Source organism: Oncorhynchus mykiss, chromosome 8 (genome assembly GCF_057628025.1).
Source record: "Oncorhynchus mykiss isolate SJ-2025 chromosome 8, ASM5762802v1, whole genome shotgun sequence".
Classification (NCBI taxonomy): Eukaryota; Metazoa; Chordata; class Actinopteri; order Salmoniformes; family Salmonidae; genus Oncorhynchus; species Oncorhynchus mykiss.
The window spans coordinates 36161284-36283179 of NC_143029.1; the positions used below are offsets into that span (position 1 = coordinate 36161284).

Sequence of the window (121896 nt, forward strand, 5' to 3'; positions counted from 1 at the left end):
AAGATGATCTCGTACTAATGAGTATTCACTGGAATGTGTAATATGGAGTCTACTGCTACCGCACAGGCTATGTCTACCTCAACCGGAAATAGCAGTTTTGCGTTACGCACATTAGGAGACCTAAATAAGGTGGTCGTGGAATGTGTGTGTGTGCGTGCGTGCGTGCCTATCATTCTTCCAGGGCTCCCTTGAGAGAGAGCGAGAGAGAGAGATAAGAGGGATGGAGGTGACTGAGGGTGGGAGTGCTGTCAGAGTCATACCATGAACACAGATACTCACAAACCTTTTTCCCCTCTGCTAGGGATGGAATGAGGGACAGTAAGAGTGAGGGATGAAAGAATGAGGGATGAGAGAAAGGATGAGAAGGAGATCTGAGGAAGGATGAGAAGGAGATCTGAGGAAGGATGCGACCTTCCTTGGGGCTGCTTTCTCCAGCATGACGTAATTTAACTGATGGCCCGTAACCGCGACGACAGACACACACACACACACACACACACACACCCACACACACACACGACAGACGGCTAATTCAACTTGAAACGTTATATTTGATGACGGTTGAGCGTTTGACCGAGGCCGTCTGGGCTAAGTGCTCACTCACACAATGAAACTGGCAACACAGTCAGTCTGCTTCCCTTTACTTACAGTATGACAGAAAGCCATCCCTCGTCTCTACTCACACAATGGTTGGGTCTGCAACCTGCAGCCCAATCTGGATATCACTGCAACTTCTCTGTTTTACATCTATTGCATCATTTTACAGTGTATTTCTTGCATGGCAACCACATGTGTGGGGACATTTTCCATGATTTGACATGAGTCTTAGGCAGACAGAAAGACACTTCCTATTCCCAGGAGAATCGTACAACAGGAAAACTTACTATCACCCCAATACCTAATCATACAAGCAATAATGTCCAGTCCAGTAGCATGAGGCTTTAATCATGATCTTTAGAATGGGCTGAATGATAACAATGAATCAGTTAAAAGAGGTTTGGGTCTCTGTTACTTTTGGGGGATAGTAAATCCCTTACAGCGATAGAGAGGAACTGAGAGAGACAGGGAGAGAGAGTGAGGGTCAGAGAGACAGAGAGAGATAGAGAGAGAGGGTCAGAGAGACAGAGAGAGAGAGAGAGAGAGAGAGAGACAGACAGACAGACAGACAGACAGACAGACAGACAGACAGACAGACAGACAGACAGACAGACAGACAGACAGACAGACAGACAGACAGACAGACGGAGTGAGAGAGAGAGAGAGAGAGAGAGAGAGAGAGAGAGAGAGAGAGAGAGAGAGAGAGGGAGAGAGAGAGAGAGATACAGAGAGACAGATGGAGTGTGAGAGAGAGAGAGAGATGGAGGGAGAGAGATAAAAACAACTAATATGCAGATGGAAAGAGGCCCAACCCTCAGGTTTTAGCAGGAGGATAAATGGGTCTGATGAGAAAAAGAGCATCCTCCTCACTTCTCTCTCCTGGTCTGTTGGAGCGCCTGTGGAGCAGACACACACACACACACACACACACACACACACACACACACACACACACACACACACACACACACACACACACACACACACACACACACACACCCTTCGGAAAAGGTTAGATTTGCTCTCTTGGCTGTGTGTGTGCTCCTGTGGTGTTGGCCGATGCTGGTTGTCGTGGTTACCTGGCATTATTCTGGGATGCACAGCCTCCATCACCATGGAAGCCAGGCAGGCGCAAAACCCCCAGAATCCTTCACAAAGGCTTTTCTAAGGCGTGTACTACTCCTTGACTACCTTTTAACCCATATTATTTCCATCACACCATCTATCGCTATCACTCTCTCTCTCTCTCTCTACAACCATCACTCCCTTTCTCTTTGTATTTCTGCCTCTGCTCCCTTCCTCCATCCTCTCTTTTGCTTACCCCTGCTTTTCTCACCATCCCCCACTCTCACCCCCCCACCCCGCCTCTCTCTCCCATTCCCTCTCTCCCCCTCTGATTTCCCTGCAGTTTTTTCCCAGCATGCATTTTCCCATTTGAATTCCTCTCAGATTTCCTCTTTCCTATTTTCTATCTGTCCCTTTATCTCTAATTGTCTCTCCTTCCATCACTCTCTCTCTCTCTCTGTACTAATAACCTGGGTATTGATCCAGCTGTAGAAAGCCGTGTCCATTTCCTGCTTAGTGGGAGTCAGCTGACACACTCTACTCCAACACACACACACACACACACAGAATCACAGAGCGAAGAGGAGGGATACACCCCATGCACACACACACACACACACACACACACACACACACACACACACACACACACACACACGCACACACACACACACACACACACACAGCTGACAAAGTGCAAGGGAAATCACAATGAGCCTACAGTATGCATCCGTAAACAAGGAAGGACAATACAACAGACACCAGTGGTTCAATTAGTGGTTTAGGAAACATGAATACAGCTAAAGGGGTTGAAATTATTTTGTGAAAGTTAAGCAGACTTGAAAGACTTTTTCATCTTTTCACAGCGTGATGGTGATTTCGGCGTGTTTCTCCAAAGTGTTGGAGATGAGAGGATGTGCCGGCCAGCAGGCTGCAAACACCACGCAGGCAACTGGGAATGTGTGCCACAGACTCTCTTTCTCTCTCCCTTCTCGCCTTATCCCTCCGTCTCTGATAAGTCTCCCTCTGTTCGCTCTTTTCTCCGCCTCTTCCCTGTTTGTCTCTCTCTTTCTTTCTCCCTCATTCCCCCCGTCACTGTGCTAACAGTATCCTGACTGAAGCAGTGACTGACTGCCAGGGCCTCGTCCAAATCAAACAGGAGTGAAGCTATTATCCCTCCGACCACAGAGACCCATGCTGGACATCAGTCAGAGGAAAACCACATCGTATGCTGACTTTTCCTTCGTGCCTTTTACAGTAATACGAGACTGAACTGTGTCTGAATAACCTGTAGATTTACAGGTGCTGGTTCTCACAATTGTACCGCAGCAGGGATCATGTATTAGAGGTGGTATTGTGAGGAATGCCAGTACTTAAGTAGTGGAAATTTCGAGGTGGTGGTTTTCTGTACTTCTACTGCAACCACTGCTCTAACCCCTGTATCTGTAACTTCCTGTAGCCCTCACTGTAAATTACTGTAGCTACATAGCCCTCCTGCCTTAGCTGTAATTTACTGTAGCTACATAGCCCTCCTGCCTTAGCTGTAATTTACTGTAGCTACATAGCCCTTAGCTGTAATTTACTGTAGCTACATAACCCTCCTGCCTTAGCTGTAATTTACTGTAGCTACATAGCCCTCCTGGCTTAGCTGTAGTTTACTGTAGCTACATAACCCTCCTGCCTTAGCTGTAATTTACTGTAGCTACATAACCCTCCTGTCTTAGCTGTAATTTACTGTAGTTACATAACCCTCCTGTCTTAGCTGTAATGTACTGTAGTTACATAACCCTCCTGTCTTAGCTGTAATTTACTGTAGCTACATAGCCCTCCTGTCTTAGCTGTAATTTACTGTAGTTACATAACCCTCCTGTCTTAGCTGTAATTTACTGTAGTTACATAACCCTCCTGCCTTAGCTGTAATTTACTGTAGCTACATAACCCTCCTGCCTTAGCTGTAATTTACTGTAGTTACATAACCCTCCTGTCTTTAACCTTTAACCTTTAAGTCTCTACTGAAGACTCATCTCTTCAGTGGGTCATATGATTGAGTGTAGTCTGGCCCAGGAGTGGGAGGGTGAACGGAAAGGCTCTGGAGCAACGAACCGCCCTTGCTGTCTCTGCCTGGCCGGTTCCCCTCTTTCCACTGGGATTCTCTGCCTCTAACCCTATTACAGGGGCTGAGTCACTGGCTTTACTGGGGCTCTCTCATGCCGTCCCTGGAGGGGGTGCGTCACCTGAGTGGGTTGAGTCACTGATGTGGTCATCCTGTCTGGGTTGGCGCCACCCCCCCCCCCTTGGGTTGTGCCGTGGCGGAGGTCTTTGTGGGCTATACTCAGCCTTGTCTCAGGATGGTAAGTTGGTGGTTGAAGATATCCCTCTAGTGGTGTGGGGGCTGTGCTTTGGCAAAGTGGGTGGGGTTATATCCTTCCTGTTTGGCCCTGCCTTAGCTGTAATTTACTGTAGCTACATAGCCCTCCTGCCTTAGCTGTAATTTACTGTAGCTACATAACCCTCCTGCCTTAGCTGTAATTTACTGTAGTTACATAACCCTCCTGCCTTAGCTGTAATTTACTGTAGCTACATAACCCTCCTGCCTTAGCTGTAATTTACTGTAGCTACATAGCCCTCCTGCCTTAGCTGTAATTTACTGTAGCTACATAACCCTCCTGTCTTAGCTGTAATTTACTGTAGTTACATAACCCTCCTGCCTTAGTTGTAATTTACTGTAGCTACATAACCCTCCTGTCTTAGCTGTAATTTACTGTAGCTACATAACCCTCCTGTCTTAGCTGTAATTTACTGTAGCTACATAACCCTCCTGCCTTAGCTGTAATTTACTGTAGCTACATAACCCTCCTGTCTTAGCTGTAATTTACTGTAGCTACATAGCCCTCCTGCCTTAGCTGTAATTTACTGTAGCTACATAACCCTCCTGTCTTAGCTGTAATTTACTGTAGCTACATAACCCTCCTGTCTTAGCTGTAATTTACTGTAGCTACTAGGGGTATGAACATTTAAACGTTAAAATGTTTCAACTAAGTTGGGATCCTTAACGTTAAGAAAAATCCCTAACCTGAAACACAATATTTTCTCCTCCCACATAATTAACATCACAGTGCAGTTATCATAAACCATTATTTTCCATGTTATAGCCTAACTAGACGATATGGCTATAAAAGCCTGGGGGAAGTTGTGTAATTGAAAATAAAACCAGCGAGGGAGAGGCAAACTTTCGGCTACTTTGGTGAATTTGCAAGACAATTAAGACATTGCGAGATGCAGATCACCAAGACATATGTCCCTACCTTGCCCTGGCCTGCCTGCTCTTTCTCTCTGCTAATGACACAAGTGTGTGTTCAGTCTGTTGTGTGTAGAACATCCTAGTTTAGGAAAGAGTGGTCTGCGCACAGGCAGCAGGAAGGCTAAGATGCACAGTTCTGGTCTCCTAGTGATGGAAGTTATTCCCGCTTCAGAAAAGGCATGACTTTACAGACTGTTGAACTCCCGTCCAAGTCTCCAGGGAAGGTTTATTGTCAGCGTTTAAAAAGCCGTAGTGTCGTCTACCCTAACAGACAAACAAACATGCCATAGCCGAGGCGCTTTCAAGGGGCCACATACGATTATATCTGAAAAGGGTCATCGATACAGTAGATACCGGTAACCTACTGTAATTTCATATTATGAGACAGAAACCTACCCCGTGCTCGCAAGACCGGTCCCCTGAATCGCCTAAAATAGTATGTTAAATAACGCGATTTAGCAAGACATTGTGTAGAAAGAAAACGCATCTATTTGCCCTACCATGAAAAAAAACAAACAGCATAAACAACACAGCAGCACATCAATCAGCAACGTTTATTGTCGTCGGGGAAACAATAGCACATTATATGCCAGAACAGAATAGGACTGTACAGAGTCAGTCTTCTGACGCAGCACCTTTTTTTAATGGTCTGAAAAGTCATCAACTATCCACGTTACTGTTGCTGCGTTCTGTCTGTTAAAGGGCTGCGGTAGATATACAGTGCCTTGCGAAAGTATTCGGCCCCCTTGAACTTTGCGACCTTTTGCCACATTTCAGGCTTCAAACATAAAGATATAAAACTGTATTTTTTTGTGAAGAATCAACAACAAGTGGGACACAATCATGAAGTGGAACGACATTTATTGCATATTTCAAACTTTTTTAACAAATCAAAAACTGAAAAATTGGGCGTGCAAAATTATTCAGCCCCCTTAAGTTAATACTTTGTAGCGCCACCTTTTGCTGCGATTACAGCTGTGTAAGTCGCTTGGGGTATGTCTATCAGTTTTGCACATCGAGAGACTGACATTTTTTCCCATTCCTCCTTGCAAAACAGCTCAAGCTCAGTGAGGTTGGATGGAGAGCATTTGTGAACAGCAGTTTTCAGTTCTTTCCACAGATTCTCGATTGGATTCAGGTCTGGACTTTGACTTGGCCATTCTAACACCTGGATATGTTTATTTTTTAACCATTCCATTGTAGATTTTGCTTTATGTTTTGGATCATTGTCTTGTTGGAAGACAAATCTCCGTCCCAGTCTCAGGTCTTCTGCAGACTCCACCAGGTTTTCTTCCAGAATGGTCCTGTATTTGGCTCCATCCATCTTCCCATCAATTTTAACCATCTTCCCTGTCCCTGCTGAAGAAAAGCAGGCCCAAACCATGATGCTGCCACCACCATGTTTGACAGTGGGGATGGTGTGTTCAGCTGTGTTGCTTTTACGCCAAACATAACGTTTTGCATTGTTGCCAAAAAGTTCAATTTTGGTTTCATCTGACCAGAGCACCTTCTTCCACATGTTTGGTGTGTCTCCCAGGTGGCTTGTGGCAAACTTTAAACAACACTTTTTATGGATATCTTTAAGAAATGGCTTTCTTCTTGCCACTCTTCCATAAAGGCCAGATTTGTGCAATATACGACTGATTGTTGTCCTATGGACAGAGTCTCCCACCTCAGCTGTAGATCTCTGCAGTTCATCCAGAGTGATCATGGGCCTCTTGGCTGCATCTCTGATCAGTTTTCTCCTTGTATGAGCTGAAAGTTTAGAGGGACGGCCAGGTCTTGGTAGATTTGCAGTGGTCTGATACTCCTTCCATTTCAATATTATCGCTTGCACAGTGCTCCTTGGGATGTTTAAAGCTTGGGAAATCTTTTTGTATCCAAATCCGGCTTTAAACTTCTTCACAACAGTATCTCGGACCTGCCTGGTGTGTTCCTTGTTCTTCATGATGCTCTCTGCGCTTTTAACGGACCTCTGAGACTATCACAGTGCAGGTGCATTTATACGGAGACTTGATTACACACAGGTGGATTGTAGTTATCATCATTAGTCATTTAGGTCAACATTGGATCATTCAGAGATCCTCACTGAACTTCTGGAGAGAGTTTGCTGCACTGAAAGTAGAGGGGCTGAATAATTTTGCACGCCCAATTTTTCAGTTTTTGATTTGTTAAAAAAGTTTGAAATATCCAATAAATGTCGTTCCACTTCATGATTGTGTCCCACTTGTTGTTGATTCTTCACAAAAAAATACAGTTTTATATCTTTATGTTTGAAGCCTGAAATATGGCAAAAGGTCGCAAAGTTCAAGAGGGCCGAATACTTTCGCAAGGCACTGTAACTTCATTGACTGAGTCTACCGGTCATACACACGTAATAGGACCACTATTCTGCATTATGAACTGACGTGGAATTGTGTATATTTTTCCTTCAAATGTGTTTTGGATAACCAATCAAATAAATGTCAGTTTAAACGGTAAAGAAGAATTGTCCAGTTATCACATCCCTCGTAGAAACATACCCGCTGGGCCTGGCTGTGTTAAGAGCTGCTTACCAGAGGGAAAACTCAGTGAGTCTGTTAAAGCTGATCTAATCATCAGTTAGAGAGGAGAAATCTGACCAGTGATCACACACCAGATTACTACTGGGCGAAACCTGAAACCGGTGGACGGATGGAGGGATGGCTGACACAATGATAAATTACTGATTGCAAGGATAAAGGGGAAGAGTGTTTGGGTGCCAGACAGACATAAACTTGATAAAGATAGTGCCCGAAGACAAAAAAAAAAACACTGCACAAAACATTGAGCATGTGTCTCAGAGCATTCTGCAACCATGGCGAAAGTGGCAACATCAGGGAAGGATGCTCCAACCCACCATGGGAGCTGCAAGCGTTTACGAGGAGAAGAGAAGGATGAGAGGAAGAGGAGGAGCAGCAGGCAGAGAGAAAGGAGAGGGCAGACGGAAAGAACAAAGAGCACTGGTCTCTGCCACAAACAAGCTACAGCTAACACACACACACACACACACACACACACACACACACACACGGCTGCAGCCCTCAGAGACAAACACAACACAACAGCACCACTGTCATCACCCCAGCAGTCTTGGCAAGCTTCTTCACAAGCATCAATGCCTCCTCCTCTCTTCTCTCCTCCTCCCTCATCCCCTATCAGGACCTAGACATTGACTGCACAGCTTACACATTAACATTCTACCCCAGCCCCTCTGCAAGGACAACCATTCACAGCTGGCACATAGAAACACAATGTATGGAACAGAACTGACACGGCTGTCCATTCCACAGGATAGACATGTACATTCATTCTGTACATTGGATGTCTATTTATACATCTATTTGCAATCCCATCAAGGACCCTGTTCTCTAATAGACACAGGGCTTGGCTATTGGTAGCTGCAAATCTCTACTGCATAGGCAATATGATTATGAATGATGTCATTTGAGATGCAGCCAATAGGAAAGTAGATACCAGCTTGACTGTGCTACTGTATGCTGCTCTGTTACTATTGCTCATTGCAAATTGGCTGTGGTCCTCACTAATGCGCATAGCATTACAGTATTACTGTCTCCCCAATGGTAACCTATCCAACCCAGTGTAGCACAGCATCACAGTAACCTACCCAGTGTTACCCAGTAGCCTACCTGACTTTAAACTCCTGCGCTGTGACCTGGACCTGGGCACCAGCAGGCACAGCCTCAGTACAGTAGATCTGAGGGAAGTAGAACCGGTGGGACTGCACGTTTATATCCATGGTGCTAGCTACCTCACATCAGACGCACAGCACAAGCCCAGCTACAGGAAAGATTCAAGGATTTATCTAGTTTCTCCGTGTCTCTTCTGATTCTTCTTTCCTTTCCCCTGGTCTGTCCGTCCAGGCTGTGGCGTGAGTTAACGATAGAGGTCAGAGGTTAGCGATGGCATCCCAGTAATTCCCTCTCTGCGTCTCCGCACCTAATGGGGTTGCCGTGGATTCACAGTCACAGCAACGGAGAGATACAGCCGGGCTTCCCCCTCTCTGCCAAATACACAGCACCCCCCTTTCCTCCCCTCTCTTCACTCGATCACCTCTGCTGGCTCCTCACAGACACACGAACCTATTTCTCCAGTAACAACACAGCAATTCGCATGGAGCAGGACAATAAATACATACAAATGAAAGAACAAAGACGCGTCCAATGACAACGCCTTGAGGAAAGAAAAGGACGCAAACAAAACAACTCTTTTGGGTCCTTTTTCACCAACGCATCCTTTGCCACAGCAGATATTTTAGATGAGGTGGGGGAGAGAAAAAGAAGAGAGAAAATAAAATAGGAACAGAGAAAAAAGGGAATAAATGAAAAGCGATAGAGCAGCCCTCAGAGTCTGAGAGCACTGAATGAGAGACGAGAGGAGAGCCCTTTGGGTTTTTTGCCGGTCGAGTGAGTGAGCGAGAGAAGGAGACAGAGAGAGAGAGAGAGAGAGAGAGAGAGAGAGAAAGAGAGCAGTAGAGCAAGAAAGGGTTGCGGTAAAGTGAAAGAGAGCAAGAGAATGGTAGAGAGAGAGAGAGAGAGATTCACAGTGCAGTGCCTCTCCTCTGTGTGTCTCACTGGATTACAGCCTCCACTTCCATCCCTCCATCCCTCTCTCCCCTCCTCCCTCTCCCCCCTCCCCTCCCCTCCCAGCTGTGATATGAGCAGTTGGCCGCCAGCCCCAGAGGCTGCTGGTCCTCTACTCCCCCTCCTCACATCCCTCTCTCCTCTCCTCTTCTGGCGCTCTGATTGGACGGAAACAGGGATGCGTAAGCCCGCACGGAGCGAGGGATGAGGAGAGAGCATAGTAGAGGAGGAGTGACTGTTGTTAATTCATCCGATGGCTCCCGTCTTTCTCGCGTCTAATTCGAGGTGGCATGCCAGGGTGGGGTGGAGCTACAATACACACACACACACACACACACACACACACACACACACACACACACACACACACACACACACACACACACACACACACACACAGCTTACATAGAGAAACACACACCGGTGGGTAAATAGAGATACCAATGCGTCTCTCGCTCAAATAAATATCTGAACCACAGATATATGAACCGATATGGAAGTACTTAAGAGTACTGTACGCAACCTCTCATTGCCACACTGCCATCCCAAATGCCTAACAAATGAAGCGTAGTCCGTTCAGAAGGGAAACCCCGAGTGTGGCTGATTGCGTCAGCTGATATTACACCAATTGGGTTCACACTCTAATTACACGCCGTCTATTCAGTCTACCAGCACTACACACGCTTCCTCCACGCCGGATGTCACGTGCTTGCCGTGTTGCTATGACTAGCGACCACACTCTGCGCCAGCTGTTTCTGATATCCCACCACCACCCCCAGCCTCCACCTGTCTGCGTTTCTTTCATCGAGGGATTTGGGTTTAGCCTATCGCGCTCACTACCTCATATCACGCTTGGCTCTGGCAGTAAGCTACCCTGACGGAGCCCTAACGCCAAACCACGCAGTACTATAGTGTGGAAGGAATGATAAAACGGGCACGTCGTTTTGTCTTTCTGAACTGACCGTACTGCGTTTCTTAGACGTCACACACCCATTTAGGGATTTCGACTGCATATCCCGTCCATTTCTGTCGACGTCACTCACTCTGGTTGGAAGCGGAAAACGACTTCAAAAGAGCCTGCGGTAAAAACCACTGATCGGTTTAACACGTAGGTATCCATCCCATGATCCAGAGGACCGTAGAGGTTAGATTATATATCTGATATTACCGGGGAGAGCTCCATCATCTCATCTGCGGCTCAAATATCAAACCACCCCACTAAATCCCTAGGCTGCATCGACACATTCCCCCGAAAGGGAAAACAGAGGAGGAATTCATTCTATTCCTATGGAGACAGGTTCCCATCTCTTTCAACAGTATTAGTAGCACTCGTCTAATTCTCTCTGTCATGGACCGTTCGATTATTATTGGTGGTTGATGTGGTTGAAGCATTAAGGCGGAGTACAATACAGTACAGTGGGAATGTTTCTGATCAAGCAATTGATTCTTATCAGTATCCTGTGATTCTTATAAACAGAGATACAGTCTATTTAACTCAGACAGTATGAGGGCACAAGGCCAGACCCAGATGCAGACACGGGAGGCAGATGGTTTGAGTCTGAATGGTCAGGCAGGTGGGTACAAAGTCCAGAAACAGGCCAGGCTCAACACCGGGAGGGCTAGAAGAAGAGAATCGAAAAGGCATGAACACGGGGAAAACCACGCTGGTTGACTTAGAACATACAAGACGAACTGGCACAGGGAGACAGGAAACACAGAGATATATACACCGGGGATAACAAGCGACACCTGGAGGGGGTGGAGACAATCACGAGGACAGGTGAAACAGATCAGGGAGTGACAGAGTGACTATTAGAATGGAGCCACTGGCTACCAGTCGTTATGTGCCTGTAGTACAGGGACTGTGACTTGAGTCTGTTGTTGTGTCTGTGCTCTGAAGAAGAAGCTCAGGTCAATAAAACCGAGAGGCTGCCCCCATTCACCAAACTGCTCCCCTGACAATAGAAGGCTCCTGGAATAAATGTGTTGGTCTCAAGCAACACACTGATTCAGACAGAGTACAGAAGAAAAACAGCATTTCAACCACACTGGTCCAAGCCGAACCAATCCAATCCCTCTGTCAGTCTGCTATCCATTCTCTAGCTTTATTGAACTAGTAGCAGTAATATCACACCAACTAGGGCTGGGCGATATTCAGCATCATCAATACTGGTATGGAGCCACATACGGGTACAGATTTATACAATATCGTCTTTAACAATATGTTGTGACAGTGCTAAATGAAATGAAAAGGTCTATAAACTGGACTACTTCACTAGAACTTTCATTGCTCAGAAACAGAAAAAAAAGGCTCAAATACCACCATGCTGTCAAGAATGTGAAAAATATTGTGATAAGATGTTTGACCCAGCCTTAATTTCAATCATATACTGGTCTTTGTCAGGCAGAGTCTTCATCAAAGCTGAGCAGACAACCTCTCTGGCCAGTCTCTGCCATCTCTGTCTTTATTGAGCTAGTAGTAATGCAACAACATTTCAACCGAGCTGAGCTGAGCAGACAGTGTGCCATGGACACAGGCTGTGTCCAATCAGAACCTGGTGATCTGTGACTGCTGACACAATGAACTCTTCGTGAGGGCATTATCTAGTCTTTACTGTCCATGGTGTGTCTGTGTGTGTCTGTCTGTGTGTCTGTCTGTCTGTCTGTGTGTCTGTCTGTCTGTGTGTCTGTGTGTCTGTCTGTCTGTGTGTCTGTCTGTCTGTCTGTGTGTCTGTCTGTCTGTCTGTCTGTCTGTCTGTCTGTCTGTCTGTCTGTGTGTCTGTCTGTCTGTCTGTGTGTCTGTGTGTGTGTGTGTGTGTGTGTGTCTGAGCGCTAGAGTGTTACTATAGCAGTCAGATCATTCACATACCGCAGGGGAGACAGCGTTCTTTTTTTATATATTTATTTTTTCAATTATTTTGGGGGGTTGTTTTTTTCCCCACTCTATAGTCAACTAATTCAACTAATTCAATGAATATGGCACTTTATAAAAAAACAAAAGCAGTTCATACAGTCTCATAGATCATCATAGAATGGTATGATGGGGGAGATGGCCTTCTGTCCAACACAGGGAAAGGGAAATAGGGATACCTAGTCAGTTACACAACTGAATGCATTGAACTGAAATGTGTCTTCTGCCAGAAGGGAAGTGCAGGGCGTGTGTGTATGTATGTGTGTACAGACAGCTGTCCCTAAGCTGATCCTTGATCAGGTTTAACGGCTCTCTCCAAGGTCAGAGACCTGACGAGCCGTGGGATTGGGCAGGAGTGACAGCTGCAGCAGCCAATCAGATCCATCGCCTCTGCTGCCAATCAACACCCTGCCACAGCTGATTTGGCAAGCGCTCTCACAGGGGGAGGAGGGGCAACGTCAGGTTTAGAGTGGACGCCTTCTGCTAGTGCTGTTGAATCCCCTGCACTGACAGAAACCTTCCTTCCTATCTGCTTCATTCATTATATTAATGGTCTCACTGTATTTAATGGCCTTGTTCCAACACTCGCAAGGCTAGCAATGCTTTATTAGTGTCACGCACGCAGTGCTATGTAACGCCCCACATGTAGAAGTATAGCGCGTCACACTCCCTGTCATACAAACAAGCACACACACACACACACACACACACACACACACACACACACACACACAGTCAATCAAAATCAAGACAGTCAACACAGGCGCAGGTTTACGAACACATACATGTTTACTGTAGGCTACACAGCTTCAGAAATTCAACAACAGTTTTCATCATTGACTTCACAACAGACCAAACACCAACTGTACAAGGTCTGCAAAGTGTTTGTTATCAAGGCTGTTCTATTAGAGCTACTACCGTTTCTCAATGCTCTACACAATGACACCGAACGGACAGAGGGCGGAAAAGGAGGAGAAATGTCAGCCTTACCCGTAATCATCCAACGAGTACATGGCCTCAGAGAGAAGGAGAGGAGAGGCAATTCTTAATGAGATGCAAGGAGGGAGGAGAGGATGGAGGGGAGGAAGAGGGGATTCAAATCTGACAACGGTCAAGGAGGAGGCCAATGCCGCTCCTCTCACCCCGATTCCTGACATATACACACAGATAGAGACAGACAGAGAGAGAGAGAGAAAGAGAGAGAGACAGAGACAGAGAGAGACAGAGAGACAGTGACAGAGAGAGCGAGAGAGAGAGTTAGAGAGAGACAGTGACAGAGAGAGAAAGAGAGCGAGAGAGAGAGAGACAGCAAGAGAGAGACAGAGAGAGAGACAGTGACAGAGAGAGAAAGAGAGCGAGAGAGAGACAGAGAGAGAAAGAGAGCGAGCCAGAGAGAGAGAGAGAGAGCGACAGAGAGAGAAAGGAAGTAAAGGAGAGGGAGTATAAAGATCTGTGACGTCCCTTGTCTTCTTGGGTAACTCACACATGCTCATCCTCTCAGGGGATTGAACGGTCTTGGTACACACAGACACACAAACTGACACACACTCTCTCTCTGACACAAATGCACACATAGGCCTAGAGGATGAATCACACAAGCTGATCTTTTTAATTACCACACACTGCAGGGAGCTGGCAGATGGGATATAGGGAAAGTGTGTGTGTTTGTGTGTGAGAGAGAGAGAAAGAGAGAGAGAGACAGAAACGGATGTTGGAAGGAGAGGACCAAGATGCAGCATGGTAAGTGTCCATGTTAGAGTTAATCGATAAGCTGAACACTGAAACACACCGTAAGTACAACCGAAACAGTCCTGTCTGGTAGCGACACAGAGACAGAAAACAACTACCCACAACTCAAGTGGGAAAAACAGGCTGCCTAAGTATGGTTCTCAATCAGAGACAACGATTGCCAGCTGCCTCTGATTGGGAACCATACCAGGCCAAACACATAGAAATGGAAAACATAGAACACAAAACATAGAATGCCCACCCCAACTCAAGCCCTGACCAAACTAAAACAGAGACATAAAAAAGGAACTAAGGTCAGGACGTGACAGAGAGAGAGAGAGAGAGAGAGAGAGAGAGAGAGAGAGAGAGAGAGAGAGAGAGAGAGAGAGAGAGAGAGAGAGAGAGAGAGAGAAAGAGGAGGGGGGTAGAGTAAAAGGGGGCTCATTTTCTCTCATTCACTAAGACTTGATTACCTCTGATTGTTCTCTGTGGATTATTCTGACACAATACACTGCAAATGTACAATGCGCTTTTACGATCAGAGTGACAAGTTACAACGTCTATTTGTAGCAAACGGAGTGGAGAGATAAAAGTGGCTACATTGGACCTTTAACGTGCTATGCTGCATCAGTTGGGCTTTCTTTTCAAAAATGGCTAGGTAGGTAATTAAGTAATAAGGAGGTGTGGGATATGGCCAATGTATCACGGCTAAGGGCTGTTATGCACGACGCAACACAGAGTGCCTGGATACAGCCCTTAGCCGTGTTATATTGGCCATATACCACAAACCCCCTGAGGTGCCTTATTGCTATTATAAACTGGTTTCCAACGTAATTAGAGCAGTAAAAATAAATGTTTTGTCATACCGTGGTATACGGTCTCATATACCACGGCTTTCAGCCAATCAGCATTCAGGGCTCAAACCACCCAGTTTATAATTAACGTTAGTTAATTAGCTAATGTTTAAGATAAGAGTGCATCAGGTCGTGGGAGCCCAAACCGATCCAAATGAAGCATGCATAACCGATTCAACCTTTACAAAAAGCCAGTTCAATAACGTTTTTTACTCATATTCATTTTTTTTCGGCCTTCTGAAAATACATCTGATCTGTTGCGACTGAATTGGTGCGTTCTCTCCTGACTGAGTATGACATTGACCTGCAAGTCCTGTTTGGCCCTGTCCGGGGGTGTCCTCGGATGGGACCAGTGTCTCCTGACCCCTCCTGTCTCAGCCTCCAGTATTTATGCTGCAGTAGTTTATGTGTCGGGGGGCTAGGGTCAGTTTGTTATATCTGGAGTACTTCTCCTGTCCTATTCGGTGTCCTGTGTGAATCTAAGTGTGCGTTCTAATTCTCTCCTTCTCTCTTTCTTTCTCTCTCTCGGAGGACCTGAGCCCTAGGACCATGCCCCAGGACTACCTGACATGATGACTCCTTGCTGTCCCCAGTCCACCTGACCGTGCTGCTGCTCCAGTTTCAACTGTTCTGCCTTATTATTATTCGACCATGCTGGTCATTTATGAACATTTGAACATCTTGGCCATGTTCTGTTATAATCTCCACCCGGCACAGCCAGAAGAGGACTGGCCACCCCACATAGCCTGGTTCCTCTCTAGGTTTCTTCCTAGGTTTTGGCCTTTCTAGGGAGTTTTTCCTAGCCACCGTGCTTCTACACCTGCATTGCTTGCTGTTTGGGGTTTTAGGCTGTGTTTCTGTACAGCACTTTGAGATATCAGCTGATGTACGAAGGGCTATATAAATACATTTGATTTGATTTGACAACAACTGTGTGCACAGTGCGGAAGACGCAGAATCTCATGCCAACGGGAGGTAGGCCTAGTGATGGGACGTTAGGCTCTTTTAACTGACTGATCTTTTGGACTCGTTCAGTCAAAAGAACAAATCTTTCGACTAATTTCGTGCATTTAAGCCAGTAACACAAAGAGCACGCAGGAACCCCTACCGGGGAACAATGAACTGAAAACGCGAAAGAGTCATGATTCTCCAAGCCTCTCGCTCACACGTCGTTCGCCATGGTGGGCTTCTTGAAGCTGTCATTTGTGACTAAGACTTGTAAACGTGTGCTTTAAACAACGCACATTTGTTGATTGCTAGGCATACAGATGCGATTATTTCTTGATACATTTTAAACGAGGTCTAGCGGGAGCCGCAACCAGACTTCCAATAATCAATTCATTGCGTTCATTCGCTCACCATGTGATCAGTTATCAGTTTTAAATTCAGCAGGCTATCATATGAACTAGACTTTTCGAAGTGCCATCTTTCTTTTATTATTTTGGTGTGCTTTAGTATGGTTCTCAATGCACAATCACCTTTTTTCCCCCCAATCCCATTGATAAAATAATTGTATTTAAGTCACACAAGTTTTACTGTACGTGAAGTTTCAAATGCATTTGTTTTTACAAAATGTGTAATGTGATAGGTATTTTAACATGACACGTTTTTTTTTACACACACAAAAAAAACGTTTTTAGATTTTATCAGTCATTTTTCTGAAATGAAGGGGATGATGACGCAATCTTTACGAGGGAGAATAATCTGATTTTATTGGTCCTCAACTCATGGCTCAGACACTTCATACAGGATAAATGGAGTTAGCCCATTGGGTTAGCCTGCCCTGGAGAAGGTTAGTTCTGAAAGATTCCTTGACAAAGAAATGTCCCGGGCTAAAAAGTGATCCACTTTCGTGGTACAGGTTATTCCGAGTTGAACTCAGAGTTGACCAACGTTACCGTGCTCCTCAAACCTGATTTGTAGCTCAGCGGTCCCGGTTGTTGTCAACTCGAACATTGTCATTAAAACCTTGATTGATTGGTTGACAAGATGAACTCTGCTCATTGATCAACCGTGCGCAGCGGCCACTCAAGACTTAATTTATCTGCTTGCGTTTTATTCAGCCCGTCACCCTACCCCCCATTGACTCTATGAGACCGTTGTTTACCGCGGCCTGTCTGTAAACACCATTAATCCTGCTGTAGGACTCGTTGCAGCCAGCACAAGCAGGCCAAACAAACGACTAAAACGAAAAACAAATCATGGCTCTCGAGTCAATAGAAAGACTCATTCAAAAAGAAAGAACCGTTCGCAAACTGCTCATCACTAAACCTGGCCTACCCTATTCTAATATTCGTAGGCTACATCTGCGTGGCACCATCAGCATCCAGATGTTTATAAAACAGCTTTCGCAATATTAAATCAGAGGCTTTATTAATTGAGTGACAACCAATGTAATTTGCTGGGTCATTGTTACCAGATGCGCTGTAGAAAATAAATGTTTTACCGGCGGAGCAGTAACCCCCCCCCTCTAATCTGATAGTAGTAGATTATGAGTCTGCCCTATGGCTCAGATCACATCAAATCAAATCAAATAGTTTTGGTCACATACACATGGTTAGCAGATGTTATTGCGAGTATAGCGAAATGCACATACTACATGACAAAGCAAAAACAGTAAAAAAAAAAAGACTCTTTACACAGGACTTTGTTTAAGCACATTTGGCCTCGAGTCTTCTTGGGTATGACGCTACAAGCTTGGCACACCTGTATTTGGAGATCCTCTCGAGCTCTGTCAGGTTGGATGGGGAGCATCGCTGCACAGCTATTTTCAGGTCTCTCCAGAGATTTTAGATCGGGTTCAAGTCTGTGCTCTGGCTGGGCCACTCAAGGACATTCAGAGACTTGTCCCGAAGACACTCCTGCGTTGTCTTGGCAGTGTGCCAGGTCGTTGCCCTGTTGGAAGGTGAACATTCACCACAGTCTGAGGTCATTTTTTCATCAAGGATCTCTCTGTACTTTGCTCCGTTCATCTTTCCCTCGACCCTGACTAGTCTCCCAGTCCCTGCCACTGAAAAACATGACTCTGCCACCACCATGCTTCACAGTATTTTTTTTTAAAATTTATTTTACCTTTATTTAACCAGGTAGGCAAGTTGAGAACAAGTTCTCATTTACAATTGCGACCTGGCCAAGATAAAGCAAAGCAGTTCGACAGATACAACAACACAGAGTTACACATGGAGTAAAACAAACATACAGTCAATAATAAAGTATAAACAAGTCTATATACAATGTGAGCAAATGAGGTGAGAAGGGAGGTAAAGGCAAAAAAAGGCCTTGGTGGCAAGGTAAATACAATATAGCAAGTAAAACACTGGAATGGTAGTTTTGCAATGGAAGAATGTGCAAAGTAGAAATAAAAATAATGGGGTGCAAAGGAGCAAAATAAATAAATAAATTAAATACAGTTGGGAAAGAGGTAGTTGATAGGGCTAAATTATATGTGGGCTATGTACAGGTGCAGTAATCTGTGAGCTGCTCTGACAGTTGGTGCTTAAAGCTAGTGAGGGAGATAAGTGTTTCCAGTTTCAGAGATTTTTGTAGTTCGTTCCAGTCATTGGCAGCAGAGAACTGGAAAGAGAGACGGCCAAAGAAAGAATTGGTTTTGGGGGTGACTAGAGAGATATACCTGCTGGAGCGTGTGCTACAGGTGGGAGATGCTATGGTGACCAGCGAGCTGAGATAAGGGGGGACTTTACCTAGCAGGGTCTTGTAGATGACATGGAGCCAGTGGGTTTGGCGACGAGTATGAAGCGAGGGCCAGCCAACGAGAGCGTACAGGTCGCAATGGTGGGTAGTATATGGGGCTTTGGTGACAAAACGGATTGCACTGTGATAGACTGCATCCAGTTTGTTGAGTAGGGTATTGGAGGCTATTTTGTAAATTACATCGCCAAAGTCGAGGATTGGTAGGATGGTCAGTTTTACAAGGGTATGTTTGGCAGCATGAGTGAAGGATGCTTTGTTGCGAAATAGGAAGCCAATTCTAGATTTAACTTTGGATTGGAGATGTTTGATATGGGTCTGGAAGGAGAGTTTACAGTCTAACCAGACACCTAAGTATTTGTAGTTGTCCACGTATTCTAAGTCAGAGCCGTCCAGAGTAGTGATGTTGGACAGGCGGGTAGGTGCAGGTAGTGATCGGTTGAAGAGCATGCATTTAGTTTTACTTGTATTTAAGAGCAGTTGGAGGCCACGGAAGGAGAGTTGTATGGCATTGAAGCTTGCCTGGAGGGTTGTTAACACAGTGTCCAAAGAAGGGCCGGAAGTATACAGAATGGTGTCGTCTGCGTAGAGGTGGATCAGAGACTCACCAGCAGCAAGAGCGACCTCATTGATGTATACAGAGAAGAGAGTCGGTCCAAGAATTGAACCCTGTGGCACCCCCATAGAGACTGCCAGAGGTCCGGACAAGTAGGGATGGTGCCAGGTTTCTTCCAGATGTGACGCTTGGCATTCAGGCCAAAGAGTTCTATCTGGGTGTCATCAGACCAGAGAATCTTGTTTCTCATGGTCTGAGAGTCTTTAGGTGCCCTTTGGCAAACTCCAACTTGGCTGTCATGTGCCTTTTAATGAGGAGTGGCTTCCATCTGGCCACTCTACCATAAAGGCCTGATTGGTTGAGTGCTGCAGAGATGGCTATCCTTCTGGAAGATTTCCACATCTCCACAGAGGAACTCTGGAGCGCTATCAGAGTGACCATCAGGTTCTTGGTCACCTCCCTGACCAGGGCCCTCTACCCCGATTGCTCAGTTTGGCCGGGCTGTGTTTAGGAAGAGTCTTGGTGGTTCCAAACATCTTCCATTTAAGAATGATAGAGGTCACTGTGTTCCTGGGGACATTCAATGCTGCAAAAAAAAATTGGTACCTTTCCCCAGATCTGTGCCTCGACAAAATCCTGTCTCGGAGCTCTACGGACAACTCCTTCGACCTCATGGCTTGGTTTTTGCTCTGACATGCACTGTCAACTGTGGGACCTTATATAGACAGGTGTGTGCCTTTCCAAACTGTTTATGCTTTTTCATTATGGGTTATTGTGTGAAGGTGTCTGAATACTTACCGACTGCACTGTAAGTCCAGGCCACTAGTTCAACTAGCTCTTACAGTCTCACGTCAAAATTAGACGTTCATCCGTCGTTCATCCATGCATTACTTCAGAAATCTTAAGATTAGGTATTAACTCTGAATGGCTAAGGTTTGGGAAATGCTTAAAACAAAAATTGCTAAAAATATTTTATATCGCTGGATTTGAACATGCAACCTTTGGCACAAGAAACAGATGCGTACAACCATCCGCCATCCCCGTCCACAGCACCCTAGCAAATCCCGAAACCTACTTGAAGGTAACAGCACTCACTGTTGCGCCTAGTGGCCAATTTCCGCATCGTCTCCAGACGTCATCTGACATGGATGGACGTCGAATACTGACTTGTATCAAGGGTGACCTGGCTGAGTTTCAAGGTATCTTCAACCTCAACTTATGATTCAAACCTTGATTGGCAAACAAAGATTCCCATCTCTCTCTCTACTGTCTCTAGTAGCCTACTCTCTCTCTGGTGCACAGAGTAGTAGGGACTGCCATGGAACTAGAATGACAGTAAATTGAATTATATCGGGTGGTCACCCCTAGCCCAGCAGAAACCAGCACACATATGGGTCACACGCCACCAACCACACACGCCAACACACATCAACCCAAATCAATACGCATCGAGCCAGATCGATTGTCCACACGCTTTCAGTGCTTAATGAAATGTCCTAATTCACTCACTAGGAGATTTAAGTGCATCCGTTATCTACACTATATGACCAAAAGTATGTGGACACCTGCTCATCGAACATCTCATTCCAAAATCATGGGCATTAATATGGAGTTGGTCCCCCCTTTGCTGCTATAACAGCCTCTTCTGGGAAGGCTTTTCAGTAGATGCTGGAACATTGCTACGGGGACTTGCTTCCATTCAGCCACAAGAGCTTTAGTGAGGTCGGGCACAGATGTTTGGCAATTAGGCCTGGCTTGCAGTCGGTGTTCCAATTCATCCCAAAGGTGTTCGATGGGGTTGAGGTCAGGGTTCTGTGCAGGCCAGTCAAGTTCTTCCACACCGATCTCCACAAACCATTTCTGTATGGAGCTCGCTTTGTGCATGGTGGATTTGTCATGCTGAAACAGGAAAGGGCCTTTCCCAAACTGTTGCCACAATGTTGTAAGCACAGAATCATCTAGAATGTCATTGTATGCTGTAGCATTAAGATTTCCCTCCACTGGAACTAAGAGGCCTAGCCCAAACCATGAAAAACAGCCCCGGACCATTATTTCTCATCCACCAAACTTTACAGTTTGCCAAATCCAGATTCGTCCGTCGGACTGCCAGATGGCGAAGCGTGATTCATCACTCCAGAGAACGCGTTTGACAGCACTTGAATCAGACTATTGTTTCATGGATTCTATGGTTGGTGCATGTGAGTTTGTGTCTTAATGTTTTTTATATTTTTTTTATCATGTGTTGGTCATTGTTGCATGTCCTGTCATTGTAAATCATTGATGATGCATGCTGTGATAAATACATTTCCTAAATAGGGATTAACAAACTAATATTGTACTCTACTCTCACTGTTCAGCGGTCCCGTTCTGTGAGCTTGTGTGGCCTACCACTTCGCGGCTGAGCTGTTGTTGCTCCTAGACATTTCCACTTCACAATAACAGCACTTACAGTTGACCGGGTCAGCTCTAGCAGGACAGACATTTGACAAACTGACTTGTTGGAAAGGTGGCATCTTATGATGGTGCAACGTAGAAAGTCACTGAGCTCTCCAGTAAGGCCATTTCTACTGCCAATATTTGTCTATGGAGATTGCATGGCTGTGTGCTCCATTTTATACACTTGTCAGCAACGGTTCTGGCTGAAATAGCCAAATCCACTCATTAGAAGGTGTTTTCCACATACTTCAGGATATACTGTCTAGAAACAAACGACAGCTAGCCAGAAGTGTTATGCTATGAATGGGATCTGCTGGAGAAAAATAAATGACCTAAACTTGTGTTTTACAGTATATGTACAGCGTTACAGACTGACACCAGCTCCACTTCTTCCATTCCGGTTCCTCTAAACTCCTTCGGCGTTACCAGCGGACGAGACGAATGAGTCTCTCCGCTCATTAGCCTCTTGTTAGTGGTCGGTTTACTGTCTCCTCGCTAAAGGTTTTTAACTGATTAGTGTCACAGCAGCAGATTAACACGAGATCACAGTCACAGTACAGACAATCAATCAGCAATTAACAGGAGACAGTAATACCATCACACAGAGAAAGAGAGAGAGAGAGAGGGGGGGCGGGACTCTATATTCATAGCAATGAGAGAGTACTATCTGAGGTCTCTATTGGTGTGACTTTGTGGAGCTCACGAAATGCTGAGAAAAGAGTGACATCAAGTTAACTTGAAACATGAATTTGAACACACAAGAAACAAACAAAAAAACAGAACGAGACACACACGTACACACACACACACAAACACACACAAACACGCCATGCATGCCATGCGAACAGGCTTAAACCGTGCTTACCGTCACCATACAAACATATGTCCCCCAAAATACCCACTCACACACATCCTGAGAGACCCCAATGTAGGAATCGTTTGTGGATTTAAAAGGACACTCCTAATCTAATCCAGCAGTAGTAGAAGACTGCAGGACAACTGGCAGCCCAACGATTTCCCCCTGGATGTACACTAACCAACCTGCTACTGACTGACAGACCGCTGGAAACTCTCACTGATCACCTGCTAATAGGATTAACATGTAATAAGATGACTGGGACACACACTGTAAAGGGGTTACTGGGAGTTTGACGGTAGCTTACAGGCAGCTCATGGCAAGTAAAATTCTGTATTTCATATTACAGTACATCTACTGTGATATAAATTTGGTAATACAAATACGGATTCAAAACAAGTACTGTCTAAGACACACAGTACAATACCGTAAAATTGACTTTCCATTAAAACTTTCTATTCAAACTGACAAATTGACTTTCCATTCTTGCGAACATGATGGTGCTCTCCGTTTTGCTCTACGACCCCCACAAGTGTCACGGGACTCGTCTGACACACCTAGTCATTCAAGGGGTTTTCTCTGTTTTACTATTTTCTACATTGTAGAATAAGAGTGGGGACATGAAAACTATGAAATAACACATATGGAATCATGTAGTAACCAAAAAAAGTGTTAAAATATATTTTAAATTTGAGATTCTTCAAAGTAGCCACCCTTTGCCTTGACAGCTTTGCACTCTTGGAATTCTCTCAACCAGCTTCATGAGGTAGTCACCTGGAATGCATTTCAATTAACAGGTGTGCCTTGTTAAAAGTTCATTTGTGGAATTTCTTTCCTTCTTAATGCGTTTGAGCATATCAGTTGTGTTGTTACAAGGTAGGGGTGGAATACAGAAGATAGCCCTATTTGGTAAAAGACCAAGTCCCATATTATGTCAAGAACAGTTCAAATAAGCAAAGGAAAACGACAGTCCATCATTACTTTAAGACATGAAGGTCAGTCAGTCCGGACAATTTCAAGAACTTTTAAAGTTTCTTCAAGTGCAGTCGCAAAAACTATCAAGCGCTATGAGGAAACTGGCTCTCATGAGGACCGCCACAGGAAAGGAAGATGCAGAGTTACCTCTGCTGCAGAGGATAAGTTCATTAGAGTTACCAGCCTCAGAAATTGCAACCCAAATAAATGCCTCAGAGAGAGTTCAAGTAACAGACACATTTCAACATCAACTGTTCAGAGGAGACTACATGAATCAGGTCGTTATGGTCGAATTGCTGCAAAGAAACCACTACTAAAGGACACCAATAAGAAGAAGAGTCTTGCTTGGGCCAAGAAATGGACATTGGACCGGTGGTCTAAATTTGAGATTTTTGGTTCCAACCACTGTCTTTATGAGACACAGCGTAGGTGAACGGATGATCTCCGCATTTTGTGGTTCCCACTGTGAAGCATGAAGGAGGTGGTGTGATAGTGTGGGGGTGCTTTGCTGGTGACACTCTCTGTGATTTATTTAGAATTCAAGGCACACTTAACCGGCATGGCTACGACATCATTCTGCAGTGATACGAAATCCCTTCTGGTTTTGCGCTTAGTGGGACTATTATTTGTTTTTCAACAGGACAATGACCCAACACACCTCCAGGCTGTGTGAGGGCTTTTTGACCAATAAGGAGAGTGATGGAGTGCTGCATCAGATGACCTGGCCTCCACAATCACCCGACCTCAACTCAATTGAGATGGTTTGAGATGAGTTGGACAGCAGAGTGAAGGAAAGGCAGCCAACAAGTGCTCAGCATATGTGGGAACTCCTTCAAGACTGTTGTAAAAGCATTCCAGGTGAAGCTGGTTGAGAAAATGCCAAGAGTGTGCAAAGCTGTCATCAAGGCAAAGGGTGGCTACTTTGAGGAAACTAAAATCAAAAATATATTTTGATTTGTTTAACACTTTTTTTGATTCCATATGTGCCACTTCATAGTACTGATGTCTTCACTATTACTCTACAATGTAGAAGATAGTAAAATAAAGAAAAACCCTTGAACGAGTTGGTGTGTCCATAATTTTGACTGGTACTGTATTTTTGTAATATACCTAAAGGGGTCCTAAAATTCCAAATCAATAATATCCGTAGTATGACCATCTTAAAAAAATTCCATATGTCCGTTTACCCCCAGTCACTACGTTAATGTGCCAGAAACAGCAATATTTGTTCAATTCAGCAAAACCCCATTCACTTGGGGTTAGTCTGATCAAATAGAAAACTCTATCAACGATTTGAAATTCATCATTAACGTGACTAAATACAGGTCACTGTGTGTGAACCAACAGTGAAAACAGCTTTTAGTCCAGTATAGGCTGACTCTGCATGGAAACAGTGTCTGCATTCCAAATGACAACCTATTACCTATATATAGGGAATAGGGTGCCACTTGCGATGCTATGGGCCATGGACAAAAGTTGTACACTCGGTTATATAGGGTGGTTTTGGGACGCAACCAGTGAAGTTCTGAGTCTGTAACCTTTACTAATGTATGCTTGACCTATAGAGCTGACTTCATCTGGTTAAAATCAATGGTCACTAGGTCACTGTTGGAGAGACCAACAATCACTTGCAGGCCTACACACAGCATGGAGGCTCACGTGTTGAAATTTGGTCACAGTACACAGACACAGGCACAATCGATCAAGAATGTACATGAAATCAAAACAAACACACACACACACACACACACACACACACACACAGACTACTAAACCAATACAAATGAATGGTTGAACCACAGTCAACGATGCCACCTACAGTACATCTCTATAACCGTATACATGAACATATTTTAATCCCCAGACAGAACTGGGTGAATAGACACAGACATTATATAACCACTGTAGTCAGTCAGTTGGGGTTAGCTTAGGTTAGCGTAGGGCACAGTAAGGGTTAGAGCATACAGGAACGGTTGATGAAAAGTGTCTTAGGTAGGGTACAGTATATGCCAGTGTTTCCCAACCCTGGACCTTGAGTACCCCCAACACTACAGTTTCTTTGTGTCCCTGGACAAACACACCTCATTCGACTAATCGAGGGCCTGATGATTAGTTGACAAGTTGAATCAGGTGTGCTTGTCCAGGGTTACAATAAATATGTGTACTGTTGGGGATACTCGGGGACCAGGGTTGGGAAATACTGGTACATGGAATGCTCTCTAGGCCAGGGTGGCAGGGAAAGGGAGAGGGTAAAGGAGAGGTAGGAGACAGCAGGGAGAATCAGAGAGGGGATGAGTGAGTATGGACTGTATAGACAATGGAGGAGGGGGAAGAGTAAGCTGGAGGCTTGCGTGAAGAAAGGGAGACAGCAGAAGAGGTGGGGAGGGGGCAGGGAAGACTGCCCAGTGGGTATAAAGGGTACTGGCTGACCGTGGGCACAGTCCCACTCTGACCTTGGGAGATGCATCCTATAAAGAGAGAGAGAGAGAGAAAGAGAGAGATCACACAAACACTGCCAATTACAATTAGCCTCAACCTGGGGTTTCTCTGCCTGCAGCAGCAGACCTGTGCCAAAGGCTGGCAGTCACCACAGAGCGACAGTAAAGCCTCTGTGGATTGGTCTCGGTTCAGTGTGGCACTATAGTAAGTTCTGATTGGCTGGGTGATCTAATCGGCCCAACCTCCACCAGGTTGTCCAGGAAGAACTGTCCCTATTGGTTAGGGTGGGTGTGCTCGCCCATGAGGTGTGAGATTCGATAGAACAACTGGGTTCTGGGTATGGCTCAGTGAGATTGAAGGGGGAATAGTGCAAATGGATTTGAAACAGTGGGAGGTGCTGGTCATGAAACAGAGAAGACGATCAATACTCAATACTATCAATACAATTGTAACAGTTTTGCTTCCGTCCCTCTCCTCGCCCCTACCTGGGCTCAAACCAGGGGACCCTCTGTACACATCAACAACTGCCTCCCACGAAGCATTGTTACCCATCGCTCCACAAAAGCCGCAGCCCTTGCAGAGCAAAGGAAAAAACTACTTCAAGGTCTCAGAGCGAGTGACGTCACCGATTGAAATGCTATTAGCGCGCACCCCACTAACTAGCTAGCCATTTCACACCGGTTACACGAGACACAAAGAGGGGAAAGAATTCCCTGTGTTGGAAGTAAACACTGACCACATACCAGTCAACCTGTGTGTTAATTTGTTTTAATGAGTCCTTTTTAAATCAGGAAAATACCCTTAGAGGTTAGAAGCCTCGTGTGTGTGTGTGTGTGTGTGTGTGTGTGTTCACCTGAGCATGTTGCTGGACCTCTAGGCCTGATGTCTCAATTGTACCTGGTTTAGATATGGACTTTTAGATACAAGCTTCGATGGATGGCCTGATTCAATTCAATTTGTAAGTTGTTTTTGGTCATGTGAAATCCAATGAGTTGATGTTGTGATTGGAATAATGTGCCCTATAATCCATAAAGGCCCATAGAATCAGAATCATAGGATGGAAATTCCAATTCCATGCCATTCTAATTCTCTGGAACCATTTATAATCCAGAAAAGAATTAGAATGGAATTAATTATATGTCTATGTTATGACCACCACTTATCACCATGTTACACATGACGCACGTGTAGTCTGGTTTCTATGACAACAGACCCCTTCCCTCTGCAGACCACACCCTCGGTGACACATCACAGAGATGGGATGGGAGACCGAGCGGGAGGACCGGAGACGTTTGCTTGCGTGTTTAATCAATGCTTTCTCTCCTGTCCATGAAATGATAGAAACCATGCATGCCCTTGCTCGTTGATTTTTGACACCGATCAGATTCATTCACCCTTGTTCACAGGGAGAATTCACAGCTACACTGCACTGTGCTACCCCACCTCACAGGCCCAAATAGGCCTACAGAACAGGTATCCTAGTCGCCGGTCATCCTAAAAACGCACATTTTATAATAAAAACTGGGGTATAATAACGGCATACATGTTGCCTCGACAGCACGAATAAAACGGTATACTATTAATTGGGTATTTTCGTCTTATCCGACAACAGGCTTTCCCTTGAAATCCAATAAAATGCGTCCTCGAATCTCATCCAGCCGTGCAGCCGCAGCCTGTGTGAGTCGTTCATTGTGCGTTAATAACGCGAACCGTCTGAATCAAAAAGCAAGCGCATGCTTTTGCTTACCTCATCTTCCTCTCCTCTCCACCGTAGTGATAAATGAAGAACGACCTGTAGCCTATTGTCGTTTTCCCTTCCCGGACGATTCTCTCAGTCCAGAATATAGGCGATGCGAATGTTCTACGATTTATTATCTAGCTATTAATAATAGCCTAGGCGCCGATTGTACGAAGCCTGCCGGGGATGTGCAGCGCAAGCAGATGCTGGAAAGGCGACAGCGTGGGGAAAATGCTACACACGGATGCCACAGTTTTTAGTCTCTTTTATTTAAAGCGAATATCTCTCTAGTCCCTTTCGAGGTGGTGCCGGTGATGTCGGTGCCATCGTTCAGATCGCCACGGAGAGCTGTCCTGACGAGAGACTGGTCGGTCTGGATGACAGCGGCTTCTGAGGTGCCATCTTCCCTTCCTCCAGCAATGGGAGCGTGGACGCGCGGGAGGGATAGGGAGAGAGAGTGAGTGTGTATATGGGAGGGATAGGGGTAGAGAGAGAGTGTGTATATGGGAGGGATAGGGGTAGAAAGAGAGAGAGTGTATATGGGGGGGATAGGGGTAGAGAGAGAGTGTATACACATATCCCATGTACACACTCTCTCTCTATCCCTTCTTCCTGCGTGTCCACGCTCCCAGTATATATGTATACACAGTGCCTTGTGAAAGTATTCGGCCCCCTTGAACTTTGCGACCTTTTGCCACATTTCAGGCTTCAAACATAAAGATATAAAACTGTATTTTTTTGTGAAGAATCAACAACAAGTGGGACACAATCATGAAGTGGAACGACATTTATTGGATATTTCAAACTTTTTTAACAAATCAAAAACTGAAAAATTGGGCGTGCAAAATTATTCAGCCCCCTTAAGTTAATACTTTGTAGCGCCACCTTTTGCTGCGATTACAGCTGTAAGTCACTTGGGGTATGTCTCTATCAGTTTTGCACATCGAGAGACTGAAATTTTTTCCCATTCCTCCTTGCAAAACAGCTCGAGCTCAGTGAGGTTGGATGGAGAGCATTTGTGAACAGCAGTTTTCAGTTCTTTCCACAGATTCTCGATTGGATTCAGGTCTGGACTTTGACTTGGCCATTCTAACACCTGGATATGTTTATTTGTGAACCATTCCATTGTAGATTTTGCTTTATGTTTTGGATCATTGTCTTGTTGGAAGACAAATATCCGTCCCAGTCTCAGGTCTTTTGCAGACTCCATCAGGTTTTCTTCCAGAATGGTCCTGTATTTGGCTCCATCCATCTTCCCATCAATTTTAACCATCTTCCCTGTCCCTGCTGAAGAAAAGCAGGCCCAAACCATGATGCTGCCACCATCATGTTTGACAGTGGGGATGGTGTGTTCAGCTGTGTTGCTTTTACGCCAAACACAACGTTTTGCATTGTTGCTAAAAAGTTCAATTTTGGTTTCATCTGACCAGAGCACCTTCTTCCACATGTTTGGTGTGTCTCCCAGGTGGCTTGTGGCAAACTTTAAACGACACTTTTTATGGATATCTTTAAGAAATGGCTTTCTTCTTGCCACTCTTCCATAAAGGCCAGATTTGTGCAATATACGACTGATTGTTGTCCTATGGACAGAGTCTCCCACCTCAGCTGTAGATCTCTGCAGTTCATCCAGAGTGATCATGGGCCTCTTGGCTGCATCTCTGATCAGTCTTCTCCTTGTATGAGCTGAAAGTTTAGAGGGACGGCCAGGTCTTGGTAGATTTGCAGTGGTCTGATACTCCTTCCATTTCAATATTATCGCTTGCACAGTGCTCCTTGGGATGTTTAAAGCTTGGGAAATCTTTTTGTATCCAAATCCGGCTTTAAACTTCTTCACAACAGTATCTCGGACCTGCCTGGTGTGTTCCTTGTTCTTCATGATGCTCTCTGCGCTTTTAACGGACCTCTGAGACTATCACAGTGCAGGTGCATTTATACGGAGACTTGATTACACACAGGTGGATTGTATTTATCATCATTAGTCATTTAGGTCAACATTGGATCATTCAGAGATCCTCACTGAACTTCTGGAGAGAGTTTGCTGCACTGAAAGTAAAGGGGCTGAATAATTTTGCACGCCCAATTTTTCAGTTTTTGATTTGTTAAAAAAGTTTGAAATATCCAATAAATGTCGTTCCACTTCATGATTGTGTCCCACTTGTTGTTGATTATTCACAAAAAAATACAGTTTTATATCTTTATGTTTGAAGCCTGAAATGTGGCAAAAGGTCGCAAAGTTCAAGGGGGCCGAATACTTTCGCAAGGCACTGTATATATATATATATATATATATATATATATATTTATATATATATATATATATATATATATATATGTGTGTTTCAGCTACTGTAAGTTAAACATTAAAAAAATCCTCTCCAAACCAATGATATTCAATGGCCGGGTCCAAAATATCTCGCGGGTTCTATTTTGAAGTGTGACCACTAAGTCTGTGACCATGCCAACACCACCAGGTAATATTGTACCAGGTCTTAATGAAATAGTAGGCCTCCATGATGATAGGAATTGGATCTCCCTGTCATATCCATCCCTTTTGAGCCCATGTCAGTCGTCTACACGACAGGTGTGATGGCCAGCTGTTTGCCTGTTCCTCTCTGACATGTAGGCCTAAACAGATGGGGTTGTAAGATTAAACACAAGTCGAGTCCTTTAGTCGTGTGGGTGATGCGGTTTTGGGGCCAGGACACCTGACACCTGTATGCAGGCAAAGTGCGGGGCCAAGGACAACATCAGTGGGACGATGACTGACTCAACTACTGTAAACTAGCCTACCTAATTTAATGTTTTCACTGAGTGTTTGGTCACATAAATCTAGCATTCTGATCCTCGTGTATGCCTAGGCTTACAGTTTCTGCGAGTCGGACGGCAGAGTCTCTGTCCCACTACGTATATCCACAAGAGGGTGCTGCTCACACACACACACACACACACACACACACACACACACACACACACACACACCTCAAAACACCATGGAAATATCTTGTAATAATACTGTTCATTGTTATGACATTATTACATTGATATTATTACATAGACAGTAGTCGAAGTAGGTGATGACTGAAATGTTTAATGGCTGTCAACAGAGACAAGACAAATACACTCATAAACCAAATAAGAGAATTCACTCATACATCCCCAAAGTCAGGGAGATGTCACTCATACATCCCCAAAGTCAGGGAGATGATTCATATTTTACTGAAATAAAACTACAAAGCACACACACAAAATGGAGACGTTAAAACAGAAAGGATCAGGAGAAAAAAAACACAGGCTTTCAGTTGACAGACAGAAATATGTAAGAAATTAAACAGGGGAAAAAGGTAAGAGGACTATGGTCACGGATGGTGCTAGGAAAAGCAACAAAACAAACAAACTCACTATTCCCTTTACTGCTGGTGAAACTAAACACCTCAAAACCAAAACGTTGTAACTATCAGTCAATCTCAAACATTACTGAAGACAACCTCTACTTCTAAATTCGCTCACATTGCTAGAAACGCAAACATTTTTCAAACATCGTGAAAACCGAGTTCGCTTACAGGCCCACTACACTTGTAAGAGCTTGACGTAAAAGCTGCCCTTAACCACAGATCTAGAATCAGATTACCCTCCCCCAATCCTAACCTTAACCTTTTATCTGAACCTAGACCAATGGTTAGGAGCAACCTCTACCTCCTCCTACCCTACCCTATTGCCTTAGTAACAGATTTGGAAGTACTGGCTTGGTGATTTGAGGGGGCTTTTGTAATTGGACATTTCCATGGAAGAATACATATTCTGATTGGTGCTTTTCTGCAGGGGGAGGGTGAAGGCGGGGGGTGTTTTGCATGTCTCGGGCTTAGTTCGGTCTGAGGTGGGGGGGCCTCCTTTGGTCTGAGGAGGGGTGGGGGTTCTGGTGGGTCTAGAGTTGGGGACCGTGGGGGCTGATTTGGCCGCTTCAGAAGACCCAGTCCTTCTTGTTAGGGGGTTCAGATAGATCTGCATAGTCACTAAGTGAAGAGGTGAAATGAGGGGTAAGGGTGACGGCCAAGGGTGAGAGTAGGGGACAAAATGAAGTTTTGAAGTGTTGGGGTGCGAGGGGAAAGGGTAGAGATGACAGCAAGAGAAGGGAGGATGTGTGTGGAGGAGGGGGAATGGGAGGGGATGAGAAGTCATGGTGAGACATGGTGAGAAAATGAGAGAGAAGGATAAAACAAGCGTTCAAATACAGTGCTGACTCATACATTAGAAACCAGAAGATGTATTTGCCACAGATAAGATTTGATTTCATAAAACTTGACAAACTTGACAGACGTTGTCTTTTCTAGAGATAGATAATGCATGGGATCAGGAACAGGCGGTGGAGTATGCAGGCATAGTATACAGAGCTAGACTAACATACCCTGTAGACGGTTAAGAGTGTTATTCCAGGAGGTTGGACTGAGGCCTACCTTTACAGTGCGTCACCTGCCTCGACCCTACGGACGAAACACAGAATCAGGTCAGTCTATCTGGGAGGTATAGCATCCACTCGAACCACGGCACTCATACCATTTACCAATGGCATGTTACAGTAGGATCAATCTAACCAACAGCTGTTTCCCATTAATCTGGCCATTCCTCTCCCCAAGGTCCTCTTGTACAGCTCAGTGCTGCCCTCTGCCTGTGGGAAGAGCACACTACAGTAGAAATTCAATCATTTTCTTACCGACACTGGCTGCAGGCTCCTTGGTTTTGCTGCCAGGAGAGAATGAGAAAGGAGAAGTTAGGCTCCATCATACAAGCAGGGAAAGTATTGTCAATCTCACGCTCTAGTCTAGAACAAGGATGGACAACTCTTGTCCACGAGGGCCACAGTACTGCTGCTTTTAGTTGTTATACCAGGTTACCCAGACACAGATCCGATTGAAAAAAAAAAAGCATGGAAACCAGCAGACCTTCAAGGACCAGAGTTGTAACTCCTGCTCTGGAGATCTATTTGAGAAAACGTAAGAGACGTATAGACTAGAACAGTACATTCAGAGCACATTTAAACAGCTCTTCCCTGTTAGGCCTACTGCCACAGACGTACCTACCTTTCAGCTTTCTTACTGCCGGGGGCTGTGGACCCTGGGGGGCCAGGTCGGGGGCCAGGCCGAGCCGTTTTAGAGATACATGGACTCTCCTTCACACTGCCTACCGGACTCTTCACACCACTGAGGGAGAACCCGGAAGGGGGTGGGGTGGGGGGGACGTTGGAAAGAGTGAGAAAACCGAAAGTGTATGATCAATTTGTTGAAACGTATCTAGTGCTAGAGTTAGAGTAGAGGGATAGTAATCGTACTGTACCTCTCTGTGTTTGCAGGTGATGGTTAGTGATTGTGTACTGTACCTCTTGGCTGATGCTGGTGGTAAGGGGCTGTAGTTCCGTGCGGTGGATGTAGAGGGCAGTGTGGAGGTTGTGTAACTCTTCTTCAAAGAGGCAGGGCTGTTCATTGATGGTCTGGACGGCAGGGCCAGAGACACAGGCCTAGCTGCTGTTGCATAGGGGAAATATGGGTGAGGAGGGTATAAGTGTATGTTTTTATGTGTGTGTGTGTGTGTGTCCTCTGACTTCAGAATGGCCCGAGTTGCTCCCCTCCTCAAGAAACCAACGCTCGACTCCTCTGATGTCAAAAGCGCTAGACCTGTATCCTTTCTTTCTTTTCTTTCTAAAAAAACTTGAGCTGTCTCTTATCAACTTTCTCGTTATCTCTCTCAGAACAATCTTCTTGACCCTAACCGGTCAGGCTTCAAGACGGGTCACTCAACCAAGACTGCTCTTGTCTGTGTCACAGACGCTCTCCTCACTGCCAAAGCCGACTCTCTCTCCTCTCTACTCATCCTCCTAGATCTATCCGCTGCCTTCGACACCGTGAACCATCAGATCCTCCAGGGCTGGGCGTCTAAGGCTATGCACACTCAGGCAGGACACTCCTACCAGGTGACGTGGAGAGGATCTGTATCTGCACCATCTACTCTCACTACTGGTGTCCCCCAGTGCTCGGTTCTAGGCCCTCTCCTCTTCTCTCTATACACCAGGTCACTCGGCTCCGTCGTATCCTCACATGGTCTCTCCTATCATTGCTATGCGAATGACACTCAATTACTTTTCTCATTCCTCCCTTATGAAACCCAGGTGGCGACATGCATCTCTGCGTGCCTGGCAGATACCTCAACTTGGATGGCGACCCGCCACCTCAAGCTCAACTTCGACAAGACGGAACTGCTCTTCTTCCAGGAGAAGACCTGTCCGCTCAAAGACCAATCCATAACGGTTGACAACTCCACAGTGTTACCCTCCCAGAGTGCAAAGAACCTTGGCGTGACCCTGGACAACACCCTGTCGTTCTCTTAAAACATCAAAGCAGTGATCCACTCCTGGAGGTTCATACTCTACAACATCCCTAGAGTACGACCCTACCTCACACAGGAAGTGGCGCAAGTCCTAATCCAGGCACTTGTCTTCTCCCGTCTGGACTACTGCAGCTCACTGTTGGCTGGGCTCCCCGCTTGTGCCATCAAACCCCTGCAACTTATCCAGAACGCTGAAGCCCGCCTGGTTTTCAACCTTCCCTAGTTCTCTCATGTCACCCCGCTCCTCCACTGGCTTCCAGTCGAAGCTTGCATCCACTACAAGACTATGGTGCTTGCTTGCGGAGCAGCAAGAGGAGCTGCCCCTCCCTTACCATCAGGCTATGTTCAAACCCTACATCCCAACCTAAGCACTACTATGGGAGGGCAGCTCCCGCTCAGCCCAGTCCAAGCTCTTCTCTATCCTGGTACCCCAATGGTGGAACCAGCTTTCCCCTGAAGCAGACAGCAGTCCCTGCCCATCTTCCAAAAACATCTGAACCCTCCCGCCCAAACCCTTTCCAGGTCTGACTTGGTGTTAGCTATGTTATTAAGTAAAAATGTACTTTCTATGACTGATATAAGGTTGTCCCACCTAGCTACAGTGCATTGCGAAAGTGTTCGGCCCCCTTGAACTTTGCAACCTTTTGCCACATTTCAGGCTTCAAACATAAAGATATAAAACTGTATTTTTTTGTGAAGAATCAACAACAAGCGGGACACAATCATGAAGTGGAACGACATTTATTGGATATTTCAAACTTTTTTAACAAATCAAAAACTGAAAAATTGGGCGTGCAAAATTATTCAGCCCCCTTAAGTTAATACTTTGTAGCGCCACCTTTTGCTGCGATTACAGCTGTAAGTCGCTTGGGGTATGTCTCTATCAGTTTTGCACATCGAGAGATTGACATTTTTTCCCATTCATCCTTGCGAAACAGCTCGAGCTCAGTGAGGTTGGATGGAGAGCATTTGTGAACAGCAGTTTTCAGTTCTTTCCACAGATTCTCGATTGGATTCAGGTCTGGACTTTGACTTGGCCATTCTAACACCTGGATATGTTTATTTTTGAACCATTCCATTGTAGATTTTGCTTTATGTTTTGGATCATTGTCTTGTTGGAAGACAAATCTCCGTCCCAGTCTCAGGTCTTTTGCAGACTCCATCAGGTTTTCTTCCAGAATGGTCCTGTATTTGGCTCCATCCATCTTCCCATCAATTTTAACCATCTTCCCTGAAGAAAAGCAGGCCCAAACCATGATGCTGCCACCACCATGTTTGACAGTGGGGATGGTGTGTTCAGGGTGATGAGCTGTGTTGCTTTTACGCCAAACATAACGTTTTGCATTGTTGCCAAAAAGTTCAATTTTGGTTTCATCTGACCAGAGCACCTTCTTCCACATGTTTGGTGTGTCTCCCAGGTGGCTTGTGGAAAACTTTAAATGACACTTTTTATGGATATCTTTAAGAAATGGCTTTCTTCTTGCCACTCTTCCATAAAGGCCAGATTTGTGCAATATACGACTGATTGTTGTCCTATGGACAGAGTCTCTCACCTCAGCTGTAGATCTCTGCAGTTCATCCAGAGTGATCATGGGCCTCTTGGCTGCATCTCTGATCAGTCTTCTCCTTGTATGAGCTGAACGTTTAGAGGGACAGCCAGGTCTTGGTAGATTTGCAGTGGTCTGATACTCCTTCCATTTCAATATTATCGCTTGCACAGTGCTCCTTGGGATGTTTAAAGCTTGGAAAATCTTTTTGTATCCAAATCCGGCTTTAAACTTCTTCACAACAGTATCTCGGACCTGCCTGGTGTGTTCCTTGTTCTTCATGATGCTCTCTGCGCTTTTAACGGACCTCTGAGACTATCACAGTGCAGGTGCATTTATACGGAGACTTGATTACACACAGGTGGATTGTATTTATCATCATTAGTCATTTAGGTCAACATTGGATCATTCAGAGATCCTCACTGAACTTCTGGAGAGAGTTTGCTGCACTGAAAGTAAAGGGGCTGAATAATTTTGCACGCCCAATTTTTCAGTTTTTGATTTGTTAAAAAAGTTTGAAATATCCAATAAATGTCGTTCCACTTCATGATTGTGTCCCACTTGTTGTTGATTCTTCACAAAAAAATACAGTTTTATATCTTTGTGTTTGAAGCCTGAAATGTCGCAAAGTTCAAGGGGGCCGAATACTTTCGCAATGCACTGTATCTTGAGATGAATTGTAAGTCACTCTGGATCAGAGCATCTGCTAAGTAACTAAAATGTAAGCGTAAATGTGTGTGTGTGTGTGTGTGTGCTTGTGTACCTTTCCCAGCAGGCCCTTTCTTGGTGTTGGCGGCCTGGTGTTCCTCTGAGATGTTGAGTCTCTTGAGGACGTCGGCCAGGGCCATCTTCAGCAGCTGGATCTCATCCTCCTGCATCTGCATCCGCTGCTCCAGGTACGTCAGGCGGTCCGCCACGTCCACGCCACTCGCAGCAGAGCTACGGTCATCTGGGGAGCACAACCATCGATTGAGTTAGCCCACTGAGCTAAAGCCACTGCTCCAGGTACGTCAGATGGTCCACTATGTCCATCCCGCCTGCCACCAGGTTAAGGTAGCAACATAGGTCATTGTAATCCTTTGAGCTAAAGCCATTTGTACCTAGCCAGCGGCAACAAAGCCACTGGCCATTGGGCAATGAAAGACCATGTTAGCAGCCACCCAAGAGTTTCTGATGGTTCCAGGTGATACAGACTCATCAAAGTGAAGTCTTCACACTTCAGACATATCGCTCACAAAAAAAAAATGAAATGCTGTAGACATAGAAGCTGATACAAACAACACACACGCCACAGACAACAGACAGGCATCTGCATCCCGTCTGACAGATTCCACTCGCATAAAAACCAAGAGACCATTTTCTATAAGCGACATCAATAGGAAGAACAATCCTAAGAAATGGTACCATTTTGTAAATGGGCGTAAAATCATTTTTAAACGAAAGAGATCGAAAACTTTGAACCATATGAGAGTAAGACCACAGAGATTAAATTGAATACATTCGCTAATACAAAGACCAAGACAATAGACACCATCTGTGTGGTTTTAGTAGACGTAATCCCAATGAGAAAGATGGTAATAAATGACTGGTGGAATAGTAAACAAACAAACAGAACAGAAAGCTGTCGTGTACCATTGGAATCTCTGTGGGGTGAGGAGTTGTCATAAAGATTCTTCATACTGGTTGACCCTTCCTCCGCTCCAGACCTCCTCCTCCTCCTCCTCTCTTTCACTGTCTGACAGACGATATCTTCTTCCTCCATCCGAGTGACGGTCGTCTCTCTCTATTTCTTTCTTTATCTGTGTGTTCCGCTGGCTAGTGTCTGCTAGGATCTCATCTCCATTGCTCCATCCACTGTTCCAGTTTCGTCACACACACAGTAGAACCCACACAGTAGAACCCACACTGTTCCAGTTTCGTCACACACACAGTAGAACCCACACGGAGCTCTCCTCTTTCCTCTCTTCCTCTCCTCTTCTGTCCTCTCCCGTCAGCCTCGCACCAAGATGATAACAAGTACAGCAGAGATCTCTTCTTCCTCGCCTCTCTACCTCTCTAACTGCATCACATCCAGATCAGAAAGAGTAGAATCCCAGTCCAGATGGAGTCCATGGTGAGGTTATGAAATGTTGATATTATCTATCTCTCCTTTATCACCCTTCCCCTCTCTCTCTCTCTGGGTGGTGTCTGCCAATGTAGGGCACGCTGATGTTTACAACATCGCTTAAAGCCTTGATCTGAGATTGTGTGTGTGTGTGTGTGTGTGTGTAGGGGTTAGGGTTAGTGTTTGATCATGCTTATACACTCTTGCTATCCTCTCAAATTCAGCCTGAACGGTAGGGTTTGGAGTGTGTGTGTGTATGTGCGTTATGCAGTAGCACAATGATAATCCCCCAGACTGAGCCTCTTTGGTATGAGTGACCCCACCCCCACCCCGATAAACTTTGTCAGAGAAAAAGAGAGATGGACAGAAAGAAAGATGGAGAGAGAGATAGAGGGCGTGATAGATGGAGAGTTAGACAGAATGAGAGAGAAGCAAAAGAGCGATATAAAGCAAGGAGCGAGAGAGAATCATCTTTAATGCTCCTCTCCTCTCTTCTCACCCTAGTGCAGGTTGCATGTCCTTGTGTTGTTCTCCTGTAAGCAGCTTGTCCAGTTCATCGATCAAATCAAATGTTATTGGTCACACACACGTGATTAGCAGATGTTATTGCGGGTGCCGGGAAATGCTTGTGCTTCTAGCTCCGACTATATACATATGGACGAGCGATGTCAGAGCGGAACGGACTAAGGTCCAGGTCTTTCCAGGTCTTCTATTTACAGGAGTACATGTCACTCGGACTATTGGTGGCTAAAGGTGAGACACAACCGGTGCTGACACACCAGTGACTGACACACCGTGCCAGTACACAGGAGATCTCACAGGGGGCACCAGGTGCATCTAAAGCAGTCTTCCCTAAATAGGGGGTCAAGAAGACCACAGATTGTAGTAGCTACTATAATTATTTATCCACAGTAGCTATTATATGTCTACAGTACCTTCAGCTTGGGCATGGTATCTGACAGACGTACTAAACTGTGCCTCGATTTGACCAGGAAACGGGTGAAGACACATTTTTAAGGCTGGTTACAGGTCATCATAGTAGAAAAAAACAAACTGGCCATCCCAGAAGTCTAACGGAGAGATACAAGCGATCACCAACACCTTATTTGAGCAGGCTCCTAAATGAAAATAGATTTTTAGATTTGTGCATTTTTAGCACTTTAAATGTGTTGTATTTATTCAACATTTTTTATTTTAACCGTAAAGTCAGTCAGTTTTTTTAATGAGAACTGTGAAGAGACTGGAAATTATACTGAAAGACCAATAAACTAAACTAATAAACTAAACGAATGGTCAGGAGGTAAGCCTCTCTATGTAGCCATACTGTATGCGTCCAGGTAAAGGCTGCTACATGTGTCTCTGTGACTTAGTGTTTCTGTTCCTGTCTTTGGCTGTGACATCAAGCCTGTGCCACCTCCAGAGTCCCCATATGGGACCGGGATTAGAATAGCCCATAATCCCAGACCTGGAAAAGGGAATTAGTAGAACACAGCTCAATCTCTGCTGCTGCTGCATAGCCTACCCACACACGCGTGCACACACGCTCACACGCAGGTTATACACACACATGCTAATGGGATTATGTAGACTCACGCTACACAACGTGGCAACAACCCTAAAACAAACATTTTGAAAACATAACTAAACCCGAGGCCTGTAGCAGAGATGGTGATGGAGGGAAGTCATCTGGGATTCTCCTCTCCCAGATGGTGTGGTTTGTGAATGGCAGAATGATCAGATGTCTATTCATATAACAAGTTCACAAACCTGCTGCATACCCACACATACGCCTCCTGTTATTAATCCACTGACACCAATACCCCCAAGTGAGCGAAGCTTTGCCAAAATATAATTATACAATTTTAACAAATTCAAAGACCCCACCCCCTCAAGAACCTGTCCTTCTGTTACTTTACCTATGCCAATTCTACCCCACCTCTCCATTCCCCACACCTTTAGCCCTCCCACACCTACAGTACCTATCATGAAGTCTGTGTCTGGAGCCAGCAGGGAGTCGTGGTGGTAGGTCTCCCTGAAAGAGGGCCTCCTCAGTCCCGTCTCCTCCATCCCCAACCCCTGGTCCACCAACTCCTCCATGGAACTGTCTTCCATCGACATCCCAGACGCCAGGCCTACCCGCCTCTCTGTGTGTGTGTGTGGGGCTCCTACGAAAGGCTGAGGGTTACTCATTTTCCTCCTCCTCCTCCACTGAGCTCATCAGTGACCTTCCCTAAACCGCTAACCCTCACTCCGCTCCTTTCCTTCCTCCCTCTCTCCATAGAGGAGTGTAGATGGGGCGTAGAGAGAGATGGGGGGGGGGGGGGGAGGGGGGGGGCGATGATATCATTATGGAGAGATTAAAGGCCTTGGTAAGCCATCTCAAGCCCTCAGCCACAGATAACAGGACAGGGGAGGGAGGGAAGGAGGGAGGAAGAAGATGGGAAGGAAGGTACAAGAGTGGATTACAGGAAGGGAGAGAGAGGAGGGGAAAGGTGAGAGGGCACCTGGTCTCAGACAGGTTAACTGCAGCCTCCACCTAAGATGTGGGCAGGGGCTGCATTTGTGTCTCTATCTGGGTGTAAACAACACATTCTTAGAGCTACAGTGAGAATGGCTCACACACACTCTTCATGTTCCTCACCAAAGATGCATGGGATTTGTATTGGTAGTAAACTGCCTAAACCAGAGCGCTTGCATCAGATTGCCAGCTGGTCTGGCTGCTGCAGCAACAGAAGATGAGGAAGGAAAACTTGGATCAATTAAAAGCATGGACAATAAACTGGCCATGGTAATTATAATTATGAGGATGGCAGCTCCAGATTAAGGTTGCCCAATGATCAAGGATCGGCTCCACCTAGGGTTGCAAAAATCCAGTAACTCTCCCAAGATTCCCAGGTTTTCCAGAAATCCTGGTTGGAGGATTCCAGATTTCTGCCTATTCCGGGAATCTTCCAGCCGGGATTTCGGGAAAACTGGGGTATTTTGGGAAAGTTACCAGATTTTTGCAACACGAGCTCCAACCCTCTCCAATCTTACCATTAATTATTACGGAAGGAAACACTGAAACTGACTTTAGATGAGTGTTTAGGGATAACTCTATCCTACTATTCCAATGATGCAGGAATGGAAGAGTTCAACAACAGACGAAAGGGTATGAGGTACACGAAGGGCCTCAACAATAACAACTACAGTAAGCTTCTTCCTTTCTGTCTATTTTGCACTTACTATATTGCAAGCAGATGCTCTGCCAACCCAAGTGTTCTGCACTGTACATTATTACTAAATGTTTGCACTGCTCACTGCTGATGTAGGGTAGCTAAAGTTGTTGTTCACTGCCTGTGGTTAGTTTGAGCTAGCATTGCCTTATGGAGTGGCATCACCTTCCTTAAAGACCTGGAGGTGCCGCTGGTAACAGTCCCTCTCGCCCATAGAAGCCACCTAGCCTTTCCCGGTTTAATACCTACAGTAGTGGTGGGAGTGTGTATTGCTGGTGCCTCGGGCAGCTTACAGTACTGATGGGAGTGTGTATTCGGCCTACAGTACTGATGGGAGTGTGTATTGCTGGTGCCTCGGGCAGCTTACAGTACTGATGGGAGTGTGTATTCGGCCTACAGTACTGATGGGAGAGTGAATTCGGCCTACAGTACTGATGGGAGTGTGTATTCGGCCTACAGTACTGATGGGAGTGTGTATTCGGCCTACAGTACTGATGGGAGTGTGTATTCGGCCTACAGTACTGATGGGCGTGAGGATTGCCAGGGACAGATTAAGGGCTGTTTTTTTTATTGTACAATATTAGGAGGCAATACAGTTGAAGTCGGAAGTTTACATACACTTAGGTTGGAGTCATTAAAACTCGTTTTTCAACCACTCCAAAAATGTCTTGTTAACAAACTATAGTTTTGGCAAGTCTGTTAGGACATCTACTTTGTGCATGACACAAGTCATTTTTACAACAATTGTTTACAGACAGATTATTTCACTTATAATTCACTGTATCACAATTCCAGTGGGTCAGAAGTTTACAATACACTAAATTGACTGTGCCTTTAAACAGCTTGGAAAATTCCAGAAAATGATGCCATGGCTTTAGAAGCTTCTGATAGGCTAATTGACATAATTTGAGTCAATTGGAGGTGTACCTGTGGATGTATTTCAAGGCCTACAGTTGAAGTCGGAAGTTGACAGCTGTTGAGAGAATGCCAAGAGTGTGCAAAGCTGTCATCAAGGCAAAAGATGGCTACTGAAGAATCTCAAATATAAAATATGTTGATTTGTTTAACTACATGGTTCCATATGTGTTATTTCATTGTTTTGATGTCATCGTTATTATTCTACAATGTAGAAAATAGTAAAAATAAAGACAAAACCCTTGAATGAGTAGGTGTGTCCAAACGTTTGACTGTTAAACACGTGTATATATATATATATATATATATATATATATACACATACACACGTATATATAATACAGTTGAAGTCGGAAGTTTACATACATCTTAGCCAACTACATTTAAACTCAGTTTTTCTCAAATCGTGACATTTAATCCTAGTAAAAGTTCCCTGTCTTAGGTCAATTAGGATCATTGTTTGTACAGATGAACGTGGTACCTTCAGGCTTTTGGAAATTACTCCCATGGATGAACCAGACTTGTGGAGGTCTACCATTTTTTCTTGGCTGATTTCTTTTGATTTTCCCATGATGTCAAGCAAAGAGGGGGGCTGCATCTTGGGTCCCCCACGGTCCTGAGACCAGTGGCTTCAGCCCCGGTAAGCCTCTGCATTAACCTGGCCCTGAGGATTGCAGGCGCTCCAGGAGTACAGTACTGATCATCATTTGGCTAATTGGCTGCTGTCCCATTTCACAGACACCAGTGCAAAAATAATGGGCTAGTGTTTCATAAATACCCGTGAAGATTTCTGGTCCCAGTCCGTCCTTGCTGCTAGACATGCTCCGGAACTTTGGTGACTACAAAGTATTTTTTTGTTTAAACCTCCCACTTTGGGCTGTATGTGTGAATGGGTAGGCTGCATACACGCATAAATCAGCAGAATTACTGTCTTATCTCTATTAGCCATGAAATCCCTAGTTTCAAAGCAAGTGTTTTTCTGGAAGCTGTGATGTGCCATTTCCTTTACATTTTCCCCCACGTAGGCCAGCCCCCTATTTCAATTTTATTTCTAGCCAATGAGCTTTAGCCACTCGTCATTTGAGCGACAGCAGGCACGATGCACACACAGCAAACCGAGAGAGCAATGACGTAGCTCACATATCTGCACCAATTCTCGGGGACCACTTTTGGCTCACGAGCGCTACTTTTAAGAACTACTGGCTAAAAAGTAAACAAAAGTACCAAAGACTCTTTTTAATGTTTGAAGTGTAAAAACTAAATGGGAAAGCCTGCTGGAGTTGTTGAGTTGTCGGATGGAGGATCACATCGTTGATGTGGTGTGCTGTGCTAGCGTCTGGCCACTCAGAGCACTGGACATTCCTAATGCCATGAGCTGGGATAAGCAACGTACAAAGACGGGCAGAGGAAAGAGAGAAGGCCAAAGCCTGTGTCCTGAACCTGTAGTATAACTACTGACACCTTGTTGGTTGCAACCAACATAACAGTATGCCATGAGCCAAGATGACAGGTTAGTAATTTGAACGCAAAACTGACAATGAACACACACCAGAATCCGATTAAAAGACAGACCACCATTTTTCTTTTCTCACAAAGGACTTCAATCTTTATAAATAGTCTGTCAATGGTACATTAAATCAGCAGGGATGCTAGAATTCTTCCCAAGAATCCAAGAGATTTTCAGAGAGCATGACAAAGTGACACGATTACCTGATACACACATTCCTCTCTCTACTCCAAAAATATCTAGACTTTTAGATCCCCCATTGTTAAATATATCAAAATATACGCCGACATTTAGCAGTAATACAGAAGAACACAAAAAGCCGAGTTTCCGGCATTTGTTTTGATTGGTTGGAGAAAGAACACATCCTGGGTCAGCGAGAAGTGGAATGGTGGATATCGGAGGTCAGGAATGTCTGACCCATGTCACCATGGAAACGATACGTACACTTGACATATCATGACTATGCCCCAATAGCCCAAACACAATATAACATCTCCTTTCAAATAGGCTTATAAATGTTTGACAAAGAGAGACATATGACAAGACACCTATCCTATATAATTTCCCCCTCATCAGTGACCTAAACAAAAGGAGATGAGGAAAGGAAACGTTAAAGAGCTTTGTGACGTAGTCAGGGTGTGCTATTCTGAAATTGTCAGTAGGACACCAGATCTGCCTATGTGGCGCCCTCTAGGGGCCCAGTACTGTAATTACACATATGGGAGTAAAGCCATGGTGGGTCAAGACTGTATCTCAACCCTCTCATCTGAATCTCCCCATATGAAAACAATGTGACTGTTCCCTAGGTCAGGACACCTGGTGTAGAGTGACTCACTCCTCTAACTGGACAGATCAATGAGGCGAGGGTTACCTGTTAAAATGGCAACCTCCCAGACGTCAAACCCTAAGGTCAGCCAGGACGGCTACAGGTAGACGTTTCACTCGCTCAACCACAGATCTAGGATCAGCTTAAGAGTCATCCTACACTCTCAATCATAACCTTAAAGGGGATGAGGAGATACAGTATCTGATCCTGGATCAATGGTTAGAGTGTAACTTCTACCTTGCCTAACTTTGTGTCAGGATCTGGTTTGGCCTTCTTCACCCCTGAGGCCAAATTCCATCTCTAGATAGAAAGTAGCTCTGGTGCCAATCTGTTTCTGCGGTTGCCAACCTGGCCTTGCCACTAGCATTGTTACAGAAACCGCAGTGTACACTGCTAACTACAACCTCTGTGTAGTAATCTCCATTCAATAATTTAATCTTGAAAACTCAGAAATGACTAATACAAAGAAACCAATCGTTTTTTTTCAATGAATTAAATATATTTTCCAAATAAGTTCAATTGAAATCTTTATATATTGTATTGTTCACCCCATTCAAATATTGCTTTTTAATTTTTTATATTTTTTTATATAATCATCAGCCGGGTCGTTCCATAAATGGGGGCCTTTTGCGTCCCTTTGATATTTTAAATTGATATGATGCACGAACATCGAATCTTAAGTCTATTATATTAAATGCAGTGCCCTTAATTTAGACCTCAAGGAGAATTCAATAAATCCATTTTTTTCCCATATGAATATCAACCCTGTCACTTCTTGGACGATTTCAACCCACTTTAATCCAAACATTTCTCCAATTTTCACCATCATTGTAAAGCTCTAGATATGTTTGTTGCTTTGACAAAAGTCATTTCTGAAGATGATTGATTTAAATGTGAGTAGTGATTCATTTACATCAGTCCCGCATTTTAAGGTAATACCCTGTTACGTGCATTGAACTCTTGTTTTTAATATGGTGAAACTATTCCGTTTGCAATATTATTATTAAACACTAAACATCTAATAGTCAAATCATAGTGTAAAAGCAGGTGAGGCGGTTCTAGTTGTTTTGGGCTATTTTGTGAGCATAACACATCGACCCTGTTACCCATAGATAGACAGGCTAGAAACTCCCCTTTTTCACACCCCCAGCTGTCATTCCCCCTGTCACGAGGGAATCCATGGCTGATTTAAGATGAAATCGTCAACCCTATTACGGTCAAGCCTGTTACGGTCAACCCTGTTACTTTATTTGGCACTTAATAGGCACTTAATATAGTCATTTTTGAGATTTTTTTCAGATGGGAAACATGTTTTGATTCAAATGAACATGTCATCTTTATGACATAATGTTAAAATGATGCGAAATCAAACGTTTTGTTTTTACCAAGATAGATTTCTCAAAAGGCACCGAATTGTTGGAACGACCCAACTACAGGTCTAGCAAAAATACTACTACAGCACTGTGCAATGGCTGTCGCACATGTACAGAGGATCAGGGGCCACACGGTCAGGATTCAGATATGTACACTTAATATTTCATACAACTCTATTTAGCTGGTATTTATCTAATATTCATTTAGCTGGTATTTATCTAGTATTCGGAAGGAAATTAAGTGGAACCTTCTGTAACCAAATTATACATTATAAATGAATCCTAAGAAACTAAAATGTAATTATTAGGTAACTAACTACTATTCTACCATGCAAATTCAAAGTAAATACCAGGTAAATACTGGACTGTAAAATAACGTGTAACGAATCTCTCTCAGATATCTTGTTCCAACACTTAAAGTCAGAAATGAATCAAAACGTAACCTAACCCTTCCCTTTTTTGTTCTTATTTCTGTTCTTACTGGTTTTTGGTCAAATTTCAACTTCTGACTTGTGATTCAAATCCAAAACTAATCTAAAATAAAATATTTTTTTTCTCCTTCCGCAATTTACACATACATTTGTCAAAAATAGTCCCTCTGAAAAATATATTGCATATGCCATTTTAAGAAAATGACATAAAATATTTTTGATAAGGAGAAATTGTAAAGTAGGAGAATATATATAACTTTTTTATTTTTTTCACCAATAGGAAGAAAATGCCTATTGATCTTTTTTCAATTTAAACTTTATATATGATTTTTCATATACAAGCTTTGTTTAGTCGCTATTTTGGGGTATGATTCATACTGTTAGAATGGAGAAAGTTTAAGATGGCTTTTGGGTATTATTCAAAACTTTGCAGAATAGGAACAGCAATAGAACAGAAAGCAATCCAAGGTGCTCTTTCCTATTAAAAAGTACCAACTCAGTCAGACACTGCCGTTTGTCGAAGACTCAACGTGACAGACAGACACTTCTGCAGGTTACAAGGCAATGTTGAATGATTGTGGTAAAAAAAAAAACAAACGTAAAAAAACAACACATCTCAATAACGTGTATCAAAAAGACAATTTGTCAGAGATTCCAACCCAAAACCTCTGAGACATCACATTACATCATTCCACACAGCGAGTTACACCAATATGCCAACTCATACCTGAACCACCTGGACAGTGTGGATAAATACCAATAATCCCATTGTGGACCCACGATCTACAGGAATGATTTATCAGCGTACACATTATTTCATTAGATGGATATGACAGGTAACATATAGACCAGGGCCAACCATCCTCCTGGAGAGCTACTGGGAATGCAGGATTCTACTAATCAGCTGTTAGAGCAGGGCTGGAGCGAAATGCCTGCATACACAGTAGCTCGCTAAGAGTAAGGTAGTCCACCCCTGAAGTGATACAGATAGTATGCTGGCGGATGTCTCTAGTTGTAAAACACATGAAGTAGTTATGCATTGATAAAGTTGCCATGAGACAGCCTTAGTTTCCATTCTCTACTAAGCACACAGACAGTAATAATACACAGTATTGTCTCCCGTTATAATATATTTGTAGCTGAACATAAATCAGAACACAATCATAGATAGACGTTCTAATTAAGGAATGGATTAGTGCAATCTAACAAGGGAGGGAAGGAGACGAGAGGAGGGAGGAGAAGACTAGGAGGAGGAGGAAAGGGGTGGTGGGTGGTGCCCTGCTTTAACATCCTTTGGTTTATCTTGGAGAGGGCAGAGCTTCGAAGGGTGGAAAAGGACAGGGAATAGAATTAGAATGAGTAGAATGGAAAAACATTTCACTACATGTGGGTCAGCGGCCATATTGGATGTCCCATGTTGGGATGTTGAATGAATTGATGCTTATCACTTGGAATCCATGAGAATTTTCAGTGTTCTACACAAACAACATTGGAAAGTTGTGTTTTGTCGCACATATTGGCTGGGCCAGGTGAAATCCATGTGGATTTTGTCTGTGGATTTTGACTTTGTCCATTCTACTCATCCAATTTCTATGGGGTGAGACGAGCTGCCTTAAGCCCTACCTTCAAGTCACAAGGCAAGTTATGGGGAACAATAGTGTGGCGTTCAGGAGGGCACAGTATTACAGAAAGTTAAGATAGACATGTATAATAAGCAATGGTGTCTGCAATACCTTAGAATTCCATTTTAACATTTTGGAAAATGTCACCCTTTTGAACACTCCAGAGAGGTGGGCACTGACATCCTCAACAATCCTCCTTCTGATAGACCAATGCAGAGCCGGAGAGGTAGGGGGGATCTCAAATGACCCTATTCTCCATATAGTGCACGGTCTTTGACCAAAGCCCTATACAGTTCTCTACTAAGTAGTGCACTACATGGGAAACAGGGTATAATTTGAGAAGGTTAGTGTGTTGTGTTCTGTTCTCACAAAGCAAGAGAGAGAATAGTGAGTATTCCACTTCAGTGTTTCCCTTAGCGTGGGGGGCGGGGGGGCTGGCTTGGTAGTAGGCGTGTCCAATGGTGTGGATTCCGACCAAACATTTTAGAGCCCTTCCTCTTTGGCTGCATAAATGCTTTTTTAAAAACACATTTCCTGCCATTCTACAGATTTTGGCATGCGGCCGAGATAAAATTTTACAGTTTTAAAGCTAGTAAAGTAGTGTTTTCTGTGTTCTTAAGCAAAGGGTAGGCAACTAGACTTTGCAACGGGACATTTTTGTCCAAGCAGATGGTCGGGGAGCCGGAATATATTTATAATAATTTGTACACTGCAAATTGGCCTTGATTACATTGAGACATGATCACATCTCTTTTTATTGGTGGGAATACTAGGGAAAATATTTACTAAATTAAAGTACTTTTTTGCTGAATTCCTGGTGATTTTGAAGTCCTTTTTGATCAAAAACGTAAAAATATGCAGAGCCTATAGCTGACCCCTGTCTTATGCTATCTGAGTGACTTAAACATTATAACAAAATTAATGGGGCACCATGACATTTTTTGAATTTTCCCTGACTGTCTATATTTTATTCGGGTGGTTGTTAGTTTAATAAAATGTATATATATATCTATACAGTGCCTTGCGAAAGTATTCGGCCCCCTTGAACTTTGCGACCTTTTGCCACATTTCAGGCTTCAAACATAAAGATATAAAACTGTATTTTTTTGTGAAGAATCAACAACAAGTGGGACACAATCATGAAGTGGAACGACATTTATTGGATATTTCAAACTTTTTAAACAAATCAAAAACTGAAAAATTGGGTGTGCAAAATTATTCAGCCCCTTTACTTTCAGTGCAGCAAACTCTCTCCAGAAGTTCAGTGAGGATCTCTGAATGATCCAATGTTGACCTAAATGACTAATGATGATAAATACAATCCACCTGTGTGTAATCAAGTCTCCGTATAAATGCACCTGTACTGTGATAGTCTCAGAGGTCCGTTAAAAGCGCAGAGAGCATCATAAAGAACAAGGAACACACCAGGCAGGTCCGAGATACTGTTGTGAAGAAGTTTAAAGCCGGATTTGGATACAAAAAGATTTCCCAAGCTTTAAACATCCCAAGGAGCACTGTGCAAGCGATAATATTGAAATGGAAGGAGTATCAGACCACTGCAAATCTACCAAGACCTGGCCGTCCCTCCAAACTTTCAGCTCATACAAGGAGAAGACTGATCAGAGATGCAGCCAAGAGGCCCATGATCACACTGGATGAACTGCAGAGATCTACAGCTGAGGTGGGAGACTCTGTCCATAGGACAACAAGTATATTGCACAAATCTGGCATTTATGGAAGAGTGGCAAGAAGAAAGCCATTTCTTAAAGATATCCATAAAAAGTGTTGTTTAAAGTTTGCCACAAGCCACCTGGGAGACACACCAAACATGTGGAAGAAGGTGCTCTGGTCAGATGAAACCAAAATTGAACTTTTTGGCAACAATGCAAAACGTTATGTTTGGCGTAAAAGCAACACAGCTGAACACACCATCCCCACTGTCAAACATGGTGGTGGCAGCATCATGGTTTGGGCCTACTTTTCTTCAGCAGGGACAGGGAAGATGGTTAAAATTGATGGGAAGATGGAAGGAGCCAAATACAGGACCATTCTGGAAGAAAACCTGATGGAGTCTGCAAAAGACCTGAGACTGGGACGGAGATTTGTCTTCCAGCAAGACAATGATCCAAAACATAAAGCAAAATCTACAATGGAATGGTTCAAAAATAAACATATCCAGGTGTTAGAATGGCCAAGTCAAAGTCCAGACCTGAATCCAATCGAGAATCTGTGGAAAGAACTGAAAACTGCTGTTCACAAATGCTCTCCATCCAACCTCACTGAGCTCGAGCTGTTATTTAAGGAGGAATGGGGAAAAATGTCAGTCTCTCGATGTGCAAAACTGATAGAGACATACCCCAAGCGACTTACAGCTGTAATCGCAGCAAAAGGTGGCGCTACAAAGTATTAACTTAAGGGGGCTGAATAATTTTGCACGCCCAATTTTTCAGTTTTTGATTTGTTAAAAAAGTTTGAAATATCCAATAAATGTCGTTCCACTTCATGATTGTGTCCCACTTGTTGTTGATTCTTCACAAAAAAATACAGTTTTATATCTTTATGTTTGAAGCCTGAAATGTGGCAAAAGGTCGCAAAGTTCAAGGGGGCCGAATACTTTCGCAAGGCACTGTATATGGCTCCATTATCTATTCTACATACGTTTGATCTAGATTTAGTTGTTTACGGTTTACACAGAAAACGTTTTACCATCCCAATTTTTATATTTACAGTGCCAGTCAAAAATTTGGACACACACGACCAGCTCTAGGAAGAAATTCTGAAATGTTTTGCTACCCTTTGTGCCTCGATACAATCCTGTCTCGGAGCTCTACGGACAAGTCTTTCGACCTCATGGCTTGGATTTTGCTCTGACATGCAATGTCAACTGTGGGACCTTATATAGACAGGTGTGTGCCTTTCCAAATCATGTCCCATCAATTGAATTTACCACAGGTGGACTCCAAGTTGTAGAAACATTATCTCAACCAGCTTCACCTGGAATGCTTTTTCAACAGTCTTGAAGCGGTTCTCACATAGCTGAAAACTTCAGGATGCTGGACTTCTAGACAGAGTTCCTCTGTCCAGCGTTCCTCTGTCCAGCGTTCTTTTGCCCATCTTAATATTTTATTTTTATTGGGCAGTCTGAGATATGGCTTTTTCTTTGCAACTTTGCCTAGAAGGCCAGCATCCCAGAGTCGCCTCTTCACTGTTGACATTGAGACTGGTGTTTTGTGGGTACTATTTAATGAAGCTTCCAGTTGAGGACTTGTGAGGCGTCTGTTTCTCAAACTAGACACCCTAATGTACTTGTCCTCTTGCTAAGTTGTGCACTGGGGCCTCCCACTCCTCTTTCTATTATATTCAGTTTTCAGCTGTGCTAACATAATTGCAAAAGGGTTTTCTAATGATCAACTAGCCTTTTAAAATGAACCACTTAGATTAGCTAACACAACATGCCATTGGAACAGAGTGATGGTTGCTGATAATGGGCCTCTGTACGCCTATGTCATATTCCATAAAAAAATCAGCTGTTTCCAGCTACAATAGCCATTTACAACATGAACAATGTCTACACTGTATTTCTGATCAATTTGATGTTATTTTAAATGGACAAAAAATGTGCTTTTCTTTAAAAAAACAAGGACATTTCTAAGTGATCCCAAACTTTTAAACGGTAGTTTGTGTGTGTGTGTGTGTATATATATGCACAGTGTAGGGATGCACGATATATCGGTAAGCATATCGGAATCGGATGATATTAGCTAAAAATGCCAACATCGGCTCGATGTCTAGTTTAATGCTGAAGTGCAAAACCGATGTCAAAGCTGACGTGAATACCATTATAACATAGGAAGATGGCGTGCATACCATTATAACATAGGAAGATGACGTGCATACCATTATAACATAGGAAGATGACATAATGACGCCACGAAAAATACAGCTCTACACAGAACAAAAGCAGAAAAATACTAAGCGCACACTTCCAACAACTAAACAAGCTCAAGTCGAGCGGCCATTTGAAAGAGTAAGAACATTTCAGCAAGGCAACTCCAAGGTGAAACCCATTAACACCAAGATAATGGAATTCATTGCCCTTGACAATCAACCGTTCACTGTTGTGGATGATGTTAGCTTTCGCCAACTGATCGAGCACCTCGAGCCCCAGTACACACTACCAAGAATGCACTGTGTTGCCCTACCGGAGTTACACAGTATTTTTGAAACGCACATCCCTGAGCTACTTGCTATGGGCATCACTGCTATTAGCTTCACGACTAAAATTTGGACCAGCGATGTCAGCCCCATGAGCATGCTAAGTCTGACAGCACAGTGGGTTGATGAGGATTTCGTACTGAGGAAAGACGTATTGTATGCTGAAGAATATGCTGGTTCTCATACCGGTGCTGCCATTTCAATGGCATTTGAGAAAATGTTTGAAACTTGGAAACATGAACACACTCCTAGCTCCATTCGAACAACTGACTCGAGAAATAAGCTCTTCAACTGTGCTTGCAGAAGATGTGATACCCTCTGTCATGGAATTGAAACACCTGCTCAACAAAACTGCCGACAGACCGTGGGGTAAAAACTTGCGAAAGTACTCTACAAAAGGCTGCGAACAAGTGATTCGGTGGCATTCTCTCTGAGCCTCTTTACTGTGTCTCCACCATGCTCGATGCTAGGTACAAGGACCACTACTTCTTTAACAGGCATTCTCACTGAGCCTCTTTACTGTGTCTCCACCATGCTCGATGCTATGTACAAGGACCACTACTTCTTTAACAGGCATTCTCTCTGAGCCTCTTTACTGTGTCACCACCATGCTCGATGCTAGGTACAAGGACCACTACTTCTTTAACAGGCATTCTCTCTGAGCCTCTTTACTGTGTCACCACCATGCTGGATGCTAGGTACAAGGACCACTACTTCTTTAACAGGCATTCTCTCTGAGCCTCTTTACTGTGTCTCCACCATGCTCAATGCTAGGTACAAGGACCACTACTTCTTTAACAGGCATTCTCTCTGAGCCTCTTTACTGTGTCTCCACCATGCTCGATGCTATGTACAAGGACCACTACTTCGTTGCAGACAAGAAACGTTTTACGTGAAATGTTACAGACACAGCTGGACAAGATGGAAACAGACACAGTGACAGTCGCACCGAGGACGAGAGGCCACGGACAGACAGAGCTAAAAACTCCACTGCTTGACATGTATGATGAAATCCTGGTCAAGACTGAACAAATGAACAATGAAACAGCACAGCAAGTAAGTGAAAGAACTAGGTTTTGATTATGTTTTACTGGTAGTGGGGACATACAGTGCCTTGCGAAAGTATTCACTCCCCTTCACACTTTTCCTAGTTTGTTTTCTTACAACCTGGAATTAAAATAGATTTTTGGGAGGTTTGTATCATTTGATTTACACAACATGCCTACCACTTTGAAGATGTTGTGAAACAAACCAGAAATAAGGCAAAAAAACTGAAAACTTTGGTGTACATAACTATTCACCACCCCTTTCTGAAGTTACAGCTGCAAGTATTTTGGGGTACGTCTCTATAGGCTTGGCACATCTAGCCACTGGGATTTTTGCACATTCTTCAAGGCAAAACTGCTCCAGCTCCTTCAAGTAGGATGGGTTCCTGCTGGTGTACAGCAATCTTTAAGTCATACCACAGATTCTCAATTGGATTGAGGTCTGGGCTTTGACTAGGTCATTCCAAGACATTTAAATGTTTTCCCTTAAACCACTCAAGTGTTGCTTTAGCAGTATGCTTAGGGTCATTGTCCTGCTGGAAGGTGAATCTCCATCCCAGTCTCAAATCTCTGGAAGCCTGAAACAGGTTTCCCTCAAGAATTTCCCTGTATTTAGCGCCACCCATCATTCCTTCAATTCTGACCAGTTTCCCAGTCCCTGCCGATGAAAAACATCCCCACAGCATGATGCTGCTACCACCATGCTTCACTGTGGGGATGGTGTTCTCAGGGTGATGAGAGGTGTTGGGTTTGCGCCAGACATTTTCCTTTATGGGCAAAAAGCTCAATATTAGTCTCATCTGACCAGAGTACCTTCTTCCATATGTTTGGGGAGTCTCCCACACGCCATTTGGTGAACACCAAACATGTTTGCTTATGTTTTTCTTTAAGCAATGGCGTTTTTTTCTGGCCACTCTTCCATAAACCCCAGCTCTGTGGAGTGTACGGCTTGAAGTGGTCCTATGGACAGATACTCCAATCTCCGCTGTGGAGCTTTGCAGCTCCTTCAGGGTTATCTTTGGTCTCTTTGTTGCCTCTCTGATTAATGCCCCCCTTGCCTGGTCTGTGAGTTTTGGTGGGCGGCCCTTTCTTGGCAGGTTTGTTGTGGTGCCATATTCTTTACATTTTTTAATAAGGGATTTAATGGTGCTCCGTGGGATGTTCAAAGTTTCAGTTTTTTATATCCAAAACCCTGGTCTGTACTTCTCCACAACTTTGTCCCTGACCTGTTTGGAGAGCTCCTTGGTCTTCACGGTGCCGCTTGCTCGGTGGTGCCCCTTGCTTAGTGGCCTTTCAGAACAGGTGTATATATATTGAGATCATGTGACAGATCATGTGACACTTAGATTGCACACAGGTGGATTGTATTTAACTAATTATGTGACTTCTGAAGGTAATTGGTCGCACCAGATCTTATTTAGTGGCTTCATAGCAAAGAGGGTGAAAACATATGCACGTACCACTTTTACAGTCTTTCTTTTTTTAAAGAAGTTTCATTTCACCAATTTGGACTATTTTATGTATGTCCATTACATGAAATCCAAATCAAAATCTATTTAAATTACAGGTTGTAATGCAACAAAATAGGAAAAACTCCTAGGGGGGGGATGAATAGTTTTGCAAGACATTGTACGTAAATGCCAACAAAAACGTGTTTCAACTATTTAACTGTACTAGAATACTTAAAAGGCCGCTAAAATGTTAAATATCGGTATCGTTTTTTTGGCAAGGAAAATATTATGGTTATTGGAATCGGGCAAAAATGTCATAACGGTGCATCCCTAATACAGTGCATTCAGAAAGTATTCAGGCCCCTTCCCTTTTTCCAAATTTTGTTACATTACAGCCTTATTCTAAAATTGATTAAATCATTTTTAATCACACCTCCTCCATGCTTGGGAGGAGGGAACCACACATAAGGAGATCCTCTGTTCACATACTTTGCGTCCTTGAGTAGTGGTTTCTTTGCAGAAATTCGACCATGAAGGTCTTTCAAAGTTCTTGAAGTTTTCCAGATCGACTGACCTTCATGTCTTAAAGTAATGATGGATTGTCATTTCTCTTTGCTTATTTGAGCTGTTCTTGCCATAATATGAACTTGGTCTTTTACCAAATAGGGCTATCTTTTGCATATCACCCCTACCTTGTCACAACACAACTGATTGGCTCAAACGCATTAAGGAAAGAAATTCCACAAATTAACGTTTAACAAGGCACACCTGTTAATTGAAATGCATTCCAGGTGACTACCTCATGAAGCTGGTTGACAGAATGCCAAGAGTGTGCAAAGCTGTCATCAAGGCAAAGGGTGACTACTTTGAAGAATCTAAAATATATTTTGATTTGTTAAACACTTTTTTGGTTACTACATGATTCCATGTGTTATTTCATTGTTTTGATGCCTTCAGTATTATTCTACAATGTAGAAAATAGTACAAATAAAGAAAAACCCTTGAATGAGTAGGTGTGTCCAAACTTTTGACTGGCACTTTATATACTTTCTTGGCGGCCACGATTTACCACAGGGGAAATATAGGGGAAACACTGCGATCCTTTGTGAACCTGCACCTGTGGTTTCACTGCAGCCCAGACTGAACACACACCCACCCACTACGTCACTCTCTGACACACGGCAGGGATATAAAACCTCAGTGTGTGTGTGCCCTCGCGATCACAGCTGCCTCAGAGACAAACAGAAATGAAGAAGAACGTTGTCATTATGTCAGGCTCTAACATCAAAACAATGACGTGATAAGCCCAGTATCACTCTGCTATAACAGCTCGTCTTCTTGTTAGGTCACCAACACGGGTGTTGATGCACATGGTATAGCTGGACATGGTAACCAGGACCATTAACTCTTTAAGTGATGTGGAGGAACAGATCTCTGTGAAAGAATCCACCTCTCCCTTCTCCAAGCCGGGTATAGTTCTCCAGTTGAGGGAGCCAAAACTTCAGCTCCCTAGCTACAGTTGTAAAGGGGGCTAAGGTACCCACTCACATATCAGTGGTCCCCCTCCGATACTTGATCCTTCAGCCTCCCTCCAGCTGACCCGAGTGCCTATCAGGGGTCAAGGGTCAAACACTTCAGGGGTTCCCCCTCTCATCCTTCAGCCCCATGTGTAGGAGTGTGTTTGCTCCACTAGGGGTGTGTGTGGGTGTGTTTGCGTGTCCTCTGCTGCCCCCTACTGCAGGTTCTTGAGGATGCGTCCGTAGCGGAAGTCGTAGACGTGGCGGCAGAGGTACACTAGTTCAGGGTTGATGTTGGCAGGAACCTGGCGGTGGTCGGGGGGGTTGAAGTCCGAGGTGCAGGGGACCACTCTGGCAGTGCCAGGGGGCGCACCCTCTTCACGCCGCTTCACCAAGGCACAAAATCTATATATGGAAAATGAAAGTGAGTTTTAAATGCACATTTTCTTCTCTTTCTTTCTTTACTTTATACCTCAAGTCAATTGACCATGCTACAGTGAGGTGTCTCTCCCTTAGAGCACTTCTAATGTCAGTGATGTGTAATATTACCATGCTACAGTGAGGTGTCTCTCCCTTAGAGCACTTCTAATGTCAGTGAAGGGTAATATTACCATGCTACAGTGAGGTGTCTCTCCCTTAGATCACTTCTAATGTCAGTGATGTGTAATATTACCATGCTACAGTGAGGTGTCTCTCCCTTAGAGCACTTCTAATGTCAGTGATGTGTAATATTACCATGCTACAGTGAGGTGTCTCTCCCTTAGAGCACTTCTAATGTCAGTGATGTGTAATATTACCATGCTACAGTGAGGTGTCTCTCCCTTAGAGCACTTCTAATGTCAGTGATGTGTAATATTACCATGCTACAGTGAGGTGTCTCTCCCTTAGAGCACTTCTAATGTCAGTGATGTGTAATATTACCATGCTACAGTGAGGTGTCTCTCCCTTAGAGCACTTCTAATGTCAGTGATGTGTAATATTACCATGCTACAGTGAGGTGTCTCTCCCTTAGAGCACTTCTAATGTCAGTGATGTGTAATATTACCATGCTACAGTGAGGTGTCTCTCCCTTAGAGCACTTTTAATGTCAGTGATGTGTAATATTACCATGCTACAGTGAGGTGTCTCTCCCTTAGAGCACTTCTAATGTCAGTGATGTGTAATATTACCATGCTACAGTGAGGTGTCTCTCCCTTAGAGCACTTCTAATGTCAGTGATGTGTAATATTACCATGCTACAGTGAGGTGTCTCTCCCTTAGAGCACTTCTAATGTCAGTGATGTGTAATATTACTCGCTAAAGAATGCCTACAGTGTTTCACCTACAGTGTTAATTATGGGTACATGGTCTGTGTGTGTGTGTGTGTGTGTGTGTGTGTGTGTGTGTGTGTGTGTGTGTGTGTGTGTGTGTGTGTGTGTGTGTGTGTGTGGTTTCTTACCTACAGTATTGTGCTAGTGGGAGAACATAGCATCTGTCTTCGATGCAGGCCACACTGTTCTCGTCTTGATGCCGAGAGGCAAAAATCTCTTTCTGAATGGTGAGAAACAGACATACAATTATCAATCGCCACACAATCAAAGGTAATGAGATGAGATGGAAGAGAGGAAGCCACTTCAGACTACTGAGATGAAGGAAAAGAAGAGATGAGGAGAGGCCTCTTTAGACTACTGAGATTGAGCCATAGTTGAGTTGTCCTCACCTCACAGTGCATACTGGAGTCTTGGCCTCCCTGTGTGTGTTCAGGTCGATAGTACCAGAACAGGCTCATCATCAGCTCTCCTGAGGAGGGGAGACACACACACATGGTCAACACACACAGGCGAGCAAACACACACACACACAGACACAACCACAGAGGAACAAAGGTAGAGCTTTGCCAACCAACAGCACACACACAAAAAATACGACCAGTCTCTCACCAGACAGATATAAGCAGCATTTCAGACAAACAATGGTCCTCGAATAACACCACAGCCAGCAGACACAAACAACCATTCACAGCCTACAACAACCACACACCCCAGCTAGCACATTTGGTTCCTTGGAAGTTGTGGGAACGTATGTTTTTGGTTTCACATTGGTTGTGGGAACAAATTCATACGTTTCCTGAATGGTAAAACTGAACGTTTCTTTTGAACATTCTAAGAACAGAATAGAACACTTCGCCTGTTCTGGGAATATTTCATTTTAGGTTGCAGGGAGGTTCCCAGAAACTTTTACTCTGGTTCCTTGAAAGTTTTCCTGGGAGGTTTTATTATAGGTTATATGGAGGTTTTTGAACGACTTCTTCAAAACTTTCAGTGAATGTTTCAATAAGACTTTCAATAACACTGACAGCTTATTTTGGGTAAAGATTTTGAATGCCAAGCAGATAGGACACATGGGAATTAATTTCCTTAGGCATTCATCATGCAAACACATGTTTTATTGTGTCAAGGCCTCAGTGAGATTTGAACCTATAATCTTCTGTTCCCTATCCATGGAATTAGTCCACTGCACCACCAGGATGGAGCTAGCACGCCATGTTTTTTTTCCCACACATACAAAGCTGGTCATTACAGTCTATTCAAACAGACCCAATGGCAAAGGAAACAAGCACTCATTAAGATCAGATGTGGTAAATTAGTGGGCACGGCCAACACACCTGAGAAAACTTAACAAGATAGAGGACAGAGAGTTTTGTTGATACTGAGAACGGAATGTATGTATGTGTATGTAGAACATATTCACAACATTACTAAAGTTTTCTTGTTGTTTTTATGGACAGTTTTCTTAATTTTCTTGGAACAATTTGAGAACATGACCTTAAATACAACCATGAGGAAACCTGTAGGAAATGTTATGCTGAAGTACTGAAATTCCCACAGAAGAACATTGTTTCTTAACATTTTATCTGAACTAACTGTCAAACCAGTTGGAGAATGTTTGTAGAACATTACCAAAATTGAAATTAAATGTAACCATGTTTGTACTTTTAGGAAACGTTCTGTTAAAGTAATGAAATACCAATACATACTTTTTTTTGGGGGGGCTAAGTTCCTTAAATGTGCTGGGAATCTTCCAAAGCCAAGCAACTATCCTGCACCATTCCCAGAAAGTTGCAGGAAGGTTATATGCTAAATAAACATAGGACAACCACGCTCTCACCAACCTCTGGGACTAGGGTTGAAAAGGGTTGGAAACTTTCCGGTAAATTTCCTGAATTTTTCAGAAATTCTTCCATGGAAAGTTAAGCCTGGGAATTTAGCTTAAATTCATCAGAAAAGTTAACTTATAACAGGGAACCTTTTTTTTGTGGGATACACATAAGGCAATTCTAGGTCTTGTGGCATATTTTGGTTAAACTTTCCCCAATTCAATAGAATTGCACACTGATTTCTTCCATCACATGTGCAGTGCACTCTTCCATCACATGTGCAGTGCACTCTTCCATCACATGTACAGCTGATTCTCAAGATATTGCACACTAATGAGATGCTATTGAGTTCACACTACTACACTGTCTGAGCCAAGGACTACAAGCTGTCTAGTAAGTTTTGATTACAATACTGGGTGGGGTGAATATATTTTATATGACATACATGATTTTTTGTTAACTAGTAAATAGTAGCCTACAGCAAAGTGTGTTTAACATGTATCTTACAAAGCAGTTGTTTAATCTAACTGCTTAACTATTTATCTGTACATGGAATTGTATATATTTGTTTTTTATTCATTTAAAAAAAATCTTAACAGGAAAATGCCACGGGCACTATCTGATGTGTGGAGACGTTTCACTGCAGCTAATGTAGAAGGAAAAGCTGTGTACATTTGCAAATACTGTGCTAAATCATATGTGAAGAATGCAACAAAGATGCAGAATCATCTGGCCGATTGAGAAATGCCAATGAATGTCTTGCTCGAGCTGTGTATGCAACTGGTTCACCTCTGATGCTCACAGGCCATGTGTATTGGAAGAGATTTCTGAATGTTCATCTCCCAGCATACACCCCTCCAACCAGACATGCTTTATCTACTCATTTGCTGGATGCAGAGTTCAACAGATTTCAAGTGAAGGTCAAGCAAATCATAGAGAAAGCAGACTGTATTGCAATCATCTCTGATGGGTGGTTGAATGTTCGTGGGTAAGGAATAATTAACTACAACATCTCCACCCCTCAACCAGTATTCTACAAGAGCACAGACACAAGAGACAACAGACACACCGGTCTCTACATTGCCGATGAGCTGAAGGCAGTCAATGACCTTGGACCACAGAATGTATTTGCACTGGTGACAGACAATGCTGTGAACATGAAGGCTCCTTGGTCTAAAGTGGAGGAGTCCTACGTCACATCACCCATTGGCTGTGCTGCTCATGCATTAAATCTGCTCATCAAGGACATCATGGCACTGAAAACAATGGATACACTCTACAAGAGAGCCAAGGAAATGGTTAGATATGTGAAGGATTATCAAGTTATAGCAGCAATCTACCTCACCAAGCAAAGTGAGAAGAATAAGAGCACCACATTGAAGCTGCCCAGCAACGTCCGTTGGGGTGGTGTTGTCATCATGTTTGACCATGCCATCCTGTCTGATGTTCAGACTCTGCTTGCAGATAAATGTAAGAGAATAAATCCGTACGGCTCTGCCCACTTCACTGTTGATCCAAGCAGAGGAAACTGCAGTTTTGAAATACATCAAAAAGTGTGAAGACTTCTGCCTGAAGCACAGACATGTTGGACCCCAAGTATAATGGAAATAGCATCCTGTCTGGTGCAGAGATCAACAAGGCCCATGGTGTCATCACTACCGTGTCTCGCCACCTTGGTTTGGATGAGGGAAAGGTTCTTGGCAGTCTAGCGAAGTACACTTCCAAGCAAGGGCTTTGGGATGGAGATGTAAGATGGCAGTCGTGCCAACATATCTCATCGGCCACCTAGTGGAAGGGACTTTGTTGCCTCCATCATCCTCCAAATCCCACCAACATCAGCCGCCTCAGAGTGCAACTGGTCCTTGTTTGGGAACACACACTACAAAGCACGTAACAGGCTGACCAATACAAGGGTTTGGAAAATGGCCAGCTGGGCAAATTTGAGGCTTTTTGGGCCTGACAACAAGCCATCCTCAACAAGGTTGGAAAGTGACCGTGAAGATGAGGCCTCAGAGTCTGAGGTTCAAGTGGTGGACATTGAGGTCGTCCAGGGAGAAGACATTGAAGCCTGAGAGGAAGACAACCAAAGCTTTAGTTTCTAGACTATCATTTCACAGATTTATGTTGAAAACATTTTTGGAAGATGCGATGGATTATTGGGGATCATTCAATATTCCCTTTCTTTTGTTGTTCAGTGAAATCATCCCATGTGAAGAGTCAACTAATTTAATTAAAGTTCAATTCGTAACTAAATCGGAAGGATTTAATAATTTGCAATTATGTCTACTTATGATGAGGTAAAATGTTTATGCTTCTGTCTCAATATGATATGGTAAATATATCCAATGCAAAAAAACATCTACATTTAAATGGTATTAATATTAATTTGAATATACTTCTGTTAATTCCCATATGTCCGTTAATTCCCATATATTCCCGTTAATTACCACGGAAAGTTTCCACCTCTGAATATTCCCCAAAATGTGTAACCCTAGCTGGGACACACACACAGCCAACTATTATACCCCAACAACAGGTTAGGACATCCTGCTATTTCTCTCTCACCAGATTTGGGATCCTCCCAGAGCGCCGATATCTTGGCGACGTAGGGCAGGGACTTCTTCCGGGGACCGGAGCGCAGTAGCACTGTGTCTCTGACACGTATTACTTCACTGTCTCTCTGTACTCCTTCATAACACTGCCGCAAAGCCGTCTCATCCTCCCCCTGAGACACACACAAGTACCACAAACACACCGTCAAAACACGACACACTTATCTTTATTCTCCAGCTACTGGCTACATCAGAAGTTTTCTGTCAGAGAAATGGACCCGGCATACTCAACAGCATTTAAGAAATATATTACCTTCAACAGTGTTATCTTGTGATCAAGCCATCAATGTTTTGTGATTATTGGCTTCCTAAGAATGTTACCTAACAATTTAGCAATTAGCAGGTTTGACATTTCAGTGGAAATACTACGACTATCAGCTTTTTGATAAGCGGTTTAGCAAAAAAAGATATCCCGTATTATCGGAATACGATCCCCAGTTATTGGCCACCTTACTATTTTGCTCAATTACAAGATGTATCCATTTAATTTTGTTAAAAAAAGAGACACCAATCTCATATCCGAAGTGTTTACTAGATAGTTGACTAGTTGCCTTCTGTGGCCCCCCAAAGAATTACTTGCCTGAAATTTGTTAGCTATATTTCAGAGGCAAAAAGTTGGATATTAAATTATGTGTGGTCTGTCATGGAGTCTAATTTTACAATATACAGCGTGTCCTCAAAATGTGTATAGCTAGTAAGAAGGGTGTCTTTACCGTTATTTTCCAGTCCATTTAAATGTTGAGCTCGAGGTGATTTAATCCTCTAACCGCTAGCGAGTGTCTGAAGTTAGGCGGTCTCCGATGTTGGGGGAAATTTAGCTAGGAAGCTTGAGTTTTTACTCACCAAAGTAACAACTTAGTGTGGTCAAATACTTAGTAACTTAGTTGTAGTCATGATCTTGTAAACTATATCTACAAACAACTTATTTCTGGATATTCTCTAAACTACCCACAATGCACTATTTCTCAACGTCATATGGACCTTTGGGAGTGATTACAGCCTTGAGTCTTCTTGGGTATGATGCTACAAGCTTGGCACACCTGTATTTGTGGAGTTTCGCCCATTCTTCTCAGCAGATCCTCTCAAGCGCTGTCAGGTTGGATGGGAGCGTCGCTGCACAGCTATTTTCAGGTCTCTCCAGAGATGTTCGATCGGGTTCAAGTCCGGGCTCTGGCTGGGCCTCTAAAGGACACTCATAGACTTGTTCCGAAGCCACTCCTGCATTGTCTTGGCTGTGTGCTTAGGGTTGTTGTCCTGTTGGAAAATGAACCTTCGCCTCAGTCTGAGGTTCTGAGCATTCTGGAGCAGGTTTTCATCAAGGATCTCTCTGTGCTTTGCTCTGTTCATCTTTCCCTTGATCCTGACTAGTCTCCCAGTCCCTGCCGCTGAAAAACATCCCCACAGCATGATGCTGCCATCCCCATGCTTCACCGTAGGAATGGTGCCAGGTTTCCTCCGGACACGACGCTTGGCATTCAGGCCAAAAAGTTCAATATTGGTTTCATCAGACCAAAGAATCTCGTTTCTCATGGTCTGAGAGTCCTTTAGGTGCCTCTTGGCAATTTCCAAGTGGGCTGTCATGAGCCTTTTACTGAGGAGTGGCTTCCGTCTGGCCACTCTATAATAAAGGCCTGGTTGGTGGAGTGCTGCAGAGATGGTTGTCCTTCTGGAAGGTTCTCCCATCTCCACAAATTAACTCTAGAGCTCTGTCACAGTTACCATCGGTTTCACCTACCTGACCAAGGCCCTTCTCCCCCGATTGCTCAGTTGGGCTGGGCGGCTAGCTCTAGGAAGTCTTGGTGGTTCCAAACTTCTTCCATTTAAGAATGATGGAGGCCACTGTGTTCTTGGGGACCTTCAATGCTGCAGCCATTCTTTTGGTACCCTTCCCCAGATCTGTGCCTCGACACAATCCTGTCTCGGAGCTCTACGGACAATTCCTTCGTCCTCATGGCTTGGTTTTTGCTCTGACATTCACTGTCAACTGTGGGACCTTATATAGACAGGTGTGTGCCTTTCCAAATCATGTCCAATCAATTTTTAATACATTATGGGCTATTGTGTGTAGATTGAAGAGGATTTTTTCATAATCCATTTTAGAATAAGGCTGTAACGTAACAAAATGTGGAAAAAGAGAAGGTGTCTGAATATTTTCCGAATACACTGTATCTATGAAAAGCTGAGACTCTCACGAACATGTTTTGCTCACAAGCTACACGAGTCGTTACAAGGTAAGGAGTTTTTCAACATAGAAGATAGAAAATCCCAGGACATGGTGTCTATAATACTGTAATAAGCTCACATAGCTACTATCACAAATGCCAAACTCCACACAGTTGTCACTAAGTAGTAGGATATTCATTACCCAGTGAGCAAATCATTTATGTACTCACAGCATTCATTTTAAAGTCATTTTTTGCTTTTTGCCTTTTCTGTTGTTGTTGTAACCTCTTGTCAATGAAACTCATGAATACAGCTGTCAAATTGTTTTGTGTTATACTTGTAGCCCTGGTTGTCCTGAAAATAGAATGGTAAAACACTTCATTGTGAGGCTAAATATAAGGTCTGGACATGCAGACAAATGAAAGTTAGATAAATGAAATGCTGATTTTTGTTGGGGTCTCTTGGACTGATAGGGTTAACAACAATAAGCCAATTGAAAGCTATGGAATGGTCAGGTTGCCATGGTAGTATGAGGGAAGAAAATTATCAGTATCTCAACACATACACACACAAACTCTTGATCCAACCCACCGCAATGAACACTTCTTTCTCCGTGGGCACTCCTACAGGCAGCCACCCATTGGTGGCCCGTCGGTGGCTGACCCTCTTCTGCTTGGCGGGGGACAGGCAGGTTGTCGGGGCTGGCTGTTTCTGCGACAGCCTGGTTCTCCCCATGGAGAGATAACCGTTAGGTGGCTTGGTGCTCTGAGGGCACTCCCTGGCCAGCTTCAGTCTAGCATGGGGCACTCTGCGGTCAGACAGGGGGGTGAGGATATGGGGCTTGGCCTGGGTGGAGGAGGGGGTGGTGTGGAGGGGGCAACCCGAGAGTGGGAGGGAGGGGGAGACCAGGAGGGAGGGGCTGTGGTCGCCTTTGGGGGAAGAGTAACCCTCTGGAAAGAGAAAGAGAGAGAGAAAGGGAGGAAGAGAAGCCCTGCTGAAAAAAACAGCATAGACCAGCATAAATTTGAAGCTGGTCCGACTAGCATGGTCTAACTGGTTCTACTGGCCGACCAGCATGGTCTAGCTGGTTATTCTGGCGGATCAGTCTTCATTGTGTTTTCGCTGGTGACCAGCAAAAGCTAAAGCAAAACCAGCATCAAGTCACATTATGCGGGACTGAAAAGTGAGGTTTAACTCCTTTTGGAATCCAGCCAGAGTGGATTTCCACAATCTACATTCAGAATGACTGCCAGAGGTAGAAAAATGTGCAAATGAGACTACCTAAACCATCTAAACTGGGACAACCATTTCAGGAACAAGTGCAATAAGTCAAACTAACAGATTGGACTAGTTGAGAAATAAGTACAGTACCAGTCAACATTTTGGACACACCTATTTATTTAAGGGTTTTTCTTTCTTTTTAAAAACTATTTTCTACATTGTAGAATAAAGTGAAGACATCAAAACTATGAAATAACACATATGGAATCATGAAGTAATCAAAAAAGTGTTAAACAAATCAAAATATATTTTAGATTTTAGATTCTTCAAAGTAGCCACCCTTTGCCTTGATTACAGCTTTGTACACTCTTGGCATTCTCTCAACCAGATTCACATGGAATGCTTTTCCAACAGTCTTGAAGGAGTTCCCATATATGCTGAGCACTTGCTGGCTACTTTTCCTTCACTCTGCGGTCCAACTCATCCCAAACCATCTCAATTGGGTCGATTTCGGGGGATTGTGGAGGCAAGGTCATCTGATGCAGCACTCCATCACTCTCCTTATTGGTCAAATAGCCCCTACACAGCCTGGAGGTGTGTTGGGTCATTGTCCTGTTGGAAAACAAATGATAGTCCCCCTAAGCGCAAACCAGATGGGATGGCAAATCGCTGCAGAATGCTGTGGTAGCCATGCTGCTTAAGTGTGCCTTGAATTCTAAATAAATCACTGAGTGTCACCAGCAAAGCACCCCCACACCGTCACACCTCCTCCTTCATGCTTCACGGTGGGAACCACACATACGGAGATCATCCGTTCACCTACTCTGCGTCTCACAAAGACACAGCGGTTGGATCCAAAAATCTCATATTTGGACTCATCAGACCAAAAGACGAATTTCCACCGGTCTAAATGATCATTGCTCATGTTTCTTGGCCCAAGCAAGTCTCTTATTCTTATTGTTGTCCTTTAGTAGTGGTTTCTTTGCAGCAATTCGACCATGGATTCACACAGTGTTCTCTGAACAGTTGACGTTGAGATGTGTGTCTTTCTCTGTGAAGCATTTATTTGGGCTGCAAATTCTGAGGCTGGTAACTAATGAACTCCTCCTCTGCAGCAGAGGTAATTCTGGTTCTTCATTTACTGTGGCGGTCCTCATGAGAGCCAGTTTCATCATAGCGCTTGGCGACTGCACTTGAAGAAACTTTCTTGAAAAGTTCTTGAAATTTTCCGCATTGACTGACCTTCATATCTTAAAGTAATGATGGACTGTCATTTCTCTTTGCTTATTTGAGGTGTTCTTGCCATAATATGGACTTGGTCTTTTACCAAATAGGGCTATCTTCTGTATACCACCCCTACCTTTTCACAACACAATTGATTGGCTCAAAAGCATTAAGGAAAGAAATTCCACAGATGAACTTTTAACAAGGCACACCTGTTAATTGAAATGCATTCCAGGTGACTACCTCATGAAGCTGGTTGAGAGAATGCCAAGAGTTTGCAAAGCTGTCATCAAGCAAAGGGTGGCTATTTGAAGATTCTCAAATTTAAAATATATTATGATATGTTTAATATATTTACTACATGATTTCATATGTGTTATTTAATAGAAAAGAGTACAAATAAAGAAAAACCCTTGAATGAGTAGGTGTGTCCAAACTTTTGACTGTTACTGTATGTTATTTATCTTTGTGTAGCATAAGATAAATCAACTGATTAATGAATCAATCAATGTACATGCAAAACCACAGATACTGAAACAAACAATTCTGAAAAGCAAACTGCAATAGAGCATGCTGGGAAATTATAATGATGGGTGTGGTTTTGCATACCAGCAAAATTCTAATAACTTGGGAGTCAACCTCACTTTGTACTGAACGTCTCGGTTGCCAGCGACCTGAATTTCCTGCTTCACCACTGGATCTGTGGGTATGATAAAGATTGTTAAATGATTGGAACCAATAGACATTCTATCACTTGTCCCTGTAGGGGAACCCTTTTGAGTGCCACGTAAAACCCTTTGATTTTTAGAACGCTCTCACAAGAAACACTTGTGGGTTCTTTTTGTTTTGTCCCTGTAGGGGAACCCATTTAGATTCTACGTACAGTGCCTTCAGAAAGTAGGCCTATTTACACCCCTTGACTTTTTCCACATTTTGTTGTGTTACAGCTTGAATTAAAAATGTTTTTAATTGAGATTTTGGGTCACTGGCCTACACACAATACCCCATAATGTCAGATTTTTTTATATATATATATTTTTAAATAAATTAATAAAAAATGAAAAGCTGAAATGTTTTTAATTTATTTGTTTTATTTGTATTTCACCTTTATTTAACCAGGTAGGCCAGTTGAGTACAAGTTCCCATTTACAACTGGGACCTGGCCAAGATAAAGCAAAGCAGTGTGACAAAAACAACAACACAGTGTTACACATAAACAAACGTACAGTCAATTCTTCTGCAAATGCAGAAGAAGAGTAGAGAGGTAGGCAATACATAGGCCATAGAGGCGAAATAATTAACATTTAGCATTAACACTGGAGTGATAGATGTGCAGATGATGATGTGCAAGTAGAGATACTGGGGTGCAAAAGATAAAGAAGATAAAGAAGATAAATAACAATATGGGGATGGGGTAGTTGGGTGTGCTATTTACAGATTGGCTGTGTACAGGTACAGTGATCGGTAAGCTGCTCTGACAACTGATGCTTAAAGTTAGAGAGGGATAAGTATTCAACCCCTTTGTTATGGCAAGCCTAAATAACTTTGAGTAAAAATGTGCTTAACAAGTCACATAATAAGTTGCATGGACTCAGTTGAGCAGTGAATTTCTAACACAGATTCAACCCCAAAGAAGAGCATCTATTGGAAGATGGGTAAACATAGAACAAGCAGACACTGAATATCTATTTGAGTACGGTGAAGTTATTAATTACACTTTGGATGGTGTATCAATACACCCAGTCACTACAAAGGTACAGGCGTCCTTCATAACTAAGTTGGCGGAGAGGAAGAAAACTGCTCATGGATTTCACCATGAGGCCAATGGTGACTTTAAAACAGTTACAGTTAACAGTTTAATGGCTGTGATAGGAGAAAACTGAGGATGGATCAACAACATTTTAGTTACTCCACAATACTAAACTAAATTACAGAGTGAAAGGCACTAAAGTAAAACTGCAAAAAATGTGACAAAGAAATTCACTTCATGTCCTGAATACAAAGCGTTATGTTTGGGGCAAATCCAACACAACACGTCACAGAGTGCCAATCTTCATATTTTAAATTACAGTGGTGGCTGCATCGTGTTATGGGTATGCTTGTCATCTGCAAGGACTATGGAGGTTTTTTTTTTTATAAAAAGAACCGGAATAGAGCTAAGCACAGGCAAAATCCTAAAGGAGAAACTGGTTCAGACTGAATTCCAACAGACACTGTGAGACAAATTCACCTTTCAGCAGGACAATAACCTAAAACACAAGGCCAAATCTACACTGGAGTTGCTTACCAAGACAACATTGAATGTTCCTGAGTGGCATAGTTACAGTTTTTACTTAAATTGGCTTGAAACTCTATGGCAAGACTTCAAAATGGCTTTCTAGCAATGACCAACAACCAACTTAACAGAGCTTGAAAAATATTTAAAAGAATGTGCAAATATTGTACATTCCAGGTGGGCAAAGCTCTCAGAGACTTACCCAGAAAGGCTCACAGCTGTAATCGCTGCCAATGGTGCTTCTATAAAGTATAGACTCAGGGGTGTGAATACTTACAGATGAAGTTCCTGGAAGCCTGTGTTTCAGACATAAGGAAGTGGATGGTGGCAAATTTTATATTTTTAAACTTGGACAAAATAGAGATGCTTGTTCTAGGTCCCAAGAAACAAAGAGATCTTCTGTTGAATCTAACAATTAATCTTGATGGTTGTACAGTCATCTCAAATAAAACTGTGAAGGACCTCGGCATTACTCTGGACCCTGATCTCTCTTTTGAAGAACATATCAAGACTGTTTCAAGGACAGCTTTTTTCCATCTACGTAACATTGTAAAAATCAGAAACTGTCCAAAAAAATCTGAATCTGTCCAAAAATGATGCAGAAAAATGTATCCATGCTTTTGTCACTTCTACTGCAATGCTTTACAGTACTTTCCGGCTACTCAGATAAAGCACTAAATAAACTTCAGTTAGTGCTAAACACGGCTGCTAGAATCTTGACTAGAACCAAAAGAATAGATCATATTATTCCAGTGCTAGCCTCTCTACACTGGCTTCCTGTTAAGGCGAGGGCTGATTTCAAGGATTTACTGCTAACCTACAAAGCTTTACATTGGCTTGCTCCTACCTATCTTTCCGATTAGGTCCTGCAATACATACCTACACGTACACTACGGTCACAAGACGCAGGCCTCCTTACTGTCCCTAGAATTTCTAAGCAAACAGCTGGAGGCAGGGCTTTCTCCTTTCGAGCTCCATTTTTATGGTATGGTCTGCCTATCCATGTGAGAGAAACAGACTCGGTCGCTGGCTTACTGGTGCTCTTCCATGCCGTCCCTAGGAGGGGTGTGTCAATTGAGTGGGTTGAGTCACTGACGTGATCTTGCTGTCCGGGTTGGCCCTCCCCCCTTAGGTTGTGCCGTGGCGGAGATCTTTGTGGACTATACACGGGCCTTGTCTCAGGGTGGTAAATTGGTGGTTGAAGATATTCCTCTAGTGGTGTGGGGGCTGTGCTTTGGCAAAGTGGGTGGGGTTATATCTTGCCTGGTTGGCCCTGTCCGGGGGTATCGTCAGACGGGGCCACAGTGTCTCCCGACCCCTCCTGTCTCAGCCTCCAGTATTTATGCTGCAGTATTTTACGTGTCGGGGGGCTAGGGTCAGTCTGTTATATCTTTTGATTTTCCCATTATGTCAAGCAAAGAGGCACTGAGTTTGAAGGTAGGCCTTGAAATACATCCAAAGGTACACCTCCAATTGACTCAAATTATGTAAATTAGCCTAACAGAAGCTTCTAAAGCCATGACATCATTTTCTGGAATTTTCTAAGCTGTTTAAAGGCACAGTCAACTTAGTATTTTGTAAACTTCTGACCCACTGGAATTGTGATACAGTGAATTATAAGTGAAATAATCTGTCTGTAAACAATTGCTGGAAGAATTACTTGTGTCATGCACAAAGAAGATGTCCTAACCGATTTGCCAAAACTATAGTTTGTAAACAAGGCATTTGTGGAGTGGTTGAAAAACAAGTTTTAATGACTCCAACCTAAGTGCATGTATTTCTGTATTTATTTTTTAATGAATTTGCAAATAATATGTTATTATGGGGTATTCTGTGTAGATGGGTGAGAAAAATATCAATTTAATCCATTTTGAATTCAACTGTAACACAACAAAATGTGGAATAAGTCGATGGGTATGAATACTGAAGGCACTGTAGACCCTGTCATGAAGAAGCCTCTGGTTACAGAGTTCAGTCATTTGTCCCTATGGGGTACCATTTTGGGAGTCACAGTATAACCCTTTGATTTGTCACTGTAGGGCAGGGATCGTCAACTAGATTCAGCTGCACAACGATTTTTTTCTTTAGCAGATGAACGGGGGGCCTAGACATAATTACAAATAATTTGTAGATTGCAAGAAGTCCAAACAGATATATGCCTAAAACATACTTATTTCAAACCTTGCTTATATTTGTATATGGTCACGTGTCTTTCTATCACGCGTGCGAATACCTGGGAACAGATTTCCTAAAGTAAAATCCCTTGGAGCTGATTTCCTGGTGTTGTTACAATCTTTCATAGCCAACAATGAAAACTCAAAATATAGACATTTGTTTTTTTTCTCAGAAAACTTGGGGGCCAAATAAAACCACCCGCAGGCCGAATTCGGCCCATGGGCCGCCAGTTGGGGTACTCTGTTGTAGGGGAACCCTCTTCAGTTCCATGTTGAACCGTCTCATGAAGAACCCTCTGGTTCCAATGTAGAAGCAATGAAAATTATACTTATAGGATACTAAAGATGTGCTTATGGCACACTCTGTAAAAAATGACCTGTAATTTTACAGAACTTTTCCCGGGTACGGGGTTACAGTAAAAATACAGTACTTTACAATTCAATTAAGGTGTGATTGTGCTGGTGAGGGCTCATTTGCATATTTAAGAGGCATTGACTGAAATATTTGGTATTTGAGCCAACCGTTTGTGGAAGTGTTGTACCTGTTTAAGTGGTTTTATCATCATATTGATTAAGGTTGAGTGCTTAATTTGTCCACTCAGTTCTACAATCTTTGTAAGCGCTTGTGACGATCAAGAAGTGCACTGTTAACTTCTTTGGGGTAGGGGGAGGTATTTTGACGTCAGGATGAAAAGCGTGCCCAAAGTAAACTGCCTGCTACTCAGGCCCAGAAGCTAGGATATGCATATAATTGGTAGATTTGGATAGAAAACATTCTAGTTTCTAAAACTGTTAAAATAATGTCTGTGAGTATAACAGAACTGAAATGGCAGGTGAAACCCCGATGACAAACCATCCCAAAAAAAAATTTTTTTCATCCTACCACTGATTTCAATGGCTGGCATTTTTATAATAGGGCGAAATCGTGCCCGATTGCAGTTCCTAGGGCTTCCACTAGATGTCAACAGTCTTTAGAAAGAGTTTCAGGCTGGTTTTTGGAAAAATTAGGGAGAAGAAGTAATTTTTCTAAGGGCTCCCATTTTGGCTGTAGTGTTTCCATGCGCATTGCCGAGCTAGCGCGTTCTTTTTGTTTATCTCCGGTAAAGACAATAACGATTCTCCGTCTTAAATTGTATTGTTTATTTGCGTATTAGGGTACCTAAGGATTGATTATAAAAGTTGATTGACTTGTTTGGATAAGTTTATTGGTAACGTTTGGGACTAATTTTGTGTGCATTTTGACCGATGGAAACCGAGCGGATTAATGACTGAAGCGTGCCAGCTAAACTGAGTTTTTATGAATATAAAGAAGAAATCTATCGAACAAAAGGACCATTTTTTATGTAACTGAGGCCTTTTGGAGTGCCAACAGAAGAAGATCTTCAAAAGGTAAGACATATATTATATCACTATTTCTGACTTTCGTGTTGCAACTCCCTGGTTGAAAATGATTTGTTATGCATTTGTGGGCTGGACGCTGTCCTCAGATAATCGCATGGTTTGCTTTCGTAGTAAAGCCTTTTTGAAATCTGACACCTTGGCTGGATTAACAACAAGTTAAGCTTCATTTAATGTTTATAGTAAGTTAAGAAGTTGCAGTTTCCAGTAACTTAATGGCAGTTGGCCATCGGGAAGTTCATGTTTTTGCAGAAAGTTGTTATTGTAAAATTTACAGTAACTTACTGTGGCTGATCTCTGTCACGCTCACTGATCTGATGGTGTGGAAGGAAGATCAGTTTGCTGCCAACCAAGATTTTGAGGCCAGGTGAGGCTGGGTCCCAAGTGTGCTCACCATAAATAATGCTTAGTAGTTGTCACCGAATGTTATAAGCTTTCTTTTAATAAGAAAAGTTCAGTGAGCTACTGGCAGCTAGTTGCAAGTAAATGACTGTGCATTTTACAATAACTTACTGACATCTGGTTGCCAGTTAAGCGGCCAAGAAGTTACTGGCTGTTCGTTGCCTATGAGTTACTAGCAGTTACTGGCTATTAAGTTAATGTGAATTTTACAATAACTTAGATAATGCAAAATTCACTGCAACGTCCAGGCAACTAACGTCCATTAAGTTACTGTGACAATGTCAGCTCTTTAATGTCACATGCTCTTACAAAGTTTGCAGAACTAACTGTGTTAAAAAGAGGCGGCCAACCTTTGACAACATAACCATCAACCACTTAAACTGGTACCACCCTTCCACTGACGGTTGCCACAAATACACATATGTTAGACCCAGGGTTTTCTGTTAGCCGGCATTAGCTGGCTTTTGTCCGATAATAAAATGAAAAGCTGACAAAATAAAACGTTTGCTGGCCAAAATGACCGTGAGAAAAAAAAATCCCATTGCAAAATAATGCTTTTTATTAATTGATGGAAATACATTTGACAGTCATGCTTATCGGTCTATGGGATAATTTGCATAATAGTGGAATTAAATTGGTGTGCGTGTATTTTCGTTAGTCATAATGTAGCCTATCTTATTTATTCAACACAACTATCACACACGCACAGCAAACACAGCCTATTTTGAGTGTGATCTCTCCTGCAGCTTCTAAATCATGTCATTTTATAACCCCATTCATTGCGTAACAATTCTAAATGCAAACGCGTGTTAAAAAAAAGTTTTGGTGCACTTTCAAAAAGAGCTATGCCTACAAAAAAACAAACATTCTCAGCCGGTAGCCTAACATGCTGACCAGACCGGACACGTCGCTTGCGCGAGTGTAGCAAAATAAATGTAGAAATCCATGTTATTCAATTATTGAGCCAACGAGTCTGTGTTGCCAAGGGCTAAAATAGAACTCCTTACTATTTCTGATGCAGATCTCGCTGTAAGTCCTGCCTCTCCTATCTCCTCATTGGTTATACCCACGTGGGTGATTGAAATACGAACTGTTTTGCCGGTTGCTGTGGTAATACTTTGAAAGTGTAGATGCCGATCACCATATAAGATCAAAGATGAAAAAGCCTGGAAGGAGGAGAGATGACTAGAAACGATTCAGTTGGCCGTTTTATGTGTGGATTAATTGTCGGAATAGAGGACCTTGTGCATTTCAGGTAAAATAACAACTCAATGTTTATATCCCAGGACGAATTAGCTAGCAACAGCAAGCTAGCTAAATAGGACAAATTTGCTAGCAAGTGCAAGCTAACTAGCTAAATTGCCATACATGTTTAATGCTTTTCGACCTGTCCCCAAATTAATGTCATTGGTTCAGAGTTTGTTTTGATATTTTAACATGCGTGTCATGATCACGCTTAGTGTAGGGGACAAAATAGATTTATGCACGATAGTGCACAATAGCGCACGATGGCGCAAGAGCGCAGCCGGTTTGGGTACCGTGTAATTGAAGCGTGCCTCCCATTCACCATTCAAGTGCTGGCAACAGGCTATCAGCGCGTCACCACCACTTTACAATGTGAGTTGGAGTCAGTAGTCATTTTGAAAACATAGGCCTACTTAATTGTTTGAAACCTATAAAAATGCTTTACTTCATATTATGAGGCATGTCTTACCTTGCTTTAAAGTAGCCTATAAGCAAATCCGACCATGGAAACGTGGAGGCAATGATTTTATAAAGACTTCATAGGCGGCGCAAGAGTTTCAAGTTTGGAGAACCTTACAATTCATCCTACAATTTCTACCGATCTGCCAGTTATGATTTTCATATGCGCATTTTCGTGAAACAGTTTAAGTTCAATAATAAAATTTGCTGCAGGAAGGACTGGTGCACTTCACAAAATAGATGGCATCATGAGAAACAACAGTATGTGGATATATTGAAGCAACATCTCAAGACATCAGTCAGGAAGTTAAAGCTTGGTCGCAAATGACAATGACCCCAAGCATACTTCCAAAGTTGTGGCAAAATGGCTTAAGGACAACAAAGTCAAGGTATTGGAGTGGCCATCACAAAGCCCTGACCTCAATCCCATAAAAACTTTGTGGGCAGAATTAAAAAGTGTGTGCGAGCAAGGAGGCCTACAAACCTGACTCAGTTACACCAGCTCTGTCAGGAGGAATGGGACAAAATTCACCCAACATATTGTGGGAAGCTTGTGGAAGGCTACCCAAAACGTCTGACCCGAATTAAACAATTTAAAGGCAATGCTACCAAATACTAATTGAGTGTATGTAAACTTCTGACCCACTGGGAATGTGATGAAAGAAATCAAATCTGAAATAAAACACTCTCTACTATTATTCTGACATTTCACATTCTTAAAATAAAAACGTCTGCCTCCCTTTCTATATGTCTTGATTAGAGGTCAACTGATTATGATTTTTCAACGCTGATACCGATACCGATTAATAGTGGACCAAAAAAAAGCAGATGCCGATTAATCAGACAATTTTTATATATATTTGTAATAATGACAATTACAACAATACTGAATGAACAATGAACCCTTTTATTTTAACTTAATATAATACATAAATACAATCAATTTAGTCTCAAAGAAATAATGAAACATGTTCAATTTGGTTAAAATAATGAAAAAACACAGTGTTGGAGAAGTAAAATTGCAATATGTGCCATGTAAAAAAGCTAACGTTTAAGTTCCTTGCTCAGAACATGAGAACATATGAAAGCTGGTGGTTCAATTTTCCCAGTTCTTCAATATTCCCAGTTAAGAAGTTTAAGGTTGTAGTTATTATAGGAATTATGACGCGTCGACTATTTCTCTCTATACAATTTGTATTTCATATACCTTGATATACCTATGACTATTGGATGTTCTTACAGGCACTTTAGTATTGCCAGCCTAATCTTGGGAGTTGATAGGCTTGAAGTCATAAACAGCACTGGGCTTCAAGCATTGCTAAGAGCTGCTCACATACACAGTATAGTGCTGTTTGAATTAATCAATGCTTACGAGCCTGCTGCTGCCTACCACCACTCAGTCAGACTGCTCTATCAAATAACAAATATCAATTCATAGACTTAATTATAATAAACACACAGAAATACGAGCCTTTGGTCATTCATATGGTAAAATCCGGAAACTAGCATTTCGAAAACAAAACGTTGATTCTTTCAGTGAAATACGAAACCATTACGTATTTTGTCGAACGGGTGGCAACCCTAAGTCTAAATAATTGCTGTTACATTGCACAACCTTCAATGTTATGTCATAATTATGTAAAATTCTGGCAAATTAATTTTGGTCTTTGTAGGAAGAAACACAGTTCGCAACAAAACAAATATACTTCTGTGTATTGATTTTAAGAAAGGCATTGATGTTTATGGTTAGGTACATTTGTGCAACGAATGTGCTTTTTTCGCCAATGCTCTTTTGTTAAATAATCACCCATTTGGAAAAGCTGAAGTAGGCTATGATTCAATGATAAATTAACAGGCACTGTATTGATTATATGCAACGCAGGACAAGCTAGTTAACCTAGTAATATCATCAACCATGTGTAGTTTACTGCCGCCCCAGTCCCAAAGACGTTTTGAGTAGCTTGGATGAATAAGGTGCCCAGAGTAAACTGCCTACTCAGGCCCAGTTGCTAATATATGCATATCATTAGTAGAATTGGATAGGAAACACTGATGTTTCTAAAACTGTTTGAATGATGTATGTGAGTATAACAGAACTCATATGGCAGGCAAAAACCTGAGAAGAAATCCAACCAGGAAGTGGGAAATCTGAAGTTTGTAGTTTTTCAAGTCATTGCCTATCGAATATACAGTGTCTATGGGGTAATATTGCACTTCCTACGGCTTCCACTAGATGTCAACAGTCTTTGGAACCTTGTGCTTCTACTGTGAAGGAGGGGGGAAAGGGAGCTGAATGAGTCAGAAGTCTGCCAGAGTGGCATGAGCTGATCATGCGCGCTCACGTGAGAGGTAGCTGCGTTCCATCGCATTTCTACAGACAAAGGAATTCTCTGTTTGGAACATTATTGAAGATGTATGTTAAAAACATCCTAAAGATTGATTCTATACTTCGTTTGACATGTTTCTACGAACTGTAATATGGCTTTTTGTTTGAACTTTCACCTGGACTTGCCCGCGCGTCGTGAATTTGGATTGTGTACTAAACGCGCGAACAAAAAGGAGGTATTTGGACATAAATGATGACTTTATTGAACAAATCAAACATTTATTGTGGAACTGGGATTCCTGGGAGTGCATTCTGATAAAGATCATCAAAGGTAAGTGAATATTTGAATATCATGAATGTCATGTTACACAATACATGTATGTTTTGTTCGATAATGTGCATATTTATATCCAAAAATCTCAGTTTACATTGGCTCGTTACATGCAGTAATGTTTTGATTCCAAAACATCCGGTGATTTTGCAGAAATACTCATAATAAACATTGATAAAAGATGCAAGTGTTATTCACAGAATTAAAGATAGACTTATTCTCTATGCAACCGCTGTGTCAGATTTCAAAAAAACTTTACGGAAAAAGTATAATCTGAGAACGGCACTCAGTACCCAATTCAGCCAAAGAAGACTCCGCCATTTTGGGGTCAACATTAGTTAGAAAAAACGCTATAAATATTCACTTACCTTTGATGATCTTCATCAGAAGGCACTCCCAGGAATCCCAGTTCGACAATAAATGACTGATTTGTTCCATAAAGTTCCATAAAGCCCATCATTTAGCCACTTGTTGTTAGCATGTTCAGCCCAGTAATCCATCTTCATGAGGAGCGAGCACTTCCTCCAGACAAAAACTTGAATAGGCACTGTTTTGAAAATCGATTTCTCACTTCCTGTTTGGATTTCTTCTCAGGTTTTTGTCTGCCATATGAGTTCTGTTATACTCACAGACATCATTCAAACAGTTTTAGAAACTTCAGAGTGTTTTCTATCCAATACTAATAATAATATGTGTATATTAGCATCTGGGACAGAGTCGGAGGCAGTTCAGTTTGGGCACGCTATTCATCCAAAAGTGAAAATGCTGCCCAAAATGCTATCCCCAAAAATATAAGTTTAATGCTAGCTAGCAACTTAACTTGGCTCATTGCAGCCATAAGGTCCTTTTGACGCTGCACTCGCGTAACAGGTGGTAAGCCTTCCACGCAATTTCCTCATAGATTGCAGTGTAATCGGCCATAATCGGCATGAAAAAAGGCTGATTACCGATTGTTATGAAAACTTGAAATCGGCCCTAATTAATCGGCCATGCCGATTAATCCGCCGACCTCTAGTCTTGATATACTATTTTTATCAATTACTCATTACATATGTTTACTACTGGTCACATATGTAACGGGGAAGTGATCAAAATAAACAATCAAAAGGCAAACAATTCACACAATGAAACAATTAATGTGCAAAAATTGGCAACTCAATAATCAGCTAGGCCTATTGCCATATGCTCTGTCCAAACTGTGAGCTTCCCAAATAGGCATAGGTCTACAAGCTTGTAATTTGAAACAATCCGCAGCTTTAAAAAACATCAAATGGTTCTAATTTCCTCTGTAGCTAAGTCATGCTTTATTTGATTTATTTCTGTATAGTGAAATTATTTATTTAAATTTACTTCCCTAGCATATTCGCCGGGCCGACTGAAATACTTCCTTATATGCCACTCTCCTGTTCTATTGGTTTTTATATCAACTTTCTTTTGCTGTCCATAAACAAAGACAATCTTAGTATATTAGCAACCCATCCTAGTTGTTGCATCATTAGATTCCACCTCATTCTACGTTTCTAACTGATATTTTAATATCTGTTACATATGGAACCGCTCTCATCAGGTGCACTGTTCAACATTTTGGCAAATGTTTGAAAATTATGTTTTATTGGCTGCTTCATTACAGGAGTTGCATGTTCTGTTAAGATGAATTACTATAATCATAATCTGATTTCTTTCATTCTGAGAACCGTGGGTGGATGCCCTGGGTAACATAAGGGTCCGGTAAATTTTTCAAATGGCCGGTAAATTAAAATCTTCCCGGTCAGGTTGTCCACCGCCACATTTTACTAACGGAAACTATGATTAGACCACGCTCCCCAAATATTCTAATTTACTGGTCCCCAGCAAAAACACAACAAAGGCTGATCAATAGCGAAAACACAGCAAAGGCTGGTCCCCAGCAAAAACACAATGAAGGCTGGGCCCCAGCGAAAGCACAACAAAGGCTGGTCACCGGCGAAAACACAACGAAGGCTGGTCTTTGCTGAAACATTTATATCAGCATATAGGGCCAATAGACATATGTAGACATAGGACAATGTCGTCCTCTTACCTGTCTTGATGCCGTGTGTAAACCCGGAACAGCCTGTGGAGAAAGAGCACCCCCTGTTGTTGACCGGCTGCATGGCTCTGTAGGTGTAGCCGCTGACATGGCAGGCCTTGCTGTAGTAGGGCGAGCCCACAGAGCCACAGAAAGCAGGATGGGCCAGTGTCGAGGCATGGGACACCGGAGGACGCAGCAGCTTGGACCCAGACACCATGCCGGGACACATTGTCGAGGGGCCAAAGTTCAGAGGTCGCGAGCTGAGGGTGGTCGACGGAGCTCCGGGGTGTGCGATGTGGACGTAGTAGCTGGAGAAGCAGGCGGGGTCGGCGGTGCAGAGGCAAGGGTGGGGGCTGAGGGTCAGGGCTGCATGGGAATGGGGGTGGGCCACGGAGGGCGATGTCACCAGGCACTCCCGCTTTATAGGGGTCATTGCAGCGTTTAAAGGTTGTTCTTCTGAGTCAGCATAGGCCTTCTGACCCAGGAACAATGCTAGGCGGTGGCAGTACTCCACAGAACCCTCTGGGGGGCAGCAGTAGTACGGTCTCAGCTCTGCCTCAACCTGCTCCTCTTTGACGACAGGCTTCAGCGGGTAGGCTAGCATGCTGCGCGACTGGTAGCCTGGTTTGGTTAGCCGGTGGGTGCAACCTCCAGACTCCCACTCCACTTTGGGCTCAAAGTTGGACTTCTTGCAGCCTCCCTGTTCTGGAATCAACTTCCTTCCCTTCTGCTTAGGCTGGCGGCCACACTGTTTAAGATTCAGTCGCGGTTGCTTCTGCTTCACATCAACTGATGCGGCGCTCGTGGTCTTGCAGTCGGTCGTCGTAGTTGATGTTGGTTTCACTCGCTGTTTGCTAGTTGCGGAGGTGCTCGTTAACTTAAGCAGCGCGGCAGCGTTGAGTCCGGCTAGTCGTCGAGGAGCAGGGGTGTGTAACATCTGTAGAGTCATCATCGCAGTCTCTTTCTTCTCTCCTTTATCTGGTCTGGTCCGTTTCTTGGAGACTTTCTTGGCCTTTTTGGAGCGTCGGCACAGTTCAGGCTTGTGCAATATGGAGGCCTTGCTGCTGCTGGCTCTTTGAGCTTTAGGACCTCCGGCCACCCCGCCACTAGCTGGATCTGTCCCCAGGGTTGACTCATCGCTGGAGGGCTCCTCCTGCTGTCTCCTGGCCTGTTTTCCAGCCGGCTGGGTCTCGTTGGGTCTCTCCAACAGCAGACTGTTCACCGCCTCAGCGTTGAGAGAAGCTAGCCGTCGCTTACGCGGCTCTGGCAACGGTGACTCCTGCACATCACTGGTGGTTTTGGATATCATTTTGGGAATCATCTTCTTCGCCAGGAGTTTCCCCTTGGCTTCGCCTTTTCCTTTGCCCAGTTTCTTGATCCGGGATTCAGGTTTGACGGGCGGTTGGGTAGGCGAATCATTCCCCCTCTCATTGGTGTCCTCCTGCTCCTGGATGTCCTCCTCCAACCGCGTGAGTAAAACGTGACAGCTAAGTCCCTCTTCCTCCGAAGACCCTCCCCTTCTTCGTAAGGGATATGATTTCCTGCCCCGCCTCCTATTCCGTTCCGGCACCTTCTCCCGCATCTCTTTAACCCCTCCCCTTCCTCGCTTGGTCCTACACTTCTTCAAGGTCCTGCCGAATCGCAGCGTGCGCTCAAGCCAGGCCCCGCCCATGGTCTCACCATGTGGCCTATGGGGGCAGTGTTCCCGCCTCCCTGTGCTGCGGCTCTGGCTGAGGGAACCTTCGTTCCGGGCGTGGATCATCACATGCTGCACCACTGGGCCTGGGGAGGAGAGACAAATTGTTAATGTTACTCCTATAAACAGGATAATACTGCCTGGGTGGTATTCATTAGCCACCAAGCGGAAGAAAACGGACTGAAACAGGGAGGGATTACCTGAAGTTGTCCAATAAGAAACACTTCTTTCTTTTCTTATTTCTCATCGTTTTTGTTTTGCTACAGTGAATACAACACTAGTATATTTTCAATCCCTAGCCTATCACGTAATCCCTTCCACGTATATACGTACATACCCCTTCAGGTTTCACTAATACAATTTTGGTCTCTAGTCCCTTATCCTAAACCTTCTACCCATCTGAAAAGACTGGACAGATGAAAACACTATAGAAGCTCCACTTATGGAGCAAAGAGTCTTGGAGGGCTAGATGGAACATCATTATATTGCTTACTCATACTCTCCTATCCATTTCTTACAGTTCCGTAAACACTGAAGTGGTAGGGGCCCCTAGGGAAAGAGCTTAGGGTCCAAAATAAAACCAGGCCAACACGAGCCGCATACCACAGAATACCAGAATACCGCATACCATCTTATCCATATTCACAACAAACAAAAATCCCCGGAGAGAGAACTGTGTATTCAAACGTGCCAAAAAATCCAGTCTACCATCTTATCCATTAGGGATACCTACCTACCTTAATTCAGTGTGAAACATACGTCTTAATCAATAGTTTGGTAGAATCAGGATTATTTTTTGTCCCAGAAAAACACTCTAAAAGTGATGAATGTGCCTTATGAAGAATCCAAACAGCCAATACAAGAGATATGATTCTCAACATCCAACAGTAGGCCTATTGATGGTTATTGGCGCTGCCCTACATGTTCGGGATTTTGTATTAAAGCTGAAAAAAGCTACTCATTATGTCCACATTATGAACAATAAAATGAAATACCCTATACACTCACATGTATCATTTGTTCAATAAATCATGGAAAATAGAGAGGTGCGCGACTAAATATTGCCGTAATCCATTTCATTTATCCGCAGGCCGCCAGTTACCAATCCCCTGTGCTAAACAATAAAAATAAGGAACACAAAAAGGAATGCAGCAAAACTGAAGTGCATGCCAACGCAATCAAAACAAATGCAAAATAGTCAAAACAGGATTCCTTCCTTATGAGATCGTGTGAGAGGTCAGGAATTCCATCTGCACAGGGACAATGTTCTGACACCTTTTGGCATTCTAAACGGACAATCTAATTTTTCAGACATTCTAATCCATCAGACATTCTATACTGAACCAATAAATTAAACACAACATGTAAAGTGTTGGTCCAATTTTTCATGAGCTGAAATAAAAGTTCCCAGAAATGTTCCATATGCACAAAAAGCTTCTTTCTCTCAAATTTTGTGCACAAATTTGTTTACCTCCCTGTTAGTGAGCATTTCTCTTTTACCAAGATAATCCATCCACCTGACAGGTGTGGCATATCAAGAAGCTGATTAAACAGCATGATCATTACACAGGTGCGAGTTGTGCTGTGGACAATAAAAGGCCAATCTAAAATGTGAAGTTTTGTCACACAACAAAATGTCACAGATGTCTAAAGTTTTGAGGGAGCGTGTAATTTGCATGCTGACGGCAGGAATCATTAACAGAGCTGATCATTTAATGTTAATTTCTCGAGCATAAGCCGCCTCCAATGTCGTTTTAGAGAATTTGGCAGTACATACAACCGGCCTCACAACCTTTTGTGTGGAAAAACGTATCCTGATTACCTGGGCCTGGCTCCCCAGAGGGTGAACTTGGGACCCAAGTGGGTGGGCTTATGCCATCCCAGGCCTACTCATGGCTGCGCCCCTGCCCAGTCGTGTGAAATCCATAAATTAGGGCCCAATGAATTTATTTGAATTGACCGATTTCCTTCTATGAACTGTAACTCAGTAAAAACTTTGAAATTGTTGTATGTTGTGTTTCTATTTTTGTTCAGTGTATTTCAGCAAACATTCTACATACAGCAATCATTCTAAATCAGCAGAAAACAATTAGACAACATGACATAATGTTTGTATTAAATCATTGTTACATGAATGTAGAGCCCAATGCCACCGCTTCATTCGGCAAACAAGTTACAAAACAACCGTGTCCTGTGTAGCCTAGTCTACAGGCTATTACCGACACCTAATAAACGTATCTAGCTACTGTATCTTGCCTACCATGTCTCTGTGCAAGCTACTCCACGTTTAGACAAATGCAGATAAACACTTATTTCAATGACCAGGCATTAACCTATGTAATTACACCTTAACACTGTATGAAATATGGGGGCAATGAGGGACAAACAACTTGCCCAAAATACCCCGTACAGGGTAAGGTGTTTTGAACTGATGCGGGGGGGTATTTTGAACACTTTCTATGCCCGAATTAAAAAATATAAAACACGAGGCGTCGGCTTGTTTTTGTCGTTAAATGGTCTTCAGGTAGTCTACAGTCCATCTAAATCGATTCAAAACACTGAATGTAACACCGGAGCTTCGCACTGGTAACCCATTTAACTTGATCAAACATACCAAACGTCCGATAGTCTACTTGAGGACATCGGGGCCGACATACAGTAGACAGGCTGCGCCTCGCTCGCTTGAAGTCTGTGAGTAGCCTGCCATCCGAAGTAACTGCTTTATCTATGGGGCTATGGGCGACCCGAACGCACATCGCGGCCAAAATAAGACTGTCACAATCACATATTCCATGCCATTTATGAAAATAACATCGAAATAATTCGATTTTCTAACACTATTTAGTATGAAACCCATGGATATCGCATGCTAGCAAGCTACAGCTATCGATTCTGCAAGGCAGAAGCGAAAATAGGTTCTGCACTCCTTTTTGGACGGGCTCGGAACGCAACTTCAACACCCGGCACTCGAAAACCGTTACGGAAGAAATATTTAGAGATATTAACTTACACACTCCGTCATACTGTGCCTGGAGATGCGTCGAAATAGTTATGGACTGGTGTGATGGCTGAACTGATCTCCGTACTGGGGGAGAGCAGGAGAGTAGAGAGAAAGCGAGAGAGAGAGGACGGTGGCTGCCTGAGCGATGTGCTTTGCTCTTCCTGGTTCGGCTTCACCGATTTGCAGAAAACTTAATCTTAACCATTTGCTATGCAGACAAGCCTCGCTGACATCCAGTCTTCCAATGGCGAAAACGCCAGGCTGTTTATTTCAAGAATACAACCTAAATATTTGTAGAATTTGCGTCCCCTTGCGAAGTGGCTCGAATTACTTGGTTCAACTCGATTAATGCACGGGCTATGGAGCGATGTTGCCCCCCTCAACGCCAGCCTCACCCTGTCATTATGTCGTGACCAGACCAGACCCAACCCAGACCACATCCAGTAAACCCACAATCTGTGTTTTCACACATCGCCTGGTGTGTACAGATATCACAACAACATTGTAATGTACACACAGGAATGTAAAGCATGTGGGGAAACAACACCAGTTCATTCCCATTCCCTGTGGTTGAATAATTACAGTTCATTCCCATTCCCCGTGGTTGAATAAAATGATCATTATTTTCAGATCACAGTCCATAATGTTATTAGCCTAATATTTATTTTTTTGCGCGCCCCAAAAGTTCTAATTGGATATGGAAAGAATTCTCATTTCAGTCAATTTATAGGCTAGGGTCCAAATGATTGTCCCTATTGGCCAGGCATATTGGCTGCTTCATGTGCAGTACCGCTAATAGGCCTGTTTTATCAGTTTATTTTTATTTATTGCTTTATTACATGATATTTTGCTTTATTATGCCTAAAAGCACACACGACCCAGTCCTGTTGCAGAGGAATTAGCATAATCCAGCACAACAATAATATGCGGGCCTCCACACCACGTGTGATAACGGGCATATTACGACAACACATTTTAAAGATCCAAACACTGAGCACACTCGGGGTTTGGGGTTTTGTGCAGGTGTCAGGTGATTGCAATAATGCTTAGGCAACGATTCTCAATAGTCCTGAGTGGCTTCATTCCTCTCCTTGTCTCCTTTCCTTCAACTGCACAGAAATGAACCGGACAGCTTAAATCAAATCTTCAGGGTATCCACCGTTGCTTTTCCTTGCTATGTGCTTTCAGATCTGCGCAGATGAAGGAGGTGAGGAAGCTCCTTTAGACTATCGAAATTAAGGAGAGACGACAAGGAGAGGAAGCTGTTGTAGACTATTCAGATGGACCCTATACTGTTTTACCACCCCTACGCCTTGCATGAAGGTGAACATTTGTGATTTCATGGCCAAGACATCTGACCAACCGTCGCTATTTCTGATGTTGCCTATGTTTCCAGAATATCCCCATTGAACCCAAGGTATTTATATATATATATATATATGTTCAACATTTCAGTCATAAATCTGGTTGAGGAAAAGGACCGGGGCTGCAAACTGAACAGGACGTGAACAGGACGTTAAGGGACAATATCAGACGACTTGAAGCCTTCAACTAAGACAACTGACATTTCTTCTTGTTTGACAGTAGACAGAGCCATCTTCGCTCCTTGAATAATGTCAAATCAAATATATTGTCTGTGTACACAGTCTAGCAGATGTTATAGGGGGTGCAGCGAAATCCTTAGGATATATGTTACTATAGCGTCTAACAATGCTGTAAAAAGTCAAACAAGTACATAAATATAAAAAAAAAATAAAAAAAAATCAAGAAATGTCGGGACGAATCCAAATAAACGTTCGGAGCAAATCATTTAAGAAATAACACACGTTTTTATTACTGCAAGTCCGCGCCATCTCAGACAATCCATTTAAGATATTTGTAACCTCTATAAGCCTACCTAAGTTAAACTTTTCACCGTATGACACAGCAACCATACAGTGGAGAGGATGAACGTGCAAGTGTTTCGTAATAACAAGTTAATAAGCAGTTTACACAGCTAATCATGACTGACAGTTTTCCATATTTAATTTATGACATCATTATGCAGGCCTCTATGCCTGCGGGTACAAGCAGTAGCCAACTCCTGAAAAGTGCAGTGCACTTCAGATAGGCTAAGTTTATTACCGTTTTTCTCAGGGATGTAGGCCTAACGATTCACCGCATCAGTCCCAGATTCAAATGTTTAAGATAGATAGAAGAGCATCGGTCGTCGGACCTCAAATCGATCCAAATGTAGCATGCATCGGTCCAAAAATATATTCTAAAAAGTTACGAATCACCGGTTCACATTATTTTTTTTTTGCTCATATAATTTTGTGACAACTGATACGTCCTCTCCTTCAGTGTCGAACTGTATGTAATTGTATTGACACGTCTCTGATCTACAACTCATTTTGCTTGCCGAACAACCCAGTGCAATATCAGTAGCGTCGTCAAACTATGCACTGTGCCCAGTTTCCTGGACCGTTCAGCATTCAAACGCTAAAATGGCTTCCATGATATTAAGCTTTATTAGGCGATTGACAACCTATGCAAATTGCTAGGTTATTGTTATCTAAGCCCTGTTAAAAATGTATTTTACCGGAATAAAAGTAAGCTACAGGAGAACTCATCTGACTATACCTGCTGAATGGGGCTTACAATATAATTTATTTGGAGTGTTCAAGTTCACCATCAGCAATACATTTCGTAGTGTGCCCTTTAAACAATCAGTGTATATGGTACTTTTTTTTTGTTGATATATATGGTAACGTTGATAATTTCACAAAGAGGACAGCAATCACTTTTGCGAGGCACACTGCGTGGCAGAAGCCAGAGAAGAAAAGATCACTCTAGAAAAACTTCCAAATGGTCAAAAACAATCGATTTTGAGATGGCGGTGAAACGCAAAAGCTGTGCTATATTCTCATTGGCCATGTCATAGCTCATTTATAAATGATAAATAAATACATGATACATATTGATACACCTGAATTCTAACCTTGTATACCACACTCTTAACCCTTTTCACGTGTGGGAACTGGCCTATATGGATAGGGCTAAATTGAAATGTTTCTTTACAGAAGAAATATGAAAAGAATATGCATGGTAGCAATTGAAAGGGAACAGTTTGGAGATTATGGAAAAATGATCAGACCAAAAGGTGAGGGACACAACAGTTCACCTGACACAAGACTGAATCCAAATGTACACAGTTTATTTTATGTGCATTTCACATGTACTGTACTTTGCCGCATTTGTTGATAACGAAATCTGAAATTACTCAACACATTATTAAGTAACATGATAAGAATATTTCTGGAAAATGTGGGGGAGGTGCAACATAAGACAAAACAAATGACAAGACTTTGAGTGAGAGGACTAACTGGTGTCTCCAAGTGGCCACACACCTCTCCAAAGGGTGCACAGTTCCTAAGTCATTTCAATGCATTTTTATGACTCAAAGAAGAGTCTTAAAAAAACGTTTATAGTTGATCTCTCCTAGCTGTGCCTTTGAGGAACTAGAGCAAGCACACTTGTAGTTTTGGTTGGAACACAGCCCTGCATCCCCACCATCACACAATTACTGTTGTTTACGCAATCCAAAGAAGGTCCATTATAAACCAAAATCTGGGTCAGGAGGGCATAATTTGAAAGCTTGTTCTATTGCCAACACGACTAGCTAAATTATACAATACGATATCAAAGTGGCAGGCTTTCACAATGCAATTCAGAGAAACAGATCGTAATTTGGGTGCTCATAGAAAAGTCATAAGTGCATTCAGGTGCGTATGCGCTGCGGCAAATTTGATTCACAATAGAAAACCATAGGCTCATTCTGTTCAGAACAACCCAGGGTATGAAGCCATGTCATCTTGTAACTGTACATTAAACAGTGATCATAAACGTTGGCACTGTATATGACATGTATTTTATACTATGGAAATGTGAAGAACACATTTGACTCACGGGTGTTTGGCTTGCTTGTATGACTTCAATGTGGTATTTATTACAATCCTCAATGTCTCATCTTTCAAAATACAGTCCTCTTAGTTTACAGCATTTCCCTCACTCAATTTTTTTTTTTTTTTTGCTGAAGTTGCAAAATTAGTGGGAGGGATGGGGACAATGTCTTGTCATGCGAGGTGCTCAAGTTCAGAGCAGCTGTCAGTCAAAATCCATACAGCGCTGTGAAGTGGAGAACCTGAGCTCTGAAGTCATGTATAGCATGTTACTGTACAGCCACTGCGTTCCAATTTAGGCGTTTATCAGTGTCCAAATCTGCCATTTTCAAACCGTTTATGAGTGTAAAGTGTTAAAAATACAGATGCAAGTTGGAACCAAATAAGGTGCTTGAGAGTGATACCATAGGGAAACTACTTTAGGTTCTCTGAAGAGACCAGCACCGGAATTGAAAAGCCTTGCTACAGGGTTTTATTTGAATATTTCCCAGGGTTATTAACATATTTCGCAGGTGCCTTTCCAGTGAATTTTAGATATAACGTGACTGTTTGGTAGTGACAGAGAAACGGTTGTTAGATTCATTAATTTTCAGCCCTGTGGCCTTCACCAAGTGAGATAAAAAAATGAAGACAATACAATACATATTTCATAAGGCCGTCTTATGAGGGCCTAGTTTTAGCCTAATACAGTGGCCTGAAACTCATTACAGGCCACAACAGGCCTGCAAGTCATATCATGCTGGCTTGTAAAGTGGCATGTAATTCCTATTGGAGTGGGGATAATCCAACATTTGAAAATGTTTATTTATTTGGAATGATTGCCAGGGTTGGGAAGTCTAAGATATGAGACTACTTTAAACATCTGAACTGGAACAAGCATTTTAGTAACAGGTGCAATAAATCCAATTTACAGATTGGAATACTTCAGAAAAATGTGTTATTTATATTTGAGTTGCATAAGATTAATGAATCAATGCAAAAACATAGATATTGAAACAAATAATTCTAAAAGTCGACCTACAACAGAGCATCCTGGGAAATAAGATGGGCGTGGTTTTGGTTCAACTCTGGATATTAACAACAACACTGGGATTATTTTACACCGCTGAGTGTTAATTTAAGTCTTAAATCAACACTAGATATGCTACACCAGAAAAAATCAATACTAGTTAACACGGGCTAATATGCTGTGTGCTATGAAAGGGAAACGTCTGCAGGCTTCCATACAATTAAATAACCTCTTAGAATTCTGAAGGACCGTAGATGCCACGTGAAGAACCCAAAGGTTTTTTTTTTATTGTGCAAGAGTTCTCCAAGGAACCTTTTTCAGTGCAGGTTTAGTACCATGGTACTCAATGCAATCACAATACTTGATACCAAGGCAACAAAAAATAAGGCATATTAGCCAAAGTCACAGAATGGCACTTCATCCAGACAGATCAACTCAGATACTGCCCTGTTCAATCATTGGGCATCTTTTGAGTTCAATAGCATTACATTTGCATTTTTTATATACAATTTTTTCCAAAGACAGCCATGTATGCATGAATTAACCAATTACACATTTTTTTTTTTACCAATCTAACAACATAAAAGATAATAATTTACCATTCAAATAATCTCTATTGGTAAACTGGGTAAATCAATATGTAGCCTAGGCCTATCCGCAATACAGGTGAATGCGTATTCAATAGGTGCGTGCATGCAGAGTTATTAAACTTGTTTTGTCTGATTTCATGGGGCTACAATCTGTTTCCCTTCCATTTGGGACTTATTGTACTGATCAACTACATTTGAACAGAAGTACCTTATTTTATAAAAATGTGCATGGTCTCTTTAAAGAACTGCACTAGCTGATTTTGCCCCCCCCAAAAATGCGTTGCTCCTCAAGAAAAGCTGCCGGCCATGACAGAGGACAAACATGGGTTGGATTGGCTTAGGGGTGCGGTTTGATGTGGATGTTTCTTGGGTGTGTCCTTGACGCTCCCATCTGTCAGAATCTTACCTGCAGCCATTCCCCCCCCACTCAATCACACCTCCTGCAGGTTGAGTTCAATAACTACAGGCAGATGCATTTCACTACAGCTGGCCATGCTTTCCACCTGGCTACCCCTACCCCGTTCAACTGCCCGGCATCCTCTACAGCAACCCGCCCAAGTCCCCACCATTTCTCCTTCACCCATATCCAGATAGCTGATGTTCTGAAAGAGCTGCAAAATCTGGACACGTACAAAATCAGCCGGGCTAGACAATCTGGACCCCCTCTTTCTAAAATTATCTGCCGGAATTGTTGCAACCCCTATTACTAGCCTGTTCAACCGCTCTTTCGTATCGTCTGAGATTCCCAAAGATTGGAAAGCTGCCACGGTCATCCCCCTCTTCAAAGGTGGTGACACTCTAGACCCAAACTGCTACAGACCTATACAGTGCCTTGCGAAAGTATTCGGCCCCCTTGAACTTTGCGACCTTTTGCCACATTTCAGGCTTCAAACATAAAGATATAAAACTGTATTTTTTTTGTGGAGAATCAACAACAAGTGGGACACAATCATGAAGTGGAACAACATTTATTGGATATTTCAAACTTTTTTAACAAATCAAAAACTGAAAAATGGGGCGTGCAAAATTATTCAGCCCCTTTACTTTCAGTGCAGCAAACTCTCTCCAGAAGTTTAGTGAGGATCTCTGAATGATCCAATAATGACCTAAATGACTAATGATGATAAATACAATCGACCTGTGTGTAATCAAGTCTCCGTATAAATGCACCTGCACTGTGATAGTCTCAGAGGTCTGTCAAAAGCGCAGAGAGCATCATGAAGAACAAGGAACACACCAGGCAGGTCCGGGATACTGTTGTGAAGAAGTTTAAAGCCGGATTTGGATACAAAAAGATTTCCCAAGCTTTAAACATCCCAAGGAGCACTGTGCAAGCGATAATATTGAAATGGAAGGAGTATCAGACCACTGCAAATCTACCAAGACCTGGCCGTCCCTCTAAACTTTCAGCTCATACAAGGAGAAGACTGATCAGAGATGCAGCCAAGAGGCCCATGATCACTCTGGATGAACTGCAGAGATCTACAGCTGAGGTGGGAGACTCTGTCCATAGGACAACAATCAGTCGTATATTGCACAAATCTGGCCTTTATGGAAGAGTGGCAAGAAGAAAGCCATTTCTTAAAGATATCCATAAAAAGTGTTGTTTCAAGTTTGCCACAAGCCACCTGGGAGACACACCAAACATGTGGAAGAAGGTGCTCTGGTCAGATGAAACCAAAATTGAACTTTTTGGCAACAATGCAAAACGTTATGTTTGGCGTAAAAGCAACACAGCTGAACACACCATCCCCACTGTCAAACATGGTGGTGGCAGCATCATGGTTTGGGCCTGCTTTTCTTCAGCAGGGACAGAGAAGATGGTTAAAATTGATGGGAAGATGGATGGAGCCAAATACAGGACCATTCTGGAAGAACCTGATGGAGTCTGCAAAAGACCTGAGACTGGGACGGAGATTTGTCTTCCAACAAGACAATGATCCAAAACATAAAGCAAAATCTACAATGGAATGGTTAAAAAATAAACATATCCAGGTGTTAGAATGGCCAAGTCAAAGTCCAGACCTGAATCCAATCGAGAATCTGTGGAAAGAACTGAAAACTGCTGTTCACAAATGCTCTCCATCCAACCTCACTGAGCTCGAGCTGTTTTGCAAGGAGGAATGGGAAAAAATTTCAGTCTCTCGATGTGCAAAACTGATAGAGACATACCCCAAGCGACTTACAGCTGTAATCGCAGCAAAAGGTGGCGCTACAAAGTATTAACTTAAGGGGGCTGAATAATTTTGCACGCCCAATTTTTCAGTTTTTGATTTGTTAAAAAAGTTTGAAATATCCAATAAATGTCGTTCCACTTCATGATTGTGTCCCACTTGTTGTTGATTCTTCACAAAAAATACAGTTTTATATCTTTATGCCTGAAGCCTGGCAAAAGGTCGCAAAGTTCAAGGGGGCCGAATACTTTCGCAAGGCACTGTATCTATCCTACCCAGCATTTCTAAGGTCTTCGAAAGCCAAGTTAACAAACAGATTACTGACCATTTCGAATCACATCGTACCTTTCTACACTATGCAATCTGGTTTCCGAGCTGGTCATGAGTGCACCTCAGCCACGCTCAAGGTCCTTAACGATATCATAACCGCCATCGATAAGAGACATTACTGTGCAGCTGTATTCATCGACCTGGCCAAGGCTTTCGACTCTGTCAATCACCACATTCTTATTGGCAGACTCAACAGCCTTGGTTTCTCAAATGATTGTCTCGCCTGGTTCACCAACTACTTCTCTGATAGAGCTCAGTGTGTCAAATCGGAGGGCCTGTTGTCCGGGCCTCTGGCAGTCTCTATGGGGGTGCCACAAGGTTCAATTCTCGGGCCGACTCTCTTCTCTGTATACATCAATGATGTTGCTCTTGCTGCTGGTGATTCTCTGATCCACCTCTATGCAGACGACACCATTCTGTATACTTCTGGCCCTTCTTTGGACACTGTGTTAACTAACCTCCAGACGAGCTTCAATGCCATACAACTCTCCTTCCGTGGCCTCCAACTGCTCTTAAACGCAAATAAAACTAAATGCATGCTATTCAACCGATCATTACCCGCACCTGCCCGCCCATCCAGCATCACTACTCTGGACGGCTCTGACTTAGAATACGTGGATAACTACAAATACCTAGGTGTTTGGCTAAACTGTAAACTCTCCTTCCAGACTCACATTAAGCATCTCCAATCAAAAATTAAATCTAGAAGAATCGGCTTCCTATTTCGCAACAAAGCTTCCTTCACTCATGCTGCCAAACATACCCAAGTAAAACTGACCATCCTACCGATCCTTGACTGTGGCGATGTCATCTATAAAATAGCCTCCAGCACTCTACTCAGCAAACTGGATGTAGTCTATCACATTGCCATCCGTTGCCACCAAAGCCCCATACACTACTCACCACTGCGACCTATTGGCTGGCCCTCGCTTCATACTTGTCGCCAAACCCACTGGCTACAGGTTATCTACAAGTCTCTGCTAGGTAAAGCCCGCCCTATCTCAGCTCGCTGGTCACCATAGCAGCACCCACTCGTAGCACGCGCTCCAGAAGGTATATCTCACTGGTCACCCCCAAAGCCAATTCCTCCTTTGGTCGCCTTTCCTTCCAGTTCTCTGCTGCCACTGACTGGAACGAACTGAAGAAAAAAAAAAAAAAATCACTGAAGCTGGAGATTCCCAACTCCCTCACAAGCTTTAATCCCCAGCTGTCAGAGCAGCTCACAGATCACTGCACCTGTTCATAGCCCATCTGACTGTATGTTTAGTTCATTCCATGTGTAACTCTGTGTTGTTGTATGTGTCGAACTGCTTTGCTTTATCTTGGCCAGGTCGCAGTTGCAAATGAGAACTTGTTCTCAACTAGCCTACCTGGTTAAATAAAGGTGAATAAAATAAATATAAAAAATGTATGGTGCGGTGCCAGAGGAAGTTTTGAATAGGTCAGTAGCCTACAGAGTATGAGAAGCATTCGTGACGTAGATATTCTAAACTAAGCGTTTGGACAAATTTCAAAAGTAGTAGCAGGACCATGTAGAAGAAACAACCCTTTCCATAATACCATACAAGCAGTGTTCTGCTAATATAACAATGTTAACATTTAATCTTTCATTATCATTCCCAGTTGATACGGATACTGTGCCTATCAGCATTTCGTCTGGTGGTAATGGGGCTACCTTGTCAAACATGTCAGAGTGGTCATACCTTCCTGTGTGGTGTCCCGTATACCACAGGAGTTCCCTGGTCCTGGCACAGAATACACAGGGTTTCTCCCTCCCTCCTAACTAATACCAATCAATTCAATAATAGAAAAACACAATACAAGTAAAAGTTGTGTCTAGTAAAACTGTAATGCCAAGTCTCTCTCCATTCAAGGCCTCTCCCCATTCAGACACATCAGTATCAAGCCCGTCTGTCAGTCATCACATCATCTTGCAATTCTCCTTGTGTTGACTCCATAGAATGTTTCTGTGAACACATTTAAAAAATTTTAACTATGCAAGTCAGTCAGTTAAGAACAAATCATTTTTTACAATGACGGCCTACCAAAAGGCGTCCTGCGGGGACGGGGGCCTGGGATAATTTTTTTTTTTTATAAATAAAATATAAATATAGGACAAAACACACATCACAACACTAAATAATGAGAGACCTAAGACAACAACATAGCAAGGCAGCAACACATGACAACACAGCATGGTCGCAAGCAACACAACAACACAAAACATGGTACAAACATTATTGGGCACAGTCAACAGCACAAAGGTCAAGAAGGGAGTGACAACAATACATCACACAAAGCAGCCACAACTGTCAGTAAGAGTGTCCACATAATCACTGCTATATTACCAATGGCAGTTAGGATAGGTCATATCTGACACACAAACAGGTACTTTGTAGGTACAAACAGGTAGGGTATGGGAGGGGAGGGTATGTCTGCATGATGCTGATCAGGGCCCCCTTGTTGGTGTTCTTTATGCTGCATGTTCGGCTGCAAACAACTACAGCAGGCAATCTTATGAGGTCGTTTTGACTGGGAGGGCCTGCGGCCGAGTGATATAATACACAAGCCAAGTAGTAAATAGCATTTTATTCTAAAGAAAGGTCAAGCCGGGTAATTTTTAATACAACTTCACACAACACCTGTCATTGTTGATGACGCTGTATGTGTCATCAGGGCAGTAACTCAGATCACTATCAGAGGCCTCATGATGCCATGTCCTTTTCATAGGAGTCCAGGGACTCTAGCAACAACCGATTAGGTGTGACAAGGGTACTTGAGTCGCATGACACACTTTTATTCAGAGGTCTTGCCTGACAAGCTGTGAAAATAGCAAGTAAACGATGAAATAAATTATTTTGGAGGTTGCGTAACCATTACTAAGAATAGTAAAGCCCCCTTTACTGGCTCAAATAGCTGTCCAATCTCCCTGTTACCAACCCTTCGCAAAGTTTTTGAAGAAATTGTGTTTGACCAGATGTGTTATTTTACAGTAAACAAATAGACAACAGACAGGCAAGCTTATAGGGAAAGACATTCAACAAGCACAGAATTTACACAAACTACTGATGATTGGCTGAGAGAAATTGATGACAAAAATATTATGGGGGCTGTTTTGTTGTACTTCAGTGTGGCTTTTGACATTATCATAGTCTGCTGCTGTAAAAACGTGTGTTATGGCTTTACATCCCATGCTATATTCTGGATAAAGAGTTACCTGTCTAAAAACACAGAGGGTGTTGTTTAATGGAAGCGTCTCCAACATAATCCAAGTAGAATCAGGAATTGCCCAGGGCAGCTGTCTAGGCCCCTTACTTTTTTCAATCTTCACTAACAACATGCCACTGGCTTTAAGTAAAGCCATTGTGTCTATGTATGTGGATAACAACACTATAAATGTCAGCAGACTGCGACTGAAATAAGAGACTGCAACACTTAAAACATTTTATGGCTGCGATCCCTGTACAGGGATCAACATCATGGGAAATTTCAGAGTGACAACTAAAAATACAATGTCGTAACATTAAACATTCTTGAAAATGCAAGAGTCTTACACCCTTCAAAAGATTAGAATCTTGGTAATCAAACTACGTTTTCCAATTTAAAATAGCTATTACAGAGAACAAATACCATGCTTTTGTTTGAGAAGAGCAATCAACAACAGAAACATTTTCCGCCATGACAGTTTTTACACCTTCACATCTGAAGGTAAAATTATGACTTACATTCTGATATCTTGCTCTTATTTCTCTTCCTGAGGGTCACAGTGATCAAATGAAGTGCCGTTTTCTTTGATAAAATCAATTTTTATAGCTTAAATCGAAATATTTTGTAACCTGTTTGTGCCGTGAATTCCATCTCTATCAATTTTTTACGGAGCATTCGACGTAATTAAACACGGTAAAACATTGTTTATCTAGTCATGATTGGTTTCAGTGCATTCCTCTGGATGTTTGCAACACAGCCAAACGTCATTGTTTTTTTTGCGGGGATATTGACCGAAGTGAACTGATTTGAAGACAACGAGCAATGACTACCTGGCGCACCAATCATTTTAGCGAAGCTTCGTTGATGGACTGTATTTCTGCCCAATGACCACTGATCTTCTTGAAATCTAGCTGGGTAGATAGCCAATGAGCTGAGGTAAACGCCAGTATGTAATGGTTTTGGGTTTGAGCACCATTCCTTGTTTGATATCGCATGCGTAACGAACTCCATTCTCGCCTTGACGATCAGAGGAGTTGCTGTGAGGCTTGTTATGCGCAGCTGTATTTTCAACGATTTCATTGAAGATATCATGGCGAATAAATCAGGAAAAGAGAAGTCAGTCTAAAGTGAAAGTGAGACGGATTTTTTGTTTGAGGAATCTTTGAGTGTTATGATTCAAAACAGGAACTGAGTTTCTGCAAGGACAGGACGTACTTCTGGACGGGTAAGTGCTAATGCCGTTTTGTGAAATATAAATATAAATTGTATTTTACATTTTTTACATTTGCAATGACATGTGTGGTTTGTTTGGAGGTGTATATATGTATATATATATATATATATATATATATATATATATATGTCAGATTATATTTTCAATTTTTTTATTCAAATGGAATGGAGTAGAACAGCAAACACACACATGGCCACTGTGCCTGCTACTCCTCTTCATTTCCATATGAAATAGCCATTGGTTGCTGTGGGCGAGTGCAGGCCCACAACAATGGCCGGAGTTGAATGGAACAGCACTTCACCTTAGTGACTGTTCGCTCTGCTCTATACAATACATATCTGTTTATTTTATGTGATGATAAAAAGGCTCATACAATACAAATATTTGTTTTATGTTTTCTTTCACAGTGACAGCGACTCCGACTGGGAGCCCCCGGTGCCAAGCTGCCCGCTCTACCTCTGCCCCCAGTGGTGTTCATATGCCACAGTTCATTACTGCAGGCATGACTGTGCCTGAGGGACAAAAGGGCACAGCATGGAGGCGTCGTTGTGTTCTGTGTCGCATGAACTGCACCACTTGTTCAGTTTGCCTCTGCTTTACATCAGAAAGAGACTGCTATGGGACATGGCACAGGCAGCAAAATATTGTGACGAGGACTTCCAAAAGAGTTTACTGTTTTTTTTTAAATGTTTATTTTCTAATATTTTTTTAAACATTTTTTCTTGTGTGTGTGTTAGAATTGCTTTTTGATATGTTGTTTGAACAATGCTCATAAAAATAAAGGGAACACTTAAACAACAATGTAACTCCAAGTCAATCACACTTCTGTGAAATAAACTGTCCACTTAGGAAGCAACACTGATTGACAATACATTTCACATGGTGTTGTGCAAATGGAATAGACAACAGGTGGAAATTATAGGCAATTAGCAAGACACCCCCAATAAAGGAGTGGTTCTATAGGGGGTGACCACAGACCACTTCTCAGTTCCTATGCTTCCTGGCTGATGTTTTGGTCACTTTTGAATGCTGGCGGTGATTTGCTGGCGGCAACATCCTCCAGCATGACCGGTTTGGCGCTGGGTCAGTCATGGTGTGGGGTAGCATTTCTTTGGGGGGCCGCACAGCCCTCCATGTGCTCGCCAGAGGTAGCCTGACTGCCATTAGGTACCGAGGAGATCCTCAGACCCCTTGTGAGACCATATGCTGGTGCGGTTGGCCCTGGGTTCCTCCTAATGCAAGACAATGCTAGACCTCATGTGGCTGGAGTGTGTAAGCAGTTCCTGCAAGAGGAAGGCGTTGATGCTATGGACTGGTCCGCCAGTTCCCCAGACCTGAATCCAATTGAGCACATCTGGGACATCATGTCTCGCTCCATCCACCAACGCCACGTTGCGCCACAGACTGTCCAGGAGTTGGCAGATGCTTTAGTCCAGGTCTGGGAGGAGATCCCTCAGGAGACCATCCGCCACCTCATCAGGAGCATGCCCAGGCGTTGTAGGGCGGTCATACAGGCACGTGGAGGCCACACACACTACAGAGCCTCATTTTGACTTGTTTTAAGGACATTACATCAAAGTTGGATCAGCCTGTAGTGTGGTTTTCCACTTTAATTTTGAGTGTGACTCCAAATCCATACCTCCGTGGGTTGATACATTTGATTTCCATTGATCATTTTTGTGTGATTTTGTTGTCAGCACATTCAACTATGTAAAGAAAAAAGTATTTATTCAGAATATTTCATTCATTCAGATCTAGGATGTGTTACTTTAGTGTTCCCTTTATTTTTTTGAGCAGTGTAGTTATTTGCACTGCTGTATATAGTTATAGGTCATTTCACCAAGTCGGCCACTTGGGTACATTTGGGCAACTTGTGTGGGACACCTGGGTGACTTCATGCTAAATGCTCACCCATTCCTGAAGTTATCAGTCTGAAACTTTGCACACCTACAGTTGCCCTCTTGTGTTATCCATCAAAATTATCTCCAGCATCCTATTCTAGTACATGTGAAAGATGATACTACAACAATAAAAACAGAAAACGTATGCTCTTTCTTTTTCTTTTCTTCCACCAGATCTACTGTGTTATAGTCTCCTACATTCAATTAACATTTCCACAAACTTCAGAATGTTTCCATTCAAATGATACCAAGAATATGCATATCCTTGCCTCTGGGGCTGAGCTACAGGCAGTTAGATTAGGGTATGTCTTCAGCAGGAAATTGAGAACAAAGGGATGCAACCATAACAGGTTATTAAACAGCTTGGAAAATACCAGAAAATTATGTCATAGCTTTAGAAGCTTCTGATAGGCTAACTAACCTAATTTGAGTCAATTGGAGGTGTACCTGTGGATGTACTTCAAACTCAGTGACTCTTTGCTTGACATCATGGGAAAATCAAAAGAAATTAGGCAAGACCTCAATTTTATTTAGCCCTCCTTAAGTCTGGTTCATCCTTGGGAGCAATTTCCAAATGCCTAAAAGTACCACGTTCATCTGTAAAAACAATAGTACGCAAGTATAAACATCACGGGACCACGCAGCCGTCATACCGCTCAGGAAGGAGAGACGTTCTGTCTCCTAGAAATGAACGTACTTTGGTGATTAAAGTGCAAATCAATCCCAGAACAACAGCAAAGGACCGTGTGAAGATGCTGGAGGAAACATGTACAAAAGTATCTATATCCACAGTAAAACAAGTCCTATATCGACATAACCTGAAAGGCCGCTCAGCAAGGAAAAAAACCACTGCTCCAAAACCGCCATAAAAAAAGCCAGACTATGGTTTGCAACTGCACATGGGGACAAAATGCATACTTTTTGGAGAAGTGTCCTCTGGTCTGATGAAACAAAAATAGAACTGTGACATAATGACCATCATTATGTTTGGAGGAAAAAGGGGGAGGCTTGCAAGCCAAAGAATACTATCCCAACCGTGAAGCACGGGGGTGGCAGCTTCATGTTCTGGGGGTGCTATGCTGCAGGAGGGACTGGTGTACTTCACAAAATAAAAGGCATCATGAGGATGGACAATTATGTGTATATATCGAAGCAACATCTCAAGATGGGTCGCAAATGGGTCTTCCAAATGGACAATGACGCCAAGCATACTTCCAAAAGTTGTGGCAAAATGGCTTAAGGACAACAAAGTCAAGGTATTGGAGTGGCCATCACAAAGCCCTGACCTCAATCCTATACTACATTTTTTGGCAGAACTGAAAAAGTGCGTCCGAGCAAGGTGGCCTACAAACCTGACTCAGTTACACCAACTCTGTCAGGAGGAATGGGACAAAAATCACCCAACTTATTGTGGGAAGCTTGTGGAAGGCTACCCAAAACATTTGACCCAAGTTAAACAATTTAAAGGCAATGCTACCAAATACTAATTGAGTGTATGTCAACTTCTGACCCACTGGGAATGTGATGAAAGGAATAAAAGCTGAAATAAAATCCCTCTACTATTATTCTGATATTTCACATTCTTAAAATAAAGTGGTGATCCTAACTGACCTAAGACAGGGAATTTTTACTAGGATTAAATGTCAGAAATTGTGGAAAAACTGAGTTTAAATGTATTTGGCTAAGGTGTATGTAAACTTCCGACTTCAACTGTATGTGGTAGTAGAGTAGGGGCCCGAGGGCACACAGTGTGTTGTGAAATCGTATTGTAATGTTTTTAATATTGCCTTAGCGGCAGCTAATGGGGGTCATTAAACAAATATAAAATTGCAATCACATTGCTGGACATGTTATGATACCCACCTTTGCACCTTCTGGTAGGTCACCGGCATCCATTCATGACCAGGGGTTCAGTCTTGCACCCAACTGTGAAATTTGTCTAACAGAAAAACAGGGTCAACGATTATCATCATCCCTCAATTATAAACATAGCTCAAGAAATAACAATCTCATTTGGAAGCTAATTATATGCTTTACATATGTTAATTGGATTAGATTCAGGCCGGTGAGGCCGTTACACTATGCAACCAACTGTGACATGTTTTGTTATGGCCCTGGGTTGGTTTGAGTTTGTTGCTGCTAGTTCATACGCTGTTGTAGTCTGACATGAGTTAGCCAGTACCACCATAGCTGCATCATTCTTTTTTTTAAAAGTGCCCTAGACATGGGTTGCATCTCGGTGACTAGTGACGGTTTCATCTAAATTACACTAACTCAGAGCGGCATGGAAATACAATGACGTTGCTTAAGTAAATAATAAGAGGGAAACAACTTTGCCCATTATTTTGTCAAATGTACTTTATTAGAGAGATGGCAACGTTGCCATTACTGTTACTTGCAAAGTTTGTAAAAACAAAAATTTGCTAGCAATGCTAATGTTAGCTAGCTAAAATGCAGTGGTCCCCTCAATCTTAGTTGGTTTAAAGTTATACTGCATCTGAAGTCAATCTGGCGACATCAAACATAAATCATTTGTAGGAAAACCTTTTTGTCTTCTTTTGAAATATTATCTGGTTTCCAAGCCAAATCCGAGGTATTGGGGTAGGCTAACGTTAACCAGCTATCTAGTTGGTAGCTAGCTGGCGATGATAATCATTATCACTATCAAAATATACATAACCAGCAGTCTATGGTCTAGGTACTGGTATACTCACTGGGGACCAACGTACTCCAACCTCCTATTCCGCATGATGATGGGGTCTTTCGGCAGGGCATCCAAACCATAGTTGTTGGTTGTGCATCCTGCTGGAAGCATGTATTGCATGGGCTTTTCAGTCTTAAAAACAGTCACGATCCTTTGAGCATGTTGGTTGGGGGCGATGAAACAGAGCCCCATTCAATGAAGCGAAGTGAGTGATAGGGCGATTTGCACGTGGAGCATGGCAAAAGGGGACATGATTTGTTGACATGATTGCAATCCTAACCCAACCTTCATTTACTCACTGAGGTTCCAAACTCCTTTTTAGACGAGACTGACTTCATGACCAAAATTATCCTTTTTACACTTTGTTGTAAAATGTTGATACTAGAATAAATATTTATGACTCATATCGATGTCACATAGGCCATTTAAGGGATGAGTTTTTTTTTTAGGGGCAGTCGCTCTTTAACCAGTAATGACGTTATTCACCAGGCAATAGGGGGGCAGCTGTCAGAGCACAGTCAGTTTGCTGAGGCAATAGACCTTCTTTGAGAGAGATGAAAGAATGTGAATGAATTAGGTTTTTGATGGCAATCAGCTTCGAAATCAGCATAATATGCAAACCATAATGCAAACTAGCATCACAAAGTACTAGAGTAGAAAATTGATGTTGGCTTTAGCGGTCAACTAGCCATGAAAGTTAGCCTACAAAGCTGGAAGCTACCAGTATCTTCATGCACTATAAAGTGTTCTAGGCTAACCCGCATGGACATTGTTTTGCTATCAGTAATTAACAGTTCTACATACCATGTCGCATTATTCAAGTGTGTTGACTTCTGTGCAGCATGGGTGGGGAGCTAACATGATGTAGCCCAGACTGCCAGTGCAGGCAGTGGGGAGCTAACATGATGCAGCCCAGACTGCCAGTGCAGGCAGTGGGGAGCTAACATGATGCAGCCCAGACTGCCAGTGCAGGCAGTGGGGAGCTAACATGATGCAGCCCAACATGATGCAAGCAAGTGGAGCAGGCACAGTGCACACACTATAATAAGGGGTCAGCTGCGCTGATAGACAGGCTTGATCCGTGAGCCATTTGACATTAGTACCAAAAGTTTGAAACTTCTAGTACCGAACCATTTTTCATGTTGTAGTATCGAAAAAGTACAGACATTTTTGGTATACCGTGCAACACTATGACACATTATTAGCTCAAACACTTAATCTGCATAAATGACAAGTTAATTAGTGGGTGATGATTTCAGAACCAAAGTGCAGGACAAAACATTTTTGGCTACATTGCTCCCCCCTAATCTGATGGTGGTAGATGCATAGTCTCCCTTGTGACTCAGTTTAGGTGCCTAGATTGTAAATTATGTATATACTCACACACACACACTGAAAATGGTGCTACTGTGGATAGCTGCCATTTTATGGGCTCCAGTCCAATTCTGCAATTTCGCGTGCTTGATTTTTTTTTACGCTGATCATTTTGTTACATAAAGTCTCCACCAACATATCCGATGACTGACAACAGCTTGTGGACATCAGATTAACGATCCTCGATTTGAGTGAAGATTTTTACATTAATGATTCTACAGCTCTGAATGTTCCGCAACCCCGGATGAGGCCCTGATCCCTGGGACTCGAAAGAGGAAGCAGCGGCAAGAGAGGCTGCGTTATGACGAGACTACGTTGGCGAGCATCTAGACCGCCATTTTGTTGGAGAACGTGTAGTCACTGGAGAACAAATTGGATGAGCGCCATTCGAGACCATCCTATCAACGTGACAGAAAAACTCAAATATCCTATGTTTCTCGGAGTCATGAATGAGGACATGGATATACAAACTTAATTTGTCACATGCGCTGAACATACAAGCCCTTAACCAACTTAAGTAAAATGCATACATCCATCTATCCATCAAAAGATGGGACACCTACTCATTCAAGGGTTTTTCTTTATTTTCTACATTGTAGAATAATAGTGAAGACATCAAAACTATGAAATAACACATGTAGTAACCAAGCAAGTCTTAAATCAAAATATTTTTTATATTTGAGATTCTTCAAAGTAGCCACCCTTTGCTTGATGACAGCTTTGAAAACTATTGGCATTCTCTCAACCAGCTTCATGAGGTAGTCACCTGGAACGCATTTCAATTAACAGGTGTGCCTTGTTAGAAGTTAATTTGTGGAATTATTTTCCTTCTTAATGCATTTGAGCCAATCAGTTGTGGTGTGACAAGGTATGGGTAGCATACAGACGATAGCCCTATTTGGCAAAAGACCAAGTCCATATTATGGCAAGAAAAACCCAAATAAGCAAAGAGAAACAACAGTCCATCATTACTTTAAGACATGAAGGTCAGTCAATCTGGAACATTTCAAGAACTTCGAAAGTTTTTTAAAGTGCATTTGCAAAAACCATCAATCGCTATGATGAAACTGGCTCTCATGAGGACCGCCACAGGAAAGGAAGACCCAGAGTTAGCTCTGCTGCAGAGGATACGTTAATTAGAGTTAACTGCACCTCAGATTGCATCCCAAATAAATTCTTCACAAGATTCAAGTAAGAGACACATCTCAACATCAACTGCTCAAATGAGACTGCGTGAATCAGGCCTTCATGGTCTATTGCTGCAAAAAAAAACACAACTAAAAGGACACCAAGAAGAGACTTGCTTGGGCCAAGAGACACGAGCAATGGACATTAGACCGGAGGAAATCTGTCCTTTGATCTGAGGAGACACCAACTCTGTGTCTTTGTGTCTTTGTGAGACGCAGAGTAGGTGAACGGATGATCTGCGCATCTGTGGTTCCCACCGTGAAGCATGGAGGAGGAGTTGTGATGGTGTGGCTGGTTCTTTGCTCGTGACACTGTCTGTGATTTATTTAGAATTGAAGGCACACTTAACGAGCATGACTACCACAGCAATCTGCAGTGATACGCCATCCCATCTGATTTGCACTTAGCGGGACTATCATTTGTTTTTCAAAAGGATAATGACCCAAAACATACCTCCAGGCTGTGTAAGGGCTATTAGACCAAGAAGGAGACTGATGGAGTGCTGCATCAGATGACCTGGCCTCCACAAATCACCCGACCTCAACCCAACCGAGATGGTTTGGGATAAGTTTTTCCTTCACCACAGAGTGAAGCAAAAGCAGCCAACAAGTGCTCAGCATATGTGGGAAAAGCATTCCAGGTAAAGCTGTTGAGAGAATTACAAGTGTACAAAGCTGTCATCAAGGCAAAAGGTGGCTACTGAAGAATCTCAAATATAAAATATGTTGATTTGTTTAACACTTTGGTTACTACATGGTTTCATATGTGCAATTTCATATTTTTGATGTCATCGCTATTATTCTACAATGTAGAACAGAGTAAAAAAGATAAACCCTTGAATGAGTGTGTCAAAACGTTAAAAACGTTTAACCCACACACACACACACACACACACACGTACGTGTCAGAATAATAGTAGAGAGAATGATTTATTTCAGCTTTAAATTCTTTCATCACATTCCCAGTGGGTCAGAAGTTTATATACACTCAATTAGTATTTGGTTGCATTGCCTTGAAAATGGTTTAACTTGGGTCAAATGTTTTGTGTAGCCTTCCACAAGCATCCCACAATAAGTTGGATGAATTTTGGTCCATTCCTCCTGACAGAGCTGGTGTAACTGAGTCAGGTTTGTAGGCCTCCTTTGCTCGCACACATGCTTTTTCAGTTCTGCCAACAAATTGTATATGGGATTGAGGTCAGGGCTGTGTGATGGCCACTGCAATACCTTCAATTTGTTGTCCTTAAGCCATTTTGCCACAACTTTGGAAGTATGCTTGGGGTCATTGTCCATTTGGAAGACCCATTTACGACCAAGCTTTAACTTTTTGACTTATGCCTTGAGATGTTTCTTCAATATATCCACATAATTGTCCATCCTCATGATGCCATCTATTTTGTGAAGTGCACCAGTCCCTCCTGCAGCAAAGCACCCCCACAACATGATGCTGCCACCCCCGTGCTTCACGGTTGGGATGGTGTTCTTCGGCTTGCAAGCCTCCCCTTTTTCCTCCAAACATAACGATGGTAATTATGGCCAAACAGTTCTATTTTTGTTTCATCAGACCAGAGCACATTTCTCCAAAAAGTACGATCTTTGTCTCCATGTGCAGTTGCAAACCATAGTCTGGCTTTTTTATGGCGGTTTTGGAGCAGTGGCTTCTTCCTTGCTGAGCGGCCTTTCAGGTTATGTCGATGTAGGACTCATTTTACTGTGGATATAGATAGTTTTGTACCCGTTTCCTCCAGAATCTTCACAAGGTCCTTTTCTGTTGTTCTGGGAATTGATTTGCACTTTTCACACCAAAGTACGTTCATTTCTAGGAGACAGAACGCGTCTCCTTCCTGAGTGGTATGACGGCTGCGTGGTCCCATGGTGTTTATACTTATGTACTATTGTTTGTACAGATGAACGTGCTACCTTCAGTCTTCTGGAAATTGCTCCCAAGGATGAAACAGACTTGTGGAGGTCTACAACTTTTTTCTAAAGTCTTGGCTGATTTCTTTCCGATGATGTCAAGCAAAGAGGCACTGAGTTTGAAGGTAGGCCTTGAAATACATCCACAGGTACACCTCCAATTGACTCAAATTATGTCAATTAGCCTATCAGAAGCTTCTAAAGCCATGCCATCATTTTCTGGAATTTTCCAAGCTGTTTAAAGGCACAGTCAACTTAATGTATGTAAACTTCTGACCCACTGGAATTGTGACAATGAATTATAAGCGAAATAATCAGTCTGTACACAATTTTTGGAAAAATTACTTGTGTCATGCATAATGTAGATGTCCTAACCGACTTGCCAAAACTATAGTTTGTAAACAAGAAATTTGTGGAGTGGTTGAAAAACGAGTTTTAATGACTCCAACGTGTGTGTGTGTGTGATAGAGAGAGAGATATAGAGATATATATATATATCTCTATATCTCTCTATCACACACACACACACACACACACACACACACACACGAGAGTCAACCAACAGCCGAATGACCAAACAAAATCGACCAGTCGACTAATTGGGGTCAGCCCTAACATGCATACAGTGGCAAGAAAAAAAGTCATGCCACAGCATCTCAATCGGGTTTAGGTCAGGACTCTGACTGGGCCTCTCCAGAAGGCGTATCTCCTTCTGTTGAAGCCATTCTTTTGTTGATTTACTTCTGTGGTCTGGGTCTTTGTCCTGTTGTGTGACCCAACTTCTGTTGAGCTTCAAATTGGCAGACAGAGAGCCTTACATTCTCCTGCAAAATGTCTTGATAAACTTGGGAATTTATTTTGACGTCGATGATAGCAAGCTGTCCAGGCCCTGAGGCAGCAAAGCAGCCCCAAACCATGATTTTCCCTCCACCATACTTTACGGTTGGGATGAGGTTTTAATGTTGGTGTGCTGTCCCCCCACACACAAGGTTGTGTGTTCCTTCCAAACAAATCAACTGTAGTTTAATCTGTCCACAGAATATTGTTCCAGTAGCGCTGTGGAACATCCAGGTGCTCTTTCGCGAACTTCCGACGTGCAGCAATGGTTTTTTTTGGCCAGCAGGGGCTTCTTCCGTGGTGGCCTCCCATGAACACCATTCTTGTTTCGTATTTTGCGTATCGTTGATCAGAGATGGTAGCATGTTCCAGAGATTTCTGTAAGTCTTTAGCTGACACTCAAGGATTCTTCTTAACCTCATTAACCTCCCTGAGCGTTCTGCACTGTGCTCTTGCAGTCGTCTTTGCAGGACGGCCACTCCTAGGGAGAGTAGCAACAGCGCTGAACTTTCTACGTTTACAGACAAGTAGTCTTACTGTGGACTGCTGAACATCAAGGCTTTTAGAGATACTTTGTAACCCTTTCCAGCTTTATGCAAGTCAACAACTCTTCTGAGATCTCTTTTGTTCGAGGCATGGTTCACATCTGACAATGCTTGTGAATAGCAAACTCAAATTCTGTGAGTGTTTTTTATAGGGTAGAGCAGCTCTAACCAACATCTCAAATCTTGTCTCATTGATTGGACTCCAGGTTATGTAACTCCTGCCTCCAATTAGCTTTTGGAGAAGTCATTAGCCTAGGGGTTCACATAATTTAAACATTCAGTGCAGGTTGGGAAAAGTATGTATTCAATATAGACAAGAAAAATACTTCTGGATAATTACATCTGCCACTCGTGATATGTGCATCAAAGTGAAGTGGATATTATTAGACCTGTGCATACAGGACTAGTGACTGTTGCGTAAATTTAACTGAATATATAAAACACAATTGAGACCTTAAAGATTTTATAAACAGGCGCCAGCAGGTTCTTTAGATTGGTAGGACTGAAAAAGTTGGTAGTATCATATGACACGGTATTACAGTATTCTAAAATGTTGGTATCATAAGCATCATGACGTTTACAGTGATATTACCGTGGTACCGGTATACCGTGCAGCACTAATATATACACACTACATGACCAAAAGTATGTGGACACCTGCTCGTCAAACATCTCATTCCAAAATCATGGGCATTCATTTGGCATTGGTACAACAGCCTCCACTCTTCTGGGAAGGCTTTCCACTAGAAGTTGGAACATTTCTGCGGGAACTTGCTTCCATTCCGCTACAAGAGCATTAGTGGGGTCGGGTACTGATGTTGGGCGATTAGGGCTGGCTCAGTCGGCATTCCAATTCATCACAGAAGGGTTCGACGGGTTTGAGGTCAGGACTCTGTGAATGCCAGTCAAGTTCTTCAACGCCCATCAACAAACAATTTCTGTATAGCTCCCTATTTTTGATGCACGGGGGCATTGTCATACTGAAAAGGCCTTCCCCAAACTGTTGCCACAAAGTTGGAAGCAAATAATCTTCTAGAATGTCTTATGTTGTAGTGTTCAGATTTCCCTTCACTGGAAGTATGGGGCCTAGCCGAACAATGAAAAACAGCCCCAGACCATTATTCCTCCTCCACCAAACTTTACAGTTGGCACTATGCATTGGGGCAGGTAGCGTTCTTCTGGCATCAGCCAAACCCAAATTAGTCCATCGTGACTGCCAGATGGTGAAGCGTGATTTCATCCCTCCAGAGAACGCATTTCCACTGCCCCAGAATCCAATGACGGTGACCTTTACACCACTCCAGTCAACCGCATGGTTCTCTTAGGCTTGAGTGGGGCTGCTCGGCCGTGGAAACCCATTTCATGCATCTCCCAACAAACAATTACGCGCTTCAGCAAATCGGTGGTCCCGTTCTGTAAGTTTGTGTGGAATACCACTTCGCGATGGAGCCGTTGTTGCTATTAGATGACTCCACTTCACATTAACAGCACTAGTGTACCGGGGCAGCTCCAGCAGGGCAGAGGTTTTACAAACTGACTTGTTGGAAAGGTGGCATCCTATGACGGTGCCACGTTGAAAGTCACTGAGCTGTTCAGTAAGGCCATTCCACCACCAAATGTTTGTCTATGGAGATTGCATGACTGTGCTCGATAAAACACACCTGTCAGCAACAGGTATGGCTGAAATAGCTGAATCCACTCATTTGAAGGGGTGTCCACATATACATACAAAAATGCATGTTATGTATACAGTGCATTCGGGAAACTATTCAGACCCCTTTCCTTTTTCCACATTGTTACATTACAACCTTATTCTTATTATTGTTTTTTTTCTCAATCTACACACCACCCAATAATGACAAAACAGGTTAACAGATTTTTTCAAATATATTAAAATGTATAAAAAATGTAAAAAGAAATACCTTATTTACATAAGTATTCAGACCCTTTGCTAGGAGACTCGAAATTGAGTTCAGGTGCATCCTGTTTCCATTGATCATCCTTGAGATGTTTCTACAACTTGATTGGAGTCCACCTGTGGTAAAATCAATTGATTGGACATGATTTGGAAAGGTACACACCTGTCTATATATAAGGCCACACAGTTGACAGTGCAAGTCAGAGCAAAAACCAAGCCATGAGGTCGAAGGACTAGTCCGTAAAGCTCCAAGACAGGATGTGTCGAGGCTCAGATCTGGGGAACCGTAACAAAAAATGTAATTGAAGGTCCCCAAGAACACAGTGGCCTCCACAACTCTTAAATGTACAGTTGAAGTCGGAAGTTTACATACACTTAGGTTGGAGTCATTAAAACTTGTTTTTCAACCACTCCACAAATTTCTTGTTAACAAACTATAGTTTTGGAAAGTCTATTAGGACATCTACTTCGTGCATGGAAAAATCAAAAGAAATCAGCCAAGACCTCAGCAATTTCCAAATGCCTGAAGGTACCACATTCATCTATACAAACAATAGTACACAAGTATAAACACCATGGGACCACGCAGCCGTCATACCGCTCAGGAAGGAGACGCGTTCTGTCTCCTAAAGATGATCGTACTTTGGTGCGAAAAGTGCAAAGCAATCCCAGAACAACAGCAAAGGACCTTGTGAATATGCTGGAGGAAACAGGTACAAAAGTATCTATATCCACAGTAAAACGAGTCCTATATCGACATAACCTGAAAGGCCGCTCAGCAAGGAAGAAGCCACTGCTCCAAAACCGCCATAAAAAAGCCAGACTACAGCTTGCAACTGCACATGGGAACAAAGATCGTACTTTTTGGAGAAATGTCCTCTGGTCTGATGAAACAAAAATAGAACTGTTTGGCCATAATGACCATTGTTATGTTTGGAGGAAAAAGGGGAGGCTTGCAAGCCGAAGAACACCATCCCAACCGTGAAGCACGGGGGTGGCAGCATCATGTTGTGGGAGTGCTTTGCTGCAGGAGGGACTGGTGCACGTCACTAAATAGATGGCATCATGAGGATGGACAATTATGTGGATGTATTCAAGCAACATCTCAAGACACCAGTCAGGAAGTTAAAGCTTGGTCGCAAATGGGTCTTCCAAATGGACAATGATCCAAGCATACTTCCAAAGTTGTGGGGAAATGGCTTAAGGACAACAAATTCAAGGTATTGAAGTGGCCATCACAAAGCCCTGACCTCAATCCCATAGAAAATATGTGGGCAGAACTGAAAAAGCAAGGAGGCCTACAAACCTGACTCAGTTACACCTGCTCTGTCAGGAGGAATGGGACAAAATTCACCCAACTTAAGCTTGTGGAAAGCTACCCAAAACGTTTGACCCAAGTTAAACAATTTAAAGGCAATGCTACCAAATATTAATTGAGTGTATCTAAACTTCTGACCCACTGGGAATGTGATGAAAGAAATAAAAGCTGAAATAAACCACTACTATTATTCTGACATTTCACATTCTTAAAATAAAGTGGTGATCTTAACTGACCTAAGACAGGGAATTTTTATTAGGATTAAACGTCAGGAATTGAGAAAAACTGAGTTTAAATGTATTTGGCTAAGGTGTATGTCAACTTCCTACCTCAACTGTAGCTGAAAAGAGAGAACAGTAACTTATTAGTTCAGGTTCCTGTTTTGCCTACTGATTCTACATTCTCATCTTCTGCTCATATACATATATAATACTGGATTAAATAATGTAGTAATAACTGCTTACTGTACCTCTCCACTGATCTCCACAGTGACCTGCTCAAAGGGTTCCAGGACTCTGCATACCTCCTCCACCACCTCCCATTCCTCTTGGGTCAGAACATCAACAGGTGCATTGACAATGGCCAGGATAGAGATGATGGCATCCGTTGACTCAAGAAACCGCTTCAACATATAAAATGTTGAATTCCACCTTGTAGTGCAGTCTTGTTTAGGCCACAGCTCAGGCATCCCCATCTGGCGCTGTGTAGACTTTAGTTTTTCAGCACCTACTGTGCTCCTGTGGAAGTATTCCACAGCTGCTTTCACTTTGTCCACAGTGGGCTTCATCACCTTCAGAGCATCTCTTACAATCAGGTTGATTGTGTGGGCAAGACATGGATGATGTGTCCATTTTTAAACTTTTCCATCTACTTGCCCTTCTCTGGCCACTCTCAACAGTTCCTCTGCCAAGTTCTCTGAGGTGTGTCTGTCCCTGAACTCAAAGCAGTCCAGAAGACAACTAGACATCCAAAAATCTTCAATGAAGTGACATGTAACCGACATGTAAGAAGTGATTACCCTTGATGTCCAGCAGTCAGTGGTAAGGCAAATTGCAGTAGCTTTTTGGACTCTTTCCCACACTGACGCCTGTGTGCTCTTGTACAGCTGTGGAATAAGTGATTTTGAAAGGGCTTTCCTGCTTGGAATTGTGTTCATTGGATTTAGACAATTGCTATATTTTCTAAAACCTCGGTCCTCCACGATCGAAAATGGCTGGACATTGGTGGCAATCATTTTCAATATCAATTTGGCCTTGTTTTGCTACAGACATAGACTTTGGCATAAACTGGTTCATAGAAGAATGCGTTGCTGTGGCTCACGGAGTAGGCCTATTTGACTGAGTGGATACATCTCCACGTGTGGAGGTGCTGGCTCCACCACTATCACTAGCAGGTTTACTTGACTGAGTGGATACATCTCCATGTGTGGAGGTTCTGGCTCCACCACTATCACTAGCAGGTCCGCTAGTTTCTCAAAGCTCCGCTACAGCTAGCTTCACAGTTGGGTGCACAGTTCGCATATGCCGGTGTAGGTTGTGCGTAGAACCGGCTTTATATGAGATGTTGTTTTGTTAAATTCTACACTGTGCTCTAACATTGTCTACATTATTAAAATGCATCCAAATGCTACTGTGTTTCCGACTTATTTTCCAGCTGTTTTCACAGCTGTCCTTCCTCGCTCTCCCCTCGGCTGCTAAGTGTGTGACTGAGTGAGTTGGCTCGGCCCTCCCTCATGCATCTTTGGTTCATTGGTTGACACTGCGTGTCTGACAGGATCAACAGGTGAGGCTGTTAGTCTGAGCAGACAGTCAGAACGAATGCATGTGCGCATGAGGATTTAGGCCTATGGTATTTTTCTTTTTTTTTTCGTTCTTTGAATTTGAACTTCTTATTTTTTTTTATAAATAGATTCGGCTCTGCTGATATGCGAACCGGCTCCCAACATTCACCTACAAGAAGCCGGCTCTTAGAGCTGACTCGTTCCTCGAACGATCCATCACTACTGGGGGAGTGAGTGAGAGAAGGTAGAGGAGAAGGCTTGGCTTGAAAGAGCTGGGCATCTTGTGATGACATGCATTATCTGAATTAGGCCCACAGAAATCTACCCAGAAAGGCAAAGATTTTCAGCTGGCTGGTAGACACTGGAAGAAGTTTCTGATTGTCAGAGGGAGGATTTTCCATTTCTGGTTTGTTGCATTTGCGAGACAACAGTCACAACAGTCCCAAGCCAGTACATTTCAGTTGTTTTCATTTTGGCACTCTTTTTTTAGTTTTAGTCTAGTCTTAGTCATTTTGACTAACATATAATTAAGTCTGTCACATGTTTGATGAGGATTTAGTCTAGTTTGTCAAAAATGACAAACAGTGGGCCATTTTAATAAACAAAATGCCCTTTCACTTTAGTCACATTATATTTGTATTGCCGCAACCTATACTCAACATAAATCACTGACTTCCACGTGCACAAACATACAGTGCCTTCAGAAAGTATTCATACCCCTTGACTTATCCCACATTTTGTTGTGCTACAGCCTACATTCAAAGTGGATTAAATCGATTTGTTTCTCGCCCATCTACACACAATACTCCATAATGACAAAGTGCAAGAAAGCATGAAATATAGAAATCTAAAAATGTACATAAGTATTCAAACCCCTGAGTCAATACACTGTAGAAGAACTTTTGGCTGCGATTACAGGTGTGAATCCTGCCGGGTAAATCGAAGAGCTTTGCACACCTGGATTGTGCAACATTTGATTTATATTCTTCAAGCTCTGTCAAATTGGTTGTTGATCATTGCTAGACAACCATTTTTCAGGTCTTGCCATAGATTTTCCAAGTAGATTTAAACTCGGCCACTCAGGGACATTCCGTGTCTTCTTGGTAAGAAACTCCGGTGTAGATTTGGCATTGTGTTTTAGGTTATAGTCCTGCTGAAGGGTGATTTTATCTCCCGGTGTCTGGTGGAAAGCAGACCGAACCAGTGTTTTCCCTTCTAGGAATTTGCATGCTCCATTCTGTTTGTTTGCTGTTTTTGTATCCTGAAACTCCCCAGTCCTAAACACTAGAACCGCAAAAGCAGTCATTCTGACTGCTCATACATTTTTACGTTATGCCCCCCTCCATCCTTGACTTTTCCTAAATAAGTCTATATAAACACACTGTGTTAGAATCTTAATATTAAACAGAACTGCGACCGCACCACTCCTTTATGACAGTTGAAAGTGCCCAGCTGATAATATACGCGATAATTGCCTTGAAACTGAACCTAAAATATTCAGAAATATTCAGAAATTTCACACATAACAGATGAATTTAAGTAAAGTATTATGGGGAGAAAGTGAGAGTTGAAAATTGTGCATAATTATGTATTCACCAATAGTGAATGAAGAACAGGGCGGGACATTGTATTGATTGGTCCATTCTAATGATAAATATATATATTTTTAAATGGTATGATACCTATAACAGCTCACTGAATCAAAGCAGTCTTATCAGTCTCCTCTGGTCTACTTGGAGTAGGCTACACTGTGAGAGCGTGTGTAATTGCACATGCTGAACGGCTTTCAATATCCGGGAAAACATCCACATCGGGGCAGCAGGTGAGCGAGTGTCTGAGACCTTCCCTTGACAAGGGGAGAAATGTCACCATGGACAATTTCGTAACTTGCTTGCAAAGAAAACAAGTCTGGCCGGTACCATGAACAAAGTGAGACGGGAGCTCCCTCCCTGTGCACAAAATAAGGCACCTGCACAGCCGTGCAACGGTGCTGAAGAATGACAAGACAACAGACACAAAGAGAAAACCGGAGACTATTACCTGCCACAACCAAACAAAAAAGTATGTCAAAGTGTGTCAAGCAAGTGAAAGTTACCAAAAAAATTGTGTCAACTGTTAGGACAATGGATTACAGCATAATGAAATCCAACTGATGTCAGTGTAAAATTGTACACAATAAGCACGAGCTAACAGACTATTTTTGACTGCTGTCATGTCGACACATTCATTAGAACGCCTTTATGGCATTTGCGTTCACTGTTTATCAAGGCCACCTGGTGCTTATAATGATGTTTAGGCTACTAATGTAATCATCTGACCGCGTGTCTTTTGACCGTGACTATTGGTGGTTGGGGTATTTTTATATAAAAGAAGCTGTTACATATGCTTTCTGTTTCATAGCTATAACAAAAAAGGCACTCCGCAAACAAAATTGATTGAACAAGTGTTTTTGGTTTTTACATACAGCCTGTAGTAGCAAACTAACAAAATACTATTTTGTTATTTGAAATCAAATAAAAAAAAATCATATTCTAATGTAACCCAAGGCCTTCACAACCAAAGGATTATTTTTGCAATAGCATTTATGAAATATATTAATTACACTGTTAGAAAGTTGCAGTCAGAATTACTGTTCATTAGCTTTAAGGGGAGTCCATTAAGGCCCAGCGGTTCTAATGTTAACAAAGACAAGCATACCCATAACATGATGCAGCCACCACAATGCTTGAAAATATGGAGTGGTACTCAGTAATGTGTTGTATTAGGTTTGCCACCAACATAAAACTTTGTATTCACATTTTTTTGTTGCAGTATGTTTTGGGATATTTGTATTCTGTACAGTCTTCCTTCTTTTCACTCTGTCAATTAGGTTAGTATTGTGGAGTAACTACAATGTTGTTGATCCATCCTCAGTTATCACGTGCATTAAACTGTAACCGTTTTAAAAATCAACTTCATGGTGAAATCCACACACAGTGAGTCTGTGCAACTTAAGCACATTTTTACCTCAATTTATTTTTGACATGCCATAACAAAAAAAAAAGGGTTGAATACTTGAGTCAAGATAAAATACAATCTTAAAAATACAATCTTTAAAATTTCAAAAAATATAATTCCACTTTTGATATTATGGGGTATTGTGTGTAGGCCGGTGACAAAACATCTCAATTTAATCTATTTTAAATTCAGGCTGTAACAAAGTGTGGGGAAAAGTAAAGGGGTGTGAATACTTTGAAGGCTCTGTACATTGCTGCAAAGTAGTCCAGGTTGCACCTCCATATTGGTGTCCAAAAGTACAAGGGGAGCTAAAGACCGTCTCATGGCGAAACAAACAAATCACTAAATCTCAAGTCCCTTGTGCTCGGCTCAAAGTCACCAATGGTCAAGTCACGAGTCGAGCCACAAGTTCCTATGACTGAAGTCTGAGTCCCAGTGCCCGAGTTCTGGGCCAAATGCTCAAGTCTGAACCCCCGGGTCCATATTAACTCAAAATAAAAGTGATTTACCCAGTTAGATATAATAATGAATAAAAATGTATATAGCACTTTTCTACTCAAAGCGCTTTACATACTAGGGCGAAACTCACCACATCCACCAATGTGTAGCACCCACCTGGGTAATGCACGGCAACCATTTTTGTGCCAGAACGCTCACCACACCAGGTGGAGAGGTGGAGAGTGATATATGCCAATTAGGAGGAGGATTAGGTGGCCATAATGAAAAATGGGGCCAAGTTGGAAATCTAGCCATGACACCGGGGTTAACACCCCTACTCTTACGATAAGTGCCATAGGATTTTAAAAATGACCACTTAGTCAGGACACCCGTTTAATGTCCCACCTGAAAGACTGCGCCTTACACAGGGCAATGTCCCCGTCACTGCCCTAGGGCATTGGGATCTCCTAAGATTAGGAGGGAAGAGTTCCCCCCTACTTGCCCTCCAACTCCACTTACAGCAGCATCTGGTCTCCCACCCAAGGACCTACCCTGCTTAGCGTCAGACAAGCCAGCAGTGGGATGCAGGGTGGAACACTGCTGCCGTGTGTCGTGGAAAGTGGAATTTAGTCAAATTGTTTCCTATCCCTTTCTGTGCTACCAAATGTTTGCAGATACAGTGCTTTCAGAAAGTATTCAGACCCCTTGACTTTTTCCACATTTTGTTACTTTACATCCTTATTCTAAAATTGATTAAATTAAAATACTCAGTGAGCTACACACAATATTTTTTACATTTTACCAGGTAAGTTGATTGAGGACACATTCTCATTTACAGCAACAACCTGGGGAATAGTTACAGGGGAGAGGAGGGGGATGAATGAGCCAATTGTAAACTTGGGATTATTAAATGACACTGATGGTATGAGGGCCAGATTGGGAATTTAGCAAGGACACCGGGGTTAACAACCTTACTCTTACCATAAGTGCCATGGGAACTTTAGTGACCGGAGTCAGGACACCCGTTTAACGTCCCATCCAAAAGACGGCACCCTACAACAGGCAATGTCAATCATTGTCCTGGGGCATTGGGATATATTTTTTAGACCAAAGGAAAGGGTGGCTCCTACTGGCCCTTCCAACACCACTTCTAGCCGCATCTGGTCTCCCATCCAGGGACCGACCAGGACCAACCCTGCTTAGCTTCAGAAGCAAGCTAGCAGGGTGGTATGCTGCTGGCTTAATACCCCCATAATGACAAAGCAAAAACAGGTTTAGAAATGTTAGCAAATGTATAAAATAAAAATCACTTATTTACATAAGTGTTCAGACCCTTTGTTGAGACGAACTTGAGGTCAGGTGCATCCCGTTTGCATTGACCATCCTTGAGATGTTTCTACAACTTGATTGGAGTCCACCTGTGTTAAATTCAATTGATGGGACATGATTTGGAAAGGCACACAACTGTCTATACAAGGTCCCACAGCTGACAGTGCATGTCAGAGCATAAACCACGCCATGAGGTCGAAGGAATTCTCCGTAGAGCTCCGAGACAGGATTGTGTCGAGGCACAGATCTGGGGAAGAGTACCAAAACATTTATGCAGCATTGAAGGTCCCCAGGAACACAGTAGCCTTCAGCATTCTTAAATGGAAGAAGTTTGGAACCACCAAGACTCTTCCTAGAGATGGCCGCCCAGCCAAACTGAGCAATCGGGGGAGAAGGGCCTTGGTCAGGGAGGTGACCAAGAACCTGATGGTCACTCAGACAGAGTTCCAGAGTTCCTCTGTGGAGATGGGAGAACCTTCCAGAAGGACAACCATCTCTTCAGCACTCCACCAATTAGGCCTTCATGGTAGCATGGCCAGACGGAAGCCGCTCTGTGAAAGGCACCTGACAGTCCAGTTGGAGTTTGCCAAAAGGCACCTCAAGACTCTCAGACCATGAGAAACAAGATTCTCTGGTTTGATGAAACCAAGATTGAACTCTTTGGCCTGAATGCCAAGTGTCACATCTGGAGGATACCTGGCACCATCCCTACAGTGAAGCATAGTGGTGGCAGCATCATGGTGTGGGGATGTTTTACAGCGACTGGGAGACTAGTCAGAATCGAGGGACAACCTACTCCAGAGCGCTCAGGACCTCAGACTGGGGCGAAGGTTCCAATTTCCAACAGGACAACGACCCTAAGCACACAGCCAGGACAACACAGGAGTGGCTTCGGGACAAGTCTCTGAATGTCCTTGAGTGGCCCAGACAGAGCCCGGACTTGAACCCGATCGAACGTCTCTGGAGAGACCTGAAAATAGCTGTGCAGCGACACTCCCCATCCAACCTGACAGAGCTTGAGAGGATCAGCAGAGAAGCATGGGAGAAACTCCCCAAATACAGGTGTGCCAAGCTCGTAGTGTCATACCCAAGAAGAGTCAAGGCCGTAATCCCTGCCAAAGGTGCTTCAAAAGTACAGAGGTTCTGAATACTAAAACAATCCGTTTATTTATTTTTTAAATTTGCACAAAATATAAATCTAAACATGTTTTTACTTTGTCATTATGGGGTATTGTGTGTAGATTGATGGGGGGGGAGAATGTTATTTTCTCTACCAAAAGCTGCCTCCAACATCATTTTAGAGAATTTGGCAGTACGTCCAACCAGCCTCCCAACCGCAGACCGTGTGTATGCACGGCACCCCGGGACCTCAACATCTGGCTTCTTCAACTGCAAAATCGTCAGACCAGCCACCCAGACAGCTGATGAAACTGTGGGTTCGCACAACCGAAGAATGTCTGCACAAATTGTCAGAAACAATCTCAGGGAAACTCATCTGCGTGCTTGTTGTCCTCACCAGAGTCTTGACCTGACTGCAGTTAGGCATCGTAACCGACTTCAGTAGGCAAATGCACATTTTTGATCGCCACTGGGAGCAGTGTGCTCTTCATGGATTAATCAAATCAAATCATTTCAACTGTATTGGGCAGATGGCAGTATGGCCGAATGGTTTACCGATGTTGGGGTTATGGTATGGACAGGCATAAGCTATGGACAATGAACACAATTGCATTTTAAGTCGATGGTAATTTGAATTCACAGAGATATGACAAGATCCTGAGGCCCACTGTCGTGCCATTCATTCGCCTCCATCACCTCATGCTTTCAGAATGATAATGCACGGCCCCATGTCGCAAGGATCTGTAAACAATTCCTGGAAGCTGCAAATGTCCCAGTTCTTCCATGGCCTGCATACTCAGACAGGACACCCATTGAGCAACGTTCGGGATACTCTGGATCATCGTGTACAACAGTGTGTTCCAGTTCCTGCCAATATCCAGCAACTTCACACTGCCATTGAAGAGGAGTGGGACATCGTTCCACAAACAGCCTGATCAACTCTATGGGAAGGAGGTGTGTAGTGTTACACGAGGCTGCCCCTACTTTTGTTTAAAGGTATCTGTGACCAACACATACTTATCTGCATTTCCAGTCATGTGAAATCCATAGATTAGGGCTTAATTTATTTATTTAAATTGACCGATTTCCTAATATGAACTGTAATTCAGTAAAATCTTAGACATTGTTGCAAGTTGCCTTTATATTTTTGTTTGGTGTAGAGGGCTGGTGGCGCCTGCGTGATATCGGCTGTGTGTGTGCCAATTCCTTCCAACTGCTGAACAGAACTGTGCTGCTTATCACTGATAAGCTCTCAATCTCTCCAAAAACTACTGTCCGGTCCACTTAGTAGTCAGATTGTCACAGAGATAATTCTCTCTCATCTCGTTTTAGTCAACTGAAATGATAGATCTTTTCGTTTAGTTATAGTTTATGGGTCCATTTAGTCAGTTATAGTCTCATCAATTACCACTGAAAAATAGGTGTTAAACAAATGTCACCATTTTTGTTGATGAAATGAACACAGGTACATTTATCAGAGTCCACTGCATTATAATGTGATGAAACCTCTGATACAACCAAAGTTTGCATTAGGCTAACACTCAAGACAACTACAGCTAGTGACTGAAGAATAACTTTTATATACCCAGAGATTGTCTAAACTGCAATAAACCAAGGAGTCAAAGATTAGACATTAATTTGTTAAACCAATGCCTAAACCTGCAAATAGACAAACATTGCTTCAGTAAAATAAAAACAAAAACAGGGAAACACAAATCCTTACAAAATGGTGAAATAAGCCAAACTATCCAAGTTGTTTTTCCCAGCTCTGGTAAGATGTAGCAGGAAGGAGAGAGGCAGAGAGACTAATAGAAAGTGGTCATTTCCCAGACCATTTATCTGATGACACATCCATGCTGTACCACCTTCCCCACCTAACTACCTACCTAAATGGCAAGGTACATTTCCCTGCTGTTAATTCCAGGGGGGGAGGGGGGGGGGACCAGTTTATACAGTACCTGTGGACATGGACCCATTGCATTGGAGGGGTTGGTGTGACATGCTGCTCAGTCTCGCACCCAGACGTTTTTATCCCCCTTCAACTTGAGCTCTCAACCTTGAAGCCGATGGAAATGTAACAATTCTCAACAATCAATATTGTTACAACGTAGGCGAACAGTAGTCAGCTACCATAACAACTGATATGACCATTGTGCCACATTATTAAAGTAGTCGAGTGACATGTTCAGGTCATGGGTGAGCCATAGTTTTGATTTAACCAATGATCGATAAATATGCTGGACAATTCCTGTGATTGTCTGCATAACATGGCAGTTCATTAGCTTGAATGTCATCACTTAGCAGGCAACCACCGTTTCAACTAATAGGAGCTCACAAGTTAGTTAATAACCTGGAAGGCAAGTTACAACGCAAACTCTAACGTGGGAATGAAATGCATGCATGATGTCATCTTTATGCCGTAAATGGAACGTTGGCCCATCAGATATTGTGACATCGACTATTCAACGCACCTGCCTGCATGTGTCACAGTGAGTGAACGACTATTGGTTCACCCACAATTCAAAACTGCAGAAGAAATGTTCTCATTAGAGAAGTTAAGCATCTTTATCAGCATCTGTGGAACTCAATGTTAAAACAGATGTGATATCAACGCTAGATTACGCAAAATAGCGAACTGATCTGCGCACTTTTCCGGAGTCTCCTGCCTACCCTGTGTAGTGCGCACACACACTACCATGATACTGACAGAGAAACATGCGACAAAATAACAAAAACACCAATATAGGTTCATTAAGCTTAACACATGTTAGAAGGGATCATACGGACAAAAGTTAAGCAGTCTACCTATCCAATTAGTCTCATTTTATTATCCTGTTGAGCACACAAGCCAACAATGACTGTTTCACGATGGATAATATTGATACTAACATCCACGCATTGCCAACTACACCAGACAGCCAAACGAATGCATGCTTTTGGGATCAGATCTACAACATCGAGTCGGTTATTGCTCGAATTCGCACTTGGCTAACATGAGTAGCAGTTACGATTAGCCGAGCTGGCGTGGATGGCCAGGCAGTGTACATCACGCACGCTGTCTGGCTGCACAAGCCAAGTAGCTACCACTCCCCAAAAACATCTTCCTATTTCCATGGCCATTTCCCTCACGAATGCCCATACACCCGACTCGAAACAAAAACAAACGTCATCAAATGGAAGAACGACTACATCGTATGAGCTAGTTTACTGGCATTAGCGCTAGCTAACGTACTCCCCCGAAACAACTCAAAAAGAGATAGCAACGCCAGCTACTCACCCGTGTGGGTCTCTGTGGCAACTCTCCTCCCTAGGCAAGTTCACAATATATTAGGTAGGCGATCTACAGTATAATCCCGACCAGGACACCTTGTTGTGAAGAGGTGGATATATCGCTAAACACGACGCACTAGCGTCCAACGTTAGTCCGACGCTGGGGGCTTGCTGGCTTCTGTTCTTGACTTTTAAGTGCTCGTCTCACTCAGCCTTCCGCGAAAGTCAATGTCGAATGATTAGATGTGGCTTCCTCTAGCTTTCCTACACTCTATTCGAGGAACCCCCCGAAAAAAATAATAAACGACGAAAGAAGCAAAACCACTCCAACCACCCTCCTATTCTCCGAAAGGTAGCATACTCCCTGGAACTGTTTACCAGCGTTACATCCAACTCAAACACGGATCTGTTTCCACACACGAGTTGATACCGCTGAAGTGTAGAGAAACACGTCGCTTGATCCGTTATGGCAGTACAAGGCAGTTTTCAGTTGCGCACCAGTCTCACAAACAAGACTGCTCGCAGCTGAAGTGTTGTTAGCCTATTCTATTGCACTGGCAGTGAAAAGTGTAACCATCCTCAAGCCGAACGGTCTTCAAAAGCAGAAAAAAATCGCTGAAATATTTTCTGCAGCAGGTTTAAATAAAACACCTTATTTTTGCAGTGTGGCGTGTTTTTACATAACAGCATCATCCAGGAGCCGCTGTATGTCCGATCACATGTGAGAGCCACATGGAGAGCCTTTTAAAGGGGCACCAGCGCTTGGCCAGGCAACTGATCAACAGCAATAATGGGCAAGGGCAATTATGGGTCCCCTGGGTGCTACTTTTTATAGCATAGTCATAGACTAGCTTGAGTTATAAACATACATCCATGATTTTGGAAGCCCATTCACGCCACTATTTTTTTAAATGTTGATAGCCTACATTCTAAAAATGTCGAGATAGTAAGTCGAAATTTCGAGATAAGTACGTTTGAATTTAGAGATACTAACTCAAAATGTGAGATAGTAGACCTTTGTAACACATTCTGTGGTAATTTCAGAGGTGTTACCCTGGGGCTCCGAGTTTTCCTGATCTGGTAGGCTAACTTAACCAGGTAAAACTCTGGGCCCTAGTAATAAACATAGTTTAC

The 121896-nt window shown here is 42.9% G+C and overlaps 3 protein-coding genes across 35 annotated transcripts in view; all 3 read right to left on the minus strand.

The window, feature by feature from the left end:
- LOC110529865 (ena/VASP-like protein) overlaps positions 1-28327 on the minus strand; it is a 70574-nt gene extending 42247 nt beyond the window's left edge. For 2 of the 8 annotated variants that reach the window (XM_036985382.2, XM_036985381.2), the window contains exon 1: positions 8632-9632. In XM_036985382.2, the coding sequence (XP_036841277.2) occupies positions 8632-8741 (110 nt within the window). In that variant the 5' untranslated portion in view covers positions 8742-9632. Of the gene's footprint in view, positions 1-8631; positions 9768-27795 lie in introns of those variants that run through there. The other 6 variants (XM_090243325.1, XM_036985386.2, XM_090243324.1 and 3 more) reach the window with 6 other exon arrangements.
- Positions 28328-30854: 2527 nt separating this feature from the next.
- LOC110529866 (echinoderm microtubule-associated protein-like 1) lies at positions 30855-40110 on the minus strand. 20 transcript variants are annotated; one of them, XR_016497780.1, is made up of 7 exons: positions 39792-40086; positions 36472-36657; positions 33158-33299; positions 32858-32981; positions 32495-32523; positions 32238-32264; positions 30855-31785 (listed from the first exon to the last, which is right to left on the minus strand). XR_016497780.1 is itself a non-coding variant. In XM_090243345.1 (7 exons), the coding sequence occupies exons 1-7, from the start codon at positions 40000-40002 to the stop codon at positions 31745-31747; spliced, it is 756 nt and encodes a 251-aa protein (XP_090099471.1). In that variant the 5' UTR covers positions 40003-40110; the 3' UTR covers positions 30855-31744. The 20 variants fall into 20 exon arrangements, 14 of the variants coding, with proteins under 14 accessions (XP_090099471.1, XP_090099460.1, XP_090099470.1 ...); XR_016497779.1 differs by having other exon boundaries at positions 30855-31796; positions 39792-40059; XR_016497778.1 differs by having other exon boundaries at positions 30855-32110; positions 39792-40059.
- Positions 40111-53247: 13137 nt separating this feature from the next.
- On the minus strand, positions 53248-121504 carry LOC149981641 (bromo adjacent homology domain-containing 1 protein-like). 7 transcript variants are annotated; one of them, XM_090243328.1, is made up of 8 exons: positions 120770-121496; positions 99893-99968; positions 78956-80728; positions 64433-64791; positions 61632-61791; positions 57630-57709; positions 57369-57460; positions 53248-56335 (listed from the first exon to the last, which is right to left on the minus strand). In XM_090243328.1, exons 3-8 carry the CDS (start codon positions 80706-80708, stop codon positions 56146-56148), a joined length of 2634 nt encoding a protein of 877 aa, XP_090099454.1. In that variant the 5' UTR covers positions 80709-80728; positions 99893-99968; positions 120770-121496; the 3' UTR covers positions 53248-56145. The 7 variants fall into 7 exon arrangements, with proteins under 7 accessions (XP_090099454.1, XP_090099453.1, XP_090099455.1 ...); XM_090243327.1 differs by lacking the exon at positions 99893-99968 and having other exon boundaries at positions 120770-121504; XM_090243329.1 differs by lacking the exon at positions 120770-121496 and having other exon boundaries at positions 99893-100016.
- Positions 121505-121896: the final 392 nt, after the last annotated feature.

Excerpts from the sequence above, each read along its gene's own strand:
- LOC149981641 (XM_090243327.1), bottom strand. The coding sequence starts at position 80,708 with ATGATCCACGCCCGGAACGAAGGTTCCCTCAGCCAGAGCCGCAGCACA. Across the intron at positions 64,792-78,955 it reads TACACACGGCATCAAGACAG|AGGGTTACTCTTCCCCCAAA; the intron begins GTAAGAGGACGA and ends TTCTCTTTCCAG. Across the intron at positions 57,461-57,629 it reads ACTCCAGTATGCACTGTGAG|AAAGAGATTTTTGCCTCTCG; the intron begins GTGAGGACAACT and ends CTCACCATTCAG.
- LOC110529866 (XM_090243333.1), bottom strand. The coding sequence starts at position 40,002 with ATGAGTAACCCTCAGCCTTTCGTAGGAGCCCCACACACACACACAGAG. Across the intron at positions 32,982-33,157 it reads CCACCAGCATCAGCCAAGAG|TGGTGTGAAGAGTCCGGTAG; the intron begins GTACAGTACACA and ends GTTCTCCCTCAG. Across the intron at positions 32,265-32,494 it reads GGAGCCTGCAGCCAGTGTCG|GGTCGAGGCAGGTGACGCAC; the intron begins GTAAGAAAATGA and ends TTTCGTCCGTAG.